The sequence below is a fragment of the Sciurus vulgaris genome (genome assembly GCF_902686455.1).
Source record: "Sciurus vulgaris genome assembly, chromosome: 15".
Lineage (NCBI taxonomy): Eukaryota > Metazoa > Chordata > Mammalia > Rodentia > Sciuridae > Sciurus > Sciurus vulgaris.
Genome location: NC_136476.1, coordinates 4,133,958 through 4,255,853, shown reverse-complemented (window position 1 = coordinate 4,255,853; position 121,896 = coordinate 4,133,958). Strand labels below are relative to the sequence as shown.

Genomic DNA, 121,896 nt, shown 5'->3' with positions numbered 1-121,896 from the left:
CCTTTTAAAAAAAATCATTTATTTGTTAAAGAACTTATGTCATTTGTCCTATAGAATTTCTCCCACTAGATTCGACTGAACATATCTTTGTGTTTTCATTTAACTTGTTCCAATATTTCCTATTTCTTGCAAACTAGTAGTTAGATCTAGATTCTTGATTAGATTCATGTTCAAAATTCTGGCAAGAATAATTCATAGATGGGGCTGTGTACTTCCTATTGCAACAGACCCGAAGGTAGGTAATGTTTACATAACCTCTTTTAGTGATGTTCAGATTGTTAGTGAGTTCGGGACTTTTTCAGTCTAATTCTTCTCTTTAAAAGTTATTAATCAACATTTTTTTTCCCTTCTTTAACTGGGGATTGAATCCAGGGGCACTTTACTACTGAACTACATATCCACCCCTTTTTATTTCTTTATTTTTTTATTTTGAGATAGTTGAGATAGTTTTTTATTTTGAGATAGTTACTAAGTTGCTTAGGGCCTTGCTCCTCATCAACATTTTACCTAATGGCTATAACAGCAATTGATGATCATTTTCCAGATCAATAATTCATTAAAGGTTATAAAATGGTAATATTCTAATTCTAGTAGTCTTTCTGCATTCATTAGCTCCAATCGTTCTATAAAGTAGAGCTTTCCCTCTGATTGTGGTGTGGCACACACCTATAATCCCAGCTACTCAGGTGGCAGAGGCAGGAGGATCACAAGTTTAAGGCCAGCCTGGGTAATTAGCAAGACCCTGTCTCAAAATAAAAAATCAACAATAAACAGGGCTGGAGATGTGGCTTAGTAGTAGTGCACCCCTGAGTTCAATCCCCAGTAATGGAGTGGGAGGATGGGAGAAGAGTTTTCCCTTTCCCATTATCCTGAAATGCAATTAGTGCAGGAACAGTAGAGAATAAATGCTTAATATCTTCCCATTTATCAATTTTGATAATAATGAATTGATCCCTACCAACACTCAAAATCAAACAATAAAGTTTCTTCTTTTCACTTGGGTATGTATGATAATGAAATCACAGATTTTTATATTTTTTGCTTGTTTTCCAAATACTATTTTCTGTTCTTTAAGATTTTCTTGGCTTCTCAAATACCATTATGACCTGCTATTTCTTTTCACTTTGAGGCTTCATCAAAATGATTGAACTTTAATAATTGAATTCTACTTGAAGAGCCCCCTGCTTTGGACTAGATGGAAAGGGAGAGGCTGCAGTAGGTGCTGGCCACTCAACTCACCTCCTGTGTCAATACAGTTCACCATTTAATTCCCTGAAGGATACAGATAACAACAGTGATGTGGCCCTGTGAGGGCTTTAAAAGTTCAGTATTTTCATTCCAAGGTTAACATTTCAACCTGAGTTCCAAAGTTGATTCTATGTGAATACATTGCTCCTTAATGGTGACTTGACAATGAAGAGCATCTCACGTGGTGATGGACTCTGATAAACCGTATTCAGTTAAGTTAAATAAAGCAATACACATGCTAGGCGAGCGTTCTATCACTGAGCCACAACCCCAGCCCTAGGAAAAAAGTTTGTACAACATATTATTTACACAGCATTTATACTGTATTAGGTATTATAAGTAATCTAGAGATAATTTTAAATATACAGGAGGATGTACATAGGCTATATGCAAACATTATGTTATATAAAGGACTTGAGCATTTTTTGGTTTTGGTATCTATGTGGGGAGGCAGTGGAAGCTGGGGGTTCCTGAAACCAATCCTTCTCTGATACTGGGGAACCATTGTTATTACTCCAAACTAATTTTATACCTGAAAGGAGTATTATGTTATTCAATTCTACCATACATTTATTTATATTTTATTTTATATTCAATAACCCTGAGTTAAGAAAAGTTATTTTGATATTTTATTTATTTATACCTGTTTAAAGAGTTTTCCAGAGAAAGAACCAATGGAAAGGGAGAAATATATATAGACTTATAAACCAGGAACGGTGGCACACACCTGTAGTCCCAGCTTCTTAGGAGGCTAAGGCAGAAGAATCCCTTGAGCAAGGGGTAATTTTTATAAGTCTAAAATTGTAAGGCAGGCTGGCAGGCTAGAAATTCAGATAAGAACTGAGGTTGTAATGTGTGTGTGTGTGTGTGTGTGTGTGTGTGTGTGTGTGTGTGTGTTACTGGGATTGGGCCCAGAGGAGTGCTTTACCACTGAGCTACAATTCCAGTACCACCCCTGCTTCTTTTTTTTTTTTTTTTTTTTAATTTCGAGACAGGTAAGTTGCTATGGCTGACCTTGAACTCGAGCTCCTCTGTCCTTAGCTTCCTGAGTCACTGGGATTATAGGGCATGTGCCAAGGTGGCCACCTGAACAGGATAGAGTTTGATAGGATGATGTAGAAGCAGTGCTGTGAGCATGTAGTGATTCTACTTAGGGAAGCCCAGATCCTTGGATCTTGACTCGGCTTCTTACACTTTGGAGAATTTGGAGAACCCACAACTCCAGACTTTTTTGAGATTGTCTCCCATGATTTAGAAGCAAATAAAACAAATGAACAACAAAAGATGATGTTAATTAGGCCAGGAAAACCTACTTTGTTCCCAACCAATATACAAACACAAGAAAGATTGTAGGTGACATTGTGAAACTTTACCTGAATTCTGTACTCTGGAAAAACAGTGTCGTTAAGAAACCCTTCCTGTATTGTTAAAAAATAATAAGTAAATAAATACATAAATGAAGGAGACAGAGAAAATCTGTCCAACATTTCGTTCTCTGAAATCCCCTACCCTTTTTTATTCTGGGAAGCATCTCACCCAAAAGGACCACCCTTTGTGTGACTTAGAAAAAACTAACCATTGATTTTTTTCTCATGACTTTCATTGGACTTTTAGATGATTCCCTTCATTACCTGTGACAAGGCCAAACACAGACCCTCCAGTTCCCCATTCTTTATCTCATAAATGATTAGAACATTTTGTCCACCTGAAACTAGCCAAACACAAAGATAAACATTTCCTGTTTAGTTGACTGAGACGTCTGACTGCAAACCAATCCTTTCCTTTCCTGTAACTTGTCTAGTCTTCCTACAAAAGTCTAAGACAAAAAACACCCTGCCAAGAGACTCTAATCTTTGGATCTGGTGGTGTGGGAGTGGGGAGGGTTGGCAGTTTCTTATTGAAATAACCTGAATAAAGAGATTACCTGAATAAGATTGAATCCCTTACTTGGTCATGTTCCACCTTTGACAATAGCATCTAAAAATTGAAAACTGAACCCCCCCCAAACCCCTGCCTTTTGCTCAAGAAAAGAATCTAAGCACAATGAAAGGGAGTTGTAAGGAAAAGTCCCTAAATCATATATGGTGTCTTATTAAATATCAAGCCATTGCCCAATTAGCTTCAGAGGAGGGGGCACAGTGATAGAGCTCAAAAAATTATTTTGGAATTGAGTTTAATTAATGAAATATATTAATTTGCTTTGGTACTAATTAGGAGGAAGTTAAATGTTGAGAAATGACAAAAGAAATTCCTGACAAACGTAGGCTGGCACTCACACAGTTATGCCATCTTTCTCCTTTTGGACACAATCTCACAGAATACTGTTAAAACAAAACTCTTGAGACCAAGACATCTCTGAAATAAAATAATTCATTAAACTGTTACAGATGCTAGCCAGGAAGGGACCTGGTCCTAAGAGAAGTTTCTGCAACTACCAACAGCACAGCTAACTTGCAGTTGAAAAAGAATATCTGGTAGACCTAGAGCTAAGATTATTTTTATAACAAGAAGTTTGGATAAGGACAGAACAAGTGATTTACACTGAACCTACACTGGCTATAGATAAGATGGGTAGAATAACGAGAAGCAGGAAGAGCTTTGGGATATGAGGGTAATACCTGAGAAGTTACTGTCATTTCCATGAATAGTTAATATCCAGAAATTTTATATGTAAACAGAGCATCATGGCCCTGCTGGTTGGCTGTGATGGGATTAAAGTCAAGTTTTCATCATACATTCAGGAATATGAAACAGTCTTTTTACTTAGTTTCATCTGCAGCTGTTAACAGATTTAACTTCCTTTGTCTATTCCTCCCTCCATCCTCTGGCTCTTGTAATTAAATTTAGAATATCTCAGAAATTTTCTTTTACTAATACCAACATAAGAAATACTAGAGTCTGCAGGGTGCAGTGGTGCATGCTTGTAATCCCAGCAGCCGAGGAGGCTGAGGCAGGATTAGCGAGTTCAAAGCCAGCCTCAGCAATTTAGTGAGGCCTAAAGCAACTCAGCAAGACCCAATCTCTAAATAAAATATAAAAAATGCCTGGGCAATCTATTTCCACAAGTCTTTGACATTATGTTATTTAAAAAAAAAAAAAAAAAAAAAGCAGGGTCGGGGGGCGTGCTGGGGATGTAGCTTAGTGGTTGAGCACTCCTGGGTTCAATCCCTGGTACCAAAAACAACAAAAACTAGAGTCCATGATAAACTGAGACAAAATTTCATAATTTTGTGCAGACAAAAATAGGACCACTGTGTCATATACAAAGTTCCAAACATTCTTCTATTACATAAGTGACTGCCAATTTCTTTACTAATAAATTTCTTCCTCCTGGCTGTAGTCTTCTCTCCCTGTAGATAAAATTTGAAATAGCCAATGGTAGAACTGCCCCAGCTCTTTGACAGTAGCCCATCTAGAGAGAACCCTGTTTTCTTAGATCCTCACCCAAGTCATTCTCTTATTAAGACACCCTGGAATGCAACAAGTAATAAATCCAATCTGCTTGTTTTCATTGGTAGGTGTTAACAAAATACTTTTGCTAAATTACTTGAGTTTGTAGAGGAAGATAAATTCTTGGGTAACTACTGAAAAAGAATGAAGTAAATCTGTATTTAAAAATACTGAATGGAAGGCCTGGTAGAACGTTTGCCTACCAAATGTGAGGAAAGCACTATGAGGAAAATAAATAAATCTATCCCCAGCACTATGAGGAAAATAAATAAATAAATAACTGAATGGAGGGGTCCTCCAAGGAGTTGGCAGAGGGCTGTGTATAGTTTCATCATCTTTAAGAGAGTGTGTAGAATTCTACACAACTGAAAAAATCTTCTGGAACGTATTTCCACATTCCACTTTCTTCTGGAATTTCAGGAGCTGGTTCTGTATTATGTTCTCCAGCCTACCTTAAAGAGAAAAGTTATCCCCATACGAGACCCACAAAACCAAGAATATTAGAATTACATTATCATTTTGTAATCTTTAATGAACTAATAAATATGAAAAATGATCATCATTGGCTGTTATAACTGTTATAATGTTACACTGCTCCAAGTTGGAAAATTAGCTGCTCCCCTCCCACCCCCCCGCAGCCAGAAAGGCAGTTCCTGGAATCCATGTCATGGCCCTTTAGATTAAGGGAGTTAAAAATTGCCCAGAGACCCCCGACCCCTGACAGTATGCTTTAACTGCTAACTGCTTTTGTCTGCTTCTGTAAAACTTGGCTTGCTTGTATTGGCTACTAACCCCAGCGGGCGATGTCACACCACTTGTACGTCATTTTTCCTGTATATGCTGTAGGTTATCGACCCCAGGTGCGATCCCCCCCCCCCCCTTTTTTACACTGCTTTTAGGTGCTTGGGCGATCGTCGTTGGCCAGCTGTAATAAAGGTTTCTTTTGGTTTTTACGTGATTGGCTTGGAGATTATTTTCTTGCAGTTTTTGCTCGTTGGCTACAACAACATAAATGTTATTTAAATTATCTTGGTCTATATAAGGTATGAAAATGATAAAATCCATACTCGCCACGAAAATTTGCTGTTTTCCAATCTCCATCCACATTCCTTACATAGTTTAGCTGGTAACCAATGTCCAGAATAAGGACTAATTTCCTAGCCTCCCTGGCAGTTAGTTGACCAAGTTCTAGTTAGTTTGATGTAAACTAATGTGGTAGCTGTCAACCCTTTCATTGTACTCTTCAACTTCATTGCTTTTTCAATTCTTCTGAGGGGTCAGAGTGCAGATATCCTGGATCATGAGTTCAGGCTATGATTAATGGCACAAGAGAAAAGGTCTGGGACACCTGAAGCACCACAATGCCCTGAATTGCCTTTTCTGTCTTTTCCATAATAGAGGAGCAGGAGGTTGAGCTGGCTCAGCCTGAAGAAGGAAGGGTTGAGAAGGGAGGAAACCTGAGGGAAGAGGGGGAAGGTGAGAGGGGAAAAAGGAATGGAGTGGAAGAAGGAACAAGGAAAGGAGGGAAAAAGGGATAAGAGGAATAGAAAAGGAAGGGGGGAAGAGGAAGAAAGGACAGAAGAGAGGGAGGAAGGGAAGAGAAGAACAAAAGAAGGAAATGGGAGAAAAGAGGGAAAGGGAAGAGGAAAAGGGGAAAAGAGGAGAGGAAAATGTACAGGAAAGATGGCAGGAGCAGAGAGATTATGTGGGAAATTATCATGATATTTTCTAGTACAAGTTACAGAAAACTAATTGAAAATGTAACATGTTTATCTCAGTCCATAGAATAAGCTCAGGCATTGCAGGTACATACTCTGGCTACTATAGTTTCAATTGTGGTGTTTAGAGACAATATCACTTCAGAGGAAGAGGGACCTTCTCCTATCTCCTATGTCTTTTTTTTTTTTTTTTTTTAAGATACTGAGGATTGAATCCAGAGTCCTGTACTTGCTGATGAACTACATCCCCAGCCCTTTTTATTTATTTATTTTGAGGCAGGGTTTTGCTAAATTGGTGAGGCTGGCTTCAAATTTACAATCCTAAACTGTCAAAATAGTTGGGATTATAGGCATGCTTCATCAAGTTTCTATGACCCTTTCTTTCTTTCTTTCTTTCTTTTTTTTTTTTTTTTGGTGTATGTGTGGAGTGGGGTGCTAGGGATGGAACACATGGCCTTGCACATGCTAAGCCATCTTTCTTGAATGTGATGAACTGTTTTCCAGAAACCCCCCAGTAGACTCTCCCTCTAGCATCACTGACTAAAACTAAATTATTTACCCATAACCAAAGCAATCACAGACAAGGAAATAGGATTACCATTAACAAGAAATCATTCACACTATGCCAGATCTACCTCTGGAACTGGGCATGAGATCAGCGTCTCTTGAGTCACAAAAGGAAGAGACAGACACCAAACTCCTTATGGTTATTGCACAATGCTAGGAGGCCTCATTTAGAGTCATTGTCATCTGGAACATGATAAAACGTTTCCAGCAGATGGCAGTAAAGTGCTTGGGGAAAGGGCATGTATTTTAGATTTACACAAAGTAAAGCAAGCCAACGAGGTATGGTTAGTCTTCCTTATTTGTGGGTTCTGCATCTGTGGATTCAACCAACCATGAATCAAAAATATTCTGACTGAACTCTTTTTTTATTCCCTAAACAATACAGTATAACAACCACTTATATAGCATTTACACTGTATTAGGTATCATAAGTAATTTAGAGATGATTTAAGGTATATGGGAAAATGTGCATAGCTTATATGCAAATACTATGCCAATTTATGAAGTCTTTATTTAGGGTCTTGGATTTTGGTATGGTGGCAGAGAGTGCCCTGGAACCAATCTATCCTGGACATGAAGGAAAGTGGAATTACTTTAGATAACTAATTCTGTTAGAAGGAAGGTGGTGGTGGAAATGGGAAATAAGTACTTGGTAGGTACTTTGAGTTCTGCAACAGAGAAATGATAACTTATGGTAAGCCTTTTATAATTGTGTCAGCCAAGTGTGGTGGCATACACCTACACCTGTAATCCCCACAACTTGGGAGTCTAAGGCAGGAGGATCACAGGTGTGAGGCCAGCCTCAACAATTTAGTGAGACCCTGTCTCAAAATAAAAAATAAAAAGAACTGAAGATGCAGTCAGTGGTAAAATGCCCCTAGGTTTAATCCCCAGTATAAAAAAAAAAAAAAGAAAGAAAATTATTACAAGTTAAATAAAGGTATCAATTGAATGGAGGGAATATTATCACTGAATATTAATCACATTATAAGGCATGATTACATTTTTTAAAATTGGAATTCAAAGAAAGTATTTTAAGTTCCTTTATTCTTTCTGTCAACCATATGTGAACAGAAAGGGAAAATATTGTCTAAACTAAACACGCACAGAGTCAGACACAGAGACATATCCCTCTTATCCCATCAGCTGGGGAAGCTAAGGCAGGAGGATCTCAAATTCAAAGCCAGACTCAGCAACTTAATGAGGATGTGTCCCTGAATAAAATATCAAAAAGGGTTGGGGATGGGTTCAGTGGTTAAGTGCCCCTTGTTCAATCTCTGGTACCAAAAAAAGGAAAAAACAAACAAACAAAAGCAAAAACAAAAAAACACTTTAGGAAAAAGCTAGGAATACACAATGATATATCAAAGAAAAATTTTTATTTATCAATTTATTTATTTACTTATTTTGGTACTAGGGAACTGAACCTAGAGGCACTACCACTGAACTTTACCCCCAGCCCTTCAAAATTTTTTTTTATTTTGTTTTGAGACAGGTTCTTGCTAAGTGGCTTTGGCTGGCCTCAAACTTGGGTTTACCTGCCTCAACCTCTCACATAGCTGGGATCAGAAGTTGTACCATCATGCCCAGACAAGAAAAAAATTTTTAAGTGAGACTGGATAATCAATTTTCTTGTTTCCATAACCTTTACCACCTTCTCTTAATATCAGAGCAAAATTGTACAAATGATTATATGATATAAAAGTGCAGTTTTCTTTGGATCAGTTTACACTCAGGGTCAATAATAAATGCACCGTGTGCGATGAAATGGAATTCCTTTCATATCTTCCCTGTGGTCACGGGCGTAGTCCCATAAGTAAAAATCCAGAAGAATGGAATTGATCTCTCCATTAGGCTTTTCACCCTTTCTTTTGATAAGTTCCAGAAGACAATCCCGGATCAGCTCGACACACCACAGGGAACACCCTCTGATTTCCACCTCTTGCTTATCCCCATACAAGAGCATTTCTCCTGCAAGTGTTAAAAAAATGGAGTGAAAAAATTTTTTTCTAAACTCAGACATTAATGCAAAATTACAAATTATATTTCACAAGGACTGGGGCCCTGTCTGGCTTGTTTCTCTCAATATTCCCAGGACCTAGCATATCAAGCACCTTGCACACACCTTATGTATTTTAGCTCCCCAAATAAACATGTTAATGAAGATGAAATAATTCTAAATTTAAAAATATGACAGCAAAAAAGAAAAGAGAGAGAAAAGAAAAAAAGAAAAAGAAAAGAAAGAGTAAAAGGAAAGGAAAAAGAAAAACATGAGAACAAGTCTATTATTTTTTAAGGGTTGGGAATGTAGTTCAGTTGGTAGCACGCATGAAGCCCAGAGTTCTGTCCCCAGCTCCACAAATAATAATAATAGTTACTATATTATTATTATTTTAAAAAGATTTAAAAGTGGATTTGCTACCAGGGAAAAAATTCTATTGCAAATTTTGAAAGACTCTTGGGGCCCAAAAAACAGGACCTTTTTTCCTCAGTTGGCTGAATATTGTCTTGGGGACATCATAGATGCATCAGGAAAAATGCAGGATATCAAAGTTGTTAACCTGAGCACAGAAAACCATTACTGTTCTTTGGATTCAGGATCCTTTAGTCAGCTCTGCCTGAATATGGAGCCAGCTCTGCCTAAATATCTCACCTAAGATCCCCAGTCTATTCGGTACCCATCCCCAGGATATACATATCTAATTCTGAAGGGTGGATGTTGGCTACACTCTGCCAGGGAGAGTACAGTACAGTTCATCAACTGAATTGCCTGCAGGGATCAGGCAGATAGAGTAAACTGCTTCAAGCACTGTTCAGGCGGAACAAAACATTTGCAGGCTATATTTGGCTTCTGGCCACCAGTCTGCAACCTTGCACGGAGCTTTACAGTACCTATGAAGCCCTGTAATGCACCAAAAGGTGGGAAGAGGTAAGGAAGAATTATTCCTAGGAGCCTTCAGAAGGAGGGTGGTCATGCCAACACCTTGATTTTAGACTTCTGGCTCCAAAACATTTCTGTTATTCTGTGATTTAGTCTCCCAAAGTAGCAGGGATTACAGGTGTGCACCACCATGCCCAGCTCAAAGAAATATTTTGTTAAGTAATTTTTACACAAACATCTCCATCCAATTTACATAGTTTATATACAATAACACTGCCAGTCCTTTTTTTTTTTTTTTTTTTTTTTTTAGTACTGGGGATTGAATTCAGGGACACTCTATCCCTGAGTCACATTCCCAGCCCCCCCCCCCCCTTTTTTTTATTTAAATTCTGAGACAGGGTCTGTATAAGTTGCCCAGGTTGCTTGAAGTTGCCATCTTCCTGTGTCAGCCTCCCAAGTAACTAAGATTTCAGGTGTGAACCACCATGCCTGGGTACGCCCCCAGTCCTGATATCAAAAAGTATATCCAGCTACTTGGGAGGCTGAGGCGGGAGGATTGAAAGTTTGAGCCCAGCCTTGCTACTTAGTGAGACCATGTCTCAAAATTAAAAAATAAAATGAAAAGGGTTTGGGGATATAGCCTAGTGGCAGAGTTCTTTCTGATCATGTGTGAGTGAGGCCCCAGGCTCAACTCCCAGTCCTTCCCCCCCGACCAAAAAATCATATGCCGTAATGGTGAATAAATACAGGAAGTGTAGAGAGGAGAGTCATTTGTGGAAGATAAATTAGTGGGGAAGATGTTAGAGCCTTCTGACTCAAATTTCAGTAAATATTGCCTCTCATTCCCCTTTATATTACAATGCAGTGTCCTTTCAGCTAAATTAACCTTCCTCAAATATTACACCTATACTGTGTATCTCACGTAATATCAATTTAGATTGTATTTATTTAGGCTCTTGCAATGTTCAAATAGGATGATTTTCAACAATATCCACACTCCATAGTATAAACAAGAGACATTTTTCCTAAATTTCAATTGCCCTTGCACTTTTCTTCACATATACTTTTAACAATATTGCCTTTTTTTTTTTTTAAGCAAAGGAGTTTTTTTGTGAAAGAAATTAAACAGCTTTAACAACAACCTATAGAATAGCAAACAATGAGTTAAAGTTGCAAACCTTTGAGAAGCTTCTTCAGTAGGTCATTTGAGTATTTTAGGGCTCCAAGGTGAACAAGAATCTGAGGTAATCTATAGTCAGCAAACATAGTGATACTGGAGATATCCTTAAAGCAGCCATCTCCTTTTCCTTCTAACACACTCCAAGTGTCTGCCACAAGGATTTGAGCCCGTTTGTAAAAAGAAATTCTTTTCCCCTGATGGAGAAGATATAAATGTTACCAGAGCATCTGAGAGCTTTACATATGCTATTTTTAAAAAGACACGTGTCAGGTGCCATGGCGTATGCCTGTAATCCCAACAGTTTGGGAGGCTGAGGCAGGAGGATCACAAGTCTGAGGCCAACCTCAGCAATTTAGTGAGGTCCTAAGCAAAATAAAAAGGCCTGAGAATGTAGCTGAGTAAGTGCCCCTGGGCTCAATCCCCAATTTAAAAAAAAAAAAAAAAAGTTGTTTCAAGGGCAGAATAATCTTGCTGTTAGAATTTATAGACCTTTTACATAAAATAAAAGAATCTAACACATAGTTCTCTGTTACTCAAAATTTGCTTCCCAGTTCAAGGAACATAAAATATAAATTATGTAATCCCGGTACTATTTAATATTCTTTTGCAATGACATTACTTCATATACATGTCAGTGTCACTAAAATTCAACTAGTTTTTTTTGTTTGTTTGTTTTAGTACTAGAAATTGACCCCAGTTGTACTTTAACCACATTACATTCAAGCCCTTCTTTTTAAGATGAGTTCTCACTAAATTGCCCAAGCTGGTCTTAACTTGTGATCCTCCTGCCTCAGCTTCCTGAGTAGTTCAGGTTACAGGCATGAGCCATATCACCAGTCCCCAACTGGTTATTATTTTTAACATCTAGATAGTAGCTTTTTGAAAGATTCTTCAGTTTAAGAACATATGTATGTATCTGATTGCAACATAATTCACATCAACCTTTTTGGGGGGGATGAAGGGTACTGGGGATTGAAGCCAGAGGTGCTTTACCACTAAGACAAAACCCCCATCCTTTTTATTTTTTATTCACTTGTGGACTTGGAACTTCTGATCTTCCTTCCCTTCTGAGCCACTGGGCTTACAGGTGTGCACCACCACGCCTAGAAAGAATTCTTCAGCGAGTTTATTATTTTTGTTGTTACATTTGGGAGATTGTTCTGTAAAAACTTGTGAGCACTCATGAGAAATGGTTCATGTATCAACATTCATTTTAAAATGCATCTGCCTTAAAATTAATCTACATCTTGGTAAATGAAATAGACACTACAAAAACAATTCACTTTTCACCACAAAAACTCAAAGACAACTTGCAAGTAAACCAACTACAAAGTGTTCTCAATTCATTTCATCCTAAAGTTGCATTAATTTTTTAAAATTTTTTAGTTGCAGGTGGACACAATACCTTTATTTTTATGTGGTGCTGAGGATTGAACCCAGGGCCTCACATGTGCTAGGCGAGTGTTCTACCACTGAGCCACAACCCCAGCCCCAAGTCACATTAATTTTAATCCTGGTCTTTGCTGTACTACAACTATGTTGATTTTGGAATAAATAGATTATCAGCTACATGACTAGCAGTTGGATTTCTTTTATATACTGTTCATCATAATTAGACTCAACGAATGGACCAAGGAACTTGATTCATAATTTCCAAAATGACATACTTTGAAGACAAAGATAAATATCAAAGTAACCTTTGCATTATCAAAATAAAACAGAATGAAATTCAATAGTGGCCTACAGACTCTGTTCTAAGAACTACCTCTCTGCCCCTCCATTTCCAGCAGCAACACTGAGCTGGTCATAATGTGTGCCAGTTTAATCAGTCTTTGTCCAGGAGTTTTAGAATTGGCACTGAGAAAAAGTGTCTCCCTCCTCTCTGTCCAGTGACCAAAGAAATAAGATGCAAAATTCATGGAAATTAACCTTTTTTACTGCATGGAGAAAGTTAAGTTTATAGATAAATGGAGCTAACAGAGGCAAAGATGAAAAGCTGAATCCTGGTGGCATTTGAATCCCTAATCTGGTATGGTCCTATCCCAAATACCCATCTAAAAATTCTTGCTTAAGTTTTTTATAGTTGTGTGTGTGTGTGTGTCACTTGCAATTTAAAAAATCTTGACCAGGCATGGTGGTGCACACCTTCAATCCCAGTGGCTTGGGAGGCTGAGGCAGGAGGATCACAAGTTCAAGGCCAGCCTCAGCAATTTAATGAGGGCCTAAACAATTTTATAAGATCTCTCAAAATAAAAAATAAAAAGGGCTGTGGCTCAGTGGTTAAACATTCCTGGGGTTCAATCCCCAGTATCAAAAATAAATAAAAACATTTATTTAACTTTTTAGACCATGAACAAATAATATTGTGAAAGCATACTGAGTATGAGGAAGAAAACACATAGTATACATATACTGAACTTTGAAAGAATTTATTTTTTTTTGTACTGGGGACTGAACTCAAGGACACTTTTCCACTGAGCTACATGTCCAGTCCTTTTTTAATTTTTTAATTTGAGACAGGGTCTCCCTAAATTGCTGAGGCTGGCCTCCAAATGCCATCCTCCTGCCTTGGTCTCTTCAGCTGCTGGGATTACAGGCGTCCACCACCACACCTGGAGTAAGCTTTTATTCTTAAAATGAATTCTGGAAGAAAAAGAATTACCACAGAGAATTATTGAGACTTCTTAAATGCTGAACAGAAAAAAACACACCTCAAACTGAGTCACATCTCTATATGAAGGAAAATTTTCAACGACCAGGTGCATTAACTTCTGTGCACTTTTTTCACTTTTTTGGACACAATTAAGAAAAGAGCCTCCAAACTTCTCCAGCAGAATTTTCCCAGTTTCGTTGAGAATCCGATGCCTCTCTTCTATCAAAGGCATGGATATGTCTGTGTCAGAACGAAATATATGCTGAACCTGATCCAGGGTCACTGTGGCATAGTAGGAGGCACTAGTTATTGGTATTCCTTTAGAGAGAAAAATATAAAAATTCAGAAGAACAATGTCATGCTTTGAGAATCCGACAGACCTTTGATTTTATAAAATGCAATTAATGTGAAACCAAGTAAGTGCAGCGGAAGTGCATTAAACGTAGATGAATAACAATCAAAAGCTAACCCCTCATCTCCTACTTATTCCCCATTTCTAACTATTGCAATGTAACATCACACGCGTTTTTACACGTTTTATAGTATCTGTCCCTTTGTTCTTCAGGTGTCACTAAAGTGGCATTCTTTTTCCTACGGTGAGATAATGAAAACATGTTATTTTCCACTGAATCTGCTTCCTCTCGTGCTTTTATTTTAAGCAGCGGAAGAACTTCAAGATCGTCTGAAAGCACTATACTAATGTCCGACCCGATCCTGGACACCCGCCCCAGTAAACTGCTGGGTCTAACCGCGAGCAGGGCACCCACCTTCGTCCAGGGCTCTGTTAACTGCGGCGCACAGGGACCAGTACCCACTGTAGGTCTTCCCCCTGTACCTTACCAGACACTTGTGCTCATCCTGCTCCGACCAAAAGGAGAAGTTGAGCGTGTCTACCACAAACACCCAGTTGACCGCGGCCTCGTCGGCCGCCCTGGGATTCAGTTCGTGAAGAGCTTTCCACCCTTCCACGCGTAACTCCGGCCCCGAGGCCTTGGCAAGCAACATTTCAGCCACCCTCCGCACGCCTTCGCTATCAATGAACACATCCCTACTATTTTCTGCAATAAACCTAGCGGACTCCCTAGGAGTTAGGAGACTGTCCATTCTGTCCCTCTTTCCTACTCCGGAATGACTCCTTGGACTTTGGGTCCGCCACACTCTTCCCCCTCAACACAGGCCAAGGTCCCGGGCCCCGCCCTCCCCGAAAGTGGCACTGAGAACTGCGAGCTGAGAGGCTGCAGTTTCCCTCCTCTTGCACTCTCAAAACAAGGAACCCTGGAAACCGTGGGGCCGGGCTCAGGGCTGAGGCCGCAGGCACTTCCGGGAAAGTCGCCCCACTTACTTTCGCTCGGGCGCGCTCCAGGCCTCGCTTCCGGTTCTGAAGGTCCGGAAGCCGTCTGGAAGGGTCCGGCGCGCGCCGGCAGGGAGTCGCCCACCCTCGTACGTGGGGCTCCGCCATTTTGTGCCTCCTTCCACACGCTTTAGGGAGGGTGGGTCACGAACGCTGCGCTTCGCCGCCCTGTCCCGGTAGCGTTTACTCCCGCTGGTATACCGCGTTGCTCTCACCCGGCTCCGGCCCTCTCCCGGAGGGCGAAATCTGGGCGAGATCCCCTCAGCGTCTTCCCGCATTACGGTTCCTTGGCTGCGACAGGCATCAAGGCAGTCTCTTTAGGTTACCTGGGCCCAGTTACCCCCAATTCGGCACCGAGCTGCGGTCCCTTTATCCCAGTTTCTGGACAGGTGGATCCCTTCCTTTACTAAATTCCTGGCTCATTTGGAGACCTTTAGGATTAGTTGGAGGTTTGGGGAAATAGATGACACAAGTGTATTAAATTGTTAAGGTTTTGTTGCCTGTGCTTAATTTCGGAATCTCGTCTGGTCGGGATAATGACAAAGCGGCTTTGGTGACCCCCGTTTTGCAAATGAAACTAGATGATTTGGTGCTCAGCCCCCATCCCAGCAATGATTTCAGCTGAGACTCAATGGTTGGGTTAATCGGTCCTCCCAAGTGAAGGCCATTATGGTAGTGGATATTGATAGCCCTACTGAGGAGACCTTAAAAAATGAAATAAGTATCACCTTAAAACTTTTATTAGCAGGGCGTAGTGTTGCGTACCTGTAATCCCAGCTACTCGGGTGGCTGAGGCAGGAGGATTGCCAGCCTCAGCAACTGAGCAAGACCCTGTCTCCAAATAAAACATAGAAAGGGCTGGGGATGTAACTCTGGTTACAGGGTCCCTGGGTCAAATCCCCAGTACCGAGGGAAAGGGGGGGGGGGGGGGGGGGAACAGCAGCAAAATAAAAACCTCTTTGTTAATAGGTATAGAAGCCAATTTAGTGATGATCCATATTAACCTGGTGATTAACCCATCTTAGCTCTTTTTATTTTTGAGTTAGGGTCTTATTAAATTATCCAGGCTGGCTTTGAATTTGTAATTCTCCTGCCTCCTTAACCTATCACATTAGCTGGGATTACTGGTGTGTGCCACAGCGCTGGATTGAAGGGATCATCATGTCCTCTTTACTTCAGTAAGCATACATTTTAAAGGTTAACAAAGTGGTGTATGATCCTATGTTTCTGTCACATTTCCCCCTCCTGAATACTATCGAAGTTAGATTATTCCAGTCATCAAAAGAACCGTCATTCTGAATAGGCAAATTAAATATCAAGCTCTTGGCAACAATTACAGATGTATCTTCAATTTTCTGTAATGATAGTCTATGGCAGCTAATTAAAAAAGTAAAGGGTTTATGAGGTATTGTTGAGGAACAGTTGCAAAAGTTGGTTAGAGGCCAGGCACAGTGGCACACTCCTGTAATCCCAGTGGTTGGATAGGCTGAGGCGATAGGCTGAGGCAGGAGGATTGGGAGTTCAAAGCCAACCTCAGCAATTTAGTGAGGCCCTCAGCAACTCTGTGCAACCCTGTCTCTAAATAAAATATAAAAAAGGGCTGGGGATGTGGCTCAGTGGTTAAGTACCTCTGGGTTCAATTCCCAGTACCAAAAAAAAAGTTGGTTAGAGCAATGAATGGACAATAGAGACTGCTAGAGAAGAAGCTGTAGATTCTCATATATGCAGAAGGAGTTATGCAGAGAAGTAATATTGTAGGACATTTCAACTATTTTGCTTCCCTTGTGTGTGTTAGCTTTTCATCAGTGTGAACAAAATACCCTATGAGAACAGTTTAAAGGAGAAAAGTTTATTTTAGCTCATGGTTTCAGAAGTTCTGACCATGGGTTTCTGACAATGGTGGGCCTTAGTTCATTTTTCTGGGCCCAAGATGAGGCAGAACATCATGGCAGAAGGGTATGGCAGAGGAGTGCTGCTCCATTCATGGCAGCCAGGAAGTGGAGAGGGAGAGAAGAAGAGATAGAATATGAATGAGAGAGAGAGAGAAAGAAACACGCTAAGCAAAAGAATCAAACAGTTACGAAAAGCTCACAGGATGGAAGGAAAGGCAGACAACAAGACTCATAAACAGGAACCAAGCAGTTTTGAACTATTGAAAACAGTAACTGCTTAAAAGTTCTCTTATAGTAGTGCTGCTGAAAAAATACTTTAATTATTACAACTTGCTTGCATCATTCTGCTCAAGATTGAGAATCCCAGGAGAAGGAACCTGATTGGCCAAGCCTAAGTCAGATGCCCACCCTTTTGGGTGGTAAAGAACCTCCAAGGACCAGGATTGCTCTCTCATGCAATGGGGAAAGAAAAATTCCACAGAAAACTGTGCTATTAGGAAGAGAAACTGATGTTGTATTTTTAATAAAATGCCTGTTATATAATTCACCCTTTTGGCTGTTCAGCATTCAAACAATTTTTGCTTCCATATGTATACTTTCAAAAAACATCCTGCCTGGAGGGCTGGGGAGATAGCTCAGCTGGTAGAGTGCTTGACTTGTAAGCACAAGACCCTGGGTTAAATCCCCAGCACCCCCCGCCCCCCCCCCCCCAAAATCCTGCCTATTATACTGTTTATTTATTTATTATACTGGGGATTGATCCCAGGTACATACTACCACAGTGCTACAGCCCTGAGCCCTTTTTATTTTTTATTCTGAAACAGGGTCTTGCTTAATGCCTTGAACTTGAGATCCTCCAAGCCTCCTGCCTCACCCTCCTGAGTTGTTTGGATTATAGTTATGTGCCACCTAGTCCAATTCTGAAAGACTTTTGAAAGGTTTTGGTGACTTTGCTTTTATTTCCCTAACAATTATAAATTTGCAGATTAGGAAATGGAGATGAGTTTTTAGGAGCAGGGTAAAAATGGAGGAGAAACTATTGGGTGAGAAGATGGGAAATCCTTATGGATTCTGGACAAAAAGTGAGGTGGGGGCTAGAAAAGTTTGAAGTCTTAAGATAGGTGGCATACTAACGTATAATCCTGTGATGGTGTCTGTTGCTCAGTTTGCAAAGAGGGAAACCCACCTCCATGAAAAATTGTCATTGTTTTTGGTATCAGATTTATAAACCTAAGGTTGCTTTACCACTGAGCTACATCTCCATCTTTTTTTGAGACATGGTCTTGCTAAATTGCTAAGACTGATCTCAAACTTATCATCTTCCTGCCTCAGCCTCCCCAGTTGCTGGAATAACAGGCATGTGCCCCTGTGTCTGGTGACCTCTCTTAGTTCCCAATGTGTATTTGTACACATAACCACCTCAACTCAGATTAACTCCCCATTTTAAATTTATTCTACCTGGACTTTCTCCAAGCATCTCCTTTTCCTCTTCTCTGACAGAAAAAGGCTGAGGCCTGGTTGGACAAATTGTGTCCATTTGTGTACAAGGCTCTGACAATGTCTATATTTGTTCAGCTGCTCAAAGGAGATGGCAGAATTTTGGATCCCAGTCAGGCATAGTGACACATGCCTGTAATCTGTTACTTGGGAGACTGAGGCAGGAGGATGGCAAGTTCGTCAGCCTCTGCAACTAAGATCCTCAGCAATTTGGTAAGCCTGTCTTAATATTAAGAACTGGGGATGAGGAAGGACTGGGGATGTAGCTCAGTGGTAAAGCACCTCTGGACTCACTTTCCAATATAAAATAAAAACAATTTGGGGTCACCCAATTTTTTTTTTCTTATACTGGGAATTGAACCCAGAGGCTCTTATACCACTGAGCTACACCCCCAGTCCTTTTTTTGACAGGGTCTTGCTAAGTTGCTGAGGCTGGCCTCAAACTTGCTATCTTCCTGCTTCAGCATCCTCAGGCACTAACTAGCATTACGAGTCGTTCCCACCTGTAGTCTTAGATGTTTGGGTCAATAGTGGGATTTGCCTAAACTCTAGGAAAGACTTTCAAGTAATATGTGTATACATTTGTGCACTCATCAATAGTATGTTACTTTTTTTTCCTTTATCTCACAGTACTGTGATTATTTTTAGTTTTGTTCTACCATAGAGCCACCACACACACCCTGCCCCTGCCCCCAGCCTTTTTACTTTTTAGTGCTGGGCATTGAACCTAGGGTTTCACATGTCAAGTGCTCTACCACCATGCTACAAACCCAGCCCCCAACACCACTTTTTTGACAGGGTCTTACTAAATTGCTGAGACTGGTCTTGAACTTGACACACCCCTGCCTCAGCCTCTCTAGTTGTTGGGATTACAGGCAAGCTGCACCACACCTAACTTTTCCTCATTAAGTTACAATTATTGGATTGCCTTACCAAGACTGTTTTGGCTAACCACTGCATCCTTGGGGCCTAGCACTGTTCTAAACACCTCAGGAACAAGTTGCATTTTTTATGTTAATGAAAAGGAATGTAAATATCATAACCTATCATTTATCTGTGGAATAATTCCATTTTGAATACTAAAAAACAGGGCATTAACCATAAAAGTGGTTTTGATTCTTTGCTATGTCCTCCCCTCACCTGTGATCAGATTAGAATACCAGCATGTGTTATAATCTCAGGACAAACAATCTTAACAGAAAGCAAAACCAATTTGACAGTAGGACAAAAGTTCCGAGTTTCTGAAAACAAAACTGGTGCAACCAGGTTTTCATTTGTTGGCATTTTGGTAGTCTTGACTTCAAACTTATGCTGAAACTTTGAAACCTTGCGTTTACTTTTAAAAGCTTCAATAAATCATCCACTAATTGCTTTTCATAAAACTGGTTATATTTCAAGAGCTTCTGTTGATCCTTGAGACTTCTTAACCTTTCTATCCCAACTTAATACATTTGTGGTACTGCTGAAGATCAAACCTACTGCCTCACGTGCACTAGCAAAACACTGCCACTGAGCTATAGCCCTAGCTGCCTACTATTTGCCAGTCAGTTGTACTGGCAATGCAAAAAGGCCTCTCCTTTTCTCAATTTATCATCAGAGATTCTTCAATCTTTTGAAATGGGGATCCAAGTTGCCCAGGTTGTACTGAAATTAGCAACCTGATTATCTGTGGGTGCCACTGTATCTAGTTCAACCTACTTCAACTTCAGTAGGTTCATGTACCTGAGGCCTTGTATCAAATGGCAAACAACTCACATATACTTACAGAACTTTTTTAAAACATACCCATACTTAAAATATCAAAGAGGGAGGCCCACACAAGTGGCAATAAACCTCATTTTGCTATTGCAGAAACCACACCAGATAGCATTCACTATTTTGTTTCGACATTCACCTCACATTCTACACTAACCAAGAGAACCTCAGGCCTTCCACAAACTGAAAGTGGAGTGTACTGTAATTCTAGTTCCTTCAAGCACTACTATTTGCATATACTACCCTAATGCATCCTCTAGAAAAACTGCCCAATTCACATTCTATCATACCTTGGCCAAAATAGATGAGCCCTTTTCAAGTTTTCTGGACAGTTCAAAGGTTATAGGTATTTTAGTGATATGTGAACCAGGAAATACAGACAGTTACTGTACATTATCTTCAATGTTCTCAAACATTAAACTAGAACAACTTTAAAGATACTTAAAAGATGGTGGAATTGTATAATTAGGCTTTCATTTTGCTTGATTAACAAATTGGAGTTCAACTACTAGAATTTTATTTATCAACCCTACCAGATTTAATTTATAAATACCTAAAAAATACTTCATATACAAAAAATACAAATATTTAAGATTACTATATTTCCCTACAAGAGGAATGCTTCAACAGATTTTATGATGTCAATCAATCTTCTCAAATTGGGCACACATCAAATCTAGCATCATGGGAGTTTTATTTGGAAATGAATTTTGGACTATCAATACAAATGCCAAGACACTACACAAAACATCCACAGGAACTTTTTTTTTTTCATTTTTTTTGAATTGTTCACAAACATTTCCTACATAATCCAACATACAACAGAGAAATGGTACATCTTTTCTTTCAATTTGCATACAATGGAAAAACAAGTGTGTATATATATATATACTTTTTACAAAGTTTAACTAATAGACACTAGCAGGTTGACAATTTAAAGTCTATAAGTTGAGAAATTATCTAATAAAAATAACCAGAATTTATTCAGCATTAGCCACTTCCATAACCAAGTGTTACTGATTAATAAAACTTGCTGCCAATCAGGCATCTGATATATACTTATATCATCGATTTGTAGTATTGCTCCCCACCTTGGTTCTTCATAAACTAACATAGAAAACTGTTGAAAAGTAGGGGCAAGCATTTGCAAAAAAACAAAAACAATCCCCAGCTTATTATAAGCATGAATATGTGTATGATGGAATCTCTTCCCAAGCAACTGACTTTCAAACCATTAAGATATCACCAGAACCAAATTTGCCAATATATTTTGTCTATATCCAAGAGATGCATTTTTATATATATCCAACAGAGGAGCTGAAAATCAAACTTAGTGTTTAGTTTAGGGGTGGATTGGGAAATTCAGCCACCATTGAAAAATGTCTTAAAAAAATAAAAAAAAAAGACCACCAAAAATAGGTTCACTAAATTTATTTTAAAAATCATAAAACGTTTCTTACAAAAGAGCATTACATTCTGCACACTGCTCTGAACAGATGCCAGGGACATGTGGACTATTGTTACTTTCCTCCCTGTCCCACCCCCCAAAATGTTTACAGTGACCACAAAGCAAGGTGCTCACAATAATTACATGGGGGGATTTTTTTTAAACCACCAACAATGAACAAAAAATAAAATTCACTCACTCTGCTGCTGTTTCAAAATTTCAATGTTAGTTTTTGCACGCCCTTCCCCCCCCCAACCCTGTTTGTAAGGAACTAAAACATTACATCTGGTGAACAGCAAAGATTTCACTACACCTCAAATGCAGAACACCTATGAAGCAGAGGAATGTTGGCTTTTTAAACAGAAGCAGATAAAAAAAAAAAGATGCAGGACTCCTTCAGTTCTTCACTAGTCTTAGAAAAACTTTCCAGAATACTGCTTCACACTATAAAAAAGAAAAAATATCTTGCATTAGAATCCTTCAACATCTGCATACTGCTTCACACTATAAAAGAAAAGAAAAAAAAGTACGAATTAGAATTTTTGTTCGTAACATCTTAATCAACATTAAGACAATTTCAATGCTAAATTAAACATGTCCATTTCAATTAGAAGACTTAAAAAACCATTAGCTATTACAAATTAAAGCAATGTAAAAATTCAAGAAAAATGATTAATAGTAAATCAGACATTAGTAGAGAATTAAGAAAATGAAATTGAAAGTCATTAATATTTGGAAGAAAAGACAAAAGAAATGCCAGTAAGGTGTGAAATGCTGCATTTTACAGCACCAATCATTTGTCCTGTAGAGGTGGCCTGTGCCATATGGCAGACTGTGATTTGTTGTCAATTTAGTTATCTAAAAACAACAAAATCACTAGTCTTCCACACAGAACTAGGCCAACATCCAATGAAGCTTCTACATTTTCTACAGGCTCTGTATAATTTATAACAAGTGGTTTTGGCAGCAGTTTTCACCAGAGAAATGAGAAGTTTGCTTGGTTAAGGCTTCTTCCAGCAAGATTAGTACTGAATGTCTTCGTTTTTAGTAAGAAAGCAGAAGAAAATTAAGGCAAAGCTATTAGAATGTTTAGTAGGTCCCCAACTGACTGAAACACCATGGTTTCTAAAAGAAAAACAATTGAGAAGAAAAGCTTTTAAAGTTTTTAGTATGTAGAAGCCAACAAAAAGCTAAACTCAAACTGACCTGTTCTGCAGCAAATACTGTGCATTCTGTATCTGGTCCTGTGTTCCTGTAATGGTAATGATCCGATCTTCGGATCCTTCTAAAGGTTCATCGATTTTGATCGAGGCTCCCGACTCATGACGGATTTGCTTAATCCGCTGACCACCTTTGCCAATAATAGATCCAGCCAACTGAAAAGATTTTCAAATACAAGTGTTTATGACATTTTGAAGGTAAACTTACTGCTTGTATTCTGTATTTATTCAAATGTCCCTTCCCAAAAACTAGTCAAAATATGGATTAAAATGTACTCATCATACATGCCAATATTCTCTTAAGTTTAATTACAGGCTCAAAACCTTTAAAAAATGAATGGCACTGAGTATCACCTTGACAACACTCAAAATTGCTAGGTGACACCTCACTGAAGCCCTCAAAACTTTTAGAAGTAAACTTACAGTGATACTTACATCTTTGGGAATAGTTACTTGTGTTGTAATAATAGGTCCACCAAGATCACCATATGAGCCACGACCCCCTGCATAGGAATAATCTGTTTTAAATAATGAGTATTAAGTTCACTTTAAAAAGTATGAAACAATGTTTGAGTTCACAAAGGAGAAAACTTACCATATCCAGAGCCACCCTAAAAATAGAAAGAAAAAATATACAAATTACTTTGTCTTCAAAATAACTAATACTCATAAAAATCCCTTAGTTTAGGAAATCAAAGCCCTCCCATGTTCTCCTAATTTACTTCCAGTAAGTAAATTTCAGAAGACAAGCCTCAGAAAAAGAATAAAAATGATTCAGGTACATGACATTCCAAGAAACAAAATTTTATGAGGGAAAATAAAAGTTAACGGTAAGCAGGGAAGCATCTTAGATTACTAATATACACACTAATTCCAATACTCAACCTGTGGTTCATAAGCCATCTGCCATTCTGATGGGCTCCAGGTATCTATTGCAGAGTCCCAAGTTTCATCAGCACTGAAACCAACCTGTTAGAAGATATAGGGGTAGATGAAATAACATCTTAATATTCCAGCAACAAACAGAAGACTTAAATGATTTTAAGACTTTGGTTTTAAGAAATATTTTCAACTACTACTAACTTAAAAAAAAAAAAAGGGGGGGGGGGGTTTTGATTTTTAACCTCACAATCCTCACATGCACATCAACAGAAAAGTTCTTACCATGCCATCATAGCGGTCTCCAGGTCTTCCTCTTCTGTCATAGGCCATTAGATCTCTGTGAACAATACAATATTTGTAAATATCACACACAACAAACCCCACCCCACCTACCCTAAATGCAACCTCTTGTATGTTAATTTGTAGATGAACAAAACAAAAAACAACTTACCCTCCTCTAGGTGGTGGTGGTGGAGGAAGAGGAAGATTCCGAGCTCTACTCCCACCCCGGCCACCTCGACCAGGGGGAGGAGGAGGAGGTCCTCGACGAGGGCTCATATCATCATAATCTCTTCTAGAGGGAGGCATGGGACGCCCACCCCTACCAGGTGGCATTCTGTCGAAACCACCTCTTCCCCGCATGGGAAATCCCACTGGACGTCCACGGCGGTCATCAAACATCATTGTAAAACCACCATAATCATATGTTTCATCATAAAAATTAGGATCATAAGGCTGTGCACGTCCTTTGATGGGAGACTAAAAACAAAAATATAACAACCTTACAGACGAAGAAACAGCTATGGTTCATACCAACCCTTCTTTCAATAAACAAGTTATTTTCACTAGGATGTAGTACTTTTACAAGGATAGGAATTTAGGCATGGATAACTGTAGGAAGGAAGAGATTTAAAAAACAAACTTGTTGGCAAATTCTAAGCAAAAGTCAATTTCACTCCCTGTGTGTGTGTGTGTTTGGGGGAACCAGAAGACTCCCTCTTTCATTTTAGTTTTATGATAAAACTACAAATGCATACACCACAACAAAAATCTATGAAACGACTACCCCCCAGGGGCTGAGAATCACTACCTTGGGTCAAGACTGTAATCCACTCTGAGGGGAAATACTTGGACCAGAAAGCATGCAATGTAGTACAACCATAAATAGCACTAAAGGGCGGTACTTCATTTGAAGGACCAAAGGCTATTTAATGGCCAGTGGAAAAAATTGCTAGGGTAAAGGGCAAATAAAGACTATCAGTTCAAACATTCTGAAACTATATTTCTAAAAGAAAACATCTCATGAAATTCAATGTAAACAAAAATTGTTCTGAAGATACCTCAGATATAAGATCAAGGATGATCTTTATGCACTCTACCACCCTATCAGGCTTTCCTCCAATAAGAACAACTCTGTCAGTGGAATGAGGGCAGCATTCCTGGAAAAGCTTGATTGTTGTCTGAGTGTTCTACAGCAAATTTACAAAAAGAGAAAACACTGTAAGAAATAAAACACTGAAAAATATTCCTAGATTAATTTACATTTGAATTAATTCCTCCCGGTATTAAAAAAAGTTCTAATTACTGTAGGACTTTGGTAATAGCATAAAAATGAACAAAAAGCAGTGCATCTAGAACTGCCAAACCTTTGTTAGTTTAACAACAAAATAGGTTAACGAGGAATCCTAAAGACAATGAAAGTAGTCCATAAAACTATGTATGAAAAATTATCTTTCAATGACACAAAAGTAGTGCCTTTACCTCTCGAAGTTCTTTGATTTTAGCACCTTTGACCCCAATAATTCCTCCTGCCAGACTCTGATGAATCAACAGTCTCAACTCGCAGTCAAAGTCACTTCCTTTATAGTGTTGGTACTGCGGAGGGAGAATTACAGAATTTTAGACTCTTATCAATAATTCCCCAAAACACACTTATCAGCTATAAGCATAATATACTGTTGCAGTGAGCAACCTGAATTTATATTTCAATAACTTTACCAGTTATGTGCTTATTATCCTCAATAGCCAGGCCCAAAAAGGACATTCTGCACCACCTTAAAAAACTATTTTATTTTCAGGTCCTGCAACACCATACCCACACTGCAGCCATTTAGCATGTCGCTGTTACCACAAAATTATTATAACATTCAAATAACACCATAATAAAAATGACTGCAAAGCACTTTGCAAATGTAGTTAATTCCCACTGCAGCATGGAGCAGGGTCAACAGTGAGTTGTAAGACCATTCATGTATCATGTTTTTAAGCCTTTTTCTATAGAGATGGGAAAAGCACACTATGTTAAAAATAAAATTGATCCTATGGGCCAGGCTCCATACTTCAGTGGGGTTCAATGGCACTATGACATACATTTAAGCATTCCACAGCATCAGATTCGAGCGGGAGCTGGCTGGTTGCAGTGGGTGATGGCAACTGCAGGCCCTGAAAGTAGAAAAATAAGAGTAATAGGTTAAGTGTCTAGCGTGATCAGGCTATTGTCGCATATATTGGTAAAGCTACTATAACATTTTAATCTATATTAAATAATGAGAAACTGCTTATCTAACAGTAAGACTATACTTTTCTCTAAATATCTACTAAATTATATAGAATTTTAAACTTACTCAATTAAACCCAAGTAATTCCTTTTCAAAATATCCCACACAATGTCTCTTAATAATAAAACACTTAAGACTAAAACCTTTAAAATTTGCTAAACCCATGGCAATGCGCAACCACAAGTTGTTCATCTTTAAGAGTGGCCAGCTTTAATCTTTAAAAATAAATCTCATATGGAGCAATCCTGTGAATGATATAGCAAGATCCAAGATATTGCCGCTACAAACTCATTGTATTCACTTTCTTTCCCTCCATCATTATGCCCCAATAAAACATACTTTAAACAATTCCCCTAATAATTGCCAAATACATCTAAAAATAAAAAATAGAAAATGAGCCTACCTCTTCCAAGGTAGGGATGATTTTCTTCAGAATTTCTCCAATTGTTTCAATATCAGCACTGATACTCAATATGCTGTCAAACATCAAATACCAGATAGTACAAAAAAGGTGGAAAAGAAAAAATGAGTTCTGTGCTTGTCAACAGTAGTCATACAAACTTTTAAAGAAATAACATTATTTAATATTCCCCATTTAAAGTAACCTATTTATAGATTTTTCACATGCATTTTATTTATGCCCAATACAGACATGATAACAATATTAGGAGACTTGCAGAGAGACAGAGAGAATGGGCTTTTGGAAGGGCTCAGATTAAGTGGGCAATATATTGACCAGAACTGAAGCAGAGTTGAATATTTATGTTCCCCGCCACCAAGTTAAGGATACCCTCGCTGTTACATTGGTAAAACTGGCACACCTTCTCTTAGGCAAAGTGGGGGAATATGCAAGTGGTGAACATTGTATCTGGAATAAGGTTATGGATACCAGTTAGAAATTAGATCACTAATGGGCTCTGCAAGAAAACAAATACAAATGCAAGACAAAACAAAGACAACACAAATGAGAAGTGAAGGAAAGTGAACCAGAGTTAGCATTTCATCAGAAAAAATTATGAACAGGCAATGTTGGGAAGCAAGGTGGGCCACAAAGACAGAGCGAGAGACTATTTTGGTAACAATTTGATTTACAATGCAGCAAATATGCAACACTTGAAGCTGTGCTCCTTCCATCGAAATAAAATTAGTGGATCGTTTGGGTGGGCAACTCACGGTAAAAGTTCAGTGACAAAAAGACTTAATGGGGAAAATAAGACAGAAACTTGAAAAACAATACACCGTCTAAAGGGGATACTATTTAATTATATAAAAGGCAGGTAATAAAATACATTTCTCTCTTTCTAATCAGGCAGTGAGGCATAAACTGTTGGGACATACCGCTCGGGGCCACTGCTGTCTGGGACTGAAACACTGGCATTGTACTGCATTGGTCATTGGCGTTCGTGGATGTTGGCATTGGGCATGGGCATTCAATCAGAAGTTGTCAAGTATGGTACCCGTTTGGCAACGAGCACATTTTTGGGCATAGCCAACCAGGGTTTTCACATGGGCGTTCAGGGGCGGATGGGCCAACGTCATGGTGGGCAACGCAGGGGTAAGTCGATCCAGTACATGGGCAACGGAGATATATGGCCAAAAAAACAAGGAGAGGGAAAAGGGGGAAAAGCAATAAATTTTAATTTAATACAAACTATACTCATACTCTCAATTAATGAAACAAGCTTAAGTTGTTCTGAAGACTAACACAATAATGGACTTCTCTATATCTGACCGTGGTGCTTAACATTTAAGGATCTTAAATGATGGTTCTAGGCTTTTTTTTTTTTTTAAACAAACGATGCTTCAGTAGCAGGCTGGCTCATGAGGGTAGACACAAAACCTGTCATGACTCAAAGTTCACTGAAATTCTTGAGGAAAACGGGGAAATTAATAACCCAGATAATTACCAGAACATCTGGATTAAGAGGAGAGAGGTTTATAAAAGACAAAAACAAAAATCCCCACACCAAAAATCCCAACTAATAAAAGACTTTGTTTCCTGAGGTTTTAAAACGCATTCCTAGATCTTAAAAGGCAGGTTTGCAAAATTCTAAACAAAATTTTAAGTTCAGTTTACAGTAATCAAGAGGAACATACAAAGATCTGTGACCAAGAAGAGAAATGAAATACTGTCAAATAAGTACTCAACACAAAGTTATTTGCCTCAATTTTAGCAAGAAAAACATTAAGAAATGTGTATGCTATGAGAAAAAAAATTTAGAAATTTTGGTGTAGCCAAGTCCTATAAATACACTAACTTCTGATGCTGCCAATACTTAATGTGTCTAATCACAAGAGTCAACCCACTATAAAATATGAAGACTCAATTCATAGGCATTGACAAAGGTTTCCTGATTATAAGTGTTCTTTATCCATATTTAAATCATGCAACCTCAACATTAAAATCTTGGTGCTCCATGTGCAAGCTGTTAAAGAACAGATGGATGCTTTTTCTTAAAAAAAGGAAAAGTTCTGGATTCAATCAGCAACCTACAATGGTTTCCAGTAATACTGTCACCGCACATGGGAAATGGTGCAATTAAGGGCTTTTACGCTTTGTTACTATGTTATATTGCTTGTGAGTGAGCAATTTGGTGGAATCTTTTTAGAAAGTGAAGAGGTATATATAACCTTTCACCCTACTCAATCTGGGCTTGTATTAAAACAGGATTAGCAAACCTTGAAATCATCTATGTAATTATTACAATGGCTTGTAGCTATATTGTGACTTCTAAGATGTAAATCTTTTAAAATTCTACAAACACATAAACAATCTGTTTGTTCAGTAATTTAAATCTATACTTACGTCTGTCCGGAGAGCCTTAATATTCTTGCCTCCTTTCCCAATCACTGCCCCAGCATTCTGGAAAAGATATAAATGGAAAAAAAAAAAAAAAAAAAAAAAAAATTATTCGGCCTATCTTTACTTCCACACCTGGATAACACACTTGAATCAAGATCAATCCATTGTGTTTTAAGAATCACACTCCCTACTCTTCTAGTTGGACCTGTATTGGCTCACTGTAGCAAATTCTTTCATTGCAATTAACTGTGTTTAGAAATAACCACATCAAACCAAACATTTTATATTCTTCAATCTGTAAAACTCTGAAGCTTCTCGGAGGACCAAACCAGAATCTACCTTGACTTCTACTAGTATGAACCACCTTCAAATTTTCAGGAATAAATGTTCATACCTTGCTCTGAAGCAGAATTCGCAATTCAACCATCTCATCAGTGTTTCTAGATCTTTTAAATGCTTGCTCCTCTTCCATATCTTCTGCAGGGCGCTTACCTAGAAATTAAAGTTCAAATTTCAAAGAAAGCAGTGTCTTCTAGAAAAATCACTTTTAAGGCACTATTAACATAATCTATGCTTCCTCATAATAACAGCTATCAAACATAAGCTCTTATATAAGCTATTTCAAAGTTTTAAAAGTTACAAAATGCAAGGAAACTTATCAATAAAAACAAAGCAATAATAAATATTTCAGAAATTAATATATGTAATGATAGCACATTAAACTATCAGATATTTAATCACAAAAAACATTAAAGCTAACAATGGGAAAAAAACTAAAAAGTCTTCTCACCAAATTCACCATTGGTTTCGGTGTTGGGGAAGGTTTCCTCTGGCTGTTCAGTTTCCATTTTCTTGTATTAAATGGACACACCAATCTGTTGAAAAATAAAAGACACTAGTATATATATACACACACATATATATGGCTGGCTGGAAAATAAGCTGTTCACCTTGCTAGATTATACTCATTTTTGGAAAACAGGGCTCTGCTGCTATAACATACCAGTTATTATATATCCTTGCAGAGCAGAACTGTAGTGTTCTGGGCAGGACCAACAACTGACACACTACTGTTGCAGTAGCCTATAAAATCCAACACAAATCAGTTTTTCTACATTTTTATTACGGAATACTAATTTCTGATCACAACACTGACTTTAACACGACTACCTATTCCTAGAATCGCTCTTCATTTTTGGATCTTAAAACCCACGGCTGCCTAACAGTCCAAGGAGCCTAATTTTTCGCAAAAAGAAAAAAAAACCACTAATTTTTAGTCAACGAATTGTCTCTCACCATATGTCGACTAGTTTCATTCTGTACTTTCATTAAAGGCTGAAAAAGCCTGTGAACCTCAATTCTGTCCACCAAGCATATATTTCACTAGATACAAAGCCTCTTAATAATCACAAACGAGGCATTAAAATTTCAAACTGCTTTTAGGGTTTTTAGGAAACGCTATTCCCTGAGTCCTGAAAGTTCACACACACGACGACATAAGTAAACCATATCCAACAAGATCAGTCTTCTGGACAGATAAACCTTAAAACATTAATAACCAAACTACCACAATTATTGAACAAAACTAATGGAATCCTTGAACTAATACCGTGACTACCTAAGTACTTTAAATTAGGCTAAAAATGAAGTAAAAACTATCTTCAATAAAAAACTATAGACTATACATGCCGCAATGTTGACAAGACCGGTAGATACGACATGCGGCCCCCCACTAAACCTGTGGCTAGAAACACGGGACTGAAAGTCACGGCAACACTTATGCCTCTCATTCTTCGAAAACGTTTGTCGACAATATCACTTTCCTAACGACCAACTGAAACGACATCCCTCCAGCCCGTCAGCCAGTTAAATTTTGAGAGCAAGTAGACGATCTAGAAAGCAGACTTAATGGGGGAAGAAAAAAAAAAAAAAAAAAAGAAACTAACTAACAGGGTCTACGGGTAAAGACAACGCTGCCGAGCGCGATTCATCCTTCAGGTCCTGTAATCATTTCTCAGTCTCAAATTCGTTCCGCATTTGCTCCACCAGCCGAGCACAAACACACACTGCCCTCCTAGTCCCACCTCCCAATACCCGGACTGGCAAGAGTCGAGTTAGAAGTTGAAAAAGCCAGTCCGAGCACAAACGCCGCACCTCTCCTCAACCCGGATCCGACAGGAAATGGCGGCCCGCGTAATGGCGACTACGTGCTACTAGGCGGAGCCGAGCGCGGACCCCCTCCCCCACCCACCACGCGGTCCCGAGATCTCGTCCCCCGCACCCTCCCCCCCACCGACCGGGAGACAAAGCAACGGAAGCAGCCCCGACCATTCCATCGTCCCGCTCCAGCTCCGACCCCGAGTCCCGAGAGTCAAAGTGCGGGGCGCCCTACACAAAGAAAGCGGCGCCGCGGCGTCCCCCCGCCTCACACTCCCGCCCATCGGCCTTTCTTCCTCCTATAAAAGGCGCCCAGTTCCCAGTATAACAAAACTACAGCTCTTCCTACAGCCACATGCCTCACGATCCCCTCAAAATCTCTAGTACCACAACGCGACTGCAGATATACACTCAGGGAAATGGCGGAGGTGGGGGAGGGGAAGCCGGTCAACGTTTCCCCTCAGAGAACCGTCCAACCACCAAGCAGTCCTAGAACGCTTCCCTCAAGCGGAAGACCGGGCTCCGACCCGCGCCCCACGCGCTGCCCGCTCAGCCCCACTCCTCACCGCGAGAATCTGCCGTCCCCTCACGGCCGCGCCGCCTCAGACGGTCACAGCTAGACAGAGAACAAGCGCAGGCCCCCTCCCCCGCCTTCTCGCGCCCTCCCACCCCGCCGTCGCGCCCAATTGGCTACTCGGGCTTCAGCGGTGGTGCGAGGGCGAAGCGATTGGCCCAGAGACGCATCAATCAAGGAGACAGAGGAGGCGAAAACTGCGCCTCCCGCCGGCGCCTCCCTTCAGGCTGTAAGGCCACGGGCCCGAGAAAGCCTGAGCTTGGAAAACGTCAACGCAGCCTTTCAGGGATGCCACCCCCCGCCCGAATCCATAATACCCAAGCCCCAGTAACTCCAGTTACCTATAGGCCGCAAACAAGTGAAATACAGGCAAATCGTCGAGGTCGGTGCAGCAGAGAAACAGAGGGTAATGGCGACTGCAGTGCTGTCGCCTGGAGCGCCCTCCTCCTTTCTCGTTCGCGCACTCTAGCCGAGGGGAGGGGAGGGGGCCAGTCTCTCGCGAGATCTAAAGTCTGCTTAGTTCACGCGCACAGGGAGTGGGCGGTGAAGGGGCGTTTTCCAGCCCCGACAGAGTCTTTTGGGGTTGGAGGAGGGGCGGGAGCGCCGGGCAAATCGGGCGGGAAGAGGCAAAAAAAAAAAAAAAAGGATTAGGAAGCGCGCTGTGGCGATTTCTGTTCTCAGGGCGCGGCCCCGGATCTGCTGTTGCACCAGGAAGGCGGAACGCCCAGGTCGGTGCTCGGCCCATATTTGTGCCCCTGTTTCCACAGTTCACACTCGCGTCTCCCTCCCTCCCTGACTTCCTCCTCCCCTTCCCGGGATGCCGGGCTGCGGGACGAGCTGCGCGGTGGTAAGTGCAACTCGCCCACGCCTCGGAGACCCGCTGTTTGTAGCGGTCCACCGCGCCAGTCAGGCGCAGCTGGCGGTTCGCGGCCCGCGAATCGCTGGGGCGGGATCCGGGAGAACGCGTGGCCAGCCTGGACTCCGGGAGGGCTGCTCACGTTTCGGCCCAGGGCCAGGGCTCTCCGTTCTAATGAGACTTCTCATTCTTTTCTTTCTTTTTCCTCTTAATGGGCCCTGTGATACAAGTATTTATAGTGTAGCCGTTGTAGTTTATTTAGGGAAAAACTTGACTAAGCACTGTGTTCATCTCCTAAAATGCAAATCGCAAAGTACGTTGCAGACGTCGACGTTCCGTTCATTCAACTCTAAAGCGCCTGCCTTGAGTCATGGGATTGGGCAGTGATGAAAACAAATCCTCGCCCTTATTTAGTTCCCCCTCTAGCAGGATCCATTTACATTTGTTTTGTGTTTGGTTACTTATTTCTAAGACCCCTGCGCCAAGTTTTGATGATTTCTTTTGTTAAGGCGCCTAAGGTCATGGGAAATCATTAGCTCTGATAGTACCTGCTTTCCACCTCGTTGTTCAGCCTTCCATCTTCCATCCATCATTCCAAACGCAAGCTGAAGCATAAAGATTTTGTAATCTACCCATAAGGCTAGATTTGCTATTAGAAATACCTGTGTGTGTGTGTATACACACATATATATATATATATATCTCCACGCACGTGCACACATGTATACCAGTACATAAGTGATGAATGTGTGCTGATTCGTTACTGTTACAACAATTTCTTGAGTAATTTGCAAAGTACTTACAGCAGCATCCTTTTAAATAGCTTTGTAATAATTACATTCATCCATAAATATTTGCGTGTTTAGGAAGAAAACTCTGGTTAGGGGAACTGGGGACTTTGTGAAGCACTAACATTTACATTCTCCTAAGATACCTCAACAAATACTGTTAGAATATAGCATTTGGGGTTGTGGAGCTTCTAAAAGTTTTCTTTAAATGTTAGTGCAATTTTTAAATGGCCCCACCATGAAAAATGTATTTGTTGAGGTAAAACTGAATCCAGATTTTAATTCTAGGATACAAAGTTAAGATTTTTATTAAACATTCATCCAAGAATTGATGAGTGTATGTAAGGGCTAGGAATACTTGCGTTATGGAGATTTAATCTGCTAGTCAGGATTTGCAACATTTAACTGAGTCTGTCACTGAAAATCTGGACGTTTCACTAACACTAATATGCACATATGAGAGTATTGTAATAATGATACTTTTATTTTTTTTAAAGAAGTTTTGTTTTTTAAAATATTTCTAGTTTTTAAAATACCTTTATATTTATTTATGTGGTGCTGCGGATTGAACTCAGTGCCTCACACATGCAAGGTAAGTACTCTACCACCGAGCTACAACTCCAGCCCCATAATGATGCTTTTCCAAAAGTTAATATTTTTGTTGCAGCTGTGGTGCTCTGCCTTCATAAGCAGTGAAGAGTGAGAATCCAACTGAAACAGCAAGCAGCTCTGTATAGGACTAGCTTCCTCCTAACACCACTGTCGTTTTGACTAGACTGTAAAATGTTAACTTTCTTTAGATGCTATTGTGGGATTGTTATTTAGTCTTCCCCCCATATGTCTTATCCTATTTTCTCTTTAGGTTTCCTCCTTCAATAACAGGGAACTCTGTCTTTTCTCCATCCTTTCATTCTTTATTTAAAATTGAGAGTTTCAATTCAACAATATAAACCTGTGCCCAGGGCTGGGGATGTTGCTTAGTGGCAGAGTGACCTAAGCTCTGTATACAGCATCACAAACAAAAAAACCCGTGCTCATTCAAGGACCTGTGATTTCATTTAATTCATTCAGTGACTCCTGTCTGGTGTAATTGTTTGGAACAAATGGTGTAATGGTGTAGTGATAATTTTGGACCTTTAGTGATTTTAGAGGTAGTATTATTTTAGTTAGACTAATATAATTGTCATTGTACACTAGCTGACTGGATTGTCATTTACATATTTTTTGTAACTACCATTTCCTGAATTCCCCACTATGTGCCAGACCTTGTGCAGTAATGCTTAATTACAGTCTTTTTGAGTAAGTTGTGGTTATCTTTGGGGTTTTTGTTATTGTTTGTTTGTTTTATGGAGGAGAGAATTAAGACTAAGAAGGTAAGAAACATGTCCAGGGTCACAGTAGAATTGGGTTTCAGATTTTTAAACTTATTCTTTCTATGTCTTTTTCTTACATTAAGTTATGGAGGATCTACAAAAAGCTCCTCTGATTACTTTTCTGATTTTAGTCATAGATTTTTCCTCCCTAATTTTTAGAGTACCTTCTCAGAATTCCAAAATTATCTTGAGATCATCCCCCCAAAATTAAGACACCAGACTTACATTTACTTTTTAGATGAAGATAATGGATAATGGATTTAAATATTTGTTAGTGCCAATGGGCCTGGTGGTACACACTTTTATCTCAGTGGCTTAAGAGGCTGAGGCAGGAGAATTGCAAGTTTGAGGTAAGCCTATGTATTATAGCATGACCCTGTCTCTAAATTAAAAATAAAAAAGGGTTGGGGAAGTAGTAGCTTAGTAGAAGAGTGCCCCTGGGTTCTACTCCCACCAGAAAACAAAACAGTTAAACAAACAAACAAAAACTTAGTGTTTTTAAGTCTTAGTTATTGATTGAAGGCCATATATTGTATCCAAAAGGATGGTAGCTTTTTCTGTTTTTAAAAATTGCATGCATGACGCTGATTGAAAATTGTAAGTCAATTTTAGTGGTGAGAGTATTTTTCTGTTCTGTTTAGTTGTTAAGATGTGGAATGTAGAATAGTGTGATCTGCCAAGTTTATCAGGCAGAAAATGCTAATTAAACAATTTTTCCTGACTATGAAATTAGTGATTGAGCTGTTTGTAATTTTGTATGTGGCCTTTTCCCTAACAAAATATGGACATATTTTCATGTCATTAAGTAGCCTGAAAAAATATTTTAAAGACTCCATAGCCTTCCATTTCATCAATGTCACGTACTGTCTTTGATTTTTTTTCTAGTGTCGAACATTTAGATTGTTTCCCATACCCCCCACATTATAAAAAACACTAATACACAGTGTGGAACATAAATTTTTGTCCTTATTTCTCTTTTTGGGGTGCCAGGATTGAACATAAAGCCTTGTGTGAACACTCACTCTACCTCTTATACTCCCAACCCCTTGTCCTTGTTATTTCTAATTGTTTTTATTTTAAAAAAATGTTAGTTGTAGATGGATATAATGCCTTTATTTGATTCATTTATTTTTATGTGGTGCTGAGGGTGGAACCCAGTGCCTCACATGTGCTAGGCAAGCACTCTACCACTGAGCTACAACCCCAGCCCCTCTAATCGATTTCTTGACATCAATTCTGGAAAGTTAAAAGAAGCGAATCATATAATATGAACATATCTTAATGCACAATTTAAAAGACATCTTTTCCAAATTTATTTTTTATCTTGTGCAGTGGAGTTCTGGAGAATCATTTGTGTATCATCAAATGGGAAATTGTGCTGCCCTAGCTAAACTCTCCCTCTGAGCTGCTTCTAGCTGCTGTGACTATGGGTGCTCAATTTCTCAAGAAGGGAAGGGATGAAAACCTTAAGAATTCTCTGAAGGAATAGATGCTAGTAATAAAATTTACCAAATTATTAAGGTTCTCATTTATTGAAAACCAGTCTAAACTGTGTAATGTAGCCAGGCATGGCGGTGCATGCCTGTAATCCCAGCGAGTGGGGAGGCTGAGGCAGAAGGGTTGCGAGTTTGAGGCCACCCTCAGCAATTTAATGAGGTCCTGAGCAACTTGGCAAGCGAGACCTTGCCTCAAAATGGCAACGTAGCACAGTGGTAGAGTGCCCTTGGGTACAATGACGAGTGGCGGGGGGCTGCATAATTAGATCCTATATGATTAAAGTTGTTTTTTATTTTTTCAAATTACCCCAGTACTGGGGATTGAACCCTAGACCTTGCACATACTAGGTAAGTGCTCTACAGCTGTGTCACACTCCAAGCATTTTAAGTTTTATTTTGAATTAGTTTCACCAAGTTACTGAGGCTGGCCTCAAATATAGTGATCATACTGCCTCAACCTCTGAAGTAGCTGGGATTATAGGCATGCTCCACTACGTGAATTAAACATTTTAACAAACTTTTTGTAGTCTGAAGGAAATAATCCTGTTTTTTAATCATCTTTTTATTAAAATTCTTACATGTTGTAGGGACTATATATGTGTTCTGGATTAATCATACCCTCTACTTTGCTGCTAGTTGACTAACTCTGTAACAGACATGCATTTAGCTGTCTCCACAGTCCCTGCCCCCCACGTTCTTAACTTTTTGGTAAAATATTTGAGAATAACTGTATTTGAGTGCTTGTCAGTGTATCACTCATAACATTTGCTTGTGTTTTTCTAATGTCCTGTGGTTTTTTCTGTCTGGTTATAACATTACTATCAAATTATAATATGTCAGTTCCAGAAGTTGAGATTCAAATCTGGAGGGTAGTACTTGGAATTATTAATTAGGACTGGCACACATTAACAGAACAATTTAGTTGTTATGGTTTAATGAACAGCGTTACTTAGAATTTGATCCACCTGTAGGCTGAAAGGAGTTTTGTTAGTATCTTGAGTAGCACATACAAGGAAGTGCTTGTTGTGAATTAAAACAAAAATAAAAACAAAAATGACACATAGCTTTAAAATGTCAGTTTGCAATATTTTGAAAAATTTTTAAATTATTCTATGTGGTATTTTAGTGTTACAGTGAAAGGAAAAATACTACTTAGCTCTAACATTGTCGTTTTGACGCAAAGATAAAAGTGGAAGTTTTTTTCTTTTATTTGACCTTGTAAATAAAATAATTTAGAATACACTAGGTAAGCTCGTTATTTACATGAAGTCTGTCAAAAGTCTGTTCGTTTTAAAAACAGTGTGATACTTTTATAAAATGATCATTTGGATTTTATCTGAGGGACTGGCTACACTTTCCCTTTGTGCTTAAGTTAATAGGGTCTGGAAAAATGTATAGGAATAGAAATGAGAAGGATTTAAGTTCTAGCTATGGGTCTACTGCTTGGTATGATCTTTATGCCTTAATCTTTGTACCTCAGTTTCATCATCTATCAGGCAGATGATAATATCTTGTCTGTCACAGATTGTTATTTTGAAGTTTAGATAATACTGCAAATATAAAAGTATTTTGAAAAAATTAAAATCTTAACAAGTAAGAGTTTGGAATTTATTTTTAGCAAATCTTTATCTTTAATTCTCTGTTTATATGCCTGTGCCTGCTGGAATATAGGATTAGTATTTCTGAAACCATCCTTTTCATTTCATTTTTTGTCCTTTTCATTTCATTTTCTTGATCTTTTCTGTTCACAGTGACTCTTCCTTTCTTGCTGCTTCCTTCCTAAAAATCTAAACAGTATCATCTGGTACTTAATAGGTTCAAGTTGAAAATAGCATTTGTGTTACATGGCTGCAAATAATAACTTAGGGACATATACTATATTCAGAATGATGTATAGGATAAAACATTATGCAAGCAACTAAACTGTAATTGTACATTTATGCTTTATAATTCATTGAAATAATTAATAACTCTACTGAATGTGTACTTTGTTCTCCTTTCAGTTTACCCAATGACCATAATCACATTATCACAACACCTTTGAAAATTACGCTGTTCAATTTGCCAGCATTGTTTAAATTTTAGTGGAGGAAATAAGTATGATAGTGAATCAGTGCCACTAAGAGTTATAGAACTAGCTTAATTTTTTAAGCTAGCTTTTTAAGCTAGCTTAATTTTTTAGATTAAAAAAATTACAACAAGGGCTGGGGATATAGCTTAGTTGGTAGAGTACTTGCCTTGCAAACACAAGGCCCTGGGTTCAATCCCCAGCACCCACCAAAAAAAAAAAGATTACAACAGATGCAATTAAATTAAATTGCATTTTGAATTCTTAAGTTATATGAGTACAGATTTCTTAGTGTTGAGGAAAGGTGTTTCTAAGCTTCGACGTCAAGGAATCATGTTTGGAGGTTTTAACATCCCTTTATTTAAAATACATATTTTTTTAATCTTTGTTTTCCACACATTTTTTTTTGTGCATTATAGTTGTACATATTAATGACATTTGTTGTTATACTTTTTACATGTACACAATATACAATATCACTCCTCAGCATTTTCCCAGTCCCTCCCCATCTCCTACCCTTGGGTTCCTTTCTTCTACTATCTCCTTTTGATTTTCATGAGATCCGCCCCCACCGTTCTTTTCTTTTTCCCCTTGAAGCTTCTGTGTATGAACATGCCTTTATTGTAATTAATTTCATATTTTGGTGTTAATTTTGTTTTAGGTCTCACATTGTTTTAGATGAAGAATTCAACTGGATTTGGTTTATCCAATTTGACAGTATCTTTTAATAGGTGAGTTTAACCTATTCATGTTCATTATTGTTGCTAACAGATTCGGACTGTTTCTATTTATAGCACTTATCCACTCTGTGCCTTTTCTTGAATTGTTCTGTTTTCTTTAGCTTATTTGACAGGAAGCTATTATATTTCTATTCTTTTGTTTTTTTACCTTTAGTTTTTCTACTGGAGCATAATTTACATTCAAGAAAATTTATACTCTCTGGTGTAACTTCTCTAAGTTTTGATAAAGACGTACCTGTAGTCAATGTAATCACCACAGCAGTCGTGATTTAGAACAGTTTCATTGATCCCAAAGTTTCTTTGTGCCCCTTTCCACACCTCAAGCCTTTGGCAACCATTGAATAGTTTTCTTTGTAGTGTTAAATATTCAAGAATGTCATATAAATGAAATTATATATTCTTTGGCTTCATTCACTTATCATACTATATTTGACATTCATCTGTTTTTGGGTGCATTAATTTTTTCTTTTTATTACTAAATAGTATTTTACTATTTGGGTATACCTTGCTTTGTTATCCATTTACCAATTGAAGGACATGTTTCCAGTTTTTGATGTTCATGAATAAAGTTGCTATAAACATTCACAGTCTGGTTTTTAATGAATGTAAGAAGTGTTCATTTGCTTTGTGAAATACTCAGCAATCTGTAAGCTTATGTTTTGCATTTTAAGAAAATGAAAAATTGTTTTCCAAAACATCTGTTCCATTTTGCATTCTCATTAGCAATAATGGGAATTCCAGTAGTTGGTATTGTCAGTTACTTATATTTTTTGGTACCAGGAGTTGAACCCAGTGTTTAACCAGTGAGCCATATCCCCAACCCTTTTTTTATATTTTATTTAGAGACCGGGTCTCATTGAGTTGCTTTAGGACCTCATTAAGTTGCCGAGTCATGGTTCTTCTGCCTCAGCCTTCCAAGCTACTAGAATTACAGGTGTGTACCACTGTACCCAGCTGTCAGTTATTTTGCAATTTTAGTTATTTTAATATGTGCATAGTTGTATAACATTTGTGAATTTAGTTTTCCATTTCTCTACTGTATAATAATATTGAACATCTTAAGCTGGGCATGGTGGCATGTGCTTATAGTTCTAGCCACTCAGGAGGCTAAGGCAGGAGAATTTCTTGAGCTCAGGAATTCAAGACCAGCCTGGGCAATGTGGCAAGTGCCTATCTTCATAAACAAAAACAACAATAACTATATATATGTATTTAGAAAGAGAGAGAGAAAGTGTATAAGCACACACATTTTTATTGTCACATTATAACTATAAAATTAGTGGAATCCATTGTGATATATTTGTACATACACGAGTTGTTCAATTTCATTTCGCCCAGTACCTTCCCTATTCCCCCACTCTGTCCTCTACTGATCTCCCTTCTATTTTCATGAAAATTCTCTCTTTCCCTCCTTTTCTCTAGCTTCCACATATGAGAGAAAGCTTTTGATTTTCCACATAGGAAAGAGGACATTTGACCTTTGATTTTTGAGTCTGGCTTATTTCACTTAACATGATTTTCTTCAGTTCCACTATTTATTTGCAAATGACATAATTTTGTGCTTTATGACTGCATAAAATTCTATTATGATGAGTACTAGACTGGTTTTTTTGACTTGGCTGTTGTGAATTATGGTATTATAAACCTGTATGCATATATGGCTATAGCATGCTGACTAAAGTTCTTTTGGGTAAATGCTAAGGAGTGGGATCTGGGTCATGTGGTGGTTCCATTCCTAATCTTTTGAGGAACCTCCATACTGATTTCCATAGTGGTGCTACAAATTCACAATTCCACCAAGAGTGTATAAGTGTTCCTTTTTCCCCACATCCTTGCTAGAATTTATTTATTATTTGTAATCTTTTTTTTAATTATTAAAATCTTTTTTATTTTTACAGACTGCATTTTGATTCTTTGTACACAAATGCGGTACAACTTTTCATTTCTATGGTTGTAGAACCATAGAACCATTGTAGAATCATTGTAGAACAATATGGATTCACACCATTTATGTAATCATACATATACATAGGGTAATACTGTTTCATTCTAATATCTTTCTGTCCCCCACCCCCTCCCACCCCATTTTCCTCTACACCATCCGAAGTTCCTTCATTCTTCTTTTTCCCTCGCCTCTTCCTCGTTATATACTGTCATGCATATTGTCTTTATCAGAGAAAACATTCGGCCTTTGGTTTTTTGGGCTTGGCTTATTTCACTTAGCATGATATTTTCCAACTTCATCCATTTACCAGCAAATGCCATAATTTCATTCTTTTTTATGGCTGAGTAATATTCCATTGTGTATATGTACCACAGTTTCTGTATCCATTCGTCAATTGAAGGGCATCTAGGTTGGTTCCATAATCTAGCTATTATGAATTGAGCTGCTAGGAACATTAACGTGGCTGCATCACTGGAGTATGCTGATTTTAAGTCCTTTGGGTATAAACCGAGAAGTGGAATATCTGGGTCAAATGGTGGTTCCGTTCCAAGCTTTCTGTGGAATCTCCATACTGCTTTCCGGAGTGGCTGCACCAATTTGCAACTCTACCAGTAATGTATGAGTGTGCCTTTTCCCCCACATCCACACCAACACTTATTATTGCTTGTGTTCTTGATAATAGCCATTCTGATTAGAGCTAGATGAAATCTTAGGGTGGTTTTAATTTGCATTTCTCTTATTACTAGGAATGATGAGCACTTTTTCATATATTTGTTGATCACCTGTATATCTTCTTCTATGAAGTGTCTGCCCATTTCCTTAGCCCATTTATTGATTGGGTTCTTCGTATTTTGGATGTAAAGTTTTTAAAGTTCTTTGTAAACTGTGGAGATGAGTGCTGTGACTGAAGTGTGTGGAAAAGATTTTCTTCCTCTTGTAGGCTTTCTTTTCACATTATTGATTGTTTCCTGTGCTGAGAAAAAACTTTTTAGTTTGAATCTATCCTATTTATTGATTCTTGCTTTTATTTCTTGCACTATGGGATCTTGTTAAGGAAGTCTGGTCCTAAGCCAATGTGATGGAGATTCTGGCCTAATTTTTCTTCTATTTGGTGAAGGGTTTTGGGCCTAATTCTAGATCCTTGATCCATTTTGAGTTGAGTTTTGTACAGGGTGAGAGAGAGGGGTTTAATTTCATTTTACTGCATATGGATTTCCAATTTTGCCAGCATCTTTTGTTGAAGAGGCTATCTTTTCTCCATTGTAAGTTTTTGGCACCTTTGTCTAGTATGAGATAACTGTACTTATGTGGGTATGTCTCCTTGTCTTCTATCCTGTACCATTGGTCTACCTATCTATTTTGGTGCCACTACCATACCGTTTTTGTTACTATTGCCCTATAGTAGAGTTTAAGGTCTGGTATTGTGATACCTCGAATCACTCTTCCTGCCCACGATTGCTTTCGCTATTCTGGGTCTTTTGTTCTTCCAGATGAATTTCATGATTCCTTTTTCTGTTTCTATGAGAAATATCATTGGGATTTTAATTGGAATTGCGTTAAATCTGTATAGAGCCTTTGGAAGCATGGCCATTTTTGACAATATTAATTCTGCCTATCCAAGAACATGGGAGATCTTTCCACCTTCTAAGGTCTTCAGTTTCTTTCTATAATGTTCTGTAGTTTTCATTGTAGAGATCCTTCACCTCTTTGGTTAGATTGATTCCCAAATATTTTATTTTCTTTTGAGGCTATTGTGAACAGAATTTTATTTGTAATCTTGATGATTGAGAACATCTTTTCATGTGTTTGTGTTTACCATCTGCATTTTTTTTGTGAAGTGTGTACTCATATCTTTTGCTCATTTTAAGATTTTTCATTTTTGTACTAATTTTCAAGAATTCTTTACATAGAATGTAAATCTAGCCCATGTTTCTCTCAATCTGTGGCGTGTGTGTGTGTGTGTGTGTGTGTTCTTTTTATAGTCCTAACATAGGGTGTGTTTCACAGAGAAGTTGTAAGATAAAATCCATTTAAAGTCTTTTGCATGTGAATATCATTTGTTGAAAAGAAGACTATACTTTTCCCATAGACTTAGCCACCCATGTAAAAAATAATTTGACCTGTCACATGAGAGTTTATTTCTGGGCTCTCTGTTGTGTTCCATTGGTCTGCAGTTCTCTCTTTATATTATTTTTTCTATTTAAAACTATACGCCTTTTATTTATTTCACTTGTCTTATTGTAAGTACAGTGTTGAAGTATTGACAACGTGTGCACCATCACATACAGCAATACCTTTAAGTTTTAAAACACATACTCTTGTGCTATTTTATTTTTTGCTAGTAGCAATAATGAAAAACTCAGAACAAATGGAAGATTAAGTTAGGAAAACTTCTATCTATATCATATACAACCAGAAGTATAAGAAGTTATATTCCATTTATGTATTCTGTGTCAAAATGGATTCTACTAATTAGAATAAAAAAATTTAAAAAAAGGAAAATGTCTAAAAAAGGGAAAACTTCTAAACATCAGTGCAAAGAAATTAGTGTAACATGGAAGACAGAAGAAATGTGTTATACATAAATCATTTAAATATCAAATTTTAAAGTATGTATGTTTTATGTTTTTCCTTGCCATACTGGGGATTGAGGGGTTAGGGATTTAACTGAGTGGCAAAGTGCTTGCCTAGCATGCACAAGACCCTGAGTTCTGCCTTTGACCCTGAAAAATAAGTGAGGGATAACATCCAAAAAACAAAGCAAGGCAACAGCATACTGGTAATTGAACCTAGGGGTGCACTACTACTAGCTCCACTTCAGTCCTTTTTTAAAAAAAATTGTTTTGAGACCGGATCTTGCTAAGTTGCTGAGCCTGGCCTTGAACTTGCCATCCTCTTGCATTAGCCTCTGTGGAACTTGTGATTACATGTGTGCAGGCTAAAGAGTTGTTTTGAAAAAATTATCCCTTGCCTTTTATTTCTCCCAGAAGCATTTACTATAAGCATTTCAAGTGGATTCTATATTGTGTTTACTTTGATAGATCTGAAAACCGTGTATAGATTGCTCCTTCTTGATTTTTCAGTTTTAGTTTTTCTGTTGACTTTTACCTTAGAGATGAGGATTTGGTCTCTTTCCATTTATCTTTCTCACTGTGCCTTAACTCCATCCTTATACATTTTTGAATCTCACTGAATGTGTTACAACTTTTGTCTGATTAGTATTTAGAGTGTGCATTATGTATATGATGTCTGTATGTAAATGATGTTTACAACTAGGTCATGTAGTATACACGTACAGCCTTTGTTTTTCTCTTGAGTTATCTTGCTTTATTTTCAGAGGAAATAAATATAATACAATATTCTGTATATCATCAACCTCCTAACTCCTTTGGTTGCTTAAATCTCCTCTCCACATTGAGAGTGTCAGTGATCCAGTGTAACACGAGTAAACCAAGAAAAATGACTATGTGAAATCCTGAATATAGTGGTCTTACACAATTTCATCTCGTTGAAAAAATAATCTCTTTTGAGGTCCTCTGACTGTTTGTTCCTATATTCTGTAAATACCCTTTACCATGTTTATCCTTCTTTTGTGTAAGACCCAGGATATCATGTGTTCCTCTTTCTTGATTTATTTCTCTGTTATGTTAGAACACATCTTTTATTCCAAAAATTGAGACCGTGCTAGTCTGATCATATTTATTTCACTGTCATAGTTGATAGATACTTTGCCTGGGTGAAGAATTATTGGTTAGAAATTCTTTTCGTTCAGAAATTTGAAATAACCTGCTAGCTGACACGGGGAAGTATAAAGCCATTTTCATTATGTAGACTCTCAATATGACCTATTTTTTGTGTTTTTCCTCTCTGAGAGTCTTTATCCCTGTATTTAAAATTTTATGGTGATATTCTTTGTGTTAGTTCCTTTCCATATGGAAGCCCTTGTATTTATGTTCTGGACAATTTATTTTTTATTATTTTCTGTCCTTCATTTTCTTGTATTTATGTTCTGGACAATTTATTTTTTATTATTTTCTGTCCTTCATTTTCTTTTTGGAACTTCTAGTTTATTAAAACTTCCTGGGAATCCTTTTTGTTTTTGTTTTTCCTTCTGTGTACTGTTGATTTCTTTGTACTAATGTTTTTGCTTTTGGAGATTTTCAAAACTTTATCTTCCATTCATTCTACTGAGTTTATAAGTTTGTTGTCGTTTTTAATTTTCAGAGTTCTTTTTTTGTCCTATTCCTTGTTGTAGCATCCTACTCTTATTTAATGAATATGATGTCTTATCTGCCTGAGGATATATCTTTTTTAATATTTTTTTTAGTTGTAGATGTACACAATGCCTTCATTTTATTTATTTACTTTTATGTGGTGCTGAGGATCAAACCCAATGCTTTGCATGTGGTAGGTGGGTGCATTATTACTGAGCCACAACCCCAGCCCTTGCCTGAGGATATTAATGATAGCTTTTTGAAGTTTTCATTTCCATAGTCAACTCATTGCAGTTTTCTCTTTGATACAGTTTTTTTGATACAGTTTTTTTTTTTTTTTTTTTTTTTGGTACCAGGGTTTGAACTCAGGGACACTGGACCACTGAGCCACATCCCAGTCCTGTTTTGTATTTTATTTAGAGAAAGGGTCTAATTGAGTTGCTTAGTGTCTTGCTTTTGCTTAGGCTTTGAACTCACAATTCTCTTGCCTCACCCTTCTGAGCTGCTGTGATTACAGATGTGCCCCACCATGCCCAACTTGATACCGTTTCTTATTAGATAACTTGTCATAATTAAGAGTGGGAAACTAGAAAGCTGATTGAAGCTCTGGATCTGGGTGCAGTATCAAATTGGGCTGTTTAATTGGGAATCTTTCATGTTAGTATCTTTAGGTCTTTTCTGTTGGTGGTAAGATTGCCCAGAAAAAGATTTTTGCAGTCTCTTTCTTAGAGAGAATAGGACTAGTCCCTGATATTTCTTGAAGCTTTGTAGATGAACAGAGTGGTATATGTTCAGCATTCAGTATATAAGAATTCACTTGCTCTCCCTATTTTCAGTCTGGTGTGTCTACCTTCAGCTGTACAATCAATTTTATTTTTAGAGTCCTCTTTTTTCTTCCAGACTACTTAGTATTGCCTTTTATTCTAGGTGTTAAACTGTTCTTAACACTAGCTTAGCATTCAGTTTTCTGATGCCTGCTAAGTTATGTACCCCTTACCTATTTGTGTTCTGGTTTCCAAGATTTGTTGACATTGTTTCATTCTTAGACTTTTCTTTATTTTTAGAATTTTATGGCTTTTATTCCCCTCCGAATTGGGGATTAAAGCCCAGATCAACTTGCAATTGCTAGGTGCCTGGTTCCAGGCCTAGTGGGTCAGGGGTCCTAGGTGGATGGGACGCGTCAGCACAGTGGAGAAACAGCGCACAGAGGCATCAAGTGTTCTGAGACTGAATCTGTCTTTATTTTTTCTGCCAGCCTTTTTGCAGATATTTTTCTTTAGTAATGATTATATCATTTTATGGTTAGTTTAAAATAAGAAAAACCTTCAAAAGTACAATCTATGCTTCTTCTCAAAGTACGCATTCTCTCTGTATGACAGCCCACACCAAAACAACCTTATTTCCCAGCTAGATTAAAACAACCTTGTCTCCCAGCTAAACTGAGAGCACCATGATCTGCTAGCCTTCAACCTTTAGAACAAACACGTCACTAGAATTTCTGAGAAACCACCCCCACCATGAACTCCAGTGTTTAACAGTAAAAAGCTTTTACTATTATTAAAGGGCAAAGAAATCAACTTATAGTTAATATTTAGCCTATTCTGTTTCATATAATGGCGAACTACAATCTTATTCTGATTCTCATAGAATTAGACTAAACATAGGAAAAGCACAAATTATGTTTATGACTAACCTAAATGTTTTTATTATGTAAAGTATCTCTAGAATCAACTATTAAAACTAAGAAAGCAACAAAGGCTAAACACTACATCCAAGCTCAGAGGAATGCCTCTTTATCCATCTATTATTATACTAAAGTAATCACAGGCTCCTTTTAACTTGAGCACAGCTACAATTATTTATTTTCATACATTTTATCTATGTATTACTGCTAAATTTTCATTGTGCACTATTTTGTGTCCCAATACAGTAAAACCTTCCCAATGTTTATCCAATAAGTTTCTAATGATATATTGATTATTAATATTAAAAAGCAACTACACATGGAGACATGCCCCGCCCATGGCCTCCAAGAGGGAGGATGATCAACAGAACTGTTTCAAGTGTTGAGTCCTCTATTCCAACAGAACTGTGTCAAGTGTTGGATCCTCTACTCCAACAGAGCCGTGTCAAGTGTTGGAGTGGCAGGAAATAGATGTGGCAGCTAGGCAAACCCTCTATCACTGAGCTACATCCTGAGCCCTTATTTTTTATTTTGATAGAGTCATGCTAAGTTTTATGGCTTTTTAAAAATTCATTCTGAGGGCTGGGGAGATAGCTCAGCTGGTAGAGTGCCTGCCTCACAAGCACAAGGCCCTGAGTTCGATCCCCAGTACCGCAAAAAAAACCAAACAAACAAAAAAAATTCATTCTGACCAAGAGAGATGAAACACGCCTATAATCCCATCTATTCTATCTACTTAGGAGGCCGAGGCAGGAGAACAGGCCAGCCTTGCAACTTGGCAAGATCCTATCACGTGTGAGGCAGTGGGTTTGATCCTTCCTCAGTACCACATAAAAACAAATAAATAAGATAAAGATATTGTGTCGTGTGTGTGTGTGTGTGTGTGTGTGTATAAATAAAAAGGACCCTGTCATAAAATTTTGACAGGGGATGGGGATGTTGTTTAGTGGTAGAGTGCCCCTGAGGTTTAATCCTAGTATCAGGGGAAGGAAAATCCATTTTGCACGTACTTTCAGAATGTTCTTAAAATGTTTTTCCAACACTCTCATCTTTATCCCTAAATACATTTTATATTTTTCTATAAAATTCCAAACAATATCTCTATTATCCTCTTTGGCAAAATAGGAATACTGTAATTTCCTCCTAAATTTATTTTCTTTCTTTCTTTTTTTTTTTTTTTTCTTTTTGCCAGATTGGGGATTTGAGCCCAGGGGTTTTGAACATACTAGGCAGGCACTCTACTATTAAGCCATGTCCATAGTCCTTCAATCATTATCTTTTAAAAAATATTTTCTTTACCTATTCTAGTTTCTCTTTCTAAAGTTGTAATTCTTTCACTGTTGGAGCCTGTCTTCACTACTTCTTAGCTTTTTTTTTTTTCTCTCTTTGCTTAATTTCTTAATATTTCTTTATTGTGTTCCAAGTACTTTCCAATGCATAAGTTTTCTATTTGTCTTATGCTTCTCTTTAACATTTTTAATTAAAATTTTTTTCTGCAGGTGTGAATTCTCCTACTTGTTATGTCTGCTGCTGTGGCTCATGATTTTAATTTTCCTGGAGTACACTATAATTTTGGTGTGCTGGCTCATGTTGAATAGGAGTTTTCCCCTTTTGTGTGGTTTTGGAGTTTTCTTAGTTTGGCACTGGCCAGTTAGCTCTAGGTCAGTTGTTTTACTAAGGATTTGGGATTTTGATTTTTATGAATAGCCTAGTTCTGAACCACCCTGTATGTGTTATATACCCTTATACATGCTATGCAAACCCAGTTTCTATCCCCTGGGTACCTCTGTTCCTTCCACAGGTCACAGGTACATTTTGGGTAGGACATTTTCCCCCCAATTCTAACATGACTTTTTCTGTTTTTGGTCTTTTGCCCTGTGCAAGGTATGGATTCTTGGAGTTTTAGTTACACCTAGATCCCCTATCCCAGTATGCTGCAGGGTTTTAGTGTCCACTTATCACTCTTGAAATATATCCTCTTCCTAACCATGAAGCGTTTACTCTTGTTAATGTATGTAGCCATGTACTTAAAGTTCTGTTTCTTGTGTATCCTTCTGGAGGTCCTTCATTAATATACATGTAATTAAGAATGTGATTATTTTCCTGTATTTTGTGTACAAGAGTTAGCATACTGTATAACCTGTTCTATATTTTATTTTTTGTGACATTCAGGAAGTATTTTCACTTGATAATTCAAAGAGCTGGTTTAAAGACACTTGGTTTTTTTGTTACAGAGGCATGTCAGTTTGACCCTACATAGTTTCTTTTACTTTTTGTCCCCACTGCCAATTGCTTGCAGTATTGGGAATTGAATCCAGGGTACTTTACTACTGAACTACGTCTCCAATTCTTTTTATTTTTAGAAAGGGTCTTATAATTTGCTGAAGCTGACTTTGAACTTGTGATCCATCTGTCTCAGCCTCCCAAGAAGCTAGGATCATAGGCAAGTACCACTGTGCCTGGCCCTTAGACGTTTTTCTTTTCTTTTTTTGTTTTTTGGTAACAAGGATTGGACCCAGAGGCCCTTAACCACTGAGCCACATTCCAAGCCTTTTTTAAATTTTGAGATAGGGTCTCACTAAATTGCTTAGGGCCTTGCTAAATTGCTGTGGCTACCTTTGAACTTGTGCTTCTCCTGCCTCAGCCCCCTGAGTTGCTGGCATTACACACATGTGGCACTACACTCAGCTTTATTTTCTACTACAGAGTCTTGCTAAGTCTGCCAGGCTGGCCTTGAACTTTGAATCCTGCCTTAGCCTTTTGAGTAGCTAGAATTATGTGTATGTGCCACTTACCCTGAACTCTACATTAATTTTCATCACAACAGGCAAAGATCTTCCTACTTTTGAGTTTTCCCATTGAGTTCATGTAGAATTAAATATGTATGTATGTATGTGTATATATCTATATGTGTACTGCTTTTTAAAAATAATTTTTAGTTGTAGATAGACACAATGCCTTTATTTAATTTATTTATTTTTATGTGGTATTGAGGATTGACCCTAGTGCCTCACATGTGCCAGGTGAGTGCATTACCACTGAGCCACAATCCCACAACCTATAAATATATATATATATATATATATTTTTTTTTTTTTTTTTTTTGCCGTGCTGGGGATTGAACCCAGGGCCTTGCAAGGCAAGCACTCTACCAACTGAGCTATATCCCCATCCCATAATATTTATATATGTATATACTCTTAATCATTCTCTTCAATATAAAGATTTACCAGTTCCATAATTAAAATGACCTAATGTGCCCTATTTATTTGTTTATTTGTTTGTATAGGGGATTGAACCCAGTGGTGCTTTACCACTGAGATATATCTCCTGCCCTTTTTTTGTTTTATTTTGAGACAGGGTCTCACTATGTTATATAGGGCCTCGCTAATTTGCTGAGGATGGTCATGAACTTGCAATCATCCTACCCCATCCTCCTGAGCTCTGGGATTATAGTCATGTAGCACTGAACCACCTTTCTATAAATTTTAATAGTTTATTAAATTAATAATTCATTCACTGTAGGTTCCTGAGAGCTATGTGATTCTATATTCTCCTTTATGGGTATTTAAAATTTTTTTTTAATGATAGCAAGCACTTATCTGGCATTTACTGTGTGCTAGGATGGAAATATAGAACAAAAGAGGAATAATTAGAAGTAATGATAAGGAGTCTGTCTCTGGGAAAATATGAAAAGATGTTCAATTGGTAGCCTTACCATCAAGAATAAACTGAAGTTTTAGTTTTCTTTCTTTGCATTTGTCAGTTGTGTGCTATATTTCTTTCAGCTGTTTTTGGAGATGAATATAAAATAGTTTTGTTGTTAAATTAGCATTTTCAGAGTTCAAAATCCTAAAATTTCAGGTAGGTGTATTATTTTCTTCTTAAAGAACTTATAAAAAAAGTGTCAGTTTACTAATTTCAGTGACATCTGGGATTTTATTTGGTCATACATTCTAAAATAAAAATAACTAAGTTTTTTTTTTGTTGTTTATTTGTTTGTTTGCAGTAATAAGATTGAACCCAGGAGCATTCTACCTAGGAGCTACATCCCCAGCCCTGGATTTTTATTTCATTTTGTTGCTTAAACTTGGGATCCTCCTGCATCAGCCTCCAGACTAGCTGGGATTATAGGTGTGTATGAACACACCTGGCTATAGTAGGTACTTTAATAATATAGTGTACATTTACTGGGTTTTACTATGTGCCAACTGCTGCTTTTCCCATATTAATTTAACATTCATAGCGAACCTAAAAGGAAAATGCTGCTAGTCTCGTTTTACAATTCAGATAAGTACGATACTTTGAAGTTGAACTTGTTTAAGGTCACAATGTTTAAGTGAAAGATTACCTGGCACTACTGCCTCTGTTACTGCCCCTCCTATCTTTAATTTTCACAGTAGTCCTATGAGGTAACTATAGAAGTAAGGAAACAGAAAGAATAACTTTCTCATAGTTTCTGAATTTTCTTGTTTCTGTATATCTCACTCCAGCCTTATAGTTTTATTCTGTATAGCCTCTGTTCTACCCTGACAAATAACAGAATTCCCAAAAACTTGCACCCATGAAATTAGACCAACAATTCTTTCTACAGCTTCATCTTATAACCCTTAACTGCTACTTGTCTTAACCCTTAAGGCCATTTCTGAGTAGTAGAGGGTTTGAGTACTCTACTGAACAACCAGTTTTCAATGCTGTCATCAAATTCTGTGCTGCTGTTCCAAGTTAGTTTTCTTATAGACAAATTAAAACTTAAATAAATTCTACCTCTTAAATATCTTCATTTGGCTGGTTGCACACATGTAATCCCAGCAACTCAGGAAGCTGAGGCAGGAGGATTAAGAATTCAGAGGCAGCCTCAGCAATTTAGCAAAGCCCTAAGCAACTCAACAAGACCCTGTCTCTAAATAAAATATAAAAAAGGTCAGGGGCTGTGACTCAGTGGTTAAGCACTTCTGGGTTCAATTCCTGGTACCAAAAATAGTCTTCATTCGTAAGAGACATAGATTCCACTCTTGTGAATATGTGATGGATTAATCCTTATTGTCTTGCTACTACTTATTTACCTAACAGGACTATTGAGAATGTTTAGTGAAAGAAATAAGATGCTTTATATCAGCCCAGTCTGCTGTTACTTTTACTTTTTTTGTTAAAGAACTTATTAAAAAGTGTCAGTTTACTAATTTCAGTGAAGTCTAGGACTTTATCCAATGTAGAAATTGATCATATACTCTAAAATAAAAATAACTATAGGATTTTTTGTTATAACTTTTATTTGGGCGGGGGGACTGGGGATTTAACCCAGGGGTGCTTAACCTCTGAGCCACATCCTCAGCCCTTTTTATTTTTTATTTTGAGACAAGATCTGGTGAGTTACTTAGGGTCTTACTAAGTTTCTAGGGCTTCACTAAGTTGTTGAGGCTGACTTTGAACTTGTGTTTCTCCTGCCACAGCCTCCTGAGCCACTGGGATTACAGGGTGTATGCCACCATGCCAGCTGATATAACTTTTTTCTTAGACCACATATTTAAGTACTAACTGGCCAAACATAGGGGAATAAAATGTAAGAGTTAATTACAGGTAGATAAAGAACCTTAGTGAACATTGTTTAAGCTAAAGTTCAACTGATTAGAATCTGGTTATTATTTTAATATAATAACTACTATTCACTATCTTTCCTAGATCTGACAGCATGCTTCATAAATATTATTCATGTGATTCTTTTCTTTTTAAAGATACTGGAGATTGAACCCAAGGGCTCTATACCACTGAGCTGTATTCCCAGTCCTTTTTACTTTTTATTTTGAGGCAACATTTTGCTAAGTTGCCCGGGTTGGCCTTGAACTTGGGATCCTCCTGCTTCAGCTTCCCGAGTAGGTGGGATTAGAGTCATGCACCCCTACACCTGGCTCATGTAATTCTCTCTCTCTTTTTCTTTTGGTACAGGGAACTGAACTTGGGTACTCAACCACCAAGCCACATTCCCACCCCTATTTTGTATTCATTTAGAGACAGGGTCTCACTGAGTTGCTTAGGGCCTTGCTGAGTTGCTGAGGCTGGCTTGGAACTCATGATCCTCATGCCTCAGCCTCCTGAGCCAATGGGATTACAAGCATGTGCCACTGCACCCAACTTTTGTAATTCTTTTTTTTTTTTGGTGGTACTGGGGATTCGAACTCAGGGCCTTGTGCTTGCAAGGCAAGCACTCTACCAGCTAAGCTATCTCCCCAGCCCGCTGTAATTCTTAATGCTGTTAGATAGATGGTGTCATTGACACTTTACGAATGAAACAACTGGGTTAGAGAAATTAAGAAACTTAATTTAGATCATATAGCTGTAATTCGACAGCCAGCTTTCAAACCTAGGTATATCTATCTAAGATATTTGCTTTTCTCATTATACCATCTGATTATTGTGATGTTTGAATTTGGCCAAGTAGAAAGTCAAAGATTTTTAAGATGCTGAAGAGAGAAAAATAGAAAGGATATAGTGGTTATGCCTATTTGCACATTTTAGAGAATTGTAGTAGCAGTATTTAAATGTACTGTATTATCATAATATTTACTTTATTTTCAGGTAACAGAGACATAGTATCTCTTATTTAAAAGAAATGAGTGTAACTGGTATTGCTTCAAGAGTTGAAACCTGGCTATTAGCTACATGGCATGTTAAAGTACCTCTAATGTGGCTGGAAGCTTGTATTAACTGGATCCAAGAAGAAAATAATAATATTACTATGAGTCAGGCACAGATAAACAAACAAGTGTTCGAGCAATGGCTACTTACTGATCTGAGAGATTTGGAATACCCTCTTTTACCTGATGGCATTTTAGAACTTCCAAAAGGAGAATTGAATGGATTTTATGCTCTACAGATTAATTCCTTGGTTGATGTAAGTCAGCCTGCATATTCCCAGATACAGAAGTTGAGAGGAAAGAATACAATGAATGATCTAGTTACAGCTGAAACACAAGTTACCCCCAAACCTTGGGAAGCAAAGTCTTCACGGATGTTGATGCTGCAGCTAACCGATGGAATTGTACAATTACAGGGAATGGAATACCAGTCTGTACCTGCTCTTCATAGTGATCTTCCTCCAGGTACAAAAATTTTGATTTATGGAAACATTTCTTTCCGTCTTGGTGTCCTCTTATTGAAACCAGAAAATGTAAAGGTGTTAGGAGGTGAAGTAGATGCTCTTTTAGAAGAATATACGCAAGAAAAAGTACTTGCAAGATTAATTGGGGAACCGGATCCTATTGTTTCAGTCATATCAAATAATTCTAACCAGAGCATTCCCAGAGTTACAGATGTTCTAGATCCTGCATTAGGACCTTCTGATGAGGAACTTTTGGCAAGTCTTGATGAAAATGATGAACTTGCAACAAATAATGACACCTCCTTTGAAAGATGTTTCAACACAGGTAGTTCCTCAAATACTGTTCCCACAAGACAATCAGATATTGAGCCAGGATTTGTTTCTCCAAGACCAAAGGAGAAACCACCAGACCAATCTGTGCATTTCACTGATGGGGAATTAGATGACTTTTCATTGGAGGAGGCCTTGCTTTTAGAAGAAACCGTCCAGAAAGAACAAATGGAAGCTAGAGAATTGCAGACATTGACTTTGAACAGAAACAAAGATAAAAGCATAGAGAGATTTTCACATAAACCTAATACTCTGAATGATTTTTCTTTGATTTACAAACAAGAAAATAGTAAATGGAATGGAGAACATTTATCTGAACAAAGGACTCATGAAGATAGGTGTTTTGGTTGTCCGTCTGCTAGAGACCAAAACAATAGTGTTTTTTCAGATCATTGTAATGTGCCCTTAGCCCATGATTTTACAAGTAAAGATAAAAATTCAGAGATAGATTATAGAATAAAACAAATCATCAACAGTTCAGATAAATATTCCTTAAATGACAAAATATTAAATAGAGAGCTGGTTAATGATGTATCCAAAAAAACCTCACAAATTTCTAGTGAAAATGGTTTCCATTTACAGTCTTGTTCTTTAAGATCATCAGAGACTAGCTCTGATCTTTCTACTGGCATGGATTTGTATTCTCCACCATTTATCTATTTGTCTGTTCTAATGGCTAACAAACCAAAGGAAGTTACTACAGTGAAAATCAAAGCATTTATTGTAACTTTAACTGGAAATCTCTCAAGTTCTGGTGGCATTTGGAATATTACTGCAAAGGTTTCTGATGGTACTGCATACCTAGATGTAGAGTTTGTAGATGAAATACTTACTAGTTTGATAGGATTTTCAGTACCAGAAATGAAACAGTTAAAAAAGGATCCTCTTAAATACCAAAAGTTCCAAGAAGGTTTGCAGAAATGTCAAAGAGATCTAATAGATTTGTGCTGTCTGATGACTATTTCATTTAATCCTTCCTTGTGTAGAGCAGTGGTACTTGCATTACAAGATGTTAATATGGAACACCTTGAGAACCTAAAGAAGAGGTTGAATAAATAATTTACTAAAATATTTTACATGTTTTTTGTTGTTTTGTTTTTGAGACAACGTGTTGCTGTGACATCCAGGCTCCCCTTAAACTCATGATCCTTACCCTCAGCCCCCTGAGTAGCTGGGATTATAGGCTTGTGCTACTGCATGAAGCTTTAAAATAGTTTTTAAGAGTAATTCAAAACAAGGAAATATGTAGAATTTGTTCACAATTTTATTTTTGAAACTTTTTTATTTAAAAATATTATTTTAGTTGTAGGTGAACACAGTACCCTTCATTTATTTATTTATTTTATGTGGTGCTGAGAATCAAACCCAGTGCCCCACATGTGCTAGGCGAGCTTTCCACCACTGAAGCCAGCCCCAGCCCCAAAACTTTCTTTTTATAGAAAGAAAAAATGTTTCATAGCTTATTTCAGTTTAGTTTAAAAATATTTAATCATGTTGGTTATATGTGTAGGGTTTTTTAAAAATGAATTTTTATAGTAAAATTCCTTAGATAAGGAATTTGGTGACCCACTGTTAATAAATTTGTTTTTATCTTATTTCATGTAGAATGATTGCTAAGAATTGTATTGACATTCCTTGATGAGTCATATTATTGAAGTTAATAATTATAAACAGGTAATTTTACTGCTAATATGTTGATACCCAAAATGATTTGTTTGTATTGTTATTCTTAGGGAAAAAAATAAAATTAGTGGATCAGGGTATCAGGCCTTCAGAAGCAAATTAATTAGTTTGCTAATTTTAAATATTTGGCATATTTAAAGTAAACCTTGCTAACTAGATATTTCAGAGATTATATTGAATGATTCAAAGCTTTATTTAAGAATAACTTATTTTAAATACCATTGAAAAATTTCATCATTATTAAGTAGTTCTTTATCAGATTAAAATAGGCATTTTTCATGTTGTTAGATGAATTCACTATACCTTTAAGTTTTCCTTTAGTTCTACGGTTAAGTGCTGATTGTTGTAAATGGAGGCTGTTTACCATGCTTCCACTTTGCTGTTACAAAGTTATACTTGAGAGGTAAACTTACATAAATTAATCTTTAAAAGTTTTAAATTAAAGTGCCTTGAATTTTAAAACAGTAAATAAATGCTTAAATAATAAAATGAAGACATTGTGCTTTATTTTAGTGAAAATAGTTTGACAGGAGATATGTGGAGGGTAACTACTTAAAAAATGATAATCGAATAAGAAGATTTAAAAATACTTTCCATTGTTTGAAGGATGATAATCATAATTCAAAGCATAAGAATACAGATACTGTTGATGTATGCTCTAATAGTAATCTTGCCTATATACTTGTATATCTCTTTTACTATAAGAGACCTAAATGGGATGGCATTATCTTTAATTTTCTTTTTTCTAAATATTCTGCATCCCATCTCTATGAATGGTGCTTAAAGACCGTAATTTGACTTTTTACTCCTTTCATTCTGTCTTGCTGTAAAAACAACAGTTCATCCTTTTAACATTGGTTCTTAGTGCTTTGATTTTGTTTGTAGTTTTCTCTCACCTGAATTATTCTAGTGGTTTGGTAATTAGTTTTTCTCTTAAACCATTGTCTGTAATATTGCCAGAATGATCTTTTTAAATAAATTTCTTTTTGTTTGCTTGTCATTTACCTTTAATATCAGTCTCTTCTCACTCCCTTAATTACAGGGTAAAGTCCAAACTTCTGATCTAGTCTGTAAGGCCTTTTATGATACGACCCTTGATTTCCTTTTTAGCTACATCATGCCCCAGTACTCTCTGTCTGCCTGCTCTGCGACTACATTTTAGTTACAGCAAATTATTTGTAGTTCTTCATATATGTACAGGAATATACTCTCACTTTCATATTCATGCTCTTGGTGCCTATACTCCCAGATTCCCGTCTACCCAAATCCTATTTCCAACTCAGTTTACGTTTTAAATGCCCATTGTAGTATTTTCATGAATTCCCTTCTCATTTACATGCCCTCCTGTGCATCATTCAATCTAATATGTATATTGTATTATGCTTATTTGTTGCTTTACTGCTGTGCTTTTTTTCACATTTTTATTGGTGTATTGTAGTTATACAGAATGATGGAATTTGTTACATATTTGTACATGCATACAATATAGCTATATAATTCGGCCAATAACACTCACAATATAGCAATATAATTTAGCCAATATCAATCCCCAGCACTTCCCCACTCCCTCCCTGCTTCCCATCCCTTAGTTCCTTTCTTTTCTTTTTTTTATATTTTTTAAGTTGTTGGTGGACCTTATTTTATTTATTTATTTATATGTGGTGCTGAGAATTGAACCCAGTGTCTCACACATGCTAGGCAAGGACTCTACCACTGAGCTACAGCCCCAGCCCCCTTAGTCCCTTTCCTCTACCATCTCCCCTTTTTTTTTTAAAAACTTTTTCATCCTACTTTTATTATGTTTTTAAATATTTTTATTACTTTGTACAATTTACGAACATTTCCATTGACTGTGTACATGTATGTGTGCATGAAATTAACCAATCTCCCTTTGATTTTTGATTTTTTTTTAACTTTATTTAGTTTTGTATGTGATGCTGAGGATCAAACCCAGTGCCTTATGTGTGCTAGGCAAGCGCTCCACAACTGACCCATAATCTCAGCCTTCCCTTTTTGCTTTTTAGATCATCATCTCTGCCTTTCTTTTTCTTTTTCCTTTCCAGCTTCCGCCTAGACCTTCTGAGTTTGACTTATTTCACTTAATAACGATGATCTCTAGTTCCATCAGTTTTCCTGCAAATGCCATAATTTCATTTTTCTTCATGACTAAATAGAATTCCATTGTGTCTAAATATGTCACATTTTCTTTATCCATTAATTTATTGAGGAACATCTAGACTGGTTCCACAGTTTGGCTAATGTGAATCGTGCTGCTATGAACATGGGTATGCATGTATCACTATAGTAAGATGACTTGTAATTCTTCAGGGAGTGGTATAGCTGGGTCATATGTCTGGTCTTTTGAGGAACCTCCATACTGATTTCCATAGTGGTTGTATTAATTTACAATCCCACCAACAGTGTAAAAGTGTTCCTTTTTCTCCACATCCCCTCCAGCATTTATTATTATTTTTATTCTTGATGACTGCCATTCTGACTGGTATGAGATGAAATCTCAGTGTAGTTTTGATTTGCTGTGCCCTGATTGCTAATATTTTTTTCATGTATTTGTTAGCCATTTGTGTTCTTTTGAGTTGTGTTTGTTTAATTCTTTTGTTCATTTGTTCATTGGGTTTATTTGATTTTTTGGTGTAAAGTTTTTTAAAAATATTTTTAAAATTGTCATGGACAATTTGTGTCTACCACTGAGTTACAACCCCAGCCCTTTAACTTTTTAAAAAATTTGTCTTAGACATTCTTGGACTTAAAATGTTACATGCTTAAGAGCGGGGGTCGGGTGGGGGGACTAAATATTTCACTAGAGAACCGGAATTGAAAAATGGAAATTCTGTAAAAATGACATAGTTAAGAATTCAGTGAATGAGTTTAACAACTGAAATATAGCTGAAAAGAAATAGTGAACTAGATTTTGTCAGAAGAAAAAAAAAATCACAATAATGTGTTCCAAGACAAAGGGATAAAAAAGAACCAGAAAAGTAAAATATAGTAGAATGGGCTAACATTAAACAACTAAAGTCACAGAAATAGAGAATATTTGGAGTTAATGCTTAGGAATTTTCTAAAATTTAGGAAAATCAACAAGCTATGGATTTCAGAGTTCCCACAAACCTCAAGCAAAATATTTAATGCAACCATATGTATACAAGTATTACTAATACTGTTGAAAACAAAAAAAAAAAGCAATGAAATAAGAATCAAAGAACCAAAATAAGAATCTTCAAAGGACCAAAAATAGGACAACTGACTTACCAATAGAAACAAACAGGAGATAATGCAGTGGCATCTTCAAAATGATAGAATAATTGGAAACCTAGAGTTCTGTAAAAAAGTAAAACTGCCCTTAAAAATAGGGTATATTAGGTAAAATACAGAAAGTTTTACACAGAAATAAGAATTCTTCCTTAACCCTACACAAAAGAAGTCGGAGAAAAATGATTATCAGGTGTTAGCTTATAGATGAAAGAAAGATGAATATGATTTTAAAAAAAGGAATGCCTTTGAGAGTTTTAAAATAAACTGTAAAAAACAACAGCATGTAATTTGGAAGGGGCATAAATGGAGTAAAAGTGTTTTAAGTTGCTTAGGTGAGGTGAAATTGTGATTTTGTATTACATTTAAATGTTCAAAATTGTATCTTGTAATTAAAAGATTTTTAAGAATACTTTGACAAAAATAGAATAACAAACATAAGGCAAGAAAGAGAAAACAAAAAAATAGCATAAAGGAAATATAGTTGGTAAGATAGTAAATTTAAATGTGTAAGAAATGGCATGAAATGTAAGAATGCTAAATCCTCCAATAAAAGACAGATGTCAGATAATACAACCCAGTTATGTAGGTGAAAGATGCACAAAAGGCAAAAATACAGAAAGATAAAAAGTAGAATGTTGTAGAAAGTGAACACAAAAAGCTGCTATGGCTATATTAGTATCTAACAGCATTTTAGGCAGAAGACTTATTGTAAAGAGGGACAGTCAATAATGATAAAAGGGCAAATTAACTAGGAGGATTTAACATATTTTCTTTTTCTGTACTAGACATTGAACCCAGCGATGATGTACCACTGAGCTACATCTTAGCCCTTAAGTTTTTTTTTTTTTTTGAAGTGGGACCACCAAGTTGCCCAATCTGGTCTTGAACTTTCGATCCTCCTGCCTCAGTCTGCCAAGATGCTGGGATTTTATGTGTGTGGTGCCGAGCTGGGCAAAGTTTTAGATTCAGACGATTCAATATGTAGCTTTAAAATTTATCAAAGAACTACAAAGAGAAATAGAGAAATTTGCAGTGATAAAGGAAGATTGCACATTTGATCAAAAAACATTGGCAGGAGCCAGGTGTGGTGGTGGTACACACCTGTAATCCCAGTGACTCAGGAGGCTGAGGATCACAAATTTGGGGCAACCATCAGCAGCACAATTTAGTGAGACTATCAAAAAGTACTAGGAGGGCTGGGGCTATAGCTCAGTGGTAGAGTGCTTGCCTAGCATGTGTGGGGCACTGGGTTCAATCCTCAGCACCACATAAAAATAAATAAAAGTATTGTGTCCACCTATAACTAAAAACATTAAAAAAAAAAAAAGTACTAGGAACAGCTCAGTGGTAGAGTGCTCCTGAGTTAAATAACTAATACCACCACCACCAAAAAAAAAAAAAAAAAAAAAGGTTTGTGGGAATATAGAAAAATTAAGATAAACTTGAACTAAATACATATAGTCTTAAATGCTCAACAAATGGATAGCGTTTTTTTCATGTGCTTGTGGAACATTTATAGTAATTGGCAAAGATGCTGTACCATAAAGCAAGTCTAAAGAAGATTCAGAGAATTATATAGAATATGTTCTCTGACCATAATTAATCTATTTTTGTTCCATCATCCCAGATGTGGAACACCTATAAATACTTCATAATATGTGATAATATACTTGTAATATAGTAAATACATATATACTCTTAAGTTATTTCTAACAATGCATTTGTGTCAGTTTTGTTGAAATATTTGCAGAATTGGAAACTTGGGAATAAATGGGTCAAAATCTTGTGTATTTAGATGACAAAACATACTCCAAAGTTACCTTGGGTTAAGGAAGAAATAGCAATGAAAACAAGGAAATATTTTAATTACAAAAGTAAGATGTCAAAATTTATGGAATGTAACTAAACTATTCTTAGAGGGAACTTTTTAAATTTTTTTATTCTAATCTGTTGTACATGACAGTAGAATGCATTTATATATTTTGATAGATCATAAATGGAGTAATTGATTTTTCTGATTATATATTGCAGGATCACATCAGTCATGTAGTCATATATGTACTTGAGATAATATCTGTTTCATTCTTAAAGGGAACTTTATCAGAAAAAATAAAGGCTAGTCAAGATGAGCATTTATCTCAGTAAGTTATAAAAATTTCAAATGAAACAAAAGGAGGAAAGAAAAAGTGAACAGCTAAATTTAGTGGAATATAAAGTGAGCATAAAAGGATGAACAAATATGAGTTGCTTCTTTGAGAAGATGATAACACCTAGCAAATGTAAAGGCACAAATTAAATCAGAATGAAAAGGGAGACATCAACCATTGTTTTCACATAAATTATTCTGAGAGGATATTGTGTCTCCCTCTCCTCCCTCTTTTCCTAGGTATGTGGGATTGAACCCAGGGGTGCTCTACCACTGAGCTATATCACCAAGCCATTTTATTTTGTGAGAGTATCAACTAAGTTGTCCAGGCTGACCTCAAACTTTCAATCTGCCTGCCTCAGCTTCCTGAATACCTTGGATTACAGACTTGTGCCACCATGTTCAGTTAGTCAATAAATTAGAAAATTTAGATGCAATATTCAAATACCTGCAAAACTGCACATAAGGAAGCAAAATCTGGGTAGTTCAATATTTGTTTAAGTAATTGAGTCTAATTTTAACAAGGGCGTTGGGATGATAAATGGGGAGATAATGTTTCTAAAAAGTGCTGGGACAACAGGATGACTATAGACAGAAGAATGAAGTTGAACTCGACACTATATAAAAATTAACCAAAAGTGGATTAAAGACTTAACTAAGAGCTATAACAATAAAACTTTGTAGAAGAATACATGTAAATCTTTGACCTTGGACGAAGTGATGGTTTCTTAGGATGTACGATGCAAAAACAACCAAAGAAAAAAAATACATAGGTTTCAGCAAAGTTTTTAAAATTTGTTCTTCAAATATCACTGTGAAGAAAGTAAAGGTTGGGCTGGGGTTGTGGCTCAGTGGTAGAGCATTTGCCTAGCATGTGTGAGGCACTGGTTTTGATTGTCAACACCACATATAAATAAATAAAGATCCATTGACAACTAAAATATAAATATATATTAAAAAATTTTTTAAAGTGAAAGTTGGAGGTATAGTTCAGTGGTAAAGCACTTGCCTAGTTTGGTTGATGACCCTGGGTTTGATTCCCCATGACCACAAACAACAGCACATTAAATGAAAGGGAAAAAAAGGACGATCCTAAGAATGGAAGAACATTTGCAAATCATATCTGGTATAGTATACATAATATGTAAAGAATTCTATACCTCAACAATAAAAAGACAAACTCAGTTTAAAAAACTGAGTATTTGAGTAGAAAAACAAGTATTTGAATAATTCTCCAAAAATGGATAATAAATATGAATAACATCATTGGTCAATAGGGAGATGCAAATGAAAACCACAATGAGTTACTATTTTCATAATCACTAGAAGGACTGATTGAAAAGGAAGACAATGACAGTTTTTTATGAGGATGTAGAAAACTTGAAACCCTCGTACATGTAAAAATGGTGCAGACATTTTGGAAAACTGGCAATTCCTCAAAAAGTTAAGCAGTTACCATATGATGCAGTTTCTTAACCTGTTTTCTATTTCTATAATAAAATGGTTTATTATAGAAGCTGGGTACTTCATTTTTTAAATTTCTTTTCAGACATACATGACAATGTTTTGGCATTTTATATATATGGAGTATAACTTTTGGGGTTCCATTCTTGTGTTTGTACATGATGTGGAGTTACACTGGTCATGTATTCATATATGAGCATAGGCAAGTTATGTCTGATTCTTTCTACTGTTGTTCCTATTTCTGTCCCCCTTCCTTTCCCTTGATTCTCCTTTGTTTAATTCAGTGAACTTCTATTCTCCTCCCCACCCTCTTGTGGGTTAGCATCTACATGTCAGAGAGAACATTTGGCTTATGGTTTTTGGGGATTGGCTTATTTCATTTAGCACGATATTCTCCAGTTCTACCCATGTACCAGCAAATGCCATAATTTCATTCTTTATGGCTGAATAATATTTCATTTTGTATATATACCACATTTTCTTTATCCTTTCATCCATTGAAAGGCACCTAGGTTGGTTCCATAGCTTGGCTGTTGTGAATTGACCTGCTATAAACATTGATGTGGCTGTATCTCTGTAGTATGCTGATTTTAAGTCCTTTGGGTATAAACCAAGGAGTGGGATAACTGGGTCATATGGTGTTTCCATTCCAAGTTTTCTAAGGAAACTCCATACTGTCTTCCAGAGTGGTTGCACCAATTTGCAGTCCCACCAGCAATGTATGAGTGGACATTTTCCCCCACATCCTCATCAACATTTGTTGTTACTTGTATTCTTGATAATTGCAATTCTGTCTGGAGTTAGATGGAATCTCAGTATAGTTTTAATTTGCATTTCTCTAATTGTTAGTGATATTGAATATTTTTTCACATATTTGTTGACCCTCCTTTTGTGGACTGCCTTTTCATTTCCTTTGCCCATTTATTGATTGGGTTATTTGGGGTTTTTTTTGGTGTTAAGTTTTTTGAGATCTTTGTATATCCTGGAGATTCATTAATGCTCTGAGGTGCAGGTGGTAAAGATTTTCCTCCATTCTGTAACCTCTCTGGTAATGTTCTTGATTATTTCCTTTGCTGCAAAGAAGCTTTTAAATTTGATACCATCCCATTTATTGATTCTTGATTTTACTTCTTGCACTTTAGGAGTCTTGTTGAGGAATTTGACATGATGGAGAGTTGGGCCTCTTTCTCCTAGTTGGCACAGCGTCTCTAATCTAATGCCTAAGTCCTTGATCCACATTGAGTTGAATTTGAGTTTTGTGCAGGGTGAGAGATAGGGGTCTAATTTCATTTCGTTACACATGGATTTCCAATTTTCCCAGCACCATTAGTTGAAGAGGCTATCTTTTCTCTAATGTATCTTTATCGTGCCTCTGTCTAGTATGAGATAACTATTTATTTGGGTATGTCTCTGTCTTCTATTCTGTTTCATAGTACTTCATTGTTTTTGTTCCAGTAACATGCTGTATTTGTTATTACAGCTCTGTAGTATAATTTAAGGTCTGGTATTGTGAAGCCTGCTGAAGCTGGGTACTTTTAAAGAAGAGGTTTATTTACTGCACATATTTGGGGGCTGAAAGTCCAAGATCAGCTGGTTCTATCTGTTTGGCATCTAGTGAAGGCCTCATGACGGATGACATCACAAATGATGGGAGTACATGTGGAAGAGTTCACATGGCAATACAGGAACTCAAGATATTCAGGTCAGGCTTTCCCTTTTAGAACAACTTGCCCTTGTGGAAAGTAACCAGGGTTCCACAAAAACTTCATTAATCCCTTTCAAGGGCAGTACTTCTAATGACCCAGTTACCCGCTACTAGGCCTCATCTCTTAAAGGTTCCATCACTCTCAATGCTGCCACATTGGGGACCAATCTTTCAGCATATGAACCTTTGCAGGAAAGTGGAATATATTTCTCAAACCACAGCACCCAGAGATTACATTCTTATTCAAGAGACTTGAAAGCTCCAAACACTTGTACGTGAATCTTCATCAAAGCTTTATTCATAGTAGCAAAAAACCAAACAACCTAAATACTCACCAACTGATATGGATACACAAAATGTGAAGAATACAAAAAATAGAATAGTATTTAGCCATCAAAAGAAATACTAACACATGCTATACGAATGAATTTTTAAAACATTGCAAATGAAAGAAGCAACACAAAAGACATTGTATTATTAAACTTACGTGAAGTATCTATAATAGTTAAATCCATAAGACAAAAAGATTGGTGGCTGGCAGGGACTAAGAAGCAGGTGGGAAGAAGGTGAATGGTGAATGACTAATGGATTTGGATATGGAGTTCATTTTGGGATGACTTAAATGTTTTGCTATACACAACCACCTACATTGAACCCAAGGGTGCTCTACCACTGAGCCATATATCTGCAGCCCTTTTAAATTTTAAGATGGAGTCTCACTACATTTCCCAGACTGGGCCTGAACTCCTGCCTCAACTCCTGAGTAGCTGGGATTACAGGTGTGTGCCACCACATGCAGCTGACTTAAATGTTCTCAAATTAGATAGTGGCGATGGTTGTAGAACTTGAATATACTAAAAGCCATAAAATTGACCACTTTAATGGATTTTTTTTAGTTTTATATGAAATATATTTAAATTTTAAAAAGTTATGAACTCTATCCAGACATGATTGCACATGCCTGTAATTGCAACAACTAGGGAGGGTGAGACAGGAGTATGACAAGTTTGAGGCAAGGCCTGACAAATTAGCAAAATTCTGCCTCAAAATAAGAAGGGTTGGGGATGTAACTCAGTGATAAAGCATTCCTGGGCTCAATCCCAGCTATTACCAAAAAATAAATTAAAAATAAATGAAATCCTGTTATTTTAAAGTTGGCCGCAAATTCTAGGCATCAGCGACATCCTCACTGCATTTTCCCAAAATATTAATAACACACTCTACATAAACTTTTCCAGAAACTAGACAATGAGGAAACATTTCCCACTTCTTTTCACAAAGCTGTCAACTTTGATACCAAAATATGCATCGGATATTAAGAAAAAATTTTCAGACCAATCCTTTTCTGAATACAGATTCAAATGTTAAGTATAATATTAGCAAATTAAATCTAAAATTAACAGTAACATTTTTTGTAGTATAAAAAGAATATGACAAAAAGCAATGCATTTCACTATTAAAAGTTTCAAAGAAAAATAAGGTCATTTCAATAAATACAAAAAGCATTTGATAAAATTTATTCATAATGAATTCAACAAACTAGTTTAAGAGGAAAATTTCTTTACTAGAAATTTATAAAAAAAATTCTAGAGTAAACATGCTTAGGACTAGGATGTCTACTGCTTTTACAATTATGGAAGTCATAGCCAGAGTAGTAAAACAAGACAAACTTAAGTGTTGAAAAGGAGGAAATAAACCTCATTATTTGCTAAAGACATAGTTGTGTATGTAGAAAATCCAAAATCTATAAATTATTAGAATTAGTAGGTGAATTTATCAAGGTCATGATATCTAGGCCAGATTAAAAAGTTATGTTTTTATATACCAGCAACAAATATAAAACGAAAAGAGCAATTACCATTTATAATAGCATTAAAAAAGTCAGATGCTTTGATATAAATGCAATGAAAGATATGCAAGACTTCTGCAAGACTAAAAACTAGAAAACATTGAAAAATGTTAAAGATCCATGTAAATTCAGTATATTGATTAGAATATTCAATACTATAAAGATATCAGTTCTCTAAATTGATCTATGAATTCAATGCAACATAATCAAACTCAGCACAACATTTTACTGTAAATCAAGCTGATTCTAAAATTTACATGAAAATAGAGCTGGAGTTGTAGCTCAGTGGAAGATCACTTGCCTAGCATGTGTGAAGGACTGGGTTCGATCCTCAGCACCACATATAAATAAATATAACAAAGATCCATCGGCAATTAAAAAATATTTTAAAAAATAAAATTTACAAAATGGAAACATAATCTGCAAGTAATTTATCAGGTATTTCCTACAAACAGGTATAATCTGCTACATAATTGCAATAGCACCATCAAGATTATGAAACGTAGTTTTTGCTTTACTACCATCTAATTCTCAGACTTCATTCCAGTTTTGCCAAATGTCTGTCCTTGAAAGAATATATGTGTATATGTGTGTACATATGTATTTATACACACACACACATATACAGATGTGTGTGTATATATATATATATACACATTTTTTAAAAATAGCAAACAGCCTTCCCTAGTCAAATCTCAGATGAGGTGAATGAAGCCTTGGTCAATACCTTGTCTGCAGTCTTATGACCCTAAGCATAGGACCCAGGTAATCTACTTAATTTCTCACCCATAGAAATTATAAAATAATAAATATGTTATTTTAAGTCACCAAATATATGTGAATTTGATATACAGCAGTAGAAAACTAATACTTTCATTTTAGTAACTGATTTCACTTTAGGCAATTTCTTGTTGTTTTGATCCCACCTGTCCCAGGATGTTGGCAGCTTCCTGCTATTGCTCATCTCTAGGTTGCCCCACCATTCTGTCTTAGGCTTTTCAATGGTTTCAACCATTTGTAACTACTTCTCCATATTACATTCTTTCTATTGAACTACCTGTCATAAGACTTGATTTTTCGAGTATAGGAAATCAACATGTTTTGACACATATTAAGAATATCTATGTGGTTTGATAATAGTGTCCTTTCAGTATTACTTTTAGAACATATCCAATAAATTTACATCTCTCCATCAACACTGGAACCATTCTAGCCCAAAGCCACCATTATCTCTCGATCAAGGATGTTAAGGTAATGAAGTTGTAATGAATTTTCCATTTCCCTTTTTACTTCTTGCCAGTCTCTTCATTATCAGTCAGCATGATGATACAAAGTAGTATGAAAGTAGTACTAGGGGAAACAGACCTGGAATTTTAAATGTTCTATAATGATATGCTTCTTTATTTAATACAGAGTGGTTGGTATAGACCTGTCCTTATATAATGGATTAAAATATTCTTTGGCTGGGCATGGTGATGCATGCCTATAATCCCAGTGACTCAGGAGACTAAACTAAGATTGCAAGTTTGAGGTCATCTTTAGCAAATGAGAACCTGTCTCAAAAAATAAAAAGGGATGGGAATATGGGATGGGGGTGTAGCTCAGTGGTTGAGCACCCCTGAATTCAATCCCCAGTACAGAAAAAAAAAAAAAAAAAAAAAAAAAAAAAATTCTTGTCTTTGGTACCCACTAGTTCATTTACCTAGTGAGTAGGAACTATAAGACCAATTCATTTAAAAGATTTGACTTCAGTTAAGAGAAAAAAATGAAGTAGAATACAGACTGAACTGTATCCAAAAGAAGTAAAAGTACTAATTAGACCAACTTGTGAATCTATCCCCGATGTTTCTTACCTTGTTATTTTTTAGTTGTAGACGAACACAATGCCTTTATTTTATTTATTTTTATGTGGTGCCAAAGATCAAACCCAGTGCTTCACACATGCTAAGCAAGCACTTTACCAAGCGCTTTACCACTGAGCTACAACCCAGCCCCATACCTCATTATTTTCAATTTGCTCTTTTTGGAGCTTATTTTGTTACAAGTTTGTTGTAGATATGAATCTTATTTTACAAATAGATACAAGATTCCTGAGAAAGGATAATATTCAAAAAAGATAAAGTGGCTGTCATATAACAGATACAATACTGAACCTGTTAATACATTATTTTACCCTAGCAATGTAGGAAATAGGCAGATATAACTGCTTCAAAGGAAATGTCAAAAAAGCACAAATTTATTTGTAGTAAGCTATGTTGAAATTAGTGTACAAATGGAGACAAAACTGTTCTTTCCACAGTGGTGAAGGGAAATCAGCTGAACTTCTAACAGTACATGATTTGCCTGTTTCTAGACAAGAATTGTTTGCATTGCTATTACCTACAACTTACAGATATCTATAATTCACAGGGAAAGAATTTGATAAAATTCATCTATTTATAATAATAGCTACATAAACTAGTTATAAGGGGAAAGTTTCTTGTTTGTTTTTCAGTGGTACTGGGAATTTAAACCCAGGGTCTCTTTATCACTGAGCTACATCTCCAGATCTCTTTTTATTTTATTTTTACACAGTCTCACTAAATTGCTGAGACTGGCCTTGAACCTGTGATCCTCCTGCCTCAGTGTCTGGAGTTGCTAGGATTAACAGGCATGCACCACTGCATTTGGTGGAAAAAAAATGTTCTTTTCCTTAATAGAGACCTACAAAAAAATCCTATAGTAAACATCATACTTAGGACAAGGATGTCTGCTATTTTATACTTTTTTTTTCTCTCTCTCATTATATATATTATGAATATATTGGTTATATGACTTCTATAAATATGTGATATACATCAAATAGGATTTAAGGCAGTAATTGAATTTGCCAAAATTTTTAAAATATAAAGTGTATTTATCAGCAAGATGCACTGCCCTAAAGTCATGAGAATGATATCACTGGAATGTAGCAGATCATACAGAAGCTGTCTCCTCCAGTGATGGCAGTTGTCATAAAGGGTTGGCACCACTTGCCCCTCCTGTGACCTCAGCAGACATTGTTAATCAGTAAGGAATTTTTTTCCCATTGGCTCTCATTTTCAACACAGCTCTCCACTGAGTCATTACCTGTTAGTCATGGTATGCTCAGTGGTGATCACTGGAGATCACTGGCGGTCATCAATTTCGACCTGTTGCTCAAGGCTTCACAGTCAAGCAGCACAGTACTCAGTTGTCCTGACACCAAGCTCAAGTAGAGTTCATCACTCCAAACTGTGCCCATGTGTGGGGTCTGCCCAGTGGGGCTTCCCTTTGGAGAAGGTGCAGCCTCAAACAGGAGATGTCAGGTTCAAAGTCTGTTTTCTTTTCTTTTTTTTCTGGAAACTCCAAATCAAATGACCCATATAGCAAGAAGTGATGTGTGACCATGATCAAAAGACCTGGTTCTTCTCTCTTGAAGTGGGAGGTAGAGTGCACTGGGTGTCACTAGCTCAAGAGTGTCCTCCTGGAAGAGAAAGCTTCTTCCTCTTATCCTGGGGTGATCAGGGTATCAGGCTTGTCTGACTTCCTTTCTTTTCTTCTATCCCCAATGTTAATTCTTTTCTTTGCTGATTCACTCATTTCTTCAGATTCCTTTTCTTTGAGTGCTGACAGTTGAGCTCTAGGTGGCCTTCCCAAGGCAGTACTCTCCACCTCTCCAAAACGCTGGGGTTGCCTGGTCCACCATCTCTTTGTCTCCTGCCTCTTGCCTGACTTCAGGTAGCTGTTGTCTGTAGGATCTCAAGTCCCCCTGGGCCATGCTTCAATTCATCAGTCAGTGTTCCCAGAAGAGCTGATACCTGCCAGTTGAGTTCCAGGTGGCCTTCCCATGGCAGTACCCTCTACCTCCCCAAAACGCTGGGGTCGCCTGGTCCACCATCTCTTTGTCTCCTGCCTCTTGCCTGACTTCAGGTAGCTGTCGTCTGTAGGATCTCAAGTCCCTGCCTGGGCCATGCTCCAATTCATCAGCCAGTGTTCCCAGAAGAGCTGATACCCAGTTGCCCTGCTGGTGCCTTGGCTGCCTACCTCCCACTTGTTTTCTTGGCTTGGGTCTTCTGCCTGCTAGGGGGCATCGAAAGACAGCAGGGGGAATCTAGCAGGAGGTGCGGGAGGCGGGGGCAAGGGCGCCCAGGCGCGATGCTGGACTCTGGAAAGCCGCCACAAGGTAAGGACCAGCGCTCTGGTCCACACCTCAGGTGCGGGAGGTTGCGCTCCAGGAGGACAGGCCGGGTGGCCTCTGGGTGGCGGGCAGCAGGGAAGATGGCGGAATAGATGCTTCCTGCAAGCAAGAGCCTCGCGCTGGATTTTATACTTTTAAATAAACTCACATAGTCTTTTTATTCATATTTTGCATTCAACAGTTTATGCTAATTAGGTGACTTATTAGTTTATGCTAATAAGGTAATAAGGTGACTCAGCATGGGACCCCCACCATGGCCTCAAAATGAATCTGGACCAACTGATTAGACAGTTGAAACTTTTAGCCCCTTGCACTGTTCTCCAGGAAGGGGAGGAAGGCTGGAGATAAAACTGTTAAAAAATGATTAAAAATTTGGACAATGAGATTTGATGAACTATAGCCAAAATGTCATTTACATGTTTTCCTTTTTTTTTTTGGTGGTGCTGGGTATTGAACCCTGGCAGGACTCACATGTGCCAGGCAAGTGCTTTAGCACTGATATACACCCCCAGTCCTTTTCCCCATTCTTAGTGATTAACTTACATCCATCTGTCTAAAACTGTTTGCTAAGATGCCCCAAGTATATTTTATAAACTATTGCAACCATTATCACAATCTGATATTTGGAAAATGTTCATCACCCTGGAATTGAACAAAAACTTCTTATATTCTAAGCATGTGCTCTACCACTGAGCTATATCTCTAGATTTCTATATTTTCCTATGTTGTTTTCTGTTTATCTTAATCAAATTTGGTGTTTATTAGTTTTCTTTCAAAGACAAACTTTTGTTTTTATTTGATTTGATTTTTATTGATCAGCTTTGCTATATATTTGTTTTCTACTTCCTTACCTTTTTTAAGTTTCTACTTATCTACATTTATTTATTTATTTTTCAATACTAGGGATTGAACCCAAGGGTGCTTTTCCACTGAGCTACATCCTCAGTCCTTTTTGTTTGTTTGTTTTTTATTTTGAGATAGGGTCTTGCTAAGTTGCTGAGGCTGGCCTCAGACTTGCCTACCATCCTCCTGCCCTAGCTTCTGAATAGCTGGAATTAGAGGTGTGTGCCATAGGACCCAGCTATTTAGTTATCTTTTATACTTTCTATTTGTTTATTATTTTCTAGGGTTTTATAATTTCTAGGATTATATGCAAAATTTATTTATTTTTAGAGTCTCTGTGAAGAACAGGATGTGCTCAGCTCAGAGTTACTCCATGATGTATAGACCAGTAGTTCTAAAAGTCTGCCTAAACCTGAGTTACTCTATTTTGTAAAGCAGTAATTTGCCATAAGCTAGTACATTTTAAGTGCTAAAGCAAAATGACCTTGTTTGTACAAGTAAACACCACTGTCTACCTAGTACAACCATAATGCACAAACTGAAAGATAACTTAATCATGCTAATAAAAATGACCACCTGTAGACTTACTGGATTAATCAGAAGCACATGGATGTGTGGGTGTATCAAACTCATATTGAAAAATCAGGCCTATGAGCTTATTGAAAACACACCAGACCACTGAATGAAGCAATCTCCTCACTTGAGGACTATAAAAGAAGGAGTCCCCCATGAAGGAACATAACAGCACCCTGTCCTCTGCCACCTGAATGGAGCATGATTTCTCCTGCTGGGACAACCACATTTGACCCACTGCAAACTGGCATCTCAAGCTGACACTCTGAAGCTGCCTCTGTCCAGATCTTTGCCTAGAATAAGTTTCTGTGAGCTTTGACAGCTTTGAGCCCTAGTTCTTAATCTTATTTGATCACCTACAGTGACTTTGCATACACATTTGCTTTCTGCCTTTGTTTTCACTTCAGCCTTCTAAACCCCCACCTGCCTTACTCTTTCTTAGCCTTTCTGTAATATACATATATATATGTATGTGTATATATATATTCATACATACATGTATATATGTCTGTATGAGTACATTAAGTGTGACTTGAATGTTATCAATATTTGAAATTAAGACTAGAATAAAAGAACCTGTAATTGCCTGACTTATGATTGCCACGTGACCCACAAGTATTCAGTGAACTGCCACCAATGAAAGTGATATAGGCTGATTTATTGCTATTCAATACATTCTTATTTTGGACATTGTGGGAAGCCACATGTGTTTTTGGTCTATGTTCCAACACTTTGGTCTTGCTCACAACCCTTTCTTATTATAATTGTACCTTGTGTATTATTTTGGTTATATCCTGGTTCATTTCAAACTGGTTTTTAATTTTGTTTCTGTTATGGTTTGGATATGAGGTGTCCCCCGAAAGTTCACGTGTGACACTATACAAGAAGATTCATAGGAGAAATGATTGGGTTGTAAAAGTCTTAAACTAATCAGTGATTTAATACCCTAATAGGGTTTAACTGAGTGTTAACTGAAGTGGTAGGGTATAACTGGAGAAGATTGGAATTGAGGCGTAGCTTTGGGATATATATTTTGTATCTGGAGAGTGGAGACTCTCTCTTTGCTTCCTGATGATGTGAGCTGCTTCCCTCTGCCACACTCTTCCACCATGAAGTTCAGCCTCACCTGAACCCCGAGGAACGGAGCCAGCTGTCTATGGATTGAGATCTCTGAAACCATGAGCCCTCAAATAAGCTCTTCCTCCTCTACAGTTGTGTTGGTCAGATCCTTTTAGTCACAGCAGCAAAAAAGCTGACTAAAACACTTTCTAATGATTGTTAATTTCTCAACAGTTAATTTAGAGAGTTTAAACATTTTTTCACATGGATAAATTTCATTTTTCTTTAATTTTTATTGTTCCTTTCCATGTTATTACACTATAGTTGGAGAAAGCAGTCTAAGGCCTAATAAAGAAGAAATTTTTGTGAATACTGTAGATCTGCTGGTGACAGATTCTGTATATAGTTGTAGGATTAAGTTTGTGATTATATTTTTTAAATTCTCCATGCTAATACTTTTAAAATTGTGTTTGTATCTGTTAATTTCTAAGATCTTTTAAAAGTCTTCAACTATGATTGTGATTTTCCCTTATAGTTGGTTTTCACTTTATATATTTTGAACTTGTCATAATATACAAGAATTTTAAGATCTTTTCTCATTAGATTATATTTTTTGTTTTTGTTATTTTTATTTTTGTTTTTTATATTACTTTTTTGGGGGGGATGTACCAGGGATTGAACTCAGGGGCACTTAACCACTGAGCCACATCCCCAGCCCTATTTTGTATTTTATTTAAAGACAGGGTCTCACTGAGTTGCTTAGCACCTCACTTTTGCTAAGGCTGGCTTTGAACTTTCATTCCTCCTGCCTCAGTCTCCTGAGCCACTGGTATTTACAGGTGTGTGCCACCATGTTCAACTTTTATATTATGTTTTAAAATTATTGTGCAATACCCCTTTTTGTTATGCTTAATTTTTCCTTGGAATTTTATTTTGTCTACCATTAACATATTACTCTAATGGCTTTCTTTTTGATATTATTTTCTAATTTTTTTTTCAGTACTGAGAATTGAATCCAGGGGTGCTCTGCCACTGAGCTACATCTTCAGTCCTTTAAATTTTGAGACAAAGTTTTGCACATTTATCCAGGTTGGACTTGAATTTGAGCTCCTCAGCCTCCCAGTCACTGGGATTACAGGTGTGTACCATGGGTGCTCAGTTTCTAATCCCTTTTAAGAGACTTTATTTTGAAATAATCTCATACTTACAGATAAGTTATTAAAATAGCACAAAGAATTCCCATATATTCTTTACCACATTCCTCAAATATTAGCATTTTATTGTTGTTTTATCATTCTGTGTGTGAGTGTGTGTGTGCTGAGGCTGCCTTGAACTTGCGATTCTCCTGCCTTAGTGCATCTTTATTCCTGAATAATTGTTTCTATTTCCTAAAAACAAGTACAAAAATTATGTCATAATCAGGAAATTAATATTGATTCAAAACTATAATCTACACTTTTTTTAAAAGACTTATCGATAGTTCCACTTTTGTGTGTATGTGTGTGTGTGTGTGACTGGTCTATGTCCCCAGCCCTTCCACTAACACTTCTTAACAAAAAACAGGTTTTTCAGGGATCCAATCTAAGGTCACATGTTAATTTTAGTTGTCATTTATATTCCTTTTCAAACCTTTTACCTGATTTTGTTTTAGGTGATTCTCCTGCTCCTGTAGAATAGGTAGATTAATTTTTTTTAAAACTCATCCCAACATTCTTTGAATAGAACTTAACCCATTCACATTGTTGCTATTACTAACTGGATATATTCTATCTACTTATTTTTGTAGTATTGGAGATTGAACCCAGGGTCTCATGCTTGTTAGGCAAGTGCTCTAGCACTGAGCCACATTCGTACCCTTATGTTTTCATTTATTTGAAACTATCTTATAGTCTAGGCAAGCTTTACCTCATGTTTCTCACTCTTATACTTTAATACTGAATTCACCTAGGGAATTAGTTCTAAATTGTAATTGAAAAAAAATAAAAAAAAAAATTCTAAATCACCAACTTTATGCTTTTTAAAAAACATCTATGTGGTTTCTTGCTTACCATTGGTTTGTGTATCCATGTCTATTTATTTTAGTTAAACTAAATCTCTTAAATTCATTCTTAAATAATTTGATGTTTCTCAATTCTTGAACATGCTAAAATAGTTTTCATTTTTCCTTATAGTAGAATGATAATTTTGTTGGATATATAATTCTAGATTTTGAATTTTCTCTGAGAATTCCATCTTCAAACATCAAGAGTGCTGAGAAGTCTGACTACAGTCTGATTCTTGCTCTTTTGTAGGCAAAGTATCTTCCCTTTTCTCTTTTTTTCCTTGGTGTTATATTTCACTATGATGAGTTTATGTCTAGAACTCTAAAAAATCTTTCTCTTTGGCATTTGGCAGTTACAATTACAAAATGCATCTATTTCCTCAATTCTGGGAAAAATCAAGTACTATGAATATCATCTTATCTGGAATACATAATAGTCTTCTAGCTAGTGTCTGTCTGTCTGTCTGTCTCTCTCTCTCTCTCTCTCACACACACACACACACACACACACATACAAACAGTGCTGGAGATTGAACCCTGGGTCTAGAGGAAATCTTTTTGTCTTTCTCAAATCCATTCTTCACAAAAAAAGGCTAAAGGGCTTTAAAAAAAAAACAAAAAACCTCTTTATTATGGAATTTAAAGTACATACAAAAGCAGAGAAAATAGCATAAGTCCTCATGAACCTATTATCTCAAAACAATCCTGTTTCACTTCTACCTCCTGCTTACTCCTTTATTTATTGTGAAGCAAACCCCAGATATTATATCATTTCATCTGTAAATATTTTTTCTAAAAGACATTCTTTAAAAATATGTAGCCAGCATGCCATTAATACACTTACTAAAACAATATAATCAAATATCTGGCAAGCGGTTAAATTTTCCTGGTGGTTTCATAGCTTTTTTTAAAAATTAAATTCAGTTAGAATCTAAATAGGACCCACACATTACAGATGATTAATATGTCTCTTTGTTCTCCTTTAATCCACAGTACCTAACCTCCTGCCTCCTTCACCACCCAGTTTTTCCTGCAATTTATTTTCTTGAAGAATGTAGGTTATTTATTATATAGAATATCTGACAGATTAGGTTTTTTGATTAATAGTAATATCCATTGATTCATTAGGAATTACAAATGATGGTATTCCAATTGTGTAATTCCTCTTCATTTTTTAGCTGTAAGATATCTATAAGAAAAATTATTTATAAATCTCAGTCTCTCTTTCCAGTGCAGTCACTGTCTCCTACCCATACAGGGTAATGGTGACTGCTGGGGTACTGAACATTGGTAAGAAACTCTATGAGGGCCAAAAAAAAAAAAAAAAAAAAAAAAGAAAAGAAAGAAGTAGTTTATGAAATTGTTAGATAGTTCTGGAGTCCAAGGACTGGATAACAGCATGAAATGGAGCTAGAAAGAATCATCTGGGGGGCTGAGATTCTAGCTGAGTGGTAGAGCACTTGCCTGGCATGTGTGAGGCACAGGGTTCAATTCTCAGCACCACGTATAAATAAATAAAGACCCATCAACAACTAAAAAAAAAAAAAAAAAATTAAAAAAAAGAAATTATCTGGAAGAAAAAGCTGCAGTCTCCCATAAAATTATCAGTTGTATTTTTAAGTTTTACAGGAAGCAGTTATCAAAATTGCTTTCACCAAAAAAACGTGGGGAGACAGCTTTCATTGTGCCCCAGGGTGAAATGATTCAAATTGAATGGGTTTGCAGAGTAGCACTGGTTGTTTTTTCAGAAGAAATCCTGGCATCAAGTTTTACCCACCTAAAGTGGAGATGTTTTTCAAGGGTGATGCCAATGATTCACAGTGGTGTGAGGAACAGCTAATTGCCGCAAAATTTTGCTTTGCTGGACTTGTAGGCCAAACTGAAGTAGATATCATGAATCATGCTACACAGCTATTTTTAAAATATTACAGAAATCCTGGTTGTCCCCAAACCATAGGGTGTTGATATGAAGATTGTATTTGGTATTAATGTGAGCACCAAAGAAATTGTTCTTGCTGAGGTTATTGATGATGATTCCTGGTGACTCTGGTCATCAGAAATCAGCAGAAAGACAGCCTTAGAGTAACCTCAAAGAAGTAACTCCTGAAGGGCTCCAGATGGTAATGAAAGAGTTTGAGTGGATTACAGAGAGAGTAGAGTTGCTTCTGAAATCACAAAGGCATGCAGGGCTGTAATATGGAAGGTCTCAACCATATATCACTGTGAAAAGAAATCAAGACTTGTGGGAATTTTGGAATTCCATGTAAACTTCCAGTAACCACTGTCCATAAATGATAAATTGGCACTCTGAACCTTGAAACTGAATATCCTACTATATTTGTGGCAGTGACAGGCAGAAGCAATGGTTTGAGCCCAGTGATATTGGGTAATCCTGCATATCCAGTTATTGGCTCTCCTCACCTTTCATCAAAATGGGAAGTGCAGGGAGCTGGGGTTGTGGCTCAGTGGTAGAGTGCTTGCCTTGCACGTGTGAGGCACTAGCTTTGATCTCCAGCACCACATTTAATAAAAAACAACAAAAAACTCAATAAACAAAATAAAGGTATTGTTATGGTTTGGATGTGAGGTGTCCCTCAAAAGCTCACAGGTGAGACAATGCAAGAAGGTTCAAAGGAGAAATGATTGGGTTGTAAGAGTCTTAACCCAATCAGTGAGTAATCCATGATGGAATTAACTGAAGTGGTAGGGTGTGACTGGAGGATGTGGGAATTGGGGTTTGGCTATGAGTATATATTTTGTATCTGGAGAGTGGAGTCTTTGTCTTTCTGCTTCCTGGTGATGTGAGCTGCTTCCCTCTGCCATGCTCTTCCACCATGATGTCCATCCTTACCTTGAGTTCTGAGGAGTGGAGATGGCCTTTTATTGACTAAGACCTCTGAAACCGTGAGCCCTCAAATAAACTTTTCCTTTTCTGTAATTGTGCTGTTCATATCATTTAGTGACAATAGTGAAAAAGCTGACTAGAACAGGTTATTGTGTCCATCTACAACTAAAAATATTTTTTAAAAAATGGGAAGTGCAGGATGTGTGATTATCTCTTCAACTACTCAGTGAACTCAACTATTCAACTATGCTTTCCCTGGAAATATCAACTCAGTTTGCTGTTCAGATATTTGGATTGAATAGCCATTTGGTATGGGCCAAATTGTGAAAAATCATATTGAACATGCAGATTTCCTTGAAACAAGTTGACAAGAAAATCAGAGAATGTAATTTATAGGAAAGAATGTCATTTCATTTTTTAGGGGAAGAATAGAAATTTTTAGTTTAGCTACAGAAAGAAAAGGCAAGATGAAAAGATGATTTTAGATCAGAGAAAACAAAATTTATTAGTGAATAAAAAAATAAAAATCACTCATTAACTACTTGGTTACACTAAGACAGATTATACCGAAAATATAGTACAAATACTTGATTTTTTTCCCTTATGTTTTCCTACCAGTTGCAAAATAACAAGTTCTCTGATGTGAGTTATTTCTGAGTAAAGGTAACCAGTGAGTTATTTTTATTAAAAATTTTTTTGTTATCACCATGAACTCATAGATTAGAAATATTTGATGCATTTTAATCCTTATGTTATCATTCTTATTGAAACTCAAATTATTACATTTCTGGCCAGCATCTTCCTGTTGAGGTTGGCTCCTGAGTTCTTTTTATATGACCCTATTAATGTTTGATAGTTTCATTGATTTCTTTCTTTCTTTTTTTTTTTTTTTTTTTTTGTGGTGCTGGGGATTGAACCCAGAGCCTTGTGCTGGTGAAGCCAGCACTCTACCAAATGAGCTATAACCCCAGCCCTCCTTGATTTCTAATAGAACAATATATTGCAGGCTCATCTTGAATATTTGCTGCTCTGGACCTGGATTCAATCATTACTATCAGGAGATGTTGCTTCCCATAGTGAAAAATGGTATTTGGAATATTTAGAGACCATAATATGGGTACTAGGAATACTCACTGCTAAAGGGTTTGCCCTTTTCTTTACCTTTCCTTTCATTTTCTTTGTATTTTTTTTTTTTTTTCGTATTTTCAGGGTCAAGGCCAGAAAATTTCAATAACCCCCTTAAAAAAATAAAAGGCAAAACATATAGTGAGATTCTACTGATATTTTCAATTTGAATTCAGGATATAGGCTTTTAATTAATGCATATTTTTCTGTATATGTCCCCCTTGCTCCAAACCCTAGTTCTCAATGGCATAATACCAACATAATAATTCATTTGCTTTGTACCATAACACCCTTATAATATGTAACAACACTAACACTGAGAATAATGTAAGATTTTTTATTTTTTGCAATTATTTTCCTTTATTATTATGTTAATGATGTGCAGTCAATGTATTATGCTTTAAAACACTCAAAACATTTTTTTCTGTGTGGTTGTACTATACACTCAATACAAAGCTAAGTTTACTTTGCTTTTAATTTTTAGAAATTTTTTAAAATTAAATTTACTTTATAATAAATGCATTTGCATAATTTCAAGGTGAAATTAATAAAAGATGTATCTAAAAATTAATTTATAAACTTTTTCCTTCCATCACCCTATTCTCTCCCACACTTACAGAACAACCTTTTTTTTTTTTTTTTTTTTTTTGGTACTGGGATTAGACCCAGGATCATTTTAGCACTGAGTTACATCTTCAGTTCTTCTATTATATTTTATTTTGAGATAGGGTCTCATTAAGTTGTTGCTGAGGGTTTTTAAATTTTGAGACAGGGTCTCACTAAATTACTGAGGCTGGCCTTGAAAACTTGTGATCCTCCTGCTTTAGCCTCCCAAGTCACTGGATTATAGACCTGTGCCACTGTGCTCAACTTCATATCAACATTTTTTATTCCTCAATAAAAAATAAATATATATTGTACAACTTAGTTCAAAATAATATACAATGTGACATACATATATGTGTGTGCAAATATATGTATGTGTACATGTAAATGATTTCTAAGTACATCTACAGGATTATACACATATAGTGTGTAAGCTGATCAGGTTACTAGAATTGTTCATTGAATTTTTACTGTTCTTGTGATTAAATAAGAAAAAAATCTTCACATGGTCTTTCTGACATGGCATCTGTCTACTTGACTGCTTCATTTTAATCCAGGCAACTTTCTTTTATCTTTTTTTTTTTTTTTTTTTTTTTTTTTTGTGCTGGGGATTGAACCCAGGGCCTTGTGCTTACAAGGCAAGCACTCTACCAACTGAGCTATTTCCCCAGCCCCTCTTTTACCTTTTGTACAGCTGTCACACTGGGTGTTTTTCAGTTCCTTGAACATATCTATTCTCTCCTGCTTCAGATTTTATCCTCTGTGTTCCTCTTTCAATTTAGATAATTCCTACTTATTCTTTAGAGTTAAACTCAAATTTCAATTCCTTAGAGAAATCTGTCTCACTAGATTGTTAAATTCTGTAATGTATTCTCTTAATACTTCATACTTTCTCATGTTATTTATAATAATCATAATAACTTTTTAATGGAAAATTTCAAACTGAGAAAAAAGTAGAAATAACAGTAAAATAAGTCTTTGTATGTCTCACTCAGTTTTAACAAGTATGAGTTCCTGGGTAGTCTTATTTGAAAGTTACCTTATACCCTGATTATTTTGATGGAGATTTGAGATGTTCTATAATTTAATCATTCTATTTTGATATCATAATTATAATTTAATAATGAATCATGAACTCTTGTTTAATGAGTATCTCCATTTTTAGGATGTAAATTCTATGGGCTTAGGGATTTGAATATCTTGTTCATTGCTTCATTCCCAGGGCCTACCTTAGTGCAGTGAATATAGTAAATTTTGAGATCTGTGTTGAATGAATAAATAAGATGTGATAGGTTACTAGAGAAAACAGAACATGCATTTAGTATAATTATAGTTCTGCAAGGCTTTTCATTTGTTCTCCTGTAGAATCTGTTAACAATATAGACTAGAATTAAGAACAGTTAGGTGGATTCAATTCTTGTTGATTGATTTTATGAAATGGATTAATGAAACTGGTTTTTTAGTATTATGTCAAAGGGCTCTCCCCATGGTCTATTCTTGTTACACAAATATTTTATCAGTGACTTGGATGAATAGGTAGGACTTTCCTTTTTTTTTTTAAGTGGGAGAGATAAGAAATACACTGGATGACAGACTCAATTAAAAAATGATTTTTATAGCCTAGAGTGACAAAAGCCAATAAAATAATTAATTGTAATAACTTCAAAGCCTTATTTTTAGATCCAAAAAACACAACTGCAGAAATTTTTGATGAGGGAAATGTGACTTAGCAACATGTAAGAATACCTAGTGAATGGTCTGAGGGTAATGCTCAGTGGTAGAGAACATAGTTAGCATGTACTTGGATTCAATCCCTAGTACTCTCCTCCCTGCTAAAAAGGAACACCTAGTGTGCACAATGTGATAGAGCCACTGTGAAATCTGTTGGAAGTCTTAGATTTTTAATTTTTTTTTAATTGTAGATGGACATAATTCCTTTGTTTATTTATTTTTATGCAGTGCTGAGGATTGAACCCAGTGCCTTACACGTGCCAGGCAAGCACTCTACCACTAGCTACAACCCCAACCCGGAAGCCTTAGATTTTATTATTACTAGAAGGCAGCATCTAGAAGCCCCACTTTTCTGTTGTTAATTAGATGACACCAGGAAGTGTGATAGGCAGAAGAGATTTGAGACTATACAGGAAAAAGCGGTCAAAGTACTGAGGATTTTTTTTTTTTTTTTAGGGCATTTTTTTTTTAAATTGTAAACAAATGGGATATATGTTGTTTCTCTGTTTGTACATGGCATAAAGGCATACCATTTGTGTAATCATACATTTACGTAGGGTAATGTTGTTTGATTCATTCTGTTATTTTTTCCCTTCCCCCACCCCTCCCACCCCTCTTTTCCCTCTATACAGTCCCTCCTTCCTCCATTCTTGCCCTCTCACCCCCCATTATGTGTCATCATCTGCTTATCAGTGAGATCATTCATCCTTTAGTTTTTTGAGATTGGCTTATCTCACTTAGCATGATATCCTACAATTTCATCCATTTGCCTGCAAATGCCATAATTTTATCATTTTTCATGGCGGAGTAATATTCCATTGTATATATATACCACAGTTTCTTTATCCATTCATCAATTGAAGGACATCTAGGTTGGTTCCACAGTCTGGCTATTGTGAATTGAGCAGCTATGAACATTGATGTGGCTGTATCTCTGTGGTATGCTGATTTTAAGTCCTGTGGGTATAGGCCAAGGAGTGGGATAGCTGGGTCAAATGGTGGTTCCATTCCAAGTTTTTGAAGGAATCTCCACACTGCTTTCCAGAGGTACTGAGGATATTTAATCTGTGAAAGCTAAGCCTGACTAGCTAGTATTTAAAAGCTTTTTTTTTTTTCTTTTTAATTAGTGGACAATACTTAAAAATGTGAGACATCACAATTCTTTTGATAAATGGGAGGATATGGCAAATTTGGTCTTGAACTGCATGGAAACAATTATGTACATCTGGATCAATACTACCTCTTATCTCTAATGCACCTGAGTTAGAATGAACCACTCTGCTAACACCCTGCTGCCTTCACTCAGGCATCTTGGCCTTATAGGTATTTGCTTTTGTAATTCCTGAGTAGGCTAGCTGTATAAAACCAGTCAGGGAGGGACTAGGACCACTGAGGTTAAGGTTATAGGGATGTATTTTGGCACAAGGTTAAAGGCGTTCTATCGGGACCTCTCAAATGCAGAATGGCTATTCTTTTCATTCTATGAAATTTCATAAAGTCACAGTCTACTTTCCTCCCATCTTCTCTTTTTCTCTCCTGTTCTTTTCTTCTTTTCCCTTCCCTTCTGCTATGGACTGAATTGTATCCCTTCAAAATTGTTTTGCAGCTCATACTCAGTGAGACTGTATCTGGAGATGAGGCTTTTAGAAGATAATTAAGGTTAAATAGGGTCATAAGGATGGGATGCTACTCCAATAGGATTGATGGCTCTATAAGAGGAGGAAGAGAGAGATTACTAACACTTCTCCCCACCTATCCATGTAAGGGCATAACAAGAAGGAAGACATCTTCAAGATAGGAAGAAAGCCCTCACCAGGAACTGCCTTCTAGCTGCCAAAATTGTAAGAGGATAAATTTCTATTGTTTAAGCCACCTAGTATATTGTATTTTTTTATGGCAACCTAAGCAGAATATGACTCCGCCTTTTCCTATACTTCTTCTCTTTCCTTCTTTTTCTTCCCTCCTTTTATCTTTCTTTCCCTTTCTCCCTCCCTTCTTTGTTTCCTATCTTCCATTTCTCCTCCTCTTTCTTCCCTCAGAGCAATCATGCCTATAGGAAATAGTTTTCTTGATTGTCTTATGTTTTAGTCAGTTGCTGTGACCAAAATATCTCACAAGAACAACTTAGAAGAGGAAAAATTAATTTGGGGCTTACAGTTTCAGAAATCTCAGTGCATAAATGGCCATCTGGATTGCTTTGGACCCAGGGTGAGGCAGCAAATCATGGCAGAAGGACCCTGTGGAGGAAAGCTACTCAGCTCAAGGTAGGGTCAGGAACAGAGACAGAGAAGAGGTGGGCAAGGGGCCACAGGGAAAATGTGCCCTTCTAGGGCACCCCCCCCCCCAGTGACCCACCTCCTCTAACCATGCCCACCTGCTGACAGTTACCACCCAGTCAGTCCATTCAAAGTTGGATGGACTGATTAAGTTGCAACTCTCACAATCCAATTGTTTCACCTCTGAATATTCCTGCATAAACACAGGAACTTTGGGGGGATATCTCATATCAAAACCATAACATCTTTTAAATATGTTTGTTAGAATTTTGTCTTTTCTTTATATAGCTATTCCTTTGTATGTTTATTTGAATGAACTTGGTCCTAAACTGGAACAAAGTATAAAATTCTAATCTGAGGGTACACTTAAAAAATCATCTGTAAAAAAATTACACTGTTCCATTTATCCCACCCACCCCTGATCCTAAAAGATTCAGATGCATCAGTTCTCTGGAATGGAGATTGGAATCTGTCAGTTTGCAGGATAATATTTATGTCTGTATTGTACCCAAATCATCTGTTTAGCACTCACTGAGTGTGTCTATAGTGAGACTTGCAAACAAAGCAAAACAAAATGCCATAAAGGAAAATACCCTTTGGCTCTTGTGGATCCTATAGTCTAGTTAACAAAACAATGAGAAGACAAAAAATTCTCAAAAAGTGAGACCACTCTGGAATTTGATTAGTTCAGGACCACTTCTGAAGAAAAGCAGTGCCAAATGATGCTTGAAAGAAGTAGTATTTGGGTGAATAGAGGAAAAGAAGAAAGAGGAAAGGATGTTTGTAGCAGGGAAATAATATAAGGAAAGCATAGACACAATCCAGTTTGACTTACTCAGGAAACATTAAGGAGAGTTGTCTGCTTAAATGGAGATGAGTGTGCATTGAAAAACTGGATGGACAAAGGAAGCCCCATGAGGAAGACTACTGGATGCAAGGCGAAAAGTTTGCACTAGAGTCAGAGAGACCTGACCCTGAATCCTACCTCCGATACTGGGTACTGTGATTTTAGATAATTTTTTACTATTCCTGGGTCTGTTTTTTTCAGTCAGAAGGGGTTAATACTTGCTATCCATGAGCAATGTTGGAGATTAAATGAGCTAGCAGTGCCTGGCAGAGTAGTTAGTACTCAGTAAATGAAGTTATGGCCACCTGATCCAGGGTGTTAAAATGATCACCAAAGGTTCTGGAACAGAGAGGAGGACAGACATACTCACTTTGATGAGAAGATAATTCAAACTGGATTTTTGGCATTGTAAAGGTAGTTATAATTTCACCTTCATACTTCTATTGGGTGTTATGCTGACATGACCTGGGGCCTCTTATATGTGTGATACTTCACAGATTAGCAAATAAATGCTCTTGCTACTCTTGCACTGGTTCTTTAGAATTCCTAAGGACAGCAAATAGGGAGTTGGAGGCACATAAAAGTTGATCCTATTTGTTGATCATGTCTTAGGTACTTTATGTGCACTATACAGGATTTATGAAAATAAAAGAAAACTAAGTAATATTTTGACTTATTGAAATATACAGCTATATTTTTATAAATTTGTTTCATTAGACTAATGAACAGATTAAAACATTTATAATATATAAGGTTTAAAGAATGTAAGGTTAAAAGAATGACAGTAAAACAAAATACCCATTTCCCCATTCACAGTTTAAGAACTAGAGTGTTCCCTATATTTGTTTTTTATATCAGAAAGCATTTATACTTGGAGATTACTAAGAAAACTTGGAATGGAACCACCATTTGACCCAGCTATCCCACTCCTCGGTTTTCACATAAAGGACTTAAAGTTAGCTATTTCAATATTTATAGTAACTCAATTTATGGTAACAAAACTATGGAACCAACCTAGATGCCCTTCAACAGATGAATGGCTAAAGAAAATGTGGTACATATACACAATGGAATATTACTCAGCCTTAAAGAAAAATGAAAGTATGGCATTCGCAGGTAAATGGATGGAATTAGAGAATATCATGATAAGTGAAATAAACCAATCCCAAAAACCAAAGGGCAAATATTTTCTCTGATAAGCAGATTCAGATCCATAGTGGGGGCTGGGTATGGAAGAATGAAGGAACTTTGTACAGAGGGAAGTGAGGGGAGGGATTGGGCAGGTGGGGATGGGCAGGACATAGATTGAGACAGACATTATCATCCTATATGTATGTACAAAAAATTATTTAAAAATTTATCACTGTCAAAAAAAAGATAATGAATAAATAAATAAATAAAAGTAAAAAAAGAAAAAAGAAAGCAAGCATTTATACTACCATAACTTTAGTTCCTGTATTTTAGAATCTCATAGAATGTTCCTTCCCAATTCCACTTTTCTCTTTCAGAAGGAATCATTATCCTGAATTTTATGTTTTAAACTTTCTTCTTTCCTTTAAAACTTTCCCAGTATTCTTAAATAATATATTGTTTAGTGCTACATATTTTTGAATTTTTTTTATATAAATGGAATCATGATACATCTGTTTTTTGCTTCCCCACTTCAACATCTTATTCCTGAGATTTGATCCATGTTGATAAATGTAGTTGTAAGTTGTTTTGCTGCATAATATTATAGGAAAAGACAATGTATTCACAGACATGCATGTTGTTTCCAGTGTTTTCTTTTTACAAATGTTGTTGCTATGAACCTTCTGTACAAATGTTGGTGCACATGTACAATACTTTCTGGAAGGTTTGTGCTTATGTATCAGTTAATACTAGGTTGGGCTGTACTTCTCTCTTACTTCCTGCCCCCAGCAGCTATGGCTTCTTACACAGCCAGGGTTGAAGAAGTGAGGTAAGGAGTCATTAGGTCTATGGTCTGATTTTGGTTTGTCCCCACCAAAATTCCTGTTGAGGCCTGGTCCCCAATGTGTTAGTGGTGGGAGATGCTTTGTTCATGGGGACAGAGCACATATAAATGCTTTTCTTTTTCTTCCTTCTCTTCCTTTTTTTTTTTTGTGCGTGTATTAGAGATTGACTATCCCCAGCTCTTTTTAGAAGTTTTAATTTATTTATTTCTGTTTGTTTATTGTAATTATACACAATAGTGGGATTTGTTATATCATATTTGTACATATATAACATAATCGATCTCATTTCCTGGTAACTTCCCCTGATCCACTTGCTCTACTCTACTGATCTCCCTTTCATTATTATTATTCTATTTTTAATTGGATCAAAGATATTTATATTTAATGTGCACAATATGAAAATATCAACTTTTTATACATTAAAATATTTTTTGTTTTTTTTAAAATTTATTTTAATTAAAAATCATAAATTTACATACGGCAATATTGTTTGATTCATTCTGTTATTTTCTTCCCTTCCCCCCCACGCCTCCCGCTCCTCTTTTCCTTCTATACAGTCCTTCCTTCCTCCATTCTTACCACCCTTCTTATCCCTAACCCTAAACCTAATCCTAACCCTAACGCTAACCCCTCATACCCCCCCTTATATGTCCTCATCCGCTTATCAGCGAGATCATTCGTCCTTTAGTTTTTTGAGATTGGCTTATCTCACTTAGCATGATATCCACCAATTTCATCCATTTGCCTGCAAATGCCATAATTTTATCATTCTTCATGGCGGAGTAATATTCCATTGTATATATATGCCACAGTTTCTTTATCCATTCATCAACTGAAGGGCATCTAGGTTGGTTCCACAATCTGGTTATAGTAGAATTGAGCACCTATGAACATTGATGTGGCTGTATCTCTGTGGTATGCTGATTTTAAGTCCTGTGGGTATAGGCCAAGGAGTGGGATAGCTGGGTCAAATGGTGGTTCCATTCCAAGCTTTCTGAGGAATCTCCATACTGCTTTCCAGAGTGGCTGCACTAATTTGCAACCCCACCAGCAATGTATGAGTGTACCTTTTTCCCCACATCCTCGCTAACACCTATTGTTGCTTGTGTTCTTGATAATCACCATTCTAATTGGGGTGAGATGGAATCTTAGGGTAGTTTTGATTTGCATTTCTCTTATTACTAGAGATGTTGAACATTTTTTCATATATCTGTTGATTGCTTGTACATCTTCTGTGAAGTGTCTGTTCATTTCCTTACCCCATTTGTTGATTGGATTATTTGCATTCTTGGTGTAGAGTTTTTTGAGTTCTTTATAGATTCTGGAAATTAGCACTCTATCTGAAGTATGAGTGGCAAAGATATTCTCCCACTCTGTAGGCTCTCTCTTCACATTACTGATAGTTTCCTTTGCTGAGAGAAAGCTTTTTAGTTTGAATCTATCCCAGTGGTTGATTCTAGCTTTTATTTCTTGTGCTATGGGAGTCCTCTTAAGGAAGTCTGATCCTAAGCCAACAAGTTGAAGGTTTGGACCTACTTTTTCTTTTATAAGATGCAGGGTCTCTGGTCTGATTCCGAGGTCCTTGATCCATTTTGAGTTGAGTTTTGTGCAGGGTGAGAGATAGGGATTTAGTTTCATTCTGTTGCATATGGTTTTCCAGTTTTCCCAGCACCATTTGTTGAAGAGGCTATCTTTTCTCCATTGCATATTTTTGGCCCCTTTGTCTAGTATGAGAAAATTGTATTTATTTGGGTTTGTGTCCATGTCCTCTATTCTGTACCATTGATCTACCTGTCTATTTTGGTACCAATACCATGCCGGTTTTGTTACTATTGCTTTGTAATAGAGTTGAAGATCTGGTATTGTGATACCCCCTGCTTCGCTTTTTCTACTGAGGATTGCTTTAGCTATTCTGGGTTTCTTGTTCTTCCAGATGAATTTCATAATTGCTTGCTCTATTTCTGTAAGGTACGTCATTGGGATTTTAATTGGAATTGCATTGAATCTGTATAGCACTTTTGGTTGTATGGCCATTTTGACAATATTAATTCTGCTTATCCAAGAACATGGGAGATCTTTCCATCTTCTAAGGTTTTCTTTAATTTCTTTCTTTAGTGTTCTGTAGTTCTCATTTGTAGAGGTCTTTCACCTCTTTTGTGAGATTCATTCTCAAGTATTTTATTTTTTTCGAGGCTATTGTGAATGGGATAGTTTTCCTAATTTCTCTTTCTGAAGATTCATCACTTATGTATAAAAATGCATTGGATTTATGAGCATTGATTTTATAACCTGCTACTTTACTGAATTCACTTATGAGTTCTAAGAGTTTTCTGGTGGAATTTCCAGGTTCCTCTAACTATATAATTATGTCATCAGCGAACAGGGATAGTTTGAGTTCCCTTTAATTTCTTTGGTCTATCTAATTGCTCTGGCTAGAATCTCAAGAACGATATTGAATAGAAGTGGTGAAAGAGAGCATCCCTGCCTTGTTCCAGTTTTTAGGGGGAATGCTTTCAGTTTTTCACCATTTAGAATGATATTGGCCATGGGCTTAGTGTAGATGGTCTTTACAATGTTAAGGAATGTTCCCACTACCCCAATTTTCTCTAGTGTTTTGAGCATGAAGGGATGCTGTATTTTATCGAATGCTTTTTCTGCATCTATTGAAATAATCATGTGATTCTTAACTTTTAGTCTGTTGATATGGTGAATGACATTTATTGATTTCCTGATGTTGAACCAACCTTGCATCCCTGGGATAAAACGTACTTGATCGTGGTGAACTATCTTTTTAATATATTTTTGTATGCGATTTGCTAAAATTTTGTTGAGAATTTTTGCATCGATGTTCATTAAGGATATTGGTCTGAAATTTTCTTTCCTTGATGTGTCTCTGTCTGGTTTAGGTATCAGAGTTATATTGGCTTCATAGAATGAGTTTGGGAGGGTTCCCTCCTCTTCTATTTTATGGAATACTTTGAGAAGTATTGGAATGAGCTCTTCTTTAAAGGTTTTGTAGAACTCGACTGAGAACCCATCTGGTCCCGGACTTTTCTTTGTTGGTAGGGTTTTGATGACCTCTTCTATTTCATTGCTTGAAATTGATTTATTTAAGTTGTGTATGTCCTCCTCGTTCAGTTTAGGTAATTCATATGTCTCTAGAAACTTGTTGATGTCTTCGAGGTTTTCTGTTTTGTTGGAGTATAGATTTTCAAAATAGCTCAAATTATGTTTTGTATTTCACTCGTGTCTGTTGTGATATTTCCTTGTTCATTCCGAATTTTAGTAATTTGAGTTTTCTCCCTCTTTCTCTTTGTTAGTGTGGCTAAGGGTTTATCAATTTTGTTTATTTTTTCAAAGAACCAACTATTTATTTTGTTAATTTTTCCGATTGTTTCTTTTGTTTCAATTTCGTTGATTTCAGCTCCGATTTTAACTATTTCCTGTCTTCTACTACTTTTGGTGTTGGTTTACTCTTCTTTTTCTAGGGCTTTGAGCTGTAGTGTTAAGTCATTTATTTGTTGATTTCTACTTCTTTTGTTGAATGCGCCCCATGAAATAAATCTTCCTCTAAGTACTGCTTTCATAGTGTCCCAGAGATTTTGATATGATGTGTCTTTGTTCTCGTTTACTTCTAAGAATTTTTTTATTTCCCTCCTGATGTCTTCTGTTATCCATTCATCATATAATAGTGTATTATTTAATCTCCAGGTATTGGAGAAGTTTCTGTTTTTTATTCTGTCATTTATTTCTAATTTCAATCCATTATGATCTGATAGAGTACAAGGTAGTATCTATATCTTCTTGTATTTGCTAATACAAGAAGCTTTGTGGCATAAAACATGGTCTATTTTAGAGAAGGATCCATGTGCTGCTGAGAAGAAAGTGTATTCGTTCTTTGTTGGATGGTATATTCTATATAAGTTGGTTAAGTCTAAATTGTTGATTGTGTTATTGAGATCTATGGTTTCTTTTTTTTTTTTTTTTTTTTTATCCTATGTAAATTTATGATTACACAAATGGTATGCCTTTACGCCATGTACAAACAGAGAAACAACATGCATCCCATTTGTTTACAATAAAAAATAAATAAAATAAAAAGGGCTGGAAATATGTTTAGGGCTTGAGCACCTGAGTTAAATCCCCAGCAAGCCCCCGTACCCCCGACAAAAAAAGGTGAGCCATAAACTAAATCAACCAGTGACTTAAATGACTCTAGTAGCTCATGGTCACTTTACCAGTAGACACATGTACTTAGATGGGTCAGGTTCAGGTCAATCTTCTCTACCACAGAGATGGATGAGCCTCACAAGCAAGAAAAAAGGCTTGGGGCACTCAGTCAAGGGAGCCAGGCATTAGAAAGCACATGAGGGGCCTCTTGTGGGTATTTTCTTATATCCTCCTTCCATTCTCTTACTCTGTTAGCATCAAAGTGAGGAGAAAATAATCAGCTCACCTTATACTGCATCACACCAAGAGACCTGTTGACATAATGACACCACCTTGCTTCTAGTTTAAGGAAGACTACACGTCTTTGGAATTACAAATACATTTCAGGTTTTAAGTCCACACTGAAAACCCAGTTTGACTTTGTTTGGGGGGCAGGGACAGTACTGGGCATTGTATCTAAGGATGCTGTAACACAGAGCTATGTTCCTAGCCCTTTTTATATTGAGACAAGTTCCAAGTTGTAGAGGGTCTTGCTATGATGCCCAGACTAGCCTTGAACTTGAAATCCTTCTGCCTCAATATCCTGTGCAGCTGGGAGTAAAGGGGTGGGCCACCATGCCCGGCCCACAGTTTAACTCTTGATAATATCACTGAAGCTTTCTCCAGCCTACCAGGCAAGGGGGAAAACAATTCTCAAGCACCGAAGCATCTTGACAAATACTTTAATAACACACACTCTCAAATTCCTGGGATACAGTTCTTGAGACACTGCCCATGCTAAAGCTGCTGAAATGAGTGTTCCTGGGTCTTTCCTCTAGTTTTAAAGTCCCACAGTCTTTTAATAGAACTGGGTTTGCAGTACCTTACCCTGTCCACATCCCCACAGGGAGATGGGTCTCCTCTTAATCTTGCAGATTGTTGACACTTACTGCCTTTACAATGGCAGGGGCTCCTTATGATTAAATCAGAATGGAGAAAAACAGCATCGGCTGACCCAAAGAGAATTCAGGCTTTATTTTTCAAAAAGTCACTCTCATTTCAGTTCTCTCCAGGAATGGGCTGGAATATCTTCAGGATGAGCATAAAGATTCCCACTGCTGGAATATTCGGAATACTTTTCTTGATTTTTCAGAGAGACTCATGGAGTCTGTTTCAGCTGGCTGGTTAGACTGTTTATGGGCCAAAAGGATGGTCAGCACTGCCTTCCAGCCCGGCTCTGCTGGGGTGCTGGCATCAAGCTCTGTTCCACCATTCTCTCTGGATTCTTTACCAAGTGTGATATTCACCCAAGGGCACCAGTCTCTGTGCTGAGAGGTGGGATCAAAGAAGCTCCGAGATGATGTGTCTGAGCTGCTGGAAGAGCAGAGGCGAGCTCGTTTGGCTTTCCGGAGAGGGCTAGAGGGTACTTCCAGGCCAGAAGAGTCTCCTGTTCCCATGCTTCGGGTCACTGGGCGGCTTCTGGTAGTGGGGCTGGCTGCCTCCGGCTCAGGCCGATCAACAGGACTAGAAGAGTCCCAGCTCCGGGTTCGGGAGACAATGGGACTAGGGCTCTTTTCAACCTGCTCTAAGCCTGGGGAAAACGTGGCATCCTGGCTCCGGGTCATCATCCTCCGAGGTGATTCAGGCACCAGAGGGAAGCGTTCTGGACGACCCTCAGGGCCTGAGACTGGGGAGTTGGTTAGGCCAAATGATGTGTCCAGGTCGGTCATGGATGATTCAATCTGCTGGAAGCCCCAGAGCCCCACCTTCCGCATACACTGTGAACATGTTATCAGGGAGAGCTGCATGGGTTCCAAAGCAGAGCTACACGCCCAGCCACACACAGCAAGAACACAGGCAGTGATGTGGACTTGGATGTCGGAGCCTAATTTGCTTGGAGTTTTTCTCTCTTCAGTTCCGTGATCAAGTTCATCTTCAAGCAGGTGTAGCAGAAGACTGATCTTGTCTTCTGTCAAGCACATAGTTTTCAAATCCTCCGGCCTCAGGGAAGGAAGCTGGAGGTCCAAGTGACAAAGGTTTTGAAAACGATCTAGGAATTCACTAATAAGAACAGCAGGCTCATCCAATGGTAACATACCAAATCGATTCTGCTAAAGAAGGCTTCTTTGCTTGTAGACTCCAAGGGAGGTTGTTCTACTTGGGGTGATCCATTAACTGACTGGAATGTGGCAGATGTATCCCTCGCTTCTGTGCCTCCCTCTTCCGGGGCAATCCCTTCATCTATTAGCTGCCGGACCTTCTGGGGGGTCCCTTCGGGGGAACGGACTACTGTACCCCAGTTCTTTTCAACCCCTGAAGCAAACGCCTGCCCCTCACTGGACGCCGCCATCTTGGTCCAGATCTATGGTTTCTTTATTCAATTTCTGTTTGGACGATCTATCCATCGGTGAGAGAGGTGTGTTAAAATTGCCTAGTATTATTGTGTTGTGGTCTATTTGATTTCTGGAACTGAGAAGGATTTGTTTGACATACATGGATGAGCCAATGTTCGGGGCATAGATATTTATGATTGTTATGTCTTGCTGATTTACGCTTCCCTTAAGCAGTATGTAATGTCCTTCTTTATCCCTTCTGACTAGTTTTGGCTTGAAGTCCACATTATCTGAAATGAGGATGGATACTCCAGCTTTTTTGCTTGTCCGTGTACAAGGTATGTTTTTTCCCATCCTTTCACCTTTAGTCTATGGGTATCTCTTTCTATGAGATGAGTCTCTTGCAGGCAGCAAATTGTTGGATTTTTCTTTTTAATCCATTCTGCCAGTCGATGTTTTTTGATTGATGAGTTCAGGTCATTAACATTCAGGGTTATTATTGTGATATGATTTGTATTCCCAGTCAATTGACTCATTTTTGTTTTTTGACATGATTTGGTTTCCCCTTTATTTGTCTATTCCTTTAGGCTAGTTCCTCCTGTTGCTGATTTGCATCGTTGTTTTTCATCTCTTCCTCATGGAATATTTTGCTGAGAATGTTCTGCAATGCTGGCTTTCTTTTTGTAAATTCCTTTAGCTTTAGTTTATCATGGAAGGATCTTATTTCATCGTCAATTCTGAAAGTAAGTTTTGCTGGGTATAAGATTCTTGGTTGGCATCCATTTTCTTTCAGGGCTTGGGAAATGTTGTTCCAGACCCTTCTAGCTTTTAGGGTCTGGATTGAAAAATCTGCTGATATTCTTATTAGTTTCCTCTTATTGGTTTCCTTTTCTTTTGCGGCCTTTAAAATTCTGTCTTTATTTTGTATGTTAGGTATTTTCATAATAATGTGCCTTGGTGTGGGTCTGTTGTAATTTTGTATATTTGGAGTCCTATAAGCCTCTTGTACTTGGTTTTCCATTTCATTCTTCAGATTTGGGAAATTTTCTGATATTATTTCATTGAATAGATTGTTCATTCCTTTGGTTTGTTTCTCTAAGCCTTCCTCCATCCCAATAATTCTTAAATTTGGGCTTTTCATGATATCCCATAATTCTTGTAGATTCTGTTCATGATTTCTTACCATCTTTTCTGTTTGGTCAACTTTGTTTTCAAGATTAAATATTTTGTCCTCAATATCTGAGGTTCTGTCTTCCAGGTGTTCTATCCTATTGGTTATGCTTTCTATGGAGTTTTTAACTTGGTTTATTGTTTCCTTCATTTCAAGGATTTGTTGTTTTTTTTTTTTCAATATCTCTAACTCTTTATTGAAATGATCTCTTGCTTCCTGTATTTGCTCCTTTAACTGTTGATTGGTGCAATCATTTAATGCCTGCATTTGCTTTTTCATCTCCTCCTTCAATGCCTGCATTTGCTCTTTCATCTCCTCGTTTGCTTCTCTGATTGTTTTAATTATGTACATTCTGAACTCCCTTTCTGACATTTCTTCTGCTGTGCTGTCATTGAGTTTTATTGATATAGTATCTAGGTTTGTTTGGGACATTTTCTTCCCTTGTTTTCTCATATTGGTCAGATGTCAGTGGGACTTTGTGATATTGCAGAATTCTTCTATTGGCTTATAGTGTCCCTGTAGATTTCCAGTGTATTACCTTCCTGCCTTCAGTAGCCTGATGTCTTGGAGTAACTTGATAATGCAGTGCTTCCAAGGAAAGCTGCCCCTAGCCTGCTACTGGTTCCAGGACTTGGAGCTGGCTCTGTGTGGAAAGGCTCTCACTGGGGGCCTGCTCCGAGAAGCTTGCTTGGAAAGGCGCTTCCTGCTGGAGGGGTCCAGGCTGCAGGCTGCTTGGGGAAGTCCCTGGCTGCCCTGTCCTGGTCCCTGAAGCAACCTGTGGGCAGGAACTCGCCACCCTGGTTCAGGGACTTAAAGCTTGGTTCTGGGCAGAAAGGCTCTCACTGGGGGGCCTGCTCCGAGATGCTGGAGAATCTGGCCCTGTGGGAGGAGCCCACTGCCGGAGTGCACAGAGCTGCCTGGGGAAGACTCTAGCTGCCCTACCCTACTCTAATAAGCCACCCGAATCCGGGCCTGCCACCCGGGCAGCACTTCACCGGGTGGGGGAGACTCACCCCGTGGCTCTATTTTAGTCCGAGTTTCTCAATGCCTCCCCTTCTTGAATCCTGGGTTCTGGAGCGACTGGAGATGCAGTCACCCTCTAGACCGCCATCTTGGATCGCATGGAAAAAGTCTGCGGCGGGGTGGGGGGGGGTGCGGGGGACAGGTCCGCCTGGAGAGGTCTCTGGCTGCCTTGCCCTGGTCCTAGAGGCTGCTTGTGGGCCGGAGGTCTCCGCTGGCTTGGGGACTTGTGGCTGGCTCTGTGTAGAAAGGCTCTCACTGGGTGGTCTGCTCCGAGAAGCTAGCCTGGAAAGGCCTATTATTATTATTTTAATTAGTGCATTGTAACTCTCTATATGATCTATTGTGGTATATTTATATATGGACATTCTGTAATTTGGTAGATTTCATTCTCCAGCTTCTCCACGTCCTTTCCTCTTCCCTCCTTCATGGTCCCTTTCCTCTACTCTATTGGTCTCTCTTCTATTTTCATGAGGTCCCCCTTTTTTCCCCCCATTTTCTTCCCGCCTCTCTAGCTTCTGCTAGAGAGAAATTATTTGACCTTTTACTTTCTAAGTCTGGTTTATTTCACCTACCATGATGTTCTTTAGTTCTATCCATTTACCAGCAAATGACATAATTTCATTCTTCTTTATGGTTGAGTAAAATTCCATTGTGTGTGTGTGTGTGTATACACATTTTCTGTATCATTCATCTGTTGATGAGCACCTAGACTGGTTCCACAACTCAGCTATTGTGAATTGCACTGTTATAGACATTGGTATGCATATACCTGTATAGTATTTTGATTTTAGTTCTTTTGGATAATACCAAGGAATCATCCCCAGCCCTTTTTATTTTTTATTTTGAGACAGGGTCTCACCAACCAGACTGGCCTTGAAGTTGAGAGCCTCATGCTTTAACCTCCTGAGTAGCTGGGATTACAGGTGTGTGTCATTGTGCCCCTTATGAATGCCTTTCTTTTTTTTTTTTTTGCAGTGCTGGGGATCGAACCTAGGTCCTTGTGCTTGCAAGGCAAGCACTCTACCGACTGAGCTATCTCCCCAGCCCTATGAATGCCTTTCTTGAGTGAGTGAATTCTCACTTTTGTGGGTCTGGGTTAGTTACTGTGAGAACAGGTTGCTATAAAGCAAGAATTCTCCTAGTGTTTTGCTTCTTCTGTATGTACCTGCTTTCCTTTCCATTTTCTGTTAAGAGTTGAAGCAGCACAAGGCCCTCAACAGAAGCTAAGCAGATGCCAATGCCATACTCTTGAACTTTAGCCTCCAGAATAACGAAACAAAATAAACCTCTTTTCTTTATAAATTACCCAGTCTTGGGTGTTCTGTTATAGCAATATATAGGAAGGATAGGTCTTTTTTTTTTTTTTTTTTAATCTATCTTTTTTTTTTTTTTTCAGCACTGGCGATTGACCAGGGCCTTGTGCTTGCGAGGCAAGCACTCTACCAACTGGACTATCTCCCCAGCCCTTTTAATCTATCTTGAACACTGTAACTTAAATTTAATTTTCTTAAATCACTCATTGCATTTCCATTATTCTGTGCAAAATTCTTCAATGACCTCCTCAGTCTATCACCTGCATTAAAAACAGGATAAATTCTGAATTTCTTAGCCTCACATCCAAGAAACTCCATAATGTAGTCTCCACTTTTCAACCTTCTAACTTCTACCTTATTTCCTAGTTATTTTCCACTGGGGTTAAATTTGTGTGTTCTTTGTTTCCTGAAAGATATTTAGATGAGACCTATAGCAGTATAAGAGTAGTTAGTGCCAAGAACCACTATTCACACTTCAGTGAGATTGATGTCCACGAGAGTTCTGTACTGCATAACCTGCATAAATGTAAGTGGTGACCCCTATGTCACAATAGAAATATTCCAACTTCTGTACTCCTCTTTTATGACCTGTAGCTGGGTTGCCATTTCATTCATCTGCAAAACTACATGTAGTGAAATTCTAATAACTCCATCAAGTTCAAACTCATAAACCCAGTATTAAAAATCTTTAAAAAATTTTTTTTCATACATGTATATAGGATAATAATGTCTCTCTCATTCTACCATGGAAGGGTATGTGTTAATCAACTGTTATTCCTAGTCTTTGAGGCTGTTTAAAGCTAATTTTGTTTGAATTTTAGTAGTGGTCAGACTTCCTTGTGGCACATTAGTGGTTTCTTCAGAGACCCATTGCTGGAATCTCTACCTGCAGATGCCTTGACAGGGGTGAATTACCTCCTTTGGCTGGTCACTTATGAGTACCTCTGCAACCCTGTAAATATGTCTGTATATCTTTAGCATCTTTCTGCTGAGGTCTTCACGCTATTTCCTCATACTATTCCAAGTGGCCTTTATTAGCAGGATCTGAGACTGTCTCATACCCACTTGTTCTCTCCCCCTACATTTCCTATGACTCTCTTGTCCCTATAAAGAGGTATCATTAGATGCTTGACAGAAAATAAAAGATGGGGCATTTTCAAAAGTTTTAAGATCATTTGAATTCACTCCAGTTAATTTTTTTATCTCATACATTGTTATCTCAATACACTTAAATACATATTTAAAATGAAGATGCACATACCCTTTTTCCTAACAATTTCACTTACAGTACTTTGTTCTACAGATATATCCACATACATATATTTGCACAAAATTACAGACTAGTCAGTCGTTGGGGCACTGCTTGTAAAGCAAAAACTGAGAACAGCTTAAATGTCTATCAATAGGTATCAATTCAAGGTTATATCATGCAGTCATTAAAAATGAACAAAAGGAATTTGGAGTATAATGTCTATAGCATACTACTTAAACATTATGGAATTAAAAATGTTTAAAGTGTTTTTATTAGTGTATTATAGTTATATATAATGGTGGGGTTCATTTTCATAAATGGGAGACATTTCATACATTGATATAATACACTTTGCTTCATTTCACTCCCTACTACTTCCTCTTTCCCTCTCCTGCTTCCCAACACTTACCCTGTACCTCTACTCTACTGGTTTCCTTTTTATTTATTTATTTTGGTACTAAGAATTGAATCCAGGATCACTTTACCACTGAGCCACATCCCCACCCATTTAAAATTTTTATTTTGGGACAGGGTCTTACTAAGTTGCCCAGGCTGGCCTTGAACTTGCCATCCTCCTGTTTTAGCCTCCCAAGTTACTGGAATTTCAGCTGTGCACCATTATACCTGGATTATCTATTATTTTTAATTGGTGCATTATAGATATACATAAAAGTGGAATTCATTGTGATATGTTCTTACATGCAGAGGGGAATTGTATGGTGGTCAGGAAGGGAGGACTACATGCATTACTTTTAAGCATGCATTACTATATGTATGATATGTGTATTGCTTTGGAAACTTTTTTTTTTGCTTTATTTGTCTTCCATAGCCTGAACCCTGAAATTTAACTTGTTTGTATATATACAAATAATCTGTATATATGTGTGTGTGTGTGTGTGTGTGTGTGTGTGTATACATATATATATATATATATATATATATATATCTGCATATATATTTCCATAGTTGGGAGAATAGTAGTTACAATATAATAAGTTGATATGCACAAAAAAGAATGATGGCTATATTTTGAGCATACTGAGTTTGGGATGTCAGTAGGACAGAATGATGAAAAAGTTTAAGGCAGTTGGAAATGTAGACTGAAACACTAGTCAGGACTGAAGAAAAGATTGAGTAAAATTTACAAAAGAGAGAATGTAAGAGGAGAAATGGGCATGGACATAACCCATGGACATTTGGGATCAGATGGGAAAGAGGAATCAGAGAACAAGAGGCAGATCTGAGAATGAACAGATTCATAAAAAGTGCAGGAAAGGTTAATATAAAGAAATAAGAATTTTTAATAGTGGCTTGTTTCTGACCAGGTGGAAAATAGAGAAATCTGTTGGATTTGATTCTGCAGCTGTTATCAAGAGATCATTTTCTGCACAGGGTTTGATGGTGAGAAGATGAAGCTATGAGAAACAAACTTGATAGTGAAGGCAAAGAGGGAAGGACAGGAACGTAGTTCAAGGGGGTGGGGCTTGGTGAATGGAGATGATATGTGTGTGTGCACCCACATGTGTGAGAGCACATCAAGCTATTCATGAATTGGCAGAAGAAATCATAGAAGAAAGAATGAACAAGTAGTATAATATGGTCAGATTGGGGAACTTATTGATGGAGTAATGGGTGACAAAAAGGGCCACAGTAGGGGTCTTTTTTTACCTTGAAATAGAGGAAGTCACCTTTTTCTCTGTGACAGTGGTAAGGAAGAGAGGATAGGGAAGTGATAGGAAGTTATATTGATGTAGAAGCACCTCCACATTTTGAATGAAAGAATGAATGAGATGTTCTGCAGAGAATAAGGAGATTGGAATAAAAGGGGTTAACATTTATAAAACATTCCTTTGACTTTCATAATTAGAAAAGAAACTGGTGGTTTGCAGCAACATGAAAATAGAGCATTAACTTTGGAACCAGAAAGAACTGAATTTGAGTCCTGGTTTTATTCCTTGTTGACAAATTACCAAACTGATCTTCCTCAATTTCTTCATAGTAAAACAGGGACAATAATACCTACTTCCCTTGGCTGTTATGCACCTTCAACAATAGGACATGTTAATTGTGCTTCAAAAATTTTATTAGCTCTGGGACTGTGGCTCAGTGGTAGAGTGCTTGCCTCGCCTGGTCATGGTACTAGGTTCGATTCCCAACACCACATAAAAAACAAACAAACAAACAAACAAACAAAAAACCAAAAAATAACTAAATAAACAAAATAAAGGTATTAAAAAATTATTAATCTCCCATTGTGTGCTGAGTATTCTACTAGGCCTTTATTCTCAAGGAGCTTACAGTAGGAGGGAAGACCTTCCCCCCCTTATTTTCTTTTGGAATAAAGAATCAACTTTGCAGAATTATGAAAGGACTTGCTATAACTACTTTCCTGTTTATGTGCTTTTAAATACTGGATCTGATTTGGCCTGCAGGTTTTATTCCAACATCCTGGATTCAGTCACTAATGCAGGGAAGCCACTTTCCCAGTGCATCCAGCTGCTGTTCTGACCCCTTGCCCTTTGGCCAGTAGACTTGGCAGAGCCATTCACAGCTGCCAAATATGAAGCATGAATGGCCTTGGACTGCTGACACCTTCAGTGGTGACTCAGACTGTCTCATTCTTATCTCTGCAATAAGCTTGTTGTTCTTTTTTTCTTCTTCTTCTTCTTTTGGTTGTCATTATTGTTGTTGGTAGCAGCTAAATGTAAGATTATTTAGCTTTCAAACAGCTTCCCAGAGGGAAATGGCCCCAAACCCAAGACCTGAAAACAACTGACCACAATCAGGAACAATAATGGAATTCAGCCATTAATAATCTCCATTATTAGTTAGAAATTTTTATTGATGTATTATAACTATACATCAATAATAATGATATTTGTTACATATTTGTACATGCACACAATATAAGAATATACTTTGGTCAATTTCATTCCCCAGATTCTCCACTATTTTTAGGGAAGAATAAGTAAAGGCATGCATCATTAATTAGGGAGATTGAAATTAATTGTAATGATTGATCTTGGAGCATGAATCTAGAAAAATATTAAATTATAACAGAAGTACTTTTGCAAAAACAATATAAATTAAAGCTTTAATTTGTGTACTAGAGTTGCTTAAGTGATTATAACATCATTTAAGCACTTAACAACAGTAGAATAGTTTCAGTGTCACTGCTTGTAATGAAGATTAGCACATCCAAATCAGAACTGAGTTAGTTGAAGATAATTGCCAAGGAAATGACAAATCATTCTGATCAATACAGGCATACTTCAGAGATACAGTGGGATCCTTTTCAAACCATCACAATAAAGTGAATACTGAAATAAATTAAGTCATATGGAATTTTGGGTTTCCCGATGCATATGGAAGTTATATTTAGCTGTATATGGTGGCGCATATCTGTAATCCTGGCGATTTGGGAGACTGAGGCAGGATGTTCACAAGTTTGAACTTAGCAAGGCCCTTAGCAACTAAGGGAGACCCTGTCTTAAAATAAAAAATAAAAAGAACTGGGAATGTAGCTCAGTGGTAAAGTGCTCCTGGGTTCAATCCCCAGTACCAAACAAACAAAAACAAAAAAGCAAAACAACAACAAAAAACCCCAACCAAACACATAAGTTTGCACTGTATTGTAGTCTAAGTGTGCAATGGCATTATGTCTAAAAAAAGTACATAATTAGAAATACTTTATTGCATTAATTACCAATGATCATCTGAGCCTTTAGTGAGTTGCAATCTTTTTTGCTGGTGGAGGGTCTTACCTTGTTGTTAATAACTGCTAACTGATCAAGGTAGTGATTGCTGAAGGTTGGCAATTTCTTAAAGGTGACTATGGCAATTTCTTAAAATTAGAACAATGAGGTTTGCTGCAATTGATTGACTCTTACTTTCACAAAAGATTTCTCTGCAGTATGTGATGCTATTTGATAGCATTTCAAAGAATGAAGATCTACTGCTCTCTCTTCATATTGTCTCAAACCCTACCATACTTTATCAACTAAGTTTATGTAGTATTCTAAATTATTTGTTGTCATTTCAATAATGCTCATAGCATCTTTACCAGGAGTAGATTCTATCTCAAGAAACCACTTGTCTTTGCTCATCCATAAGAAACAACTCCTCATCTGTTAAATTTTATGAGATTACAGTAATTCAGTCACTTCTTCAGGCTCCACCTCTAATTCTAGTTCTCTTACTGTTTCTACTGTATCGCCAGTCACATCTTGCACTGAAGTCTTGAACACCTCAAAGTCATCCAGAAGTGCTGCAATCAACTTTTTCCAAACTTCTGTTAATGTTGATTTTTTTAAAATTTATTTTTATTGTAAACAAATGGGATACATGTTGTTTCTGTTTGTACATGGAGTAATAGCATACCATTTGTATATTCATATAATGTTGATATTTTGTTGAATGTTGTTGACCCTCTCCTATGAATCATAAATATTCCTAAGGGCATCTAGAATAATGAAACCTTTCCATAGGTTTTCAACTGACCTTGCTCAGATCCATCAAAGAAACCACCTACATCTTTAGAAAATATACTTCTTTCTCTCTCTCTCTCTTATTTATTTATTTAGGAGGTACTGGGGATTTAACCTAGGGTCTTGTGCATACTAGGCAAGTGCCCTAGTACTGAGCTACACCTCTAGCCCTTTTTTAAAATTTTGTTTTTTACTTTTTGAGACACGGTCTTGCTAAGTTGCCCAGTATGGATATTTGTGATCCTCTTCACTAAGCTTCCTGAGTAGCTGAGATTATAGGTGTGCATCACCATGTCTAACCTCAGAGTGTATTTCTCCCAGGCAGGCCAACCTGTTCTCCATAGGACTGACCTGTTACCCTGCTTGTCAGCCTTGCATGAAAATGATTGCAGTGTTATGGACATCAGTAGAATATTCCAACCAACCTTTGTTAGGCCTTAGAGGAAATAATGGCGGGGGAAGAGAGAGAGAAAGAAGGAAAAAGAAAAAGGAAAAAAAAAAAAAAAAAACCCCGACTCAACCAGCCGACCAAACAAAAAATTGGCAAGTGCCAAGGTATCTTTAGTGATTAATGATAATTTTCTTTAGAGATTTTGTGATTCTGTTAGAGATTAACATGGTTCGTGTAAGATGAATTCATGAAAGGCACTCAGCACAGAGCTTGGCATGGTGTCAGTGCTCAACAAAACCAAGCTTTTATTTTCATTATTTTTATTATTTGGAATTCATGTCACCCTTTTCCACTCTCTCCCTTCTTAGTTCTTATGAACATCTGCCCCTTTATTCTGAACCCCAGTACTGTGAAGGTAAGTGACATCTATTCTCATTTCTGAGGTCAGACTGCCCTGATATTGAAGGGTGATAGGACAGTCATCAGCCCTGGGAGTCCCATTCCAGACTCTGGGCAGTTTTGCTAGTTTTGCTGGTTCAGCACAGTCTGGCAAACTGGCAGCTGGCTAGAAGACTGAGGTCATGTTCTGCCTTGGCCTATACTAGTGAATTGCTGTGCACAGCCAAAAATCTTCCCTGGCAGTAGAGAATGGAAAGCAGCCCTGAACCCTTTAAACAATGTACTCATTAGCCAAAACTCAAATGCTTGCACTAATAAGAGTGCCAGTCTTTGGCTAGCTGAAGGTACTTTTGTCAACCACACATCATTATTTAGGCCAAGGTAGAGTTGCTACATGTAAGGCTCTGTTCAGCTCACCTTGTAGATATGAAGATTTGGAACTTCTACAGGTTCCAAATCAACTCTTATTTTAATGCAGATAGCTGCTTGTCCTAAATAATATCCTCTGTATTCTTGTATCTCAGACTTTGCATTTCTAACTTCCTGATGGATGCTCCCATTCAGATTTTCAGCTGTTTACAACTGTTTCTAACTTCCTTATTTCCATCTGTGCTATCACCATTATCGAGAGACTGTATATGTAGTGGTAAGAGTGAGGGATTTGGAGGCTGACTGCTAAGTTTCAGATCCCAGTTGGGTTACTTTCTAGGTATGTGACTTTAGACAAGTTATTTTACTTCTCAGTGACTTACTTACTAATCTGTATAATGGGGATAATAATAACATATTCCTCATCAAATTGTTGTAAGCATTTGGATGGATATTTGGTATGTAGTCAGGGTATCAGCTTGGTTGTATTAGACTGCAAGGAACAGAACACCAGTTAATAATAGCTGAGGAAACAAATCATTTAATGACCTCACAGAACTAGAATTCTGAAGGTGGTCAATTCTAGGTCAGCAGCAGCAACTTAGGGATACCACCAAAGACCCCATTTGGAAAAAAATCTTTCCCCTCTGCCATCTTTAGTATGTTGGGTTTTCATATTCATGGTTATCATTTTATGGTCACCATGCTATCACAACTCCAGGGATCACATACATATCAAGGCAGGGAGAAGGGAGAAAGGCAAGACTGACATCAAGTGTCTCTTTCATCAGAAAAGCCTCTTGAAGACTTCTGTCTACACCTTATTGCCTGGAAAAAGTCACATGTATACCCTTGCCTGTGAAGAAGGCCAGAAAAGCGACAATCTTGTTTTCTAGATTCCGTTATGTTGAGGTGACCAGGCCACTGTCACTGCCACAGCAATTAATACATGTTAGCATGTTATTGTTGTTCTTGCTAATCCAGTTCCTTAAGTTAGAGATGTTGAAGTTATGTTTCATTCTTCCTCTATGTTTGAGTCACAAGTTCAGTGTTTTTTCTTTCTCAGTGATTTCCATGGCTACTCCTTTCTTTCCCTTCATACTATTCATAATGCTTCCATTGTTGATATCTTGTGGGAAAATGCAGCAACTTTCATTCTGTCCCCCCTATATCTCCAGTGTCTCCATATTCCATTCCATCTTGCATTCTGCTAGGTGAATCTTCATCAAACACCTCTATTAAGCCAGTTTCTTGCCTCAGATCCCTCAATCCCTTCCTGTTGTTCACAGTTGTGATTCTTAAACTTCAGTGTATATCAGAATCACCTGGAAACCTTGTTAAAAATCAAATGTCTCTTGAAATACAGATGCTAAGGTTACAAAATAACATATCCTCAATGTACTCATGGTATAATGGGTAAGACAAGATAATTATAATCAAGGTTATTGTCATTTGTTTTCTATGCCTCTCATTTGGCACATTAAATATATTGCTTTATATGAGATCCATTATTAGTTACCTTTTCGTGTATATGTTTTATTTCCTATAGTGAATCAAATACTCCTTGAAGGCAGAGATTATATATCTCTGTAGCTCTCAATCCTAAAACATTAGACAAATTTGGGGGTGGGGTGTGCTGGGCATTGAATTCAGGGGCACTTGACTACTGAGCCACATCCCCAGCCCTATTTTGTATTTTATTTCGAGACAGAGTCTCACTGAGTTGCTTAGTGCCTCACTTTTACTAAGGCTGGCTTTGAACTCTCAATCCTCCTGCCTCAGTCTCCTGAGCCACTGGTATTACAGGCTTGCACCACTGTGCCTGGCACATTAGACAGTTTTTTTTTTTTTTTAACAAATTATTGATCTTCACACAAAATATTCAGTGAGTGCTTAATAAATGTTGGATGGATTCAACAAAAATATTGGAAAACTTCCAAGACACAAGACTAGATAAAAAATACCCATATCTATTAAATAGATGTGTAGTTTAAAGCTAGAGAATCACTCTTTTCTGAGAAATGGCTCAATGTAATAATGTAGTATGATGTTATACGATTCAAATGGAAAGATATCCTTTTCAAGGCACAATGTCCACTGGAAGGAATGATGGTTTTGGTAGCAAAATGTATTGTGAATGAAAAATAGGAGGAAAAAAGCCAATGTTTATTTATTCATTTAATCAACCAGTAATTAATAAATATTTGTTCTGTGTCAAGGTCTTCAGTGATGAGTAAGACTCTCTCAAGGAATTTAGTATATAGTAAGAAAAAGAAACAAGCAAATAAATCCAACAAGTGATTTCAGATGTGACTATAGAGTATAGGGTGGGAGTAGCAGTCAGGGAAGAACAGAAAGTCAGGACTTCTGTCTAGAAGAGAGAGGATAGCCTTTCCCCAAGAGTTATCTTTTCTCTCACCTTCTACTATGTTCTATTTGGCTTCTCTTGTAATCTTGCTAGAGTGATTATTTTTCCCATGTTTGGTGACACTTTCTCATCAACTACTAAATTGGAAAGGTAAACATAAAAGAACCTGATAACATCTTTGCTTCTGTGCACTGATTAGACTGAAAACAATCTCAGAAATCATCATTTCTGACCCAGTCTGACAAAGAAATGGCCACCTGTTCTCTCTCTTTCTGTCTGAGACACTAAGATGGTGATCAACCAGCCTGGTGTGCCTGGGAACTAGGGGTATCCTAGGACCATCTTGGACAAACCTGTCCCATGAGGACATAGCACAGATATTTGGTTAAAGGGCCAGGGTTAATTTAGGTTAAATTCCTGGCCAAATTCCTTAATGCTGATGTTGCTTTGTGACACCAGAACATAAGTGTGTCCTTGGAAGTTAAACCTGCACAGATTCAGAGCAAATATCTTACTACAGCTCCTGAGCTTGATTTAGACACTGGTTGTCCTAATCAATACAAGCATGTTTTCAATAAATATTTGACATAACTTCCTTGTAATTTCCCATTATTGCAGATCTTCATGGTCCAGTAATAAAATTGCATTGGATCAAGATAGAGAGGAAGTATTTAACAACTTTTAGATTAACCTTCTGATTTTTATTAACTCTAGGAAGTTGACTCCAGTTGTCAGAGAATTGAATATGAGTCCTAGCTTTGTCACTTACCAGCTACTTGACTTGGATAAGGGCTTTATTTTTCTCATCTGAAATAAATGATAAGGTTTAATGTAATGTTGAAATAGGTAAATATGAGTATTAGTCAGAGATTATTTTTTTCAAAATTTCCCAAATGAAGAAACTGAACTGTGCAGAGATGAAGTAACTTGCACATAGTCATGTAATTAGCAAAGCACAGAGCTAGGACTGAGCCCCCTATGTGGTTCAATCTCCTGAACCATCCCCTTAAATGCTACTCTTTATCATTTTGTGTCATTGAGGACCTGTGTCCTGGGGAGATGACTGGACCCTGGAGGCGAGTGAATGCATCTGAAGACTGGATTCTGGATACCAAAGTCCCTAGAATCTGCTGTCCAAAGCCTACCATGGAGCCTGGAGATACAAGCAATGACTATAGGGGAGTGGACTTAAGATGAAGATTGTCCATGTCTTCTTGGAATCTCACAAGTTTCCATAATTCTTCAGTGACCAAGGAAAGAAAAGTAGTTTAGGATGGATTGAAATTGAATTTTCTAATACAGGGATTCACATTTATTTTTAAGATTTTTTTTATTTGTTCTAATTGGTTATACATGACAGTAGAATGCATTTTGACGCATTGTACACAAATGGAGCATAACTTCTCATTCCTCTGGCTGTACATGGTACTGAATCACACCAATAGTGTACTCATACATGTATATAGGGTAATAATGTCTGTCTCATTCTACCATCCTTCCCATCCCCACCGCCCCATACCTCCCCTTACTTTCCTCTGTATAATCCAAAGATCTTTCATTTTTCCATACACACCCCCCACTATGGATCAGCATTTGCTTATCAGAGAAAACATTCAGCCTTTGTTTTTTTTTGGGATTGGCATATTTCACTTAGCATGATTCTAGTTTCATCCATTTACCTGTGAATGCCATACTTTAATTTTTCTTTAAGGCTGAGTAATATTCCATTGTGTATATTTACCACATTTTCTTTATCCATTCATCTGTTGAAGGGCATCTAGGTTGGTTCCATAGTTTTGCTCTCATGAATTGAGCTGCTATAAATATTGATGTGGCTGTGTCACTGTAGTATGCTGATTTTAAGTCCTTTGGGTATAAACCAAGTAGTGGGATAGCTGGATCAAATGGTGGTTCCATTCCAAGTTTTCTGAGGAAAGGGATTCACATTTAAATTGAACTGCATAAAATAAGGAAATCAATGAGTTTACGTTTCTTTGGTAACATCATTTTTCCCCTACACAGAAAAAGAGCCTAAGGTCCTAATCCCTAACCCTTAGAATGTGACTGTATTTGGAGATAGGGTCTTTAAAGAAGTAAGGTAAAAATGAGGTCATTAGGATGAGCCCTAGTTCAGTATGACTGGTGTCCTTGTAAGAAGAATTTAAGATACAGAAACATACAGAGGAGAGACTTTGTGAAGTCACAGGGAGAAGCTGGCTATCTACAAGCCAAGAAGAGATCTCTCAGAAGGCATCAGCTCTGCTGACTGCTTGATCTAGGGTTTCTAACCTTCAGAATTATAAGAAAATAAAATTCTATTGTTTACACCACTGGAACTGAGATTCTTTGCTTATGGGCACAACTCAGGTTGGGTTTCTCAGATGCACATGGCAATTTATTTGGGAGGTGATCCTAGGAAACCCTGAATCAGAGAAAGAGAGGAAATCAGTCCAGACCAGGTCACTGCTGGGGGCATGGGGAGCCAAGACTCACTGGGGGCCTTCAAAGACTGTAGAATACTCCTCAGTTGTCCCATTGTGGGAACAATGACCTTCCACCTTCTGTTTGTCATGGAAGGGACAAAAGTTGATTAATTCCCTAACAGCCCTGGTCTGTTCTGCACAGTGGTGAGCTCATTTCTGCAGTTAAACAGAAACCTCAGGCAGAGGGCTGGAGAAACTTGCAATAAGAAGTCACAGGTGTGCAAGGCAATAATGTGTGTTTTATTTGCTTTTGCAATAAAAGACAATAAAGATTTTAAAAAAAGAGAAAATGATTGTATTACTGGAACCAGTTTTATTTAACTGTAGCCTTATAACCAAATATTATTGCCAGGTTCAGACTATGAAACTTGGCTGAGAAATAAAAGTTGCCTTCTCTAGGCAGAATATGAGATGAGACATAAGCCATCTGCTTTCAGTGCCTGGGTGGCGTCATGCATAGGGCCCCACAGTGCCCTCTCTGCCATTCCTGAATTTCTAGAGATTTGACCCTGAGTGCTGAAATCCTCTCAAGCTCCTTAAAATCAGCAACATGTTGGTTAAAACAAGACAATGTCCCTTTTCCTACTTAAGCTGGCTAAGGGCAAAGAGCAAAATTTGTTTTCCTTATTTCAAAATTAAAGCAGAACTCTCAGTCAGTGTCCTGGGCCATCTGAAGACCAGTTCTTGATCCAGTAACTTCCTACCCTTCCCATTGCCAGATAAGTTTGTAATTATTCAGCACTTTCCTCTGTGAGGACTGACATGGATAATGCAGTAAAGTTCTAAAAAGGCCTGGTTAGGAATTGCAAACATCAAAGCAAATTGATAATACTCATAATAATTTTTATTTGATGAAACCAGAAATCTCCATATTAAATTAAATTAATTCATTTATTGTGGTATTAGAGATTGAGCCCAGGGGAGATTTGTCACTGAGCCACATCCCTAGTCCTTTTTATTTTTTAAATTTGAGATAGGGCCTCGCCAAGTTGCTGAGGCTGGCCTCAAACTTGCAATCCCCCTGCCTCAGCCTCCTGAATTGCTGGGATTATAGGTGTACACTGCAGTGTCAGGCTGAAATCTCTATTTAAAAAATAAATTTTGTCTCCAGATGCTATTTCACTCGTAAATAGGTCAGGCTTGTACTATGGATCTTTTGTCCTGGTTTTAAGTATCTTCAGGTTGAATTATTGGGAAGTTTGTTTATTTTTTTGTTTGTTTGCACTGGGAATGGAATTCAGCTTGAGCATTCTGCCACTGAGCTGCACCCTGGGTATTGGGAAGTTTTTACTTAAAATGTCCTAGAAGTGAGGATTGGCCATAGCAAAATAGCAGGGAGGAAGGGGTACAGAATTGAGCCCCAGGAGAAAGGAATCCAGGGGTTCAAGCCAGGGCTGGTCCTTGGTGCCTCCTTTTTTCCTTTTGACATTTTCCCTCAGGGCCCCTTCCATATTCTTTGCCAGGTTTTCCTAAGGATTCTTGACACTGAGGACAATATACTTGACTAATGACATAAGAAAAGTTTCTTTCCTTCATTAAGAAGGAAATGGGAATTAACAACAATTAGTTAACTGGCTATGGGTCTTACATAGGGGTGTTAACATAGGTCTTAAATAGGGAGGAATATGATTAAAAAACTTTCTAAATGAATCTTCTTGACTCCATTTTAATGCATCATATATCTGGATAATTCTTGGAATGAGATTTCAGATTAAACACACACATACACAAACACATACACGAATGAACACCTTATACCAATAGAAAGACATATATTTCAGCATAAAAAAAGAACATAGTATATAGAATACTGAAAATTTATACTGTAACCCAATGTCTGGCACCTGGTATATCTTCAACAGATATTAGCTATGATTATGATTATGACCACTCAGTGACCATCTTTCCCATCCACTGTTTCACAAGAATTTTAGAAAATTCCTGTGCATAGGAGTGTAACAAGTATTGGAGACTCTATAGGGAATCGAAGGGTGGGGGTCAAGGTTAAGCTCACAATGCACACCCATATCGAGTGACTCCAATTCCTCCTTCACCAACTCTGCTCTCCTAAATCCCCTTCTCTTCAGTCTGTCTCTGTCCCTTCCTTTGTCCCTAGCCTTTTTGTTTCCTGCTCAGATTTCTCTTCAAGCCCTCTTCAAATTCCTTTCTGTGCCATGTAATGTGGAAGAACAAGAATTGGCCTCATGTCTTTACAGTTTCCTAGAGAATATACTGTGTTTTGGCAGAGGTATAAACCACAGTTCAGTGGAGGGAAGGCATCCTGGGGGAGATGGCATGGACACTTGTGTTAAGGGATTACTTGAATTCTAAAAGCAATGGAAAAGAGTATTCTTGGTGGAAGGAACAGCTGCCTTGTGCCAAGATCCAAACATGGCACAACCTAGGGTCTGATTTTCCTAGCTAAAAGAAGTAGTAGGCTAGAAAAGGGGAGGCTGGTCCTGATTCTAGAGAGCCTTGTATGCCAGACTAAGGGCATTTATTCTATGGGTCACACTTTTGAGCAGTTTATCCAAGCAATACTGGTTATTTTAGTCATAGAGGATTTGTCATGAATGGATAGGAAAAGGCAGAGACAGGACAGGAGGTCAATAAAGAGGATATTCCCAACAGCCTTCAACTCTCAGATAACTGGATCTAAACATAATTAATTCTTGCCTCCTAAGAAATATTTAAGTTTTCTCCATTGCCCATAAAATAAAGAAAAAAAAAACCCATAAAATGTCACCTGTACTAGTTAGCTTGAGTTGCTATTATAAAATATCATAGACTTGGTGGCTTAAATCAGAAATTTATTTTATCATAATTTTGGAGGCTAGAAGTACAAGATCAGGGTTTCTGGTGATTCAGTTTGTGATGAGGGCTCTTTTCCTCAATGGGTGCTCATGGAGAGAAAAATAGCCAACTCTGATGTTTCTTCTTATAAAGTCACCAGTCTTACTGGGCTGGGGTCCCACCTTATTCATTTAACCTTAATTAGAGGCTCCATCTCCAAATACAAACCCACTGAGGTTTTGGATTTCAATCTATAAATTTTGTGGAGACACAAACATTTCATTCATAACAGCTTCCTATGAAAATAACTATCATTCCTGAAGTACCTGCAGTGTTCCAAGCATTGTATTATATTATTTCATCTAATCCTCAGGAGAACTGCACGAAGTAGGCATTTTGTTTATGTTTTGCAAATGAATTTCAGGGAAGGTAAATAATTTGTATATGATCACACAACCACTAAAGGTAGAGGTAGATTTTGAAGGGCTCTTGTGAAAGCCCATGCTTTTGCTCTTTGAGCACTGCCTGACCCCTCACTGATTACTTCCATCTTCAGCTGTGCTCACCCCAGCCCTCAGTTCTACTGTACAACACAGTATTCTATCCATGTGACATATTTCTTGAGGTCTTGACTTTGCTCATGCTGTTTTCTCAGACTACGGTAATGTCTTGCCTTCCTTTATTTCTGTATTTGCCAGTTTTTCATTGTTGTGACCCAAACACCCGACAAGAACAACTTAGATATCCATGGTTAGTCAACTCCATTGCTCTGGGCCTGAGGTGAGGCAAACCATTATGGTATAAATGTAAGCTGCTCAGCTCATGGAAGCTAGGAAAGAGAAAGAAAGATGCTGGGCGTGGTGATACATGACTGTAATCCCAGTGACAGGAGAATTGCGAGTTCCAGGACAGCTCAGCAGCTTAGGAAGGCCCTAGGTAACCTAGCGAGACATTTTATCTCAAAATAAAAAATAAAAAGGGCTAGGGATGTTGCTCAGTAATAAAGTGCCCCTGAGTTCAATCCCCACTCCCTGTTTGAGAGAGAGAGAGAGAGAAGCGAAGGACAAGATTTAATCCAAGGGCGTGTCTCCAGTGACCTACTTCCTTCAATCTTACCCCACCTGCCTACAGTTTACCACCCAGTAGTACCTTCGAATTATTAATCCATCAAATGGATTTATCCACAGATAAGATTACAAGCCCGCATGATCTGCTCATTGCCTAAAAGCCCCACCTCTGAACCTTGCTATTTTGAGGACCACGTTTTCCAAACATGAACTTCTCAGGGGATAGTAAAGGTCCAAACCATAACCTATTTATTGTTTCCCCTCAAAAGTCAGTGCCTCTGTGGAACCTTCCTATACCTTTTACTTTTGTGGTGAATCATATGTGTGTGAAACCTTCCTGTTTTATTCATTCTGTTTCATTTGGCTTTGCATTCTGGTTACCTAAATGTCTGTGTTTCTCTACTGCATCATCAGATTATAAGTATTTTGAGGTAAATATTTTATATTCTCAGCACACAGGAGGTGCTTTAATAAGCATTTACTGAGTCTTCAAAGGTCCAGGTGAGAGATAGTAAAGGTGTGAACTAGAGGAGGGACAATAGAAATGCAAAGGAGAGGGTGGGTAGATAAGACTTGGTGATTATTAGGATGTAAAGACTAAGGGAGAGGCAAGAACAACTTCAAAGCTTTTCAAGGGAAGAACACTATATTTATTATAGGATCCCCAAGGGGTTGCTACTTATGGGGAAAGACACAAGTCATGGGAATAGCAGTAGTGATGATAACAGCCACCACTAACTGAATACTTGAACCAGTCACCATACCAACATGGGAATAGCAGTAGTGATGATAACAGCCACCACTAACTGAATACTTGAACCAGTCACCATACCAAGTACTTGTCACATATTGTTCATTTATTTCCTGCATTAATTGTATGAAGTGGGTGTTATTAGTCTCGATTTATAGCTGATGAAACAGAGGCTCGGAGAGATTAAGTAAATTGCTCAAGGGAACAGAATAAGCAAGCCATAAAGTAGAGACTCTCACTCAAGTCTGTCTGACTCTGATGATTGTGTCCTGAAGCAAATTTGTTCTCTAAAAATTGCCCAATGCAGTTATTTAGTGTTCTTCAAGTGACCATAGGGTTAGTCCTACCACTCCCCAATAACTCTATGTAGTGTCTGGTGACTGAGCAGAGACCATTTCCATGTTCTGCATGACACCAACAATTCCCTGCACCTAGATGAAAGTTCCAGCCCCTGTAGCACTACAAAATTATAGGAGTGAAACGGATTTCTGGAAAAAGCCCAAGTTGTCTCTTCCTCAGTTGTGCAGGATGTTTAACATAAGTTTCCAGAGCTTTTAGTCTTGTTCCAACAAGACATAGCCTTGGTCAAAGACATACTGAAGAAAGCTGGGAAAATGTCACCTCTTTTACGAATTCAGTGCGGACAGGTTTCAACATATCCCTCCATAGTCAGCTGTAAACAAATACCTTTATCATTAGTACTATCAGCATCTTCATCTTTGTGTGGGTGTGGGGCATACAACTTTAGAAGGCCAATAGTGGGAGATATTTAAGATTCAGGTCTGAAGTGGACACATATCCCCAATCATAAAAGAGCGTGGATAATGGAAATAAAATTTTCAATTTCGTCAGTCATAATACATGTTATTGGTTCTACATTTTGGAGAAAAAGAGCAAACTGATAGGAAGTACAAAACAGAAACACATTTTGTAGAATTCTTTGGGCAATACCCTTCTGGGTGCAATATGACTGTATTTAAAATTATATATCTGAGAGGACATTAATTGGGCCCTATGAGTAGAAGTAGCAATGTAAGTGGTTTGACAGAAGTGTGAGGAGAGCTACAACAGATATCAGCAGATAATGGTGGCAGCTTTGCTTGGGGATAGGTCTTTTCCAAAGACAAAATGGATTGACAAGATAAATAGGGAAAGGATGATTGCAACATTCTTCCTGCAGTATGAAAAAGAAATCAGTAACAAATTTTCACCATGTCTACCTAGGTCAGCATCAAAGGGAGTTACAATAGACCCAGAAGGATGTGCAGATGCAAGACTGTAGAACAACAGAATACAGTAGATTCTATCAGAAGGCAATAGGATCTGCTTTTTTGGCAGATTTTTGAAGAGCAAAGTAAATGGATTATTTCATAGATTAGCTAGTGATTTTTCTCTAAGCTCTGTGATTATACAGAAGTTGTGGATGTTCTGTTTGTGTTGGTCTCATGTTCAGAAATTGATAGCTTTAAGCTCAATTTTGTGCTACTTGACTGAAGAATAATTAGCGTTTTCCTCCTTCAAAGTGAAATATGAACTTTCATATTTCCCCATTGTTGTTACAACATTTTGATGTGCTTTTATATTTTAATAATTTTAAATATATTAATTTTGATTATAAATGTTACCCCACACATGCCCACTGGTGCTAATATTCTATGTTTACCTTCTCATTTGTACATTTTTTGTGGGATAATGCATTCTGATAACTCATTAGGATACATGGCTGGAAAATTCTCATTTTAAAATAGAATAGTTTTAAGGCAACATTAAAATTTAATTAGAACCCTTCACTGCATTTCATTATGAGGTTATTCTGTAATTACTCAGCAGGCCCTGGTGTTTACTAATTCAGAAGTGATGGTACATAATACTACTAAATTATTGCCACATTGCTGGAAAAGACAATTAAAAAATGGAGAACAGATAAAGGCATTGTTTGAAGAGCCTCAGGGGATAACACAGCTTCCCAGACTAATCCTTATTTTCCTTTAACTACCTTTTCCCAAGTCCATCCAGTGCCATGTATGGGATGTGGACCTTGCCTTCCATACGTTAAATAGCCTACATAATGGCTCAAGCTGCAATTTTCATGTTTTGCATGAAACCCTTTTCTTACAATGGTAGGTGTGGAGTCTGTTAGACATACTGTAGTTCTAAATCACTCAGATACATTATATGTGGGGAGAAAATAAACCTTCAAGTAACTGTCAAAAACTGAGGTTTTGGAGAAGATTTATATTTATTAATTGTATTTTATTTTCCATTAATTAGGGTGCAGATATTATATTATGACCAGAGAGCATAATGGAGTTAGGAAACCCTATTAAATGTACCATAACATGGTAGGGATGTACAAGTCATAATTTTCCTATATGAGCACACTAAAATTCTTTTTCCTCTTTGAATTTTCTTTTATGCAAAACTTATATTTTTGCCGTTAATTTGATTCTCTGCCTGCTTCCCTCATTACTCTCAAACTGCCTCTCAAATTAAATTGAGTCAACTATTTTGATAATTTAGGTGAAAGAGTTTTAATTAAAACCTCCAGATAATAGTTACGATTGTGTGTGCACATGTGTGCACATGTGTGTGGGTATAGTTGGTGTTGGGGATGTTGAGTTGAGGGGAAGAGATAATACTTATGAAATGAAATACTTTGGTAAATCACCTTTTTGCACCAGAGGGATGACACTAGCAACACACACACACACACAACATAGGTTCAATATACAAAAATCAGTCAGTGTAATTCACCTTTATGATACCTAAAGAAGAAAACCCATCTGATCCTGTCTGGCCTTGTTCCTGCTCTTGGAAGACACCTGCGTTCATTTGGTAGGGCTGCCATAACAAAGTAAAACAGAGTGGCAGAAATAACAAATTTATTTCTCACAGTTCTGGAGCCTAGAAGTCCAAGATAAAGGCTACATGAAGGCAGGTTTATATTTTTCCTGAGCCTCGCTTTGACTTGCAGATGGTTATCTCCTCACTACCCACCTCCTCACGGTCTTTCCAGAGCTTTTCCTTTCCTTGGTGCCTCTTTGTGTGTCCAAGTTCCTTCATCTCATAGGGATGCTAGTCATATTGGTTTAGAATGCACCCTAATGGCCTTATTTTAACTTAATAAACTCTTTAAAGTCTTATCTCTGAGGTACTGGGAATTAGGGCCTTGTAGAAATTTAGGGGAATACTATTTAACTCATTAACAGTATCTTTTATCAGGTTAAAAAAATCCATTCTGTTGCAGTTTGCAATTTTTATTATGAATGAATGTTAAATTTTGGCAAGTGTGTTTTTTTGCATAATTTGTTAGGATTATGTGATTTTTCTTCTTTAGATTGTCAAAATGGTAGTTTACCCTGATATTTGCATATTAAAGTAATATAATTTTTATATATTGCTAATTCAATTTGCTAGTATTTTGTTAAGCATTTTTGAAAAATATTCACAAGGTATATTTATTTTCTTTTCCTATAATGCCTTTGTTTGGTTTTAGTATCAGAATAATGCTGATGTGATAAAATGTGTTGAGAAATGTTTCCTCCTGGAAAATTTCTGTGAATTTCCCAATTTCTGGAAAAAAAATGTATAGAATTTGGGTTATTTCTCCTTTAATTGTTTTGTTAGAATTACTCAGTGAAATACTGGAGATTTCTTTTTCAGAGGATTTTCAACCACTAATTCAATTTATGGCTAAAATTTTCACCTTGACAGAGGTTTGTGGCTTTTGCAAAAGAGCTTCTTTAATTTATGCAGTCTGTAGGGAAATCTCCTTTTTTTTTTTTTTTTTTTTTTTTTTTTTTTTTTTGGGGGGGTACTGGGGATTGAACTCAGGGGCACTCAACCACTGAGCCACATCCCCAGCCCTTTTTAAAAATATTTTATTTAGAGATAGGGTCTCACTGAGTTGCTTAGCACCTCACTTTTGCTGAGGCTGGCTTTGAACTCTCAATCCTCCTGCCTCAGCCTCCCAAGCCGCTGGGAAAAGGTGTGCACCATCCAGTTTGGCCAATATCCCCTTTTTCTGATTTTGGTAACTTATGACTTTACTGTTTTTTGTCAGTCTTTCTAGAGGTTTATCCATTTTATTGATTTTGTTAACCTTGCTGAAGACATTGATTTTATTGATTTTTTTTGGGGGGTAGTTACTGGGGATTGAACCCAGGAGTGCTTTACCATTAAGTTACATCCCCAGTCCTTTCTATTTTTTATTTTAAGACAGGGTCCAGCTAAGTTGCTTAGGGCCTTGTTAATTTACTGAGGCTGGTCTCAAACTTTTGAGCCTCCTGCTTCAGCCTCCCACGCTACTGGGATTACAGGCATGCACCACCATGCCTGATGATATGTTGTATTTTTGTTTTAGTTCAGTTGAAAATATTTTTTAGATTTCCCTTGACAATTCCTCTTTCACCCAAGGATTATTTAAAAGTGTTTTGTTTAATTTACAAGTGTTTGTAGATTTTTTTCTGTTATTTTTCTGTTAGCAATTTGTGACTTTATTCATTATGATCAGAGAATATACATTGCATGATTCTTTCTTTGAAATTTATTAATGTTTCTTTTATGAACCTGTATACATTCTATCTGGGTGAATGTTTCATAAATATTTGAAAGGAATGAACAATTGTTGGATGACATTCTCTATAGATATCAACTAGATTTAAGTTGGTTGATGGCTTTGCTCAGTTCTATATCCTTGCTAATTTTTTGTTTGCTAGTTCTATTGATTGATGAAAAGAGAGTATAGAAGCCTCCAACTATAATTATGAATCTATGAATCTATGTCTCCAGTTTTTTCAGTTTTTAATTCATGAAGATTTGCCATTAGGTGTTGTGTTCTTGGTGAATTGATTCTTTTAACATTATGTAACATCTGTCTTTATTCCTGGTAATTTTCTTTGTTCCAAAGTTACTTTGTTTGCTATTAATATAGTCACACCAGCTTTCTTTTGATTAGTGTTTGCATGGTACATTCATTCTGTTATTTTACTTTAACCTACCTATATTATATTTAAGGTAAATTTCTTGCAGGCAGCATATAATCTCCTGCTTTTTTATTCATTTCTAAATCCATTTATATACATTCTGATATCTGTTTTTTAATTGGTGTATTTAGAACATTTAATATTGGAATATTTGTATATACATAAAAAGATATGTTGGAATGAAACCTAAGTCTAAACATGAAATTCATTTATGTTTCATATATACCTTATACACACTGCCTGAATGTAACTTTATGCAATATTTTCAATGTGCCTGCATTTTGACTGCAACCTGCTGCATGCATCAGGTGTGGAATTTTCCATTTGTACCATCAGGTAGGCACTCCAAATGTTTTGGATTTCAGAGCACTTCTGATTTTGGATTTTTGGATTAGTAATGCTCAAACTGTATTTTCTTTTAATAGTTGCTCTAGGGATTACAATACATATTTATAACTCGTTACCTTCTACTTAGAATTAATATTTTACCACTTCAAATGTGTGCAGTTAAGTATTAACTCAGCAGGCTTGGGATGCTCAAATCTATGATATGTTGCACGTGTAGTTTGGTGAATGAGACCAGAATTCACAAAAAACTTTGTGGTCATTTTCCTGAGTTCTTTCTGTGATCTCTCTGGTCCTTTCTAGTTTCCTGATCCCATTTTTATTTTTCTGGTGAGAAACTTGGGGCTTTAGTTATCACTGTCTGCCACATGATTCTCATAATTGCACCCACATCTGAGGAAAGAGAGGGAAAACATCAACAAGAGGTTGGAACTGTAGCTATTCTCATGGGAGAAGAAAGTTTGCATTTAACAAAGTTTTAGGTGTCTGTGGCACCCACAGCTGCTGCTGTTGTCACCACTGCCACCCTCCACCACTGTCACCAATAGAGATCACCTGGGACTGGGACGCAGAGAGTAGAGATTATAAAAGAAATAGAGGGGGTTGGATTCTCCCACTCTGAGTCTCCTGTTCCCATTCTTTGAGACAAAACTATAGACTTTTCCTGGAGTTGTTCTTGTTCATTTCTTGGTATTCACTTCTGGGTTTTGGCCTGCTTGTGTCAGGCTGAGATACCTGCGGAAAAATAGGAGCTCACTTACCTATACTCCTACTGGTCTGGATCTTTTTTTTTTTCAAGTCTGCCTGCTATAATTTACTTTTTAGAATCCTCAAATAGCTGTTCCATGTATTCCTTTTTGATTTCATATCTCTGCTTAGTGATTGAGACAAAGTAGACTGGTCTTCTTCAATTTTACCTGGAATTGGAACTCTCATATTAACTTTTCTTGTGATCCATAAGGTCCCAGGGCAGGTAATTTACTAACATAGTTTTCATTATCTTACTACATTGGAATAGATCTAGGGTATTGCAGAAGAAACCAGAAAGGAGACCACACTCTGCCTCCGTTACATCTGTACTCCTACAATACCTGTCAATGGTATCTTTTGAGTTCATGTTATTAATTTTGTGGTTCTGATAGATTCCAGGCAAAATTGAGAAATTGACTAAATGCATCATGGGGAACCCAACCTTTCCTTTCCACAGCTTTCCCCTTCCTCTCTTGCAAAACTAAAAACTTTACTATGATGCTATTCCTGCAGAAGGATTCCTGCATTTCTTTATTATTGGAATGGGTAAATCAGGTCCAATTACATGTTTCAACTTTGGTTAGAGTGTTTTGAGAAGATTGTTACATCCGGGTTCAGAAGGAATTTGTGCTGGATTCCATTAGTGATGTCTGTTAAGGTCTGGGTAAAAGGTTTGTGGCAGCAGGCATGCTGTTGTATTATTTGCCAACATTTTTTGTCTTTCCATATCCAAATCTTACTATAGAAAATTCTGCTATTATCAGGGATAGTTTTTCAATAAATTTAAGGTAACTTGCTTCTCCTACTTCATATCCTTTTTATTATCATTCTACTGTTTAATAGTGAACTAATGGCATGATTGTTAAAGGAATTTCTGGGACCAGTGAGCAAAGGTAGGAGACTATTGGGGAGAAGAAGGTAGTAGGTGTTGGTAGGTAGACTTTACTTGAATCTTGTCATTCTTTCTTATACATCCAGTAAGGTGAGTTATGTCCTTTTGTAAGGACCTGGGAGCTTTCCCTGATTGAAAGAGGGGATGGACACAGGCTCAAGGTGCAGGCCTGTCACATGACATGATGCCAGTCATAAGGTAGAGTTTCCTACCATGGTCAGCTGTTGCTCTTCCTTCCTTTTTCCAAAAGTCACTCCACTGACAAAGTCCCATTACTTGCAAATGGAACCCAAGGAGCTCTTAATTCATTGATCTTAATGCAAGGAGGGGAAAAGCATTTGACTAGAAAAAACCTTACTGAGCTGGACATATGTGAATCAGCCTAGAAGAGTGAGTCAGGCTACTGGTTGTGGAATAGTACTCACTTGACTTTTTGAGACTAAGTTGCAACTTTCCTGAGTCTCAGTTTTCTCATCTTTAAAATAAGATAATGTTTACTCACTTCCCTCTCTGAGTAATTGTAGAGACTAACTGACATAATTTGAAGAAGAAAATCCCTGATATGTGCTGTCAGTACTCAACAAATGTTAGTTCTTTATTATTCTTAGATTGTATTATGGATGTCATGTCAAACAATCATTGCTTACCTGGTTCTCCAGTCTAGTGAGGTGGAGAAAGGGTAAAAATCATGGGAGGTCCCTTAGGACTGAAAAATCACGACATTTCTTGGATGGGTAAAAGAGCTATTATGGGCTGGGGCTGTGGCTCAGTGGCAGAGTGCTTGCCTAGCATATATGAAGCACTGGATTAAATCCTTAGCACTGCATAAAAAGATAAACAAATAAAATAACTACAAAAAAATTTTTAAGAGAGCCATTGTGTTTTTTGTGCTAAAAAAAATTAGTCCCTTAAGTCAAATATTACTAGAGGTAATAATGATCTACTATTTGAGCATTAAATTCAGAAGAACTTTTAATTGTGAATCTTTTCCTTTAGAACAAAATGTTCACATAAGTAAATGCTAATATTTCAAGAACATTCTTGGACAGACTTTAATTGACACATGTAAATACTGTAGTTCAATTTACATTTAAATGGGCATTCTAAATATTTTCTTTATAGTGGGCTTTATTTCTCTCTTGTAAAACTAAAAATTGATTTTTTCTTTTTAGCGAAATGGGTGCCTACTAGGGTCCATAGTTAAAAGATGTAGTGCAGCTGTTCTTTTATTTCTCCCACTCAGCGTGGAAGTAGCCTTACCAGAGTATGGCAGAAGTGAACAATGGAAATAATATATTTTTAAAATGTGCTTCTGCAAAGGATTGATCAGTGATTTAACAAAGATTGACATCAGCATGACATTTTCTCTATGAATGCAGAAGGCCACACAGAAAAATCTCCCCCTATTTATAAGCACAGTTGACCCTCCATCTCTGCTTTCTCCTGGAGACGGCAGTGACCCTCTTAAAATGCACTGCAGGGATGAATTTTCTTTGCCTCTCCTCTTTCTGCATTACGATAAGAGAGTTCTCTGAAAAAACCTCTAGAAATGGAGTTTTGGGAAGTGAGATTCTCATCTAGAATTCATTATCAAAGTAACTAGGTGTTTGGTACCTGTTCCTAGGCTCTTGAGAAGGGGAACTCACAGTACGAGATTGGAATTTATTAAGGCCCCTTATTTAGTATAACGTTAGGTCTGCTAATGGTCTGTGGTAAGAAGGACTAGGGGATCACCCTAAATCCACATTTTCTTCTTCATTCATGGCTAGCCCACTTTTTCCTGTCCCCTATAGTTAGGTTGAGTCATATGCCTGAGTTTTATTCAAAACTGGTATGTGCTGCTTCTAGACTTGTCCACAAAACCTCCCTCATGGATCTTGCTCTTTGTTCTTTCTGGATGGCTGCAATG

The 121,896-nt window shown here is 37.3% G+C and overlaps 4 protein-coding genes and 1 pseudogene across 14 annotated transcripts; 2 read left to right on the top strand and 3 right to left on the bottom strand.

Annotated features, from left to right (window-relative positions):
- Nucleotides 1–4,438: 4,438 nt before the first annotated feature.
- Nucleotides 4,439–15,749, bottom strand: QNG1 (Q-nucleotide N-glycosylase 1). Of its 2 annotated transcripts, none has more exons than XM_079112336.1 (4): nucleotides 15,040–15,749; nucleotides 13,756–14,015; nucleotides 11,043–11,238; nucleotides 4,439–8,954 (listed from the first exon to the last, which is right to left on the bottom strand). In XM_079112336.1, the coding sequence occupies exons 2-4, from the start codon at nucleotides 13,927–13,929 to the stop codon at nucleotides 8,722–8,724; spliced, it is 603 nt and encodes a 200-aa protein (XP_078968462.1). In that variant the 5' UTR covers nucleotides 13,930–14,015; nucleotides 15,040–15,749; the 3' UTR covers nucleotides 4,439–8,721. The 2 variants fall into 2 exon arrangements, with proteins under 2 accessions (XP_078968462.1, XP_078968461.1); XM_079112335.1 differs by lacking the exon at nucleotides 15,040–15,749 and adding an exon at nucleotides 14,465–15,023 and having other exon boundaries at nucleotides 4,446–8,954.
- Nucleotides 15,750–21,608: 5,859 nt separating this feature from the next.
- Nucleotides 21,609–32,308, bottom strand: HNRNPK (heterogeneous nuclear ribonucleoprotein K). Of its 6 annotated transcripts, none has more exons than XM_079112326.1 (16): nucleotides 32,175–32,308; nucleotides 29,893–29,977; nucleotides 29,497–29,594; nucleotides 29,106–29,162; nucleotides 27,638–27,681; nucleotides 26,703–26,775; nucleotides 26,112–26,183; nucleotides 25,503–25,616; nucleotides 25,082–25,210; nucleotides 24,193–24,500; nucleotides 24,024–24,078; nucleotides 23,745–23,828; nucleotides 23,455–23,470; nucleotides 23,295–23,377; nucleotides 22,846–23,015; nucleotides 21,609–22,143 (listed from the first exon to the last, which is right to left on the bottom strand). In XM_079112326.1, exons 2-16 carry the CDS (start codon nucleotides 29,948–29,950, stop codon nucleotides 22,110–22,112), a joined length of 1,395 nt encoding a protein of 464 aa, XP_078968452.1. In that variant the 5' UTR covers nucleotides 29,951–29,977; nucleotides 32,175–32,308; the 3' UTR covers nucleotides 21,609–22,109. The 6 variants fall into 6 exon arrangements, with proteins under 6 accessions (XP_078968452.1, XP_078968451.1, XP_078968454.1 ...); XM_079112325.1 differs by lacking the exon at nucleotides 32,175–32,308 and adding an exon at nucleotides 31,826–31,922; XM_079112328.1 differs by lacking the exon at nucleotides 32,175–32,308 and adding an exon at nucleotides 31,826–31,922 and having other exon boundaries at nucleotides 21,609–22,083.
- A 117-nt stretch (nucleotides 32,309–32,425) lies between these two features.
- Nucleotides 32,426–57,261, top strand: RMI1 (RecQ mediated genome instability 1). Of its 4 annotated transcripts, XM_079112316.1 has the most exons (4): nucleotides 32,426–32,561; nucleotides 39,076–39,145; nucleotides 51,007–51,131; nucleotides 53,574–57,260. In XM_079112316.1, exon 4 carries the CDS (start codon nucleotides 53,608–53,610, stop codon nucleotides 55,483–55,485), a length of 1,878 nt encoding a protein of 625 aa, XP_078968442.1. In that variant the 5' UTR covers nucleotides 32,426–32,561; nucleotides 39,076–39,145; nucleotides 51,007–51,131; nucleotides 53,574–53,607; the 3' UTR covers nucleotides 55,486–57,260. The 4 variants fall into 4 exon arrangements, with proteins under 4 accessions (XP_078968442.1, XP_078968443.1, XP_078968444.1 ...); XM_079112317.1 differs by lacking the exon at nucleotides 32,426–32,561 and having other exon boundaries at nucleotides 38,640–39,145; nucleotides 51,007–51,156; nucleotides 53,574–57,261; XM_079112318.1 differs by lacking the exon at nucleotides 32,426–32,561 and having other exon boundaries at nucleotides 38,640–39,145; nucleotides 51,007–51,160; nucleotides 53,574–57,261.
- Nucleotides 57,262–76,522: 19,261 nt separating this feature from the next.
- On the top strand, nucleotides 76,523–78,762 carry LOC306644930 (bifunctional phosphoribosylaminoimidazole carboxylase/phosphoribosylaminoimidazole succinocarboxamide synthetase-like; annotated as a pseudogene). Its single transcript has 3 exons — nucleotides 76,523–76,550; nucleotides 76,781–77,714; nucleotides 78,724–78,762. The product of its transcript is annotated as a bifunctional phosphoribosylaminoimidazole carboxylase/phosphoribosylaminoimidazole succinocarboxamide synthetase-like (transcript).
- Nucleotides 78,763–91,313: 12,551 nt separating this feature from the next.
- Nucleotides 91,314–93,165, bottom strand: LOC306644929 (zinc finger C3HC-type protein 1-like; the record flags this gene model as incomplete). Its single annotated transcript, XM_079112172.1, has 2 exons — nucleotides 91,314–92,923; nucleotides 92,974–93,165. The coding sequence occupies 2 exons, from the start codon at nucleotides 93,163–93,165 to the stop codon at nucleotides 91,907–91,909; spliced, it is 1,209 nt and encodes a 402-aa protein (XP_078968298.1). The 3' UTR covers nucleotides 91,314–91,906.
- Between the last annotated feature and the right edge of the window lie 28,731 nt (nucleotides 93,166–121,896).

Excerpts from the sequence above, each read along its gene's own strand:
- RMI1 (XM_079112319.1), top strand. The coding sequence starts at position 53,608 with ATGAGTGTAACTGGTATTGCTTCAAGAGTTGAAACCTGGCTATTAGCT.
- HNRNPK (XM_079112326.1), bottom strand. The coding sequence starts at position 29,950 with ATGGAAACTGAACAGCCAGAGGAAACCTTCCCCAACACCGAAACCAAT. Across the intron at positions 27,682-29,105 it reads TTAAGGCTCTCCGGACAGAC|TACAATGCCAGTGTTTCAGT; the intron begins GTAAGTATAGAT and ends TGACCAATGCAG. Across the intron at positions 23,829-24,023 it reads GAGACCGCTATGATGGCATG|GTTGGTTTCAGTGCTGATGA; the intron begins GTAAGAACTTTT and ends ATCTTCTAACAG.
- QNG1 (XM_079112335.1), bottom strand. The coding sequence starts at position 14,801 with ATGGACAGTCTCCTAACTCCTAGGGAGTCCGCTAGGTTTATTGCAGAA. Across the intron at positions 14,016-14,464 it reads TAACAGAGCCCTGGACGAAG|GAATACCAATAACTAGTGCC; the intron begins GTGGGTGCCCTG and ends TTCTCTCTAAAG. Across the intron at positions 8,955-11,042 it reads ACTGAAGAAGCTTCTCAAAG|GAGAAATGCTCTTGTATGGG; the intron begins GTTTGCAACTTT and ends TAACACTTGCAG.